At 45.9% G+C, this 142,626-nt stretch overlaps 1 protein-coding gene and 2 long non-coding RNA genes across 10 annotated transcripts; all 3 read left to right on the forward strand.

Moving 5' to 3' along the window:
* Positions 1-719: 719 nt before the first annotated feature.
* Positions 720-107,714, forward strand: SMARCD3 (SWI/SNF related, matrix associated, actin dependent regulator of chromatin, subfamily d, member 3). 8 transcript variants are annotated; one of them, XM_054191619.1, is made up of 15 exons: positions 1,538-1,818; positions 2,607-2,861; positions 4,454-4,631; positions 54,245-54,462; positions 57,609-57,651; positions 73,274-73,396; positions 84,711-84,833; positions 86,664-86,759; positions 87,248-87,349; positions 89,326-89,487; positions 91,560-91,657; positions 97,274-97,409; positions 99,612-99,734; positions 103,435-103,536; positions 103,635-107,714. In XM_054191619.1, exons 4-15 carry the CDS (start codon positions 54,254-54,256, stop codon positions 103,686-103,688), a joined length of 1,371 nt encoding a protein of 456 aa, XP_054047594.1. In that variant the 5' UTR covers positions 1,538-1,818; positions 2,607-2,861; positions 4,454-4,631; positions 54,245-54,253; the 3' UTR covers positions 103,689-107,714. The 8 variants fall into 8 exon arrangements, with proteins under 8 accessions (XP_054047598.1, XP_054047599.1, XP_054047594.1 ...); XM_054191623.1 differs by lacking the exons at positions 1,538-1,818; positions 2,607-2,861 and adding an exon at positions 720-797; XM_054191624.1 differs by lacking the exons at positions 1,538-1,818; positions 2,607-2,861 and adding an exon at positions 1,056-1,070.
* Positions 107,715-109,788: 2,074 nt separating this feature from the next.
* On the forward strand, positions 109,789-113,937 carry LOC128905944 (uncharacterized). The gene is made up of 3 exons (XR_008465027.1): positions 109,789-110,036; positions 112,588-112,646; positions 113,821-113,937. It is a non-coding gene; the product is annotated as an uncharacterized LOC128905944 (long non-coding RNA).
* Positions 113,938-127,107: 13,170 nt separating this feature from the next.
* On the forward strand, positions 127,108-128,525 carry LOC128905747 (uncharacterized). Its single transcript, XR_008464964.1, has 3 exons — positions 127,108-127,927; positions 128,330-128,385; positions 128,472-128,525. It is a non-coding gene; the product is annotated as an uncharacterized LOC128905747 (long non-coding RNA).
* The last annotated feature ends 14,101 nt before the right edge of the window (positions 128,526-142,626 follow it).

The following is a 142,626-nucleotide window of genomic DNA, read 5'->3' on the forward strand; positions in this document are numbered from 1 at the left end:
GAAAATGTGACACACATGAAAAAATGCAGACTGAAAAAGCTGAAGGCACATAAATATATAGCCCCATTCAAAAATACTGCGAGAGACATAAATCCACCTAATAATCTTTACAAGATTTTATTTAATCTTTTAGACTTACACACTTTTTGAGCGCTCAGAGTTGGCAGAATTTCTTGGCTTCTGCTCACCTAATACTCCTTTTAAACTGAGTTGTTTCCTTTCACCCCTTTCTCAGATCCTTGGAGCATCACGCAAAGTTACTCACTTTCAGCACTCAGCCCGTACGAACTCCCTTCCTCATCCCTCTTGGCTTGCTGTGCTTCTTCCACTTCACTCAAACTCTCTTCAGTACTTCTTCAAATCAATCTTTGAAAGTGTACGCCATAAATATCTTCCACTGGATATTCACAAAATATTTTTCCTTTTCTTTTCCCGTGACAATTGTCACAGTACAGCAGACTCGTGGTCCACCAAACCCAGCGTCCACGTCCCCCCAGGAGTTACTTGGCTCCTTCAGAGAGCACACAGATATGCAAATACAGGATAACAGCGCTTGGTACAGGCCAGTTTGGAGTTTGAAATATCACACACGCTGCAAAGCTCCCCCCAGGCCCTCCCCCGACACCCGCTAGTGCTGTTCATGTCACCGCACAGATCCCAGGCCCGGGCAGCGCCCGCCGCCCCGCCCGGCACCGCCCGGCGACGCTCCCGCACCCGGCCCCGGGCTCTGCCGCGGCCGGGCGGCCCCGGTGGCGGCCGCACCCTCCCACCGGCACCGGCACCGGCCCCGCCGCCAGGTGGGTCCGCGGGGCGGAGCGGGCGGCCGCCGCCACCGCTGCCAGATGGGCCGGGGCTTTGTGGCGGAGCCCGACCCGCCTGACGGCCGGGGCCGGACAGAGCGGGGCCGGGGCCGCTCCTGCCGCTGCCGGGCGGGCGGGCGGAGGCGCTGTGGCGGCGGGTTAGGGCGCTGCGATAGTAACGGGGGCTGTGGCGGCGGGTGAGGGGCGCGGTGGCGGCAGGGGGCGGTGGCGAGTGAGGGGCGCTACGGCAGCGGGAGGGCGACGCGCTGGGTGAGGGCCGCTGTGGCGGCGGGGGCTGCGGCGGGTGAGGGGCGCTCTGGAGGCGGGTTGGGGAGCTATGACGGGGGGCTCTGGCGGCGGGTGAGGGGCGCCGGGTGGCGCGGGGGGCTCTGTCGGCGAGTTGGAGCGCTGTGGCAGTGAGGGGGCTGTGGCGGGCGAGGGGAGCCGTGGCGGTGAGGGGGGCTGTGAAGGGGCTGTGGCGGAGAGGGGAACTGTGAGGGGGGACTATGGCGCCGGGGCTTGGTGGTGGCAGGGGGCTGGGGCACGCTGTGGCGGCGGACCCGCATCCCGTCCGACTCTCTCCCGAGCCCGCCCCGGACGCCGCCGGCGGGCGGGAGCGAGCTTTCCAGAGACGGCAGGGTCGGGAAAGGTGCGGACACTGCCCCCGCCCGGCCGCGGGAGGAGCTCCGCGCCGCGCCGCCCCCGCAGGGCTGGGAAGCGGGCGCAGTGGCCGTGGCTACGCCGTGCTCTCGTCGCCGAAGCGGCGTTAAAACGGGGTCGGTGGGAGCGCGGCGGAGACGGAGGAGCGATCGTTCTCGCACCGAGACGCTCTGCCCCGGCGCTGCGGGCAGCCCGTCCCGGCACCGCGCTGCCGCTCCTGCGCGGGCGGCGAGCGACGCGCTCTTTGCAGACGGTCCCTGCGCCGCTCTCTGCAGCGCCGCGCAGGCGCCCGGCACTGGGACGGCGGCCCCGGCGCGAGCGGGAGAGCGGCGCGGCGGGGAGGAGCATGGACGGGACGGTGAGCCTTGCCCCGAGTCCCGCCGCCCCGGGCTGCCGCCCGCTCGGCCCCGCGGCGGCACTTGCCGTGGCCTTGCCGCGGGCAACCTGCGGGAGCTCTGGCTGCGGGACACCTGCGCCCGGGCACTGCCCCCCGCCAGCGGCACCTCCGGGCTGGGCGCGGACCCCGGGCACTGGCGCTGCCGCCGCCCCGGACCCCGGGAAACGGGCAGAGTCCGGCCAGCGGGCCCAGGGCCGCCGCTGTGCCGCCCGGCCGTGCCCCCTCCCGTGTCCCCTTCCGCGGCGCTCCGCTGCCGCCGCTCGGCTCCCCATGGAGCCGGGGGCTGGAACCCCCCGACGGCTGGCGCGCCGCTCTCCCCCTTCTTCCCGTCGGACTCGGCCCCCGCCGGTTGTCCCAGCGTGTGCTCCCGAATCGGCCCAGCAGTGGTGGCTTTGCTGCCGTGCAGGGACTCAGCTGGCCCGCAGAGGCAGGCAGAGAGGGGAAGCCCAGTACTCATTTACCACTCCAAAAAGTGGACTGCAGGCCCTCTTGGGCTGAATTTCCTGGGGGAGACACCAGCCCTCGTCTGGAGTGGCCCAGCCTACCCTGGCATGGTCCTCTGGAGAGGAGGGTCCTCTTCTTAACGCCCTGTCCCTGGAGACACTCCACGCCCCACTACTGTCCTGCGACTAACTGACAGCAGTCTCCAGTGCTCCAGGAAAAAAATAACCTTCATGCAGGCAATAGCACCTTTTGAGAGAGAGTATTTGTCTTGCTCCCTCTAAGCTGCCCCTCATCTTTGTTTTCAGAGGGAGATGCATAGTCCCAGATACTCTGTCAGGACACACTGATCCGTATCTGTAGGAGACTAATGCTCTGCATCGCCTTCCAGAAGATCTTGACTTCGCATACAGGCAGACCATCTCAATTGGGCACCACAAGCTTGTTGCTGGAGATTGCTGCTTCCTCCCTCCTGGTACCTGAGGCCTGAACTCTTCCGTTTCCTCTATCAGCATGGCCTGTGGAGAGACCCTGTCTGCAAGTTGCTGCTGGGAAAGACTGAGGTAGAAATTGAACGGAGGACTGAGGAGAAAGCAGGATTACTCAGCAGTTAGCATGATCTGGGGGTGTATTTGTGCGGTACCCTGGTCTAGTGGTGTCAGTACTACCCTTCTTGGAGGGACTGACTTCATACTACTGCCCATCCAGGGGAGTCCTGCAGCTTCTGAAAAGAACCAGTTCCTTGGCGCTGCATCAGGCGCAATCAACAGCCTACTGTTTACCATGGGGACACCACCATGAGAAACCAGCCCTTCTTCCCTGGCAGAATCCCCTGCCCTCTCTGTGAGGAAGAAACTCCCAGCCTGGCCTTGCCCCTGAGGCAGGGTGAGGGTGAGATTCATTGTCAGCCTGCGGTTGCCTCCTTTTCCACAGTGCTGTAGTGATGTTTCTTTCTGTACCTCATGCACTCTCCTGGCCCAGCCCTTCTCACTTGCACTGCCTCCATTGCTGTGTTTTGCCTCAGCCACTGCTTTCCCGGAGTCTGTCCTTCCTTGACTTTAGCTCTATTTTAGCATAATTCACCATGATCTTCTTTCTGCCCTTTGTTCTTCCCTTGTTTTGACCCTGCTAGACTTCAAGCCTTGTTACTGTCCCCAGTGGAGTTGTCTGCTCTTGTGTGGACCAGAACTGCCTAGACTGGTGCGGTCATGCTCATATTTCCCTGTCTTGCCTGTCCATTCTTTGAGCAGTTGCTTCTAACTGCGTGACTAGGTATGAGCTTACACCTGTGAGTGCTGGTGTTCACATCTGTTCTTTACTTCATCAGCTACAGTAGAGAGCTGTTCAGAAGCAGCAGTGCTTTGTATACACAGGTGCAGCTGGCTTAGCTCTTCCCAAGGAGCAGCTCCCTTTCCCTTCTTACCCCGGCTCATCTCTGGGACCTGCCGTGCATATGCAGACACTGAAGCTGCCTGACGATACTGTAAATCTGTGGAATCATTAGTTCTCCCAGTCTGCAACACTCTCGCCATCCTACCAGGACAGCTAACAATTCCTGATGAAATGCTAGAGTATTCTGATAGCCTTTAAGGATTTGATTTTTTTAAGAATGAAAGCAAGCTCACTTGGTTAAAGTGTCTGAACTGGCCTTCTTTCCCAAGGGTTACCAGAGACATCTGATGGTAGAAGCATCTATGCAAGAACATCTGTGTAAGAAGATACTATTGCTTCTTGGTTAGGCCAGGCAAATTCCAGGGATCCCTTCCAATCTTCACCACCCTATGCTTCAATGTGTTGACAGGTTATAGGCAAGTGGTGTACTTTCTTAATTTTTTTTCTCTAGTCTCCCCACATACAAGCTGGCTCCCTTCTGTAAGTTGAATAGCCTGTAAGGATGGCCTAGTGCCTGGGCAAAAGTACTGTCTTGGCAACATGGACATACATCTGTGTGCAGTTGTCTGTAGAGAAGTCCCTAATCACTATGTCAGTTGCATCTTTTCTTTCTTGCTTTTTACCTCTTTTTTTTGTTTATTTTGGGGTTTTTTTTAAGTTGTGCTGCTTATGAAGTGTCACATGGGTTGGTGCTGTTTTAGGAAATTTTAATTTATATTGTATATTACTTCCGTTTCACTCACTACATACTTATTCTTTTCAGAGCTGGATCCAAATGCATCCTCAGCCTGCTGTCTTTGACCTGAAGCAGGAACAGCTCTATGAGAATATCTGCTACTAATTCATCATGACGTAATACCTGGTCTCCTGCCCCATCCTGTTTCTTCTTGGTCTATACACATGAGACTCTGCGTGTTCATCAGCCACCTAGTCTGGTACAGGTAGGTTTTATCCCTTCGAAAAATGACCTGTTCTAGGTGGGAAGAATGTGTCTGTGACTTGTATTGGGACTGGAAAACGTTTGCCTTTGGTCATACGGGAAATGTTATTTTGTGAAATAAGCCCTGAACTGGCTGCTTGCTATTGTGTGCCTAAGCTCATCCTTTTACTAGCCAACTACTTCTGTGATCGTTTCTGCTAGTGCTGGCAGGCAGGTGCTGATGAGGCAGAGTAGACTGGCTCAGAGCAATTAATGTTAGAGAATGCAGTTGCGAAGGGCAGGCCTAATAGAGGAAAGAATGAAGAGGAGTAGTAGTAGCAGGTATTCTTTGTGGTAATTCATTGCTCCATTAGCTACAAGTAAATGTGATTAGTTCTTGTCAGATGGTTATTGATTTGTAGGGTTACCATGCTTCTCACAGCAGGTTTAAATTAGCATGGTAAACTTCCCAGCTGGTAGACTTCTCCAGTACCTGCTGCTGTTGGATATGCATTGGTCATCTTCACGATAAGGGACTAAAATCTGCCACTCAGGTCTTTATTTTCTACCATTAGTTCTATTCTTCTTGTTGCTTCCACTGGTGAATATCCACCTGTTTCCATCTGTCTTTTTTCCCAGTCAGTACACACTATGCCTGTAAGGGACTTTGTTTTTCCCACAACTGGATCAGTGCCTTTTCACCTCTTACAGCCTGCACAGGTCACTTCACTGGTAGCGCAAATTGTCTGGTAGAAGAATACATTCCATTTTGCGTTGGAAATAAATAGCCTAGGTTATAACTTTTTTAATATTTTAAAACAAATTAGGCTTGTTACTGTCATCTGATTTTAACAACTGTATTGCCTAGCCTGGTGCAGCGCAGTTATGTACTTTGCCCAGTGCCTGCTACGAAAAGCCAGTGCTGGCATTTTGCTTGCGGCTGAGCTAGGGAAGGTCTGTTACAGAGACATACCAGTACTTGTCTACCAATCATAACTTACACGAATTTAGGAACTGTGTTGCACTGAGCCAGACCAAAGTATCCTGTCTCTGACTAGTAATGGATATGTGGAAAAGGAATAGGAAAATGAGGCAAATGCTGAGTCTTTTTTTTTTTTCCTTCCACATACCTTTTAAGTTTTTGCAGCCATGTAATTATGGAGTCAGCAGTTTGGAGTAAACAGCGTTTGAAAATCCCCCAGATTCTTAGATCTGCCGTTTCAATGTTGGAAGGAGTTGTTCCAGTTTTCTGTGATTGGCTTTTCCGTGATTATGTTTTCTGTCACTCTTCTGTCCTTTTCTGTTTGGTTAAATTTTCTCTTGGACTTTGACTACAGGGAGGACTATAGGACCATTCACTTTGGCATATTCCTAAAGGTAGTGGGTACCTGTATCCAGCTCGCAGCTGTTGCTGAGTAAGGGTCTGTCTTTTAGAAAGGCAGTTTGGTAGTTCTCCTCATTCAGGTTCCACATGACAGAAGACATAGAGGTATTTGGCAGAGGGAGAGATCAGACAAAAAGGGGGTGACTGCAGATGCTTGGCAAAAGAAATTGGAAGTAAGGACAACGAGAATAATAACCTGCTAAGCAGGATGCTTTTGTGATTTTTTTTTTTTTTTTTTTTTTTTTTTTACTTGTTTTTGCACTTGTGGATGATGTTGGGTTCAAGATGACCACGGGATGCCAGGAAGCAAATGTGGCAAAAGGCTTTTTCTAGTTGACATCTAAGAAAGTTTCTTTCTTCTTCAGTTCTGACACCCCATTCCATTTCCTTCCATTCTTGTGACTATCACATGCCATGTTCTCTATGCTAACTTGTTAAGAACCTGTTGATGTTAATGTGGAATATGTTTGCTAACGTATGTTACTAACCCTTGCTAGAATCAGAAGAGTGTATGTATTAAAACTGCTTTAACTTTTTGATGAAAGGTAAGGTGTTGACTTTAACCTTCAGTACTCTTAATCACTTGGAGCTCACTCTTCTTTCAGTGCAATATTGTCACAGTGGTTTCCAAACAGAACGCTTGGGCTAAAACCTGGAGTTTGCTGGTCTCTCCTTAAATTGAATAGCATTCCAGAATGCTTCTCTGTAAAGGTGTAGTTTGAGGAATTGAATGGTTCTAAATTTAAAACGTAAAGGATTAAGAGTTCTGGTATGATACCACAGGAGTTATGCAATTTTTTCATTTATACAGAAGTGTCCTAAGGGCATAGAAACAAGCAAATAACTACAACTTGCATGCTTTTTCTTCTGCCCCACGGAGTTATTGCTGTGTTCTCCATACTGCTTTCATAATGTAGACAATGGCTAGTAGGTCTTGTTGAGGAAATGTTACTCGGAGGTCATCAAGTGAGGTATGTCTGATTTTCATGAATTGAAAGCCTGAGATGCCCTGTCCAACGTTTCTGATAATCACTGAGTAAACATGAAAGTAACGGTGATATGGTCATTCTTGTACCTGGATATATTGATAGCACTAGCACTACAATGCTGGAAAGGGTCCCATGAATTTTATGGAAAGCTGTTTTGATCTTCTTTCCATTTTTTTAAAAATCTCTTTATTCATTGGTTCCAGTGTTGGAGAGGCAAACTCCCCATCTTTTCCTCTATGGCCTCTGATAGTCCAATAGCCTTTACTATTTTGTACTCTTGTCGTAATGATGATGTCTGTATTTGTCTATGGTAGTTTTCCAAAGCTAGGGGTAGAAACCGTTCTCTTTGAACATAACCACCACCATGGCTTAAATGAAGCCCTTAGCTAGACTGAAGAGTTTGCCTGGTCCAAGAATGTCAGTTTCAGAGTCTAATCAACATTGTGTATCTTACTTTTTACCCTGAAATTTGGCACACTTATTCTCTGCCTGTGAATGAATTTTAAAAGGATTTGTTTAAAGGCAGTTCAGCTCCTTTCAAGATCCTAAACTGCAGAGAAGAAAATACAATTTACCAATCATATTTTTTTTAATTTTATAGCCACAGCTATTGCACTGAAGTGGGAAATCGTATAAACTTAACTTTTGATAAGCGTGTGGCCTTTGATTTGCAAACGTGTTTTTGATGATGTGAAAGAAATTAGACTTCATTTGGTGAAATTGCAAGGCCTAACAAGGTCTGACATTCAAAATTTATAAATCCATGATTTTTAAAATTTTAAACCAGTCATTTTTCCCTGGCAGAATATGTCTGAATCATGGCAACTGCAGAATTTACAGTTAAAAGGTGATGTCTGTATGGAGAGCAAGAGCTGCGTTTGCAGCTGTTAGGTCAGTGAGGAATGATTTTTAAATGTAACTTGTAGATAATTTTTTAAAGCTTTCCATTTCCATGGTAGAGAAGGGACTTACTGTAAGGTTACTTAAGGTTTTTTTAATTCTTTTTTTTTTTTCTTCTTTGAGATCATAAGGATAACCACACAGTAACTGAGCTGGCTGGTATGCTGATCAGGCTCTATGTGGACAGTGGCCGGTACGAGTAGATGCAGGAAAAGGTGCAAAGCTCAGTCAGTGTGTGGTTCATAGAACGATAGAATGGTTTGAGTGGGACCTTCAAAGATTATAGGGTCTCACCACCCTCATCATAAAAAAAAAACATGTTCCTTATGTCCAATCTAAACCTACCCTCTTTCAATGTAAAACTGTTGCCCCTCGACCTATCCCTGCAGGCCTTGATAAAAAGTCTCTCTCCATCTTTCTTATAAGCCCCCTTTAAGTATTGAAAGGCTGCAATAAAATTTCCTCAGAGTGTGAAGAACCCCGACTCTCTCAGCCTTTCTTCATAGCAGAGGTGTTACAGCCCTTTGATAATTTTCATGGCCCTCCTCTGGACCTGCTTCAGCAGGTCCATGTCTGTCTTGTACGGTGGACTGCAGAGCTGGATACAGGTGGTGTCTCACCAGAGCAGAGTAGGGAAGAATCGTCTCACTTGACCTGCTTGCCATGCTTCTTCTGATGCGATTGGCTTTCTGGGCTGCTAGCACACACTGCTGGCTTATGTGTAATTTTTCATCTACCAATATCCCCAAGTTCTTCTCTGCAGAGCTGCTCTCAATCAATTAATCCCCCAGCCTGTACTGGTAATGGTGATCACCCTGACCCAGGTGCAGGACCTTGCACTTGGCCTTGTTGAACTTTATGAGGTTCACATAGGTCCCTTCTCTCTAGCCTATCAACTGCACCACTCAGCTTGGTGTCACCTGCAAACATGCTAAGGGTGCCCTCAATACCACTATCTATTTATTTATCTATCTACTCTGAGGGTGGCTAGACACTGGAACAAGTTGCTGAGAGAAGCTGTGGATGCCTCATCCCTGGAGGTGTTCAAGGCCAGGTTGGACGGGGCTTGGAGCAACCTGGGCTGGTGGGAGGTGTCCCTGCCCAGGGCAGGGGGTGGCACTGGGTGGGCTTTAAGGTCCCTTCCAACCCAAACCATTCTGTGATTCTATGATTCTGTGTCATTAATAAAGATATTGAACAGTACCGGTCTTGATATGGACCCCTGGGGGACACCATTTGATACTGATCTCCATTTGGACATGGAGGTAGCAGCTATTTAAAGACGTTTTTCTTAGAGCACAAGAACTATTAATTCCCATGTGCAAGAAATCATGTGAGGAAGGTGGGAAACCAGCACGGCTAAGCAATGACCTCCTGGTCAAACCGAAACTCAAGAGGGAAATGCATAGGCAGTGGAAGCAGGAACACGCATCCTGGGAATAATATAGGGATACTGCCCAGGAATGTGGCGATGGGATCAGGAAGGCTAAGGCACAACTGAAGTTAAATTTGGCAAGGGATGTGAAGAATAGTAATAAGGGTTTCTACAGGTACGCTAGTCAGACAAGGAAGACAAAATAAATTGTACCCTCCAATAAATGTGGTGAGGAATCTGGTGACAACAGACGTGGGGAAGGCTGAAGTACTCAACAGCTTTCCCCCCCTCAGTTTTCACTAGCAATCGCTCTTCCCAAATCTCTTGAGTCCCTGAATCTCAAGGCAGGGACTGGGGGGAATGAAGTCCCACCCATCGTAGGAGAAGATCAGGTTCTAGGCCATCTGAGGAACAGAAGTCCATGGGACCTGATTAAATGCATGCCAGGGTCCTGAGGGAACTGGCCGATGGTGAATCCTATCTCTCCCCAGTAATCTGTATTCATCAAAGAACATCCTGCGATGGTAGAAGCCAAAGTCCTGGTGTCAGCAGCAGCCATGAAGCCAGATGTTGATCTGTGTGATCATAGTTGTTTACAGATTAATGGATCTTATGGCTAAAAGAGACTTGTGGATCACCTGACACCTGTATTTTACTGAGCACTAACGGACTTCCATCTGTCCTTACTGTGGGCTGTATACCTTCCAGAAAGACAAACCGCAGTTTGGTTAGCTATTGTAAATTAAAAATGGAATACAGTGCCTGTAGAGCCTCTATCAGTGGAGGGTTAAGAACTTAGACAAATATCTGTTAAGAAGGGTTTTGGGTGGTCAATACTGACTTGGGGCAAGGAAGGATTTGAAGATCTTCTAATGGCCATGCTAGCCCCTCTACTTTGATTCTGTAAATATCTTGTTTGTGACAGCTAGACTACCCTGAGGGCAGGGGGTGGAGGTTTTAGCAGCGTGAGCTGTGCCTATGTAGGAGAGTCACTGTAACTGCCTGTTAGGAGTGGGATTCCCCCCACCCCTCCCCGCTCCATGCTCCTAACTGACATGTGCTGTGTGGTGACGATTTGTGGCGTAGTTTGTCTCATGACGGCTTTTCTCCACTGGCTCTTGTTCTGTCTTTTTTCTATTTAATTTAAAAGCTTTTATCAATTGGGATTTTGTGAATGTTTGTACTTACATTGAACGTACTTAAATGTCATCATCACGTTCATCTCTCAACTTTGTTTAGTTCATTAAACATGTTGTATTATTTAAATCTTTCACAGACAACATTTTTCAAACTTCTGAATTGTTTTTGGCGCTACTTTATTCAGTGTTCTGACATGGACTTCTCTAGTGATTGAAGTATATAGAGAAAATCATCCTACTATCCTTGCTTCCCCCTTCATAAATCCAAGGGTTCCTTTGGCTCTCTTTGCCACAGTGTGGCACAGGTAATTCAGTTTGAGTTGTTTTCCCATTGTGGTCCCTACTTCCTTTTCAGATTTTCCACTCTCCAACCAAGACATTGCTTTAGGGGGATGTTTTCCATTCTTCATTCTTAGATCGGTCCTTGCCTTTAAACACACACTTTGAATGAATCCATCTTAATAAGATGTCTTGATCCAACAGTTCAGTCCTGCACTCCAGTTCATTAGAGGTGACTTTTTATTAATTTCCATGTGCTGAATGACACTGTTGAATGTTGTCTGATGAGTTACTAACCCTCCCTGTAAAGGTACCTTCACTTTTGATTACATTTACTGTTTAATTTGTGCCAGTAAATTGGGGACATTATTGATATTTCATAGCGCTTATTTGTAATCAGAAAAATCTAATAATACCCAGTCATCTCTCTAGAATGGTCTTTCAAATCCCTCATGATTAATGCTAGGCAATAAGCTGCCCATCACAGAAGGATCCTGTTAGTTTCCAGTAGTGCCTGGCTTTTGTTCTGTGGGCTTTGTTCGTTATAAACTTTCTCATTGTTCTCTTAATATTTAACATTACAGCTCTGGATATTCTTGTATGAATGAAAGAATCTAGTCCTGGGGTCTCTGTATATAGTTTATAAGTAATTCTGGTGCCATTTTTGTGCTTGGTAGTCCAGATCTAGCTTTGGAAGGAAGCAAACCAGTGGGCACTGCCAAGAATGCTATCACTAGGTCTCCCTGGGATCCACTGGTATGCATAGACCAGCTAGGGCCCAAGGCAGTGTGGTGGAACATGTGAGACATCTGCTGTCATAACTTTTCTGTGGACTATCTGGTACTTCTTCTCTCTGCCATCCTCTGAAGCATACAGTGGTATGTGGCCATTTGACATGTAAAGATTTTGCTGTGTGGCTTACAAGGTCAAGAAAAACTTAAGGTCTTCTTTCTTAAGGATGCTCCTTACCTAGTTGACCCCTTTCTACATCTTCAGTGTCTCTCGGCAAGTCCTATGCCAGTTAGTGCCCCAGGCTGACTATTCTGCATGAAAAAGCTTTTGTTGATTTTGAGTTTGTTGCCCTCTGGTCCTCTAGCTCTTCTGTTACAAGATAACGTGCTCCTGGTTTTGTCTCAGTGCTAATCTTAATTCTGTACGTTTTCCTACCCCCCTGCAATTCTGCACATTTTCCTACCCCCCACCAAGCACTCTTTTTTTGCGGTTCCTCTTCATAAGAGAATTCTTTTGTACCTAGTCTTTCCATGTGTGTGTCTTTATTAATTCTGCTGTATACTTTTTGGAGATGTGACCAGCACTGGCTGCAATATGATAAAAGCAGGAGAGAACTGATGACTGATACCATGTTCTGTAATATCTTCTGTCAGGCTCTTCATAACTCCTTCAAATTTTATTTTCAGAGTGAATGCTTCTGGCAAGCACTGCAGCCATCCTCATCTGTTAGTATATTTAACACTGTCAATTGCACGTGAAGTTGTAATTAGTGGAGTCCTGTCTCTTGTTCAAACATTGGCATCTAAGCATGCCATTGCAGATAAGGAGTCAGCATTTCTTCTGTAGAGGCAAATGGTACCCCATGGGTCTGTTAGGTTCCTATTCTATTATCTGTTATCTGTTGTGCCCCTTTTTTATTAGGATTAAAATTCTTTGACGGGTCATGTCAGTAAGAGTGGGCCTGTCAGTGTATTGTACTTAAGTGTTTTGAAAATGCTCTCAGGAAGGTTTCTAAAGAATGTAAAAGCATAAAAACACAAAAGGGAAGCATATAGTCAATAAGGAAAATTCCTCATAAGCAGTAAGGGAAAGTAGGAAGGCACAGAATGGTTGGGGTTGGAAGGGACCTCTGGAGGTCATCTTGTCCAGCTCCCCTGCTCAGGCAGAGCTGGATGCCCAGGACCATGTTCAGGCAGCCACTGAACATCTCCAAGCTGGGAGACTCCACAACCTGTCTGGGCAACCTATTCTAGTGCTCAGTCACCCTCACTGTAAAATAGTGTTTGCTGATGTGCCAAGGGAACCTCCTGTGTTGCGGCCCACTGCCTCTGGTCCTGTCACTGGGCACCACTGAAAAGAGCCTGGCTGCATCCTCTTTGCGCTCTCCCTTCAGGTATTTATATACATTAATAAGATCCCCTCCAAGCCTTCTCCTCTCAAGGCTAAACAGTCCCAGCATTCTTGGCCCTTCCGCATAGGGGATATGCTCCAGTCCCTTCATCATCTTTGTGGCCCTTTATTGGACTCTCCTCCAGTATGTCCGTGTCTCTCTTGTGCTGGACAAGCGCAGCCCTGGGCACAGTATTCCTGCTGTGGTCTCGCTAGTGCTGAGCAGAGGGGAAGGATCACCTCCCTTGACCTGCTGGCAGTACTTTATCTCATGCAGCCCAGAATACCACGCACCTTCTTTGCAGCAAGGGCATGCTGCTGGCTGGTCTTCAACTTGGTGTCCATGAGGACCCTCATGTCCTTTTCTGACAAGCTGTTCCAGCTGAGTGGCCCCCAGCATATACTGGTGCCTGGGGTTGTTCCTTCCCAAGTGCAGGATTTTGCACTTCCCTTTCTTGAACTTCATGAGGAAATCTTAAGCGTATGCAGAAAGTGAGAGTACACCTCTTTTTCATTAAGTTTATGCCGGCAGGACGTTTTCAGTGCAAAGGGGATAATAAGTAAATGGAGGAAGTGCTAAAGAAAACCACACAGAGACACAAACCTGCTAGTCAAGGGATAATGGATACAAAAACCAAAAGTATACTTTCACTAATTGACGAGCCATTAAGAAACTACAGGCATAACTTTGGAGACGACTAACCTGAACTAGTGGAATCCCTGGTCCCTGGAGCTGCTGGAGGTGGTGGCTGCAGAAAACAAATAAATGTTCAGTTTCTGTAATGGAAGGAGTGCCTTTTTGGTTCCCCGTTGGTGATCAGTGTATGATGAATGATTTCTAAACAGGTAAATAATGAAGCAACATAATTAGCCGATAATGTGACATTATTCAGTGCAGTAGAACCTAAACCTGTCTCTTAAGATTGGGGAAGAGTGTTTCAAAACTGGATAATAACATGGCAGAATAAATTTAAGGTTGATGAATTCATAGGTAAAGTGGGTAGAGAAAATAAGCCCAGCAATACAGCAACATTGTTGTCAAAATTATCTCTTTTGGCTCAGGAAAGAAATCTTAGCATCTTTATAGATAGTTCTCTGCAAACATGAGCTTAGCAGAAGTGATTCAAATGGAAAATTCGATACTAGATATTACAGGAAAAGAATTAACAAAACTGAAGTTATTGTTATAATAATGTATAAATCCATGGTTCAGCTATGTCCTGAAAAGTGAATGCAGTTCTGTGTCCCTTAAGATAAGTAAAACTAGAAGAATTCTAGAAAAAGTGATAAGGATAGTGAGAGGTGGAGAGGTTTCCATCAGAGGAGGTATGTGAGAATTCTTTACAAAAATGATAGATGAAGGTGACCAGTCACCATGGAGGAAAGGCAGGTTGCTATTTATAGAACATACGGACATAGGATGAAATTATCAGACAACAGTCTTAAAACAAACACAAAGGTTTGGTGGTTTTTTTTCAGCTCATACCAAATTAGATTGTAGCATTTATTACTAAAAGATGTTTCAGCTGTCTATGGTGTAGAGGGGTTCAAACACAGGTATTAGAGAAGTCCATTGCTCGCTATTAAATGTGGTAGTTCAGGCTCAGGATGTTAGTAAACCACAGCTGTTAGAAACTGGAAGGCCTTACAAGGGGAATACATATGTCTTGTTTTTTGCAATAATAGTGTTGTGGGTATGGTGCTCTACCCATATCGTAAAAAAGTTTTAATGTACAGGGTATGTTTATTACAATACCTGATATAGTTGTAAAAAAGAAAATCACAAGATTTTATTTTTTTAATTTTATTTCTTATAGTCTTTTTTTGAGCATCTGGTACTAACTGTTGGCTAAGTGGAGCTGATGGTGTGAGAAATGTGAATTTTTCCACAGTTTTGTTTTGCTTTTTTTCCACAGTTTTGTTTTGTTGAGGATAATAAATGATAAAAGCTTCTTTTATTCCAGGTGTCAGTCATTGTTGTTAAACAACTTTAAAGGAAAAAAAGAAAGAGGTTAAATAGTTCAGCTGAAACTCCTTTCCCCATCTTTGACTTTGCTATTTCTTTCGTGTATTAGCCCTCTGAACTATATAGGCTTCCTGTGCCTGTATGAGTCTTTTGTACTGATTTAAAATTGAATATAAACATACTTTGTTTATATTTATAGAGTATACTTTGGATGGGAAGAAAAGTGAAGATAGAACTTTTTTTGAAAATAGATTTTCACCAAAAGGAAGTAAAACTTCAGAAGCCCAATTATGTTTTTCTTAGTAAGTCATGTAGTGGGTGTTCTGCATGGTGTGGGTAGATGGGGTCCTTGGAAGCAGGTGGTAAATTTAGGGTTTTCTTTGAGTTTCCTGCAAGGATGAAGGTGCCTTGGAAAGAAGCAGAACACAGATGTCTCAGATTATACCATCCAGTAGGCCTGGGTGGTATGGGGTGGGAGAGTTCCCGTTCTGGATTCACAGAATTAAGAGAAAAGTTCAATGGGAGAGTTATGCTGCTGTGTTGGGAGTGTTGTGCGTAGCAGAGTCCCCTCACTTTTAATTTGAAAAACAAACCTAGCAAGTACCAACCAAAACCACTACTTAAAAGAGAAAATTGAAATGAAACCCTCTGAAAATCTATCGCTCAATTCAGATGAAAAGAGTGGGAAATTCTCAAGTATTTTAGCAAGGATCTATCAGCACTTAATGCTACTCTGACGACTTACTTGCTGTTTAGATTGCACTGTCATGTGTGACTCTTCTTGTCTTTTCTTTCCTCTGCTTTCCCTCCTTGGGCTGGTCTGTGGAGGCCTGTTCCACACAGCACACTTGGACTCTCCTGTGCTCCATTTCTACTGCACAGGGTGTTGTTCCTGTGCAGCACTGCTCCTTGCTGGAGCTGAGAGCTAAATATTTCTTTGCATCAGCATAGTAAAGACATTTGAACGCATGCTGAAGCACTCAGCTTAGGGAAGAGTCAAAAGGCAGAGGAGCAGCGGTGGGCTGGGAAGCGGTGCTGTGAAAATGGTAGGAAAATTAGGAAAAGAATAAATGATAGAGGAAGGATTAGGGAGCTCTGGTGCATGACCAGAGTTCTGGAGGTGGGCTTCAGGGTTGTTTTGAGATGAAATGCAGATTAGGAAATGAAAAACAGCTAGCTGCAGAATATGCAAAAAGTATTGGGGAAAAGAGCTGTACATATGGAGAGCTTTCGTTATCCAGGACAGCTTATCCTCTTTTGCCTGTCTGCCACCCACTCTTGCTCCCATTGGGGGAGGTGGGGGGGGGGGAAGGTAGGAAAAGGAAATGGTGGGAAGTGGTTTCAGTTTGTTTGGGGAGAACATTTTGGCTTCGGGAAGGGAGCTGTATGTGGTGGCTGGGCAGGAGGAACCTGCCTTGACCCTGAGAACTTGGCTTTTGGAGATCCTCACTTTTTTTATTGTCATGGTATCAGAACTTGCAATTGTGGAGAGACATACTGTTATGCAAATTAGAACACACATTAATATTATGCATTGTCTTTTTGAAAGACATTTAATCCCTCAATAAAAGTATTACAAATTACGGTGGGTAATAATCTTACAGTTATGATTATATTATGAAGTACTTGCTTATTTTCTCTGTAAGTACTTCAGGTCACGTCTTATTTACAGACTTGCAGTCTAGTTCCTTCAAGCACCTGTAGGTTATTGCTGAATTTCCCCAGCTCTCCGGGCATGAGTAGAATGGACGGTGATTCTCCAGCAAAACTGGCAGGAGCCACTTGGTCGTGCTGACATAGCTCGGCCTTGAGCAGCACGCTTGTGAAGGCACCATGCCTCGACTGTACTGCCGTCTCTCACTTCTTTCTCCTGCTCAGCCAAGCGTCCTCAGTGGCTCCTTGTTTGAATGCTGAGCCTGTGTGGACAACACTCATGTGGACATGTCTTCCCTGAGAGGCTGTTGGCGCCCCACAGTTTCTCCCTTGCGTTCTGCCATTCAGCAGGGGAATAGCTCCTAGGAAGCTCGTACACGGCAGAGGCTGTATGAGACTCTGACCGAATATCCTCTCACCCCATCACATAGCGTTGTTACCATCTAATATAACTTGGCTCTTAACTCTCTGTCCTGCAACTGTTTTTCCTTCTCCTTAATCACTGACAGTGCTGATGTAGATTTTTTTTTTTTTTTTTTGTCTTGCCAGATCTGTGCTCCATCTTAAGTTCTTTCTTGTCCCAATAATTTCTTTGTACATTGTTTATGGGCCTCCTATGTCACTTTCTATTAAATGCTTTCTACGTATCTTTAACTCTTTCCTTGATTGCTTTTCCTTATCCTGGTCTTACTGTGCTTTTCTCCCCATCTTCATGTTTCTGATGACTCTGTTCTTTCTAAAGTTACCCTGACACCTGTGTTTTGGCTTTCTTCTTCATGGCTGTTTCAGGGTACCATCATCAAGTGCCACCTTGCTGCTGCAATAGCATGCATCAGTTGTACCAGGTTGTCCCTGGCTCATTCACCTGCTTTAGCTCCTGCTTTAGCTCCTGCTTGGTGTGGACAGTCTATGCGCGTTGTTTCTTCCATGTTTCTGAAGACCTTTTTAGGTTTCTTGCTTCCCAAGAGTGTACATCCCATGCAAAAAGTGGTCTGCCTGCTCTGCTTTCTAGCTCTCTGAACGCATATTTATTTATATATAATTTTTTGTTCCCAGATCACCAAATAACTTGGATAAAAGCATAGATGACTTGTCCCATCTCCTTGTGACTTATGCAAACTTAATTAGTATTCATTTCCATTTCATACTTTCTCCTGAGTCACTGACAAATATATTACATGATGTTAAGCAGACAGCAGCTCCTATCTGATGATGATTCTTCATTTAGTTGTTATGATTTAGGATTTTATCTCTTTTGACATATATGAAGTATGTGCTGTATTGATTTTTGTGGAGAGTTGAGTATTTTATTCAAAATGTTCCAGGGTACAGCAGATACCCCAACAACGTATACTTCAGTCAGAATCTAGGGTTTCGTTTAACCTGTTGAAATCCCAAGACTGTCCCTTGGGCTTTCTTGATCTTTTTTTTTCTACAAAACCCACTCTTCCTAAAGGTCCAGCACTGAGCCAGCATCGTGTAGCAATCTTGCTTTTATTCTTTTTCTGATTATACTGCATTAATCCAAATTAGTTTGTTTCAAATGCCTACAAACACAGGTATTTACAAGTGAATTTTATGGTGAATTTTCTTCAGCTTTCCCGCTTCCCGTTGTAAACATGCTTCCAATTTCTCTGCTTCTTTCTTATCTTTGAAAACATTTAAGTCATGGTTTGACATAAAAGGAATTTATTGATAAAGCTGATTAAGAGGTTCCGACTCTGCCTTGGCTGCTTATTCCTGTTTCTTGTGGTGGGGTTTTTTTTTTTTTTTTTTTTTTTGCTCCCCTGCATTGTTTTGCTGTAGCAACTTGTGAGACCTGTAAATGAGGCTCACGTTGGTTCTTAACCTGAACAGTATTCTTCACGGAATCACAGAAATTCAGAGCTGGAAGGGACCTCTAGAGATCATCTAGTCCAACTCCCCTGCTAAAGCAGGATTGCGCAGAGCACATCACTCAGGACTGTGTCCAGGCGGGGCTTGAAAGTCTCCAGAGAAGGGGACTCCACAACCTCCCTGGGCAGCCTGTTCCAGTGGTCTGTCACCCTCACTGTAAAGAAGTTTCTTTTCTCATATTTGATCGGAACTTCCTATGTTCCAGCTTGTGCCCATTACCCCTCGTCCTGTTACTGGGAACCACCGAAAAGAGTCTGGCTCCATCCTCCTTCAACCCACCCTTTAGATACTTGTCAACGTTAATAAGGTCTCCCCTCAGCCTTCTCTTCTCCAGGCTGAAGAGTCCCAGCTCTCTCAGCCTTTCCTCATAAGAGAGGTGCTCCAATCCCTCCATCATCTTTGTTGCCCTCCGCTGGACTCTCTCCAGTAGTTCCCTGTCTCTCTTGAACTGGGGAGCCCAGAACTGGACACAGTATTCCAGTTGTGGCCTCACCAGTGCAGAGTAGAGGGGCAGAATGACCTCCCTTGACCTGCTGCCCACACTCTTCCCTATGCAGCCCAGAATTCCGTTGGCTGCCTTGGCGACAAGGGCACATTGCTTGCTCATGGGTAATTTACTGTCTACCAAGACCCCCAGATCCTTTTCTTCAGAGCCGCTTTCCAGCAGGTCCACCCCTAACCTATACTGGTGCCTGACATTCTTCCTCCCCAGGTGCAGGACCCTGTGCTTGTCCTTGTTGAACTTCCTGAGGTTCTTCTCTGCCCAGCTTTCCAGCCTGTCCAGGTCACGCTGGATGGCAGCACGGCCCTCTGGGCTGTCAGCCACCCCACCCAGTTTGGTATCATCAGCGAACTTGCTGAGCGTACACTCTGTCCCCTCGTCCAGGTCGTTGATGAATACGTTAAACAATACTGGTCCAAGTATTGACCCCTGGGGGACACCACTGGTTACAGGCCTCCAACTCGACCCTGCTCCATTAATCACAACCCTCTGAGTCCTGTCACACAGCCAGCTCTCAACCCACCTCACTGTCCCCTCATCTAGTCCACACTTCCTCAGTGTCCTAAGGAGGATATTATGAGAGACAGTGTTGAAAGCCTTGCTGAGGTCAAGGTAGATGACATCTGCTACTCTGCCCTCATCCAGCCAACCAGTTATAACATCATAGAAGGCTATGAGATTGGTCAAGCATGATTTACCCTTGGTAAATTCACGTTGACCACTTCCAATCACTTCCTGCTCCTGAACGTGCTTGGATATGACATCCAGAACGAGTCGCTCCATTACCTTCCCAGGGATGGAGGTGAGACTAACGGGTTTGTAGTTCCCTGGGCCCTCCTTCCTGCCCTTTTTGAAGACTGGAGTGATATTGGCCTTCCTCCAGTCCTCAGGCACCTCTCCTGTTCTCCGTGACCTTTCGAAGATGATGGAGAGTGGCCAAGCAATAACATCTGCCAGCTCTCTCAGCACTCGCAGGTGCATCTTGTCAGGGCCCATGGGCTTATGGATGTCCAGTTTGGCCAAGTGGTCTCTAACCTTCCTCTACTGGGGAAAACTCTTCCTCTCTCCAGACCTTCCCCCTTGCCTCCAGGGTCTGGGATTCATGAGGGACAGCAGCTCTGTCCCAGTATTGCTCTGTCACTTCTAACTTGTCCAGAAATTCTTGAAATGTGAGTAAAACAAGGACTGTGGCCCAGCCAAATACAATGAGACAGTGTTCTTCAGCTGATGCTGCTCTGGGCATAATTGTTGTTCCTGGAGTTTGCTCCGCAGTTTTTTATCACAGCAACTAATTGAAGAGCAGCAGTTTACAAACACCGGTCACTTTGCAACTGTCCATCTCAGTACTCGTTAAATAGTTATGTTATTCAAAATGCTTTTGTGATGTTATGAAGTGATTTCTTGGTTTAAGTTCTGGCACCCTGCATTACAAGTGCATGAAGATGATGTGGTTTATTTGATTAACTGTAGGTGTCTACAGCTGAACTAGTTGTCATAGGTTCCTTTTACAGTGAGTAGAGGGTTTGACTCAGCACACTGTAACATAAAGACCTAAACAGATCATACTGTAATCTCCTGAAACATCCCTAAAAGTGCCTCTTTCTCTCCATTGACTGTCAAGGGTGGTCATCTCATAAATATTGCACGCTCCGGCACTGCGTTGAGGTGAAGTCTGCCAATGTCTGTTGTTACCATCTGGCCAGGTTAGAGCCTCGGATCTAACCTCAGTTAAACAAACATACTCACATGGTCAATGGTTTATGGAAGGTTGTATGAACAAACTGGCAAGTTTTTATAAACAGTCTTATGAAAATATTCATATGAAAATATATCAGCTTAGTTTGGCAAGCTATGTTTTTCCATACAATCATTTTGATTAGTGTTAACTATAAAACATTCTTTAGTAGTAGTAATATTTCCTGAGTACTATGGCAGCAGTACTGTTAGACTGTCAGACTTACTGGCTTATAATCAGTTATGTCATTCAGTTCAGTATTCTTAATTATCTGATAGAGCATTAACTTTCTTCCATTCTCTTTTAGTGTTTCAAGATTTCTTAAGTCAATGATAATGGTCTAAGAAATGCACAAATGTTGAATGACAGTATCCAGCTAATAATTTTAACATCTAACTTTAGCACCCTTGTGTAGGAATGGTTGTAGTAATAAGGATTTTGTTACTTTGTCAGCAACATCAACGGTGAGCATCTCCACTCACTTCTTTCTAAATACTTAACAGAATGCTTATTGTCAACCGTTTTGTAAATTATCTTGATAGTGCATCAATCATTAATTATTTCTAGGAGGACATTTTTGTTATTGAAATACTATTTAAAAATCTTTTTGTATCATCATGGATTTTGGGTCAATTACATTAAGTTCTCTAATTGAATGTTATAGCAGAGACTGCAATGTAAAAGTTGTCAGTATCACTTTTACTATTTATTTTATTGCCTCTTTTCTTATTCTGTTGTTACTCTCCCGTATAAAGGAGAATCTTTTTAATTACATTGTTGTTATTTGGGAATATTGTTTTTTTGAGTTTTCAATAAAGTGCTCTTAAATGAAGAGCTCCCCAGTATTGCTCCTTTTTTCTTAAAACATAAGTAACTGAAATTCAGAGGTTTTTTTAATACTTACTATTCAGTATTTTCTGTTTGGAGCAATTTGCTCTTTAAGAAAGTACATGTATTTTCGTGATGACTGTACATATTTTTAAGATATATGAGTGCATGAAAGGCATGTTACTTCATGTCAGTGACAGTGTACGCACAGGTACCACAGTCTATATTCATATTCATTCTATGGATAAGAAGAGTGCTCGTTCCCTTTTGGCTAGCCCCTATTTCTTCAGAAAAGCAGTGTTGCTTAGCAGAAAGCCCGTGGATCAGGCTCATTCTTGTTCCTGCCACCATGCAATGCAAGGGTTCGTCTGGCTTTTGGGTGCAGTCTTTTCATTAAGAAATCATTAAGAAACCCTGCCATCATCTTCTGATATCTGCTGCCCCAGAAAAAGTTCCTTCACTTTGAACTTCATAGGAAGGACAGATAAATAATAAGACATCTGTGCACAATGTACGTCACATCACACAGACTTAGTGTGAGTGAAGACACAAACAGGGCTTTGGGTTCATTTTGATAATTTTTGCCCCTCTACTCCGCTCTGGTGAGACCCCACCTGGAGTCCTGCGTCCAGCTCTGGAGTCCTTAGCACAAGAAGGACATGGACCTGTTGTAACCAGTCCAGCAGAGGGACATGAAGATGAATAGAGGGCTGGAGCCCCTCTGCTGTGAGGACAGGCTGAGAGCGTGGGGGGCGTTCAGCCTGGAGAAGAGAAGGCTCCAGAGAGACCTTATAGCCCCTTCCAGTCCCTAAAGGGGGCTTGCAGGAAGTATGGGGAGGGACTCTGGACCAGGGAGTGTAATGATAGGATGAGGGGTAATGGTTTCAAACTGAAGGAGGATAGATTTAGGTTGGATATTAGGAAGAAACTCTTTACTGTGAGGGTGGTGAGGCAGTGGAACAGCTTGCCCAGGGAAGCTGTCGATGCCCCATCCCTGGAGGTGTTCAAGGCCAGGCTGGATGAGGCGTTGAGCAGCCTGATCTGGTGTGAGGTGCCTCTGCCTATGGCAGGGGGCTTGGAACTAGATGATCTCAGCAAGTTCACTGATGACACAAAGCTGGCGGGGGGTGGCTGACGCACCGGAAGGCCGTGCCGCCATACAGAGAGACTTGGACAAGTTGGAGATTTGGGCAAAGAGGAACCTTATGAAATTCAATAAGGGCAAGCGTAGGGTGCTGCACATGGGGAGGAATAACCTCATGCACCAGTACAGGTTGGGGGCTGACCTGCTGGAGAGCAGCTCAGTGGAAAGAGACCTGGGAGTCCTGGGGGACAACAGGATGCCCATGAGCCAGCAATGGGCCCCTGTGGCCAAAAAGGCCAATGGCATCCTGGGGGGCATCAAGAAGAGTGTGGCCAGCAGGTGGAGGGAGGTCATCCTCCGCCTCTGCTCTGCCCTGGGGAGGCCGCACCTGGAGCACTGGGTCCAGTTCTGGGCTCCCCGGTTCAAGAGGGACAGGGAACTGCTGGAGAGGGGACAGCAAAGGGCTACCGAGATGATTAGGGGACGGGAACACCTCTCTTATGAAGAAAGGCTGAGGGATTTGGGTCTCTTCAGGCTGGAAAAAAGACGACTGAGGGGGGACCTTATCAACACTTACAAATACTGAAAGGGGGGGAGGGGCCAGGCTCTTCTCAGTGGTGCCCAGTGACAGGACAAGAGGTAACGGGCACAAACTTGACCATGGGAAGTTGCATCTCAACACGAGGAGGAACTTCTTTCCCCTGAGGGTGGCAGAGCCCTGGCACAGGCTGCCCAGAGAGGTGGGGGAGTCTCCAACTCTGGAGACATCCCAAACTCGCCTGGACGCGTTCCTGTGCCACCTGCTGTGGGTGACCCTGCTCTGGCAGGGGGTTGGACTGGATGATCTCCAGAGGGCCCTTCCAACCCTACGATTCTATGATTCTATGATCTTTAAGGTCCCTTCCAACCTGAAACATTCTATGATTCTATGATAAGCGCAGTTCCATTGGCCCGGCGCAGACATCTGTCCCCTCACCTTTGCTTTTCCTCTTTGCAGTGAAGGTAAATAATATTGTCTTCACTTTGAGAGCAGAGACATTCAGGCGCCCAGGAATGGAGTAATAGTTAATGATATTATGTTCCATGATTTTTGACTGTAGAAGCATTATTCAGACGCAATGCATGTCTAGCATTAGCTTTTGTCTTCCTAGTAATTTCTTTTTTTTTTTCAGATACAAATCAGAGGAAGTAGAGATAGTTAAGCCGAACGTTTTGTTACAGTGTTACATATAAGTTAAAGATGTACATATAGTTAAAAGATGTCCCTCCTTATTGCAGGGGGGACCTTTAAAGGTCCCTTCCAACCCAACATATTCTATGATTCCATGATAAGTACCACCTAGCGACAGCACCGTTCACAGATTTGCACTTTGTGGTAGCTTTCACTTATTTTCCTACCCACTTCTGTATTATTTATCTCTCTGTATAAAACCAGTGGGAATGGTAAGATTTCTTTGATATCATAGATTCATGTACTACTTCTTCTGGGGCTCAAAGCTCTCTCTGAGGAAAGCTGCTGTTTGTGTACAGTCACCAAAGACCTCAAGAGGTCACGTAATGCAGAGGTGGCCAGTATGTATTTCTTGACCAGTTCAGGCTCCTGAGAGAGGCTACATCACTTGGTCAGCAGTAGAGCTGTGCTGTCACTGAGGCTACAGAGTAATGTGAATCCTTGGATGCAGGAGGAAATACATGGAAGGAGATATCAGATGACAGAATCAGTGCAGTGATGAATAATGAGGAAGGTTATATATACCAGCCAATTTGGACTATTTATGTAGTTGATTTATATGTTAGGTTTCTTTTATACCCCCAGTTTTTTGGTGGAGTAATACACGAGGATCATATATTGAGAAACAAACACAGGTGAATTTGTACAGAAAGAGTAGTTGTAAATGGGCTTTGGGATTGTGGTGGTAAAGGAATAAAAACAGGGTCCTAGAACGACGCCATTCTACGGAGACTACTGCATATTACTGTAATACAGGTTCCATTTCAAGTATCTGTACTTCAAGAAGGCTGATGGAATATGAAAAAGTGTTCAGAAAAGATGTATGAAGAAATTAAAGATGTAGTTAATAGAATTTGTAGTGAGCAACCACAAGGACTCACTGTATTTCATTGACTCAGGAGAGGTTGACAGAGGGATTTTGTTCTGATCTTAAGGAATCTAAATGGGGAAGATAGTTTGCAAGGCCATTTTATAGGAAGACGTGGATTTCTAGTCTGATATGCGTAACACAGGTAAGCATTGTCTCTTGCTTTATGTGACTTTAGGAATTATTGCTGCTGCTGCCATTAGTTGAAGTATGTGGCCACACACAGCCCAGGAAGTCTTGGTAAGGTGAAAAAGTCCTGTCTGGGAGCTATATACTACACTATGTAGTACAGTAGTGAAATTCAAACAGGAAGTAAGGCATAGTTTTACAAGGACAATTAAACAGTGGAAGAAAAGATGTCAGGACACAGTAGATCCTAGATCGTTGTGATTCCTTAAATCAGGATTGCATGACTTTCCAGCATCTTTATACCTTTTAAGTTACAGTAAATTCTGTGAAGAATCTGTTGAGTGAGGGATTGTTGGTTGGTGCTCTGGGGACAGCTGTCCCGGATCACATCATGGGTATCACACAATATTTTGATAGTGGCTGAGAGTAACTTTAAGGAGGAGTATGAAAACAGGGGAGGAATATGATGGTACTCAGCCCTAGATACTCTCCTGGGGTGAGCCAGAGGTATAGCATAGAAATGGTGCCACTGTATATAAGATAATTGTTGTAAGAGGCCTTCTCCCCTGAGAGTCTGTGTGAGCATTTCCTTCAGATAATTAGTATCTCTGGGAGTTTCTGAAGTACAAAAATTTAAATGTATGCTTGGAATAATTTATTGGACTTCATGTTTCGCAGGCTGAGTGTTTGTGTGCAGGCACTTAAAGTGGGTCCCTTTTGATCTGTTTTATCCTTCCCAAGGGCGCTCTGCACCACGTACTTCCCCCCTCAGTCTCCATTCCCTCACTTACTTGCAAGCTGTTACCACCTCTCGTAACATACGGGGCTGTTATCCTTCCCCACCAGGTTGGCAAGCCTGTGGCCAAAGATGCTCCTGCACCATGTTGTCAAATGAATCCTGTCTCGTGCTAGCAGTTCTCATTCCTCAAAGAGAGAACCATGGGCACACAAGCCAAAGCTCTGTCTGTGACATAGTCACACAGCTAGTTGTTAACTTGCAGGATAAATCTGCTCCTGCTCGAGCCTTCCCCTGCACCTGTAAGGTCAGGAAGATTACCTGGGGTGCCATGTCCTTCACCTTTCCCCCAGGTCTCTGTTGTCCCTCTTGATTTGCTCCTGGACTCCCTAGGCAGTGTTGTCATTCACATGTGGATAAGCAGCAAGGGGTGATGGTTCAAGGCCTGGACAAGCCTCGTTAGTCTCCCTACAACAACCTGGATCAGGGTCCCTAGTTAAGAACAAACCTTCTGTGACAACATGTCTGGCTGGCAGATGATTGCCTCCATCCCCTGCAGAAGAGAAGCCACTTGCCATTTTCTGTGGTTGTTAATGCATGGTTTAGCCCAGGTGGCTCTAAAGCCTCCCTTAGGCTTACAGCTCTTACACCCGTACTGGAGGGCAGTAATGAACACAGCTGTGGGACGTGCACACAGGTAGAGGAACTCCTCTGCCTGGTTGCAGAGCTCTGAGAGGGGGTGAGTAGGTTGAGGAGTATCAGGGAATCTGAGAGAGCCAGACTGCTGGAATTGTACCCTACCTTAGAATCATAGCATAGTTTGGGTTGGAAGGGACCTCTAAAGTCCAACCACCCTGCTATAAGCAGGGACATCTTCAACTAGATCAGGTTGCTCAGAGCCCCATCCCTCCTGACCTTGAATGTTTCTAGTGACGGGGCATCTACCACCTCCCTGGGCAACCTGGGCCAGGGTTTCACCACCCTCTTTTAGATTAAAACCATTAGCCCTTGTTTTACTGCAACAGACCCTTCTAAAAAGTTTGTGCTCATCTTTCTTATAAGCCCCATTTAAGTACTGAAAGGCCCCAATAAAGTCTCCCCAGAGCCTTCTCTTCTCCAGGCTGAACACACCCAACTCTCTCTGCCTGTCCTCACAGCAGAGGGGCTCCAGCCCTCAGATTATTTTTGTGGCCCTCCTCTGGACGTAATCCAACAGGTCCGTGTCTCTCCTGCGCTAAGGGCTCCAGAGCTGGATGCAGTAACTGGACTGCCTTCCTTGGGACAGGCTTGCCAGGCAGACAGTTTAGTTCCACCTAAACATGAGGAGGAACTTCTTTGCCCTGAGAGTGACAGAGCCCTGGCACGGGCTGCCCAGAGAGGTGGTGGAGTCTCCGCCTCTGGAGACATCCCAAACCTGCCTGGACGCGTTCCTGTGCCACCTGCTGTGGGTGACCCTGCTCTGGCAGGGGGTGGGACTGGATGATCTCCAGAGGGCCCTTCCAACTCTATGATACGGAGGATTGCCTGTCCTCTCTCTACCTGGCTAAACTTAAGGGATCACCTGGCAGTGACTTCAGGGATAGGGGGCAACGGTGACAAGTTCCTGCCTGGCACAGCAGGCATGTCTCCTCAGTGACTACCCCACCTTCCCAGGTCCCCTTGCATGGTAGGTACAAGGCTCTGCAGGTGGAACGGAGGAATGGTGAGCATGATGGTTCATCTGGGTTGGAGGTGTCACTGAGGTTAAGTCGGTCTCTGCCCTGCATCAAAACTGCTTCTATAGAAAAAAAAAGACGGTCTGTTGTCATAGCTCCTCCACGGCAGCCTGAGGAAGGTTTCTCTAGGCCTGTGGGGCTGCTGCGGCATGGCGGCGGTGCCCACCCGGCGAGATCCCGCTCCGCGGAGCTCCCCAGCGGTGAGATCCCGCACTGCGGAGCCCCCGTCAGCGGCCCGGCGCGGCCGCCGCCGAGGGGCGGTAGGGAACCGCCGGGCGCGGCGGCGGCGGTGCCGTGAAGGCCCAGCTCGGAAGCAGGGCGGGAAGCCGCCGCCCTGTGCCTACGCCGCCGTCCCGCGCTGCCGCCCCAGGCCTCGGCTGCGCAGGGCCCTTTCGCTTCACAAACGTGTGTTCTGTTTAGAAATAGTGGGAGAAGACGGAGGAGAGATGGACGCTGGCTTTGGCAGCCAGCTTTTCTCGAAGTACAGATCAATACCACAGGAAACCCATGGAGAGGAAGGAATTTCTTTTACTGCAGCTTAGGTCAGTGAGAGTGAATGGGAAGACTTCCAGGCATACAGAGGTGTTTAGGTTGGTCATTATTGTTGATATCAAACCCAGATATTAGGAATAATCTGACATATCAAAATGCTTAAAACAGGTTCTGAAAAATAGGAATGAGGAGAATGATTGACATTCTTGGGGGGGTGGGTGATTATGCCTATGTAAAGCTCCTTATGATATTAAAGATGGTGAAATGCTTTGGGCACAATGTTCACCAGCCTCAAAAAGCAGTGACTGTCTCCTCGGCAACAGGAAAGGCATATGTCTGTTCCCATGGAGATGTACTGTGAAGGCTTCACAGGGAAGATTCTGTTCAGAGCTCAACAGCGCAGGCTCCAAGCTCTTTGTTGCTCGTACCTGAAGCGGAGGCTGTCGGCATGTTCAGGTGCTCTGATCCCACAGCTGACGAGGGGTGAGCTGCAAATAGTGTGGTGCTGTTCTGGCTCCCTGTATAAAACAGATTAACTGTGCGCTGTTGTTCCCATTTTAGGAGTTCCTTCCTCTGTCACTAATTGCCAGCATTGAAGACTTCTTTGCAGCTCTTCGTTAGGAAAGCAGTATTCTTGCTAGCCAGAGAGGCATCAGAGAGTTTTTGATACTAATTCTTTCACAGGAGTGGACAGAGAAATCTGAAAAACAGAAATCTCAGCAGTCCTTTTTGATGTCTAAAAGGAGAACTGTATAGAAGCACTGACAGGTCTACCTGCACTAGATCCACCAAATAAGAAACCGCTAATACAGTAAACAAATTATATATAATAGGCACCACTTCTTTTAAACCCATTGCGATGCTATTCTAAGAAAGCAAACGTCTATTTATCAGGGACCAGAAGTAGGATCCGAGCATGGTTTGATCTTTTTCTTTTAAAATATGAGGTGTGGGATGCAGAAGCGCTAGTGGAACAGTAATCATTTCAAAGTGATGGACTGGAAAAATTATTTTAGAACCAGCATTTTGTATGCATTCTGTGATTTCTTATGTATAGGTATTACTAAGCAGTGTGTTTGTTCTTTTGTTCTGAAGTTTTTTCATCAACAGCCTCCTTTTCATTACAGTAGCTTCTTCATAGACCTGCATTAAGGGACAGTAAAAAGAAGTGCACTATTTACCTTCATTATCATACTGGTTTGCGCCCAATACCTGTCTTCTAAGGTTAAAAAAAAAAAAAAAAGGCATTTTCAGTCACTACTCCCAAACTGGCCTCTCTGATCCTTGATTCTTCTCCCTGTCTCTGCACCCTATAATTTTGCTGTGCTTGCAAAGAAAGAGCAGCTAGGTCTGCATGTATGTTTCCAGGTAAGGGCATTCCAGGTGTTTTATCATTGCCTTTCTGCTGTCAGTCTCCATTCCATGGTTCCTCATGTGAATCTACTGCATGTTAATTGGGCCTGTATTTCAGTTACTTACAATGCTTAAATCTTTCCTGAGTAGAATCATAAAATCTTAGAATGGTTGAGGTTGAGAGGGACCTTTGGCAGTCGTGTGGTCCAGCCTCCCTCCTGGAAGTCGGGTCAGCTACAGCAACTTGCTGAGTACCAAGGTCAGTGAAGTTTTGAATATCTTTAGGGATGGAGTTAAGTTGCTCTCTGGGCAGCCTGTTCTAAGTAAAAAAACTGTTCACCTGTTCACAGTAAAAAAACTTTTCTTGTGTGTAAATGACATTTCCTGTATTTCATTTTGTGCTAATTGCCTCTAGTCATGTCAGTAGGTGCCATTGAGAATAGTCTGGCTCTGTCTTATCTACACCCTGCCATCAGGTATTTACACACATTGACAAGATACCCCCTGAGCCTTCTCATCTCCATGCTAAAAAAATCCCATCTCTCTCAGCCTTGCCTTGTTATGATAGATGCTTCCGTCCCTTAACCATCCTTGTGAGCACTCGCTCCAGTACTTCCATCCATCTTGTACTGGAGAGCCCAGAACTGGACACAGCACTCCAGATGCGGTATCACCAGTGGCAAGTAGAGGAGAAGGATCACCTCCCTTGACCTGCTGGTAATGTTCTTCCTAGTGCAGCTCAGGATGTTGCTGGCCTCCTTTGCTGCAAGGGAACGTTGCTGGATGATCTTCAATTTACTGCTCACCAGGACCCCCTGTTCTTTTTCTGCAAAGCTGACTTCCAGCCAGTCATCCCTTGGCCTGTCCTGGTGCACGAGTACAATTTCTCCTTTGCAAATTCATGCTGAATACTCTCAGTCATCTTGTGCTTCATGTGTTGGAAATGGTTTCCAGGAGGATGTGCTTCATTCCCCTCCCTAGAATTGAGGTGAGGCTGAACGACCTGTTTTTTTCCCAGTTCCTTCTTCTTCCTCTTCTTGAAGATAGAAGTGACCTTTGCTTTCTTCTGGTCCTCAGGAACTCTCCCAGTCTCCGTGAGTGTTCAAAGCTAATTGAGAGGTGTCTCACAATAACATTGGCTAACTCCTGTAGCACTTGTGGGTACATTCTGCCAGGTCCTATGGACTACTCTGTGTCCAGTTCATTTAATTTTTCCCTAACCATGTCTTCCTCCGCTGAGGGCAAGTCTTCCTTGCTCCAGACTTTCTTACTGCCCTCAGGAGCCTGGGATTCCTGATGGTTGATCTTGCCAGTAAAGGAGGAGGCAAAAAAGGCATTCAGTACTTCAAAATTATCTATGTTCTTTCTCAGCAAGTCCCCTTCCCCATTCAGCAGTAAGCCCACGTTTTCCCATGTCTTTCTTTTGCTGCTGAGGTACTTGTAAAAGCCTTTCTATCTGCCCTTCCTGTTCCTCGTCAGATTAAATACCAGGTGGGCTTTTGTTATCCTAACCACATCCCTGCATGCTTGGACAGTGTCTGCATTCCTTCTGGGTCACCTGTCCCTGCTTCCATCTCTTGTATGCTTTCTTGTAATGCTTGAGCTCAGTCAGGAGCTCCTAGTTCATACATGCAGGCCTCCTGCTGCTTTTGCTTGATATCCTGCCTGTTGGCATGAACCAGTCTTGAATTTGGAGTAGGTGAACTTTGAAAATCAACCAGCTGTCCTGGAACCCTCTTCTTTCCAAGGCCGTAACTCATAGGATTCTTCCAAACAGATCCTTGAACAGGCCAAAGTCTGCTCTTCTGAAATCTTGGGCTGTGATCCTGTTTTCTGCAGTGCTCCATCCTTTCATGTTCCTGAACTCCTCCATGTCATGGTCCAGCCAAGGCTGCCCTGACCTTCACGTTCCTGACCAATTCTTCCTCGTTTATAAGAATCAGGTCCAGCAGAGCACCTCTCCGTGTCTGCTCCTCGGTCGCCTGTGTTAGGAATGAATCTTCAATGTGCCCCAGAAGCTTCCTGGATTGCTTGTGCCCTGTTCTGTTATCCCTTCAGCAGATTGGGATCGTTAAAGTCTTCCATGAGGACCAGAGCCTGTGAACGTGAAGGTTATTCCTGCTGTCTGAGGTCTCTACATCTCCTAAGCAGGTGGTGGGGAGGAGACACCAACCATGACGCTACCCGTGTTGGTCTGCCTGCTAGTTTTGACCCATAAGCTCTCAGCGGATTCCCTGTTCATCCCAAGGTGGAGCTCCCCACACTCCAGCTGCACTCTCAGCTAAAGGGCAGCTCCCCCTCCTAAAGAGCTTGTGTCCATCCATCACAGCGCTCCAGTCGTGCAAGTTGTCAGCTACCTTAGAATTCAGTGCATGTTTAGGATGGGAAAGGAAACAGAGTGGCACTAACAGTGTGTAGATGATGGTGCAGCTTTCTGTGAGGGGAGGGCGGTGGCCTATCAGTCTAGGAGCAGGTACTGCACCGTTGCTATAGGAATCAAGAGAATACGTCACATCTTCATTAGTCTTAAGAGAGTGTCTCCTGTCCTCTAGGCAAGAGCAAAGGACTGAAAGAGCATTTGACTGATTCCTGCTCTCTTGCATGCTTTGCTGCAGGAAGGATCCTAACCATTTTTATTTTGTGAGACTGCAACAGGATCAGAAGCTGAAAGACTATTGTGTTAGTTATATGTGGTCTGTTCTTCACCAACTGCCAGACAGAATGGTCATTTTCTGAAGGTATTCTTCAGGGCTTTGTCTGGTTTGAAATGCCAGAGAGCTGTGTGCCATAAGCATGCAAGAGGGTTCACAGAACTGGTCCTTTGGTACGGAAATGGAGTTAACGTACAAAGGGGGAAATAGGGAAGAGCAATGGTAAGGTTTAAAATCAGGCCATAACAAGGAGAGGGGCATAGGCCTGCACCTGATTCTTGATTAAATTATTTGTCATGAGGAATTGTGATTGTTGACTTCTTGCAGCGCTGTGGAAGAGGCGAGGCATCCTGGAGCACAGTGGCATGACAAATGTGTGGCAAAGCTGTCATAGGGTGGGGTAAAATCAGCAAATGGGTAAGACCAGTGGGATGCAGAAGTGGCACTTTCTTACTCCTGTGTTTGGCATTGCAGACAGTTTCAGCGCAAATTTTTGCCATCAGCATTCTGGATTTAATCAGAATTAAAAAAAAGTATTTGCCAAGTTCAGAAAAGACAGAATTGCAGTGTTGAGACATGCAATGGCAGGAGTTCGGGGAAAGGAAGGATTGACTCAAATAGCAGGAGGAGGAGGAGAAACTGGAAAAAAAAAAAGGTAACTGTTAAGACAAAATCAGCTAGGTGGGAGAGTTGTTATAGATCAGATGGAGTAGGAAAATAATCAGTTACAGACAAAAGAAGCTTTTCTCAAGAGCAGAAATAGGACAAGCTTTTTTTTTTTGTGTTGGAATTTTTTTTCCCCTGAGTATTCTGCTCCCTGTATTTCTTATGGTCGGAATATTAGGGGTTGAGCTTCCATTACATAAACTTTTCACTAATGTTTTAAGTTTGTTTTATGCTTATTGAGACTAGGTGAAGATCCTACTCCAGATGAATATCCAAGATCTTAACTAAAGGAATTTAAGGAAGTAATTTCTAATTTTCTTGGTATCTCAGACTTATAACTAACAATTTAGAAAGCCTTTTTCTCTATAACCATAGCAGAGATTTTTGTCTTATTATTTGGCATCATATTTATAATTAACATTCAGTGTTGCGGTATCATATGTACATGTACTAGCTTGGTTGTAGCATCTGAGCGCTAGGGAATGTCTTTGAAGCATACTTACTTCCCAAGGGAGAACAGGGTAGTCAAAATCCTCCTCCAGTACGTTGTTTCTATGGTTTCAAGTTGCAGGCTGGGTATAAATTGATCCGAAAACAGGTGCCAGGGATGGGGTGCAGAGAGTAGGAATTTGGTGGCTATTCAAAACACGCGTAGCTAGACAGCTGGTGTGCCAGGTCCACTGCCTGTCAGGATGGCTCGCGCGCTCCATTCCACTGCGCTCTTTCCATTTCCATCTGTTAACTTCATTTGTAAACTGCAAAGGCCAGAGACTACATTGTTTTTATCTGCACCTCCGAGCACTCTCAGGCCCTAGGAACAACTGAGTACCAAGAACGGCAAGAACTGTGACTGTGACAGATAATATGGCAGAGGGTACAACACGTAACTCCTCTCTCTCACAGTTAGCAGCCACACACAAACAGACCCCCCTGCTATTTCAGTTTTACCACTGTAAATTCTGTTTATTTTGCAAGGCGCTGAATGCCATAATGATCCAGCTTATATTTCTTCTGCCTGTGTTTCTTCTACATATGTTTTGAAGCCCATTTAACAACTTGTGCCACCATTTACATGCCTTGTCGTTTAGACATGTTTTTTTTCTGGGAGCATACGCAGTGTGTTACTGTGCACACTTTACGACTTCATGACCCCATTGCCAAGTGCAGCTTGTTGCTCTAAGCTGTAGTCTGCCAGCCTGGTGTGCCTGTGCTCTGGTGAGACAGGCAAGGAGACAAGCCACTGTATTGTGCTGGAGCCAGGCATTTTCCACTTTTGCAACACTCAGTTGCTCAAAAAGAGCCTCAGTTGAAAGCCCATTGTCCAGCTGAACCCCGAGTACCGTAATCGCATCTCTGTGTCATGAGCTGGAGTGCCTGGCATTTCCTTATTTCTGTGATTTCATAAATGTATTTAGGTACTAGGTGAACGTAACGCTGAAAAGATAAGAAAACCATCTTACCTGCTGCTGCAGACACAGCACAGTTCTTTCACTACAGGATTTATCTTCTACCACCTGCTGGAGTTTTTCCAGCCTAAATCTTCTGTCTAACATTTTAGGCCTGTTTGATTGCTTTTTAATTATTTTTTTGTTTTTATCCTCTGTTCTGACTGGCTGTGAAGCTTTTCCAAAATCTTCTCATTTGAGGATTTAATCTACATGTCTTTTACTTCCATCTTTTAGATCTTTGAAGATGGTAAAACAATCTGGATATTGCAGCCATCCTTGGAGTCCTTAGTTGTCACTTCCCTTCCACTTGCTTTTATCATTTGTTTATAACCTTTCAGTAATTTTTATTTTTCCCGGCAATTCCGTACAAATTATGTTCACGTTAAGAATTTCAGGCATATGATCATGTTTTACTACATTGCATTTAAGTTACATTTGCCATTTCCCACTGACTGCCATTTTCCAAAGTCATTGATGTTTGCTGTAATGATGTACCATTTGAGATTAACTTTGACTTTTTGGGGGGGGTAATCTGTTTGTAATTGTTGTAATTATTCTGCCAAATAAAATAATTTAAAAAGACACTTGGGCTTGTCTGGCAATGCAGTTTTCTTATGATCCCCAATATTATTTGTTGCTCTCAGTTCTTCCATTGCGCTCTAAGGCTGATGTGGTTGTAGTCACCTATTAATTGTTCTGCTAGTTTAGTTGAAATGGGAGGTGGATTTATTAGGCAGTCTGTGCCAAGATTGCTTTGTTTTCCTTCTTTGGTTATGTGCTTTCTGCAGTCTCCTAGTGCTTCCTAAGGCTGTTTCTCAGTTCTTATGTAGCTTTGCATATTAATACATCCTTTAATCAGTATTTACTTATTGATTTGCTTAAACTATAAAGACTTTTCAAATGATTTTCAGTGAGAACAGGATATAATTCCTAGCATTATTAATATTGATCAAAATGGACTTTAAAAAATATTTTTTTCCTGATAAAGAGAGAGGAAATCCTGTTGGTTTTCCTATAATACAGAAGGGCAAGAATACTCTAGGCAGTTGCATTAGTCTGAACCCAAGTCCATGCAAGGCTCAAGAATGGTTTTTGAAAGAGAAAATAACTGAGCATGAGGAGGGAGTAGATGGGATAAAAAAAGCAGTGTAAGTTTACTAACCTACTCTTTCTCAGATAGCTAATTTTCTACACAAAGAAAACAGTGTACATCTTATTTATCTAGACTTTAGTGAAGCCTTTGATACGGTGCTATCTGAAAATTTAGTTGGGACTGAGGAGACAGACAATAGAAGAACTGCAGGGTAGGTAAGGAGTTCAGTAGAGAAGACACAGAAGACACTGCATTTTCTTCAGGATTTGCCTTGGGATTGATGTCATTTAGTATTTTCAGTAATGCCCATGGCGCAAAAATAGGAACAGGAGTAATTAAATTTGTTGATGATACAAAATAGACAGGTATCGTTGAAGCAGAAGATAATAAGTTATATGGAAAGAACTGGATGATTCTGAAGACTATGCCAATAGAAATCAGATGATACCTGATGACAGTACAGTACATAGTCACGCATTTAAGGACTTGTAACAGGAATCAGCGCTCGGTTCTGTTTGCCCTCGTTCTAGACTGGTTCACTGTGACTGACATGGAAAGGGCTGATAGAATGATGGGATGTAGGCACTCGGTTTTAAGAGACCAAATAACAGCTTCATATGTTTAGTCTCACAAAAGAGGAGTGAGTGTGGGTAGGACTGCTATGTATAAATGCTTCAAAGCATAAACATTAGACACAAAGAAGAACCGTTAAGGGCAATGATGGTAAGAGAATACATGGGAATAGCCAGATATACTAAAAGAACATCCTTAGCCATTCAAAGAGATCAGTTTTTTAGCAGCCGTCCCAAAGGAATACCAAGGTTTAAAGTGCTATGCAATAAATTTATGTCTGAAAGGGTTACATATGACATGGTTGCTATTGATGATACAACAGTGGACTTGCTGACCCAGTGGTTCCCCAATCTGTGTTGTCAATTAGTGATAGCAGGTGAATCCTTTATGATGCTCTCACGAAACACACCCCAAAGCCATTGTTCTAATCACCAAATATCATGAAGATACTTATGGTTTTTGGACTAGGGGGCAGTAGGGTTGGGGGTAGTTGTTGGTAGGTCGCCTTCTCTATTCCCCCAGGATTCCCCACCAAGAATTCCTCTATTTCCTTCATTTTTTAAAAAAACAGAAATCCATACTCCCAACACAATCTGGCATCTTCTTTATTCTCCTTCCAGGACCAAAGTCTTCCTACTAACTTCTCATACTTTGCAGCTCTGCTTTGGCCCGTGGCTAGAAAATGAGTGTTGTGGACTGCTGCCTGTAGCACACTGCTTCGTTGCTAAGACGATGTGAGAAGCCACACACAGGTGTCACGGCCCAAGCTGCGGGAAGGGGTTTGGTGAGGATGGAAAAGTGGAGGCAGAGGCAGAGTAGGGCTAGACAGGGACAGGGTGTGTGATTATGTCACGCAGAATTGTGCAGAGCTGGGTAAAATATAGGTATGGTTGATATGGATGACTCATTGTTTTGTATCCTATAGTATTACATGTATTTTTCTCCATCTTTTGACATCACTGCTGTTGCCTTTGATTGCTTTTAAAATAATCAGGAGGTAAGTTTGTCATTATCTCTCTACCTCTGCAGAATAACGTTTGGAACCTCTGCAGAGACAAACACTTTTCTTTGCCTTCATTTCCTCTTTTTTGCCTTTATTTCAAGTCGTCTTTCTTTCTTTCTTTATGCGTGCTACAAATTGCTTATGGTATTTCTTCATTGCAGATAGATTTTAAAAACAGCTAGTGGAAAGGCCAAATGCAAAAACGTACGTCTATGAGACAGTGATGCAAGATGGTAGTTGAAGATACGTGAGTCAAGGAGAGAGCAAAAAGCCACAGTTTAAAAGCTGTATGATACTTAGGAAGTCTTAAAGGATACCTGACAGCAATCTGCGTATGCAGAGTACTTATTCTTACACTGTTGTAGCAATCAGACCTGTATTTTTTCCAAAATAAAAAAAAATAAGGGACCCTTTTTGATCGGCTTAAACTTGTTTGCATCATATCGGTGGAATCCATCAGGGGAAACCAGTCTGGATAGAAAAAAGCCTTATCTTTGTCTTAGGAAATTCCATACAGTTTCCATAGGGAAATAAGGCAAAAGGAACCTCTGGGAATCAGCTAGTTCCTTGTCCTGACCAAGTCAGAATCTACACCACCTACGTCACTCTGACAGATGCTTCTCTAACCTGTTCTTGGAAGGCAATGGAGATTCCCACCCAGCTGGACAAACTATCCCAGAACATCTCTACTTCTACTGCTCTGCTCTTCTTTAATAGCTAATGTAAATCTTCCTGTGAGAAATTTCAGTCCATTATTTCTTACATTGTATGGGGAGCAGCTCTTCCCAGTATTTGCAGCAGCCTTTTGGATATCTGAACACTGTTATTTTTCTCTTTTTGGGCTTTACAGTTCTCGTCACGCTTACTGTTCTCCCCTGAACCATCTTGAATTCTCCCACACATATTTTCTCTGATGCACAGAGCCCCAAACTGCAAAGGACAGTCTGGTTGAGACATTAACGATTCATACCACAACAGAAGGATTACTTTGGAGGGGTTCCACAGCAATACGGGCAAAATTTAATTTTGCAGCCTCAAGGAAATGGTGAGCTGGGACTGCTTGTGCCCTGGAGAGGACAAGGGAAGGGGAAGAAGCAGAGACAAAATGCAGAGGAGAAAAAGAAGAATCTAGAGTGTTGTCGTCACTGCTTATGCTGCCACCAAAGGGATGAGAGAAGTGGGGCACCATTCAGTTACTGCTCTTCTGGGGGGGTTGTCTGCTTATTTTGTGTCAGTGTAGTACTGTTAACTCACATTCAGTTCATGATCTACTATATCCCCAAATATTTTTTCCAGAAAAAAACCCTACCTCTTCAGCCAGTTGATCTCCATCTTTTGATTATATAGTTGTTGATTTCTATCTTGATGTGGAACCTTGCACTATTTCCGATTAAATCATGTCCTGTTTTTTTCAAACCGTATCTCCAGCTTCAGGCGATTTTAATTTTAATCATGTCTCCTAGCCTACCTGTAACCCCTCCAAACCATATGTTGCTAGGAAATTTAATAAGCATGTTCTCTAGTTCATTATCCATATTGTTAATGAGAATATTGAGTAATTCTGAACTCAGGAACAAGTGGTCATTTCTTTAGATTAAGCAGAGCCTCAATCTTGGGATATTTGCTGCCTGTTTTTCAGTACCTTTTCTATGCCATATCGCATCAATTTCCAAAGCTGTTGAGAATATTTTACGTTTCGGTGAACAGAGTGCTGCTGACAAATGAAAATTGGCTGAGAGAAACCATGCCTCTTTAAGGCAACCAGTACCTTCATGTACTTCTCTAATTACCTGCAGATCAAAAAATCGAAAGCAGCTGCAAACATCTCCCCAAAACAACATCTTGATTCATATCTTTTCTAATGTGACCATCTTAGTTTAACAATCTTAAAAGCTTCAATAATAGCACAGAAGTAAAAACGAAACACATGAACTTGTGGGAGAAAAGGTGGCCTCTCAGAGCCACAAGAGGAAGAATGTCAGCCTTTCCTGGAAATAAAGTGGGCTCGGAATATTGCGTAAAGTGAGAGGGAAGGGGAGCAGTGGAGGCATGAAGCCTTCAAGACCTGGTAGAGGAACAAAAGCGTTATGGAGCAAGTCCCGCACCACCAGCGTCTCCTGGACCAGCGATGGCCGGGAGATGCCAGGACACTGGGAGCAGCTGGGGAAGGCTTGCCTTGAGCCAGGCGCTTTTGAAAAGAACACAGGTGCTTATTTTCTACACTTTCATGAAAAAACATGTAGGGAAAATAGAAAAAAAGAAACATTTTCAAATAAAATTATATGATTTTTCTCTTAATTACATTCTGGCACTGTAACCTCCGCCCGTTTGTGCTCAGGCATCACACAGTCGCTTTGTGGCGAGCGGGAGAATCGCAGGAAGCGGGTTTCATTGTCAGCCAGGTGATGCTGGGCAAGGCACTTCCATCCAATTGTGCCTTAGTTTCCATTTGCAAAACGAAGAGCTACTTCTGCTGATTTATTTTCTAAAGTTCTTGGAGAACTACAGTCATACTAAGAGCTGAGTTTTATTATTACATGATTCTTTTTTTTTACTTTCACTCATTCAGTCTGTGGCTACAGTGAGTCTGCCGTTCCTTAGTTTTCAAGTGGCTGACCTTGTAATTTGATGTTCTTTTGAGGAAATCTCTTTATATAATGCCTATTAAGAACATCCAGATAGAATACAATACATATTGTAAGGTATTAAATTGAAATTCAGTAACACTTTGTAATACATCCTCCTGCTCCAGAAGGCAATAAAGCAGCCAGCTATTGATGGAGATGGGACCAACTGTAGCTCATTACTTTACCTATAACTCATTAGAAAAATAAAGAAGCGCCTTCCCGGCTGCCCGGCACCGACGGGGTCACCGGGGGCGAGGCGTGTCCCGCCGCCCTAGGCGAGTGCGGGCCCGGCGCTGCTTGCCGCGTCCCCTGGCTGCCGCCGGCAACTGAACGTGCTGCCGCGGGACTCGCGGCACCTCTGCGCGGGGCCCGATTCTGCCTTGTCCTCCGCCTCCGACCCAGGGAGCCCAGCGGCCGCGGCCACCAGTCCCGCGGCCCGTCCGGCGGCACCGCGCTCCGTCCCCGGCAGGGGCGCGGGCAGCTGGAACGCCCACCGCCTGCCCCGTCCGCGGCCCCGGCTCGCCGCGCGGCCCCGCACCTCTCCCTGCCATCGGCCTCCCCAGGGCGGCGGCCCGGCCCCGGCGGCGGCGCGGAAGGGGTTAAGGCCGCTCCCTCACGCGCGTCCGGCCATCTCCGCCCGCGCGTCCCCGCTAGGCCACGGCTGACCTTCACGGGAGCCGCGCCGGGCATGCGCCGCCGAGCCCGGGGCCGCGGGGACCAGTGGTCCGCTGCGGTTCGGCCCGGCCCGGCCCGGCCCGGCCCGGCCCGGCCCGGGGCCCGCGGCACCGCCCGGCCGCCGCCCGCCTGCGGCGCGGCCGGGACCGCGGCTGGCGCACGCCCTGCCCGTGCCGGGCGCGCCGTTGCCATTCGGTGCTGATGGTGCTGGCGGAGGAGCGCGGGGGGACACGAGGGGGGACTGCGCGCCGCGCCGCCGCCTGCAGCCGCGCCCCGCCGCCACGGGCCTGCCCGCGCCGCCGCGCCTCGGCGGGGCAGGGCCGGCGGGAGCATCCCGGCGCCGGGGCCGAGCCGGGGCTCGGAGGCCGCAGGGCGGCTCTGCCCGGAGCCCCGAGGGCTTGTCCGGTGCGGTGCGGGCGTCCGCACGCTCCCTGCGGGCAGTGGGAGCAGCGGCGCCTGCCCAGCCCCTTGTCGGTTGCCCCGCTGCGGGCAGAGCTGGCCCGGCCCCGGCAGCCGCAGGAGACCGCGGTCAGTGCAGTCCCAAAAGAAAACGCGTGTTGTCCTGCCAGGAGCAGGGGAAAGGGCTCGCAAGATGGGAGCCAACGTTTCTGTGTGCTTCTGGCATCGAAAAAAAATAATTGCAAATGCAGGCCCAGTGCCACTTTGCCAGACATGCTGACACGTTGAGTCATGGAATCGTTTAGGTTGGAAAAGACCCTTAATGTCAAGTCCAACAGCTAGCCTAAGCCTACCAAGCCCACGTAGTAGTTTCATTCCAGATTACACGTGCTTTTAGAGCAAGTCAGCTAGAACCTCAGGAGTAGCTCAGGCACTGAATAAGGCCACACTTGTATGGCATATTCCTTCTGAGGGACTGAGAGGGAGAGGGGGGACTGATAACAATGCCCACCCTCCCAAAACTTCTGTGATTCCCGTGGCTACTGCCACACAGCAGAGCTTGGATTGAGGTCACCCTAAATACTGGTGGAGATTGTTGCCTTCATCCCCATGTGCAAAAGGCAGTATCATCTTTGTGGCTTGCTCTTTGCTGCCGGCTAATGCAGTATCTCTTCTGTGCTTGTTTTTATTACTGGTTGAGGGCAGAAATGTATTTATTTGTTTCGGATCTGATTCTCTTCTGTTTGCAGTCTTGCCAGAAAATTCATAGCCCCTAGACAAGAATTTCAAGCAGAGGAATAGAATAAGCCCCTCTCGTAACCTGGCAACATCTCGTCTATTGCTGCGTCAGGCAGACGGGGAAGCATCATCCCCTTGCAGGCAGCAGACAGGCGCGGAGCTGTGGGTGAGCAGGTCGGTGCCCCAGGCTGGCGCTGCCTGCTCTGCCATCATGGAGGAGGCAGCGTTGCTGCTCGCAGAATGGCCACCGCGCTGCCAGCACTGGGTGTTGTGCTGGCCAGTGGCCACCTAGAGCTGCTGCAGCAGCTGGCGGTGGCGGAGGAGAGGGGAGGTCTCCACTCTCTGCCCCCTTCCCGGGGTGGCAGGTGGGCCCCGAGTGCCCCGCAGTGTCCTGGGGTGACACACGTTGTCACAGGGCTTTGTGTGGCGACCAGCGAGCTGTGGATGTGCCGCGGCAGCTGTGGTGTTAATAATTTGTCTGCGCCTGTCAGTCACCAGGGGTCTCTAATGGATCCGCTGCGGTGGTACCAGAGCGTCCTGCAGGCGGTCACCCCGAGGGGCGGAGGGCGGCCTGGAGCGTGGAAGCCATCGGGTGCTGTGCTGCCGCCATGCTGCCCCCCGCCCCCTTCCTCCCACTGCTCTCACACTCTTTCTTTCCCCTTGCTCTCACGCGCCGTCCCTCCCTGTTCCCAGCTCCCTGCCTCCCGCTGTTCCTCTCCCGTGTCCAGAGGGGTTCGTTCTCCGTCTCGCACGCTGGAAATGCTGCCAGCGAATGTTTCTGTGTGCTGCCTGCCAGCTCCCTGGGGAAAAGGCCTGGAAACGCAGCGCGGGAGGAGCAGTGGGAGCGAGGGAAAACCATTGTTTCTCACTGCTTGCCTGCTGCATTTCCTAATGGGAAAACACTCTCTGTGAGTTTCATGTCGCTGCTGAAGTTGCCCCCTCCCCCTTCCCCTTGCCCCAGAATTCACCATCCCCGCTGCAGAGGAGGAGAGGCTGCAGCGCTGCCACCAAAGAGCTGAGGCGTGTTTTCAATTTGCCTCCCGCTTATCTCTGCTGTTTGGACAGAGAGGTTTAAAAAGCTGGATTTTCTGTCCCTGCAGAGTAAACACACAGAACCCGGCAGCACAAACTATTTCTGGCTTATCAGTGTAGGAATGCAGCAGCTGAGGCTGGGCGCGAGTGGGCCGTCAGCAAGGCCCTGAAGGGGCCCCCTCCCCACTCCGCGCTATTAGAAGTGTGAGAGCCCAGCAGGACTCAGAGGGGAGAGTTGGAGAAAAAGGCAGAAAAGGGAAAGAAAGAGGAAGAGAGAGAGTGAGAGAGGCTGAGCAGACCCTGATGGCTACAGACGAAGTTACAGGAGGGGCTCGCAAAGCTACGAAAAGCAAACTTTTTGAGTTTCTGGTCCATGGGGTGGTGAGTCGGGAAAGTTAGTGAGCTGGCTGGCTCTGAATAGAGGGATGAGTGGAAACTGGAGGCTCTGTGCTGGGCTGGATCGGCTCCTGCAGCGTGCTGCTGGGGCGCTGGTGACTGCCTTGCCAGGAGAGCACCGGGGTCTGCAGAGCCCCCAGAATATGCACTGATTCATTGATAATAACAGGCTTGTGTCTGGGGGGATGTGTGCTGTGATTTTTTTGCTTTGATTCTCCATGAATGGTGAATAGCGTGCTTTTGAGCCTGATCATGGTGCAGAATCTGCGCTGGATCTGACCCAAATGGGCTTGTAGGACACTTTGTTCTGTAATCAAACTTGTGTTTTGAAAAACAATTCTGATGAAAGCTTGATGAAGCCTTGTGGTACTGCCTCTGGTTCTTGTCTCCAGTCTTGGCTCTTGTGTATCCTCTGGCTACTTAACAGGTGACTTTCAGGGGCTTGAGGAGATTAGCTCTGCAGATCTGTAACAGTCTATGGGAACTCACCCACGAGAGAATTTCAGGGTGTCATGCTTAATTGAAGCGATCCTTCAGGTCTTTAAAAATTTTCCAGCTTTTGTTTGAGAATCGGGTCTTCGATCTCCATTTAAGGGGAAATGCTAACCCTGTTTTGCTGCCATTGGAAACGATGTTCTTTAAACGAATCTCTAGTGATTGAGAGCAGTCACCATTTATGACATTTGGATTTCCTGTATTGATACACATTTAACAAAAATAAGACTTAAAGAGCTCTTAAGGAATGCAGATGTTGTTTGGATACTGATAGTCCTGAGGGTTTTCTCTCTCGAGGATTCTGGCACCTCTTGTGGCACCTTTGTGAAGACATCAGGTGGGGACTCTGGTGCAAAGATCACAGAAATCCGTGGCGCTCGCAGCAGGCTCCTAAGTTGTCTCCGTTATTGAGGCTTACTGCAGATGAGTAGGATCTAGCGTGTGTCCTGCAGATCCTGGATGTGGTGGGACTTGCAGGGCGAAGGACTTTGAGGTGTCATTCTGTGCTTGTGCGACAGTGAGCAGGCGATGCGGTGGCAGCATACAGGAGTCTGTGGCGAGGATGGCGGACGTGCAGGGACGGCTGAGGAGCGGGCATGCGGGTCTGTGGCGGTGGCTCTGTTGTGGACAGTGGGCTCATTGGGGTGGTCTGGCTCAGGAGGGCTGGAGCTGGGCAGAGCCATAGGCGAGTTGGGTGGGGTGAGCATGTGGGATGCTTTTGCCTTTTCCCAGGTTTCTGTTGGCGTTTGCACAGCAGTGGTCTTCCTTTAGTATCAAGAAGAATGGCAAAAATAGTAATGTGAATTTGCTTCTTCCACACCTAGATGGACTTCATGTGAAAGGAGCACGCTAGCCGCTTAAGCATGGGAATTTTTAATTTATACCAGAATGAATATAGCAGTACTCATTTCCATTACTTATTTGGATGCTAGGAAAGTCTGCCTTTTCTGCCCTGGAAGTTCTGCCACTGGTGGCATCTCACTTGAATATTTGTGTTTGCCTGGAATATCTGCATTTCTTCCTGCTACTTGTTAGTGAGGCTGAGGCTTCTTGTCTGTTATTCTGTTGCCTGAACACATCATGTATGACCCTCTCCTTTCCCCCACGTTGATCTCCTTTAGTTCTGCTTTTGTTTGTTCTTTCCTTTAGTTTTTTCCTTATCTCAGGTTCATTTTGATCAAAACACAGGTTGGGGTAGTCAGTCTTCCATTACTTAAAAAGGATTTTAAAAGTTATAACTTCATTTTATCTCTTCAGGTCCTGTATCCTACCAAATAAGAGCATATTGACATATTGATATATTATCTTAAGTTTACGAATTGCTGGCTATTGAATTTTATTACCATCCACGATGTGTCAGCATCAGAATTAATTCATTGAAAAATCAAGTTACATAGCAAACTTTACTGGGATTTCTTGGAGTCACGTGCTGCTCTAATTTCAGGGGAAAACCTCCTCTTCAGATTACTTTTTTTTTTTATTTTATTACAGGCTCCCCGCCCCCCCCCCCCCCCCCCCCAAAATGGGGAGAGGTAAATAGGGGTAGAATGTTGTGAGAAAATTTTTTGCTATGTGAACACTTAAGTGAACGGGATAATTTTGCAGTATTTCCTAAGGGCAGTTAGCTTTTGGATTCACTTGAGCTTTCTGGAAACATATGTTCCTTTGCTAAGGTCACTTCGCCCTTTGCTCTTGTGCACTTGATCTTGCCTTTGTTCTTTTCCATATTGCCAGCTTAGAAGATGTCCCTTGTTTGTCCCAGTCAAATAGGATACCTCTGAAAGGGGAAATTTCTTAATGGTTAAAAATCTCAAGTGCAATACTTCATTCTCATCCTGCGTGAGTTCTTGATAGTTTGTTACACCTCTGGTAAGCAGTTCTTCTTTTAAAAAGGTTAGATTTCTTTCAGCTATTTATTTTTACAGTTCTTTTACTCCTGTTCCGTTTCATCAGGGTCTTGCACATTGTTTTTGTGGGAAAAGAGTTGGTTTTTTTCCCAAAGGCTTCATCCTTTACTTTGTCCTTTTCGTTCGTTCCTCTCTGCTCTATTTCTAGTGCTTTTATGGATAAATATGGCTTTAATCACCACATTTATGTTGATTTATCTCTTTATCGATGCATTTTCTACTGTCCAGTTGTACATTTCAGGCTGTTTTTATGACATCCCCCTCTGTGTGTCCAGCTGTTGCCTTAAATTCTGTTGACCCAAACCAAGTTATTAATCTTGCTGCAGTTTCTTCTATCCTCCAGACCCTATCATAGGCTTCCCTGATGGCTGGGTCATTTCAATGGATGTTACCTTTGTCTCCCTTTTTTTTTCTTTTTTTTTTTCTTTCCCTTTTTCTTACTCAAACAGGTGTCTTCCCATATAGCCTTGAGAAGGTCTATGGTGCAGATCTTGTCAAAGCTCTTGTCCAGACATCTGTCCTCTTGTGACTCGATTGCAGCAATCATCTCTTTGGTGCCTTGCACCGCCGACCTTGCCTGTGTCATCTTCACACAAGAAGCTGCTGAGAGGTTCGTTTTCTTGTCCTGTTGTTCTGACCTTTTTAATCTGCTTCTCTGTCCTTTTTCTGTTCCCACTTTATCTTCCTTCCAAAACCAATCTTGCCTTTTATACACAAGATACACCTATAAAGGTCTATGTCCCTTTCTTAACTATCAAGTCATATGTGTATTTGCAATACACTTGCTGTCAGTTCAAATCACCTTCTTTTTCCCATGGTGATCTTGTTTTTTGTCCTCTTTGCTGCGCTTAGGAAGCTCTTCCTTTTAATATAAGTCCTTATCCATATTTATTTTCTGCTAGTAGGTGTTTTTTCATGGTTCCTGCTAATCTCTACAGTTTAATATTAGTTACATATCAAGACCGCTAATTATACAAACCCGTGTATCACTTATGTGACTCCTTTGCTTATCCTCAGTCTTCTTTTTGTCTGGTTGTCTATCTCTCAAATACAGTCATGGCATCTTATAGTAAGTACAGAAACAGTGTTATATGAAACGGCATTTAGTACAGTGAAAGAAGGGTCTCAAAGCGTGCCATCATGTAAAAAAACATTTAATGCAGTGATAAATAACTCACTGACAATGTTAAAACAGACAAAAAGGCAGGTCTGGTCCCCCAAAGATGTGTATGGTGTCTAATAGATTTATCAGTGATTTGGAAAAGGGGTGAGCAATGAATTTCATAAGCCAGTTTTGCATCTCCTCATACATTGCTGGGTTTTCAATGAAGTGTAACCGTTTGGGAGGAAGGGTTGGGTGTCACTGTGAGCTGCCTAGTGTGTAGGAGCAGCCACTGCTACCGAGAAAGCAAGTAAACTGTTAGCCTGATTAAGAAATGGGGCAGAGAATAATACAGAAGCAATTGTAAATCTGTGGCATATACTTACAAGAATATTTTTTTATTTTATTTTGGTCATCTGCATGACTAACAAGCAAAAAAAAGGGTAGTTCAGAGGGCAGTAGTAGTGGGAGGCCTGTGAAGACTTCATCAGTAGGAGAATGGTTTGGTTTATTTTTTTTATTTATAGTATCTAAGGATGCAGACTGATTAGGAAAGTTGTAAAATCTCTGTCACTGGAGGATCTTAGCCACTGGTTAAATCAGTAAACATCTATCAAAGATGATTTAGATATGGGTGATAGTTCTTTGAGACAAGGAAGGACTGGATGACCTCAGGGTCTTAATATTTCAGTATATTATAAAAATAGTATTTGTTTTATTAGAATGGGAAGAACTAAGGATATTCTCCCCAAATTGAATGGTGATCTGTTCTAAGTGGATAAAAGTGATTGTTTCTTCCATTCAGTCATGAGTTTGTAGACATCATTACTAGAATTAGTGAGGTGAAGAGAATATTAGGTTTGAAAAAAGTAATATCCCACTAATTTATATGTTATCATGGATATAAATACTGTCTTGTCAGACCATAAGTCAACTAACTCTAGAAAGGCTAGAAAAGAGCCTCACGATCTGTCATTTTTGGGCAGTTTGTTCCACTAAGACAGGGCTGGCTGCGCAGTTCTCTGCCAGGACGTGGTCAGAGAACAGGTCCTGGGATGGAGTCACTGATTTGCTGCGTATGTATTCCCTGTCTTCTTAAACAAGGAGGTGTTTGGGATATGTGGAGGGCAGCCCGGGGAAATCAAGGGATCTCACTGCAGTGAAGAAATTTGATTGGGAAGGTACTTGGAGAAAACTGGTAGAGTGAAAACATTGAACAGCATTCAACCTTGCAAGCAAGCTGCCAGTAGAAGATCATGGTTTGTCCTTTCCTAGCCCTGGACTAATTGCTGGCTAATGAATACAGAAAAGTTTACACATAATTGAGAAAAGAAAATCGTATTAATTCTAGCTTGGGCTTTAATAGAGATCAACGTGATTTTATGCAGTATAGGCTTGTTAAAAAAAAATTTAGTTGCTCATTGAGAAAACTTTGATTTATGAAGAAAGGCTGAGGGATTTGGGGCTCTTCAGTCTGGAAAGAAGACGGCTGAGGGGGATCTTGTCAACACTTATAAATACTGAAAGGGGGGGTGTCAGGAGGATGGGGCCAGGCTCTTTTCAATGGTGCCCGGCAACAGGACAAGGGGTAACGGGCACAAACTTGACCATGGGAAGTTCCACCTAAACATGAGGAGGAAATTCTTTCCTGTGAGGGTGGCAGAGCCCTGGCACAGGCTGCCCAGAGAGGTGGTGGAGTCTCCATCTCTGGAGACATCCCAACCCCGCCTGGACGCGTTCCTGTGCCACCTGCTGTGGGTGACCCTGCTCTGGCCGGGGGTGGGACGGGATGGGCTGCAGAGGGCCCTCCAACCCTACCATTCTGCAATTCTGTGATTTGCTGATGAATATAGGTGCACAGATGTAATTGGTCTGTGAGATGTTTGAATTGCTCTTCTGTTTTTTAAAAAAGAAAGACTGTAGGAATATGGAAACAGTCGCACTGGATCATTTAGCCCAGTGTCCCTGGTGGCAGGGAGCAGCAGAAGACTGCGGGGAAATACGGGAACAAGGCAAAAACCTGGTGATGCTTCATCCAAACACTCAGTGCTTCGTAGCTCTGGAGTTTTCTGACCCAAATCTGCCCACTATGCATAGTACCTCTATATGGATTTTATTTATGTAGGTTAGTCTGCTGATGTCTTCCTGAACCCATATAAACGCTTAGCATTCACAGTGTTTTGTGTCAGGAATTTTTGCAGCTTATCTTACATAAAGAAGTACGTGATCCTGCTGACTGCTCGCTGTTGACTAATTCTTGTAAGGGAAGAGACAGTGAGCTCCTGATCAGCCTCCTCCCGTGCTAGTCATGGTGTTGCAGAGCTCTCTTACCTCTCCCCTCCCAAAACTATCCTTTTTACAGAGTCAAGAGCTTCATTCTGGTAGTTCTTCACACAAAATCCATTCCATACATTATATCACAGCAGTGGATGTGATCACATCTATTAAAACGAGCAAGCTAATGGAACTCAAAGATGGTATATTGGGTTTGTTTGTTTCAATGCCAAAGACGTTTGGGGTTTCGGTTTTGGTGTTTTGGTTTTTTTTTTGCCATGGTTGCATCCAAGCGCTTCGTTTCAGGTTTGGTGTCTGGTTATTCTGAGCTGTGAATAGACATGCATGAAATAGAAAAATGGTCCCTGAACTTTGTCTCAAGTTACAATTCACAGTCATGTGAATGTGATGTTTTCTGAGTTAAAGATTTTTGGATTGTTGTGAACGTTATTTAAAAATGGGTGGAACCTGCAACACTTGATTCTAGGATGTGAGAGTTTTTGGGAAACAGAGGAAGCAAAAATTGCAATACTGATGTTTCTGCTTACTAAATATCTAAAAGGTTCATAGCCATTAAAAAAAAGAATCTCATGTGAGGTAACATCTATAGTTATACGAGAGGAGAGAAGCTGTCTGCAACTTTTTTTCTTGTGCTTCTAAGAGTCCATTTTGAAGTGCAGATTCAGTTGGGAAACATGTGCAGTCCGAAGCCTGTTGCCATCAGACAATATCAATCTAGTATAAATTTCTTAGCTGTTCCAGATACTCGTAGTGACCCATTCTCACCTCCAGACAGCATCTGGCATCTCCTCCTGCTAATGTTTGTGCCTCATAGAAGTCAGTAGCTGCTGTAATGCCTTGACACAATATGTTGTCTAGCCAAGGTAGCTTCTATTTTTAGTTAAAAAAATACACTGTTTGTATACTTGGTAATTGTTGTTCTCAAAATCTGTGGGTTTTTCAGTTAACAAGAAGCCCGTGGCTGTCACTGCATGCTGTCGGAGTCCTGTAGGTGCCTTGGTGGATGGAGCCTGTGTCTTTCAGAGCAGGGAATTGCCATGGGTGCAGCTCAGTGCTATACTGTGTTGCAGTGACTCCCTGCTCTCTCTTCAGTCCTTTTCTAAGGCTCTTGCAGGTGTTTTTGCTTTTGATTTCTTGACACTTTCTTTTCCTTTTACCTATTGGTTCTCCAGGTTATTTTCTTCTATCCAGTATGTCCAGACAGGAACCCTCCCTTTCTCTGCTTCAGCATTTTGGCTGCTATGATGTTGATGTCCCTTGAGAAAAGACTCTGCAGTAGAAATGTCTAGAAAAGGACCGCTCCAGTGTTGTCTCAGGCAGGAGAATCATAGAATCATAGAAGCATAGAATCGCTGAGGTTGGAAGGGACCTTTAAGATCATCGAGTCCAACCTTTAACCTACCCTGACAAAAGCCACTTCTAAACCATGTCCCTAAGTGCCCCATCTACCCTTTTTTTAAACACCTCCAGGGATGGTGAATCCACCACCTCCCTGGGCAGCCTATTCCAATGTTTAATAACCCTTTCAGTGAAAAAATGTTTCCTAACATCCAATCTAAACCTCCCCTGACATAACTTGAACCCGTTTCCTCTCATCCTATCACTTGTCACCAGGGAGAAGAGGTCAGCCCCCATCTCTCTGCAACCTCCTTTCAGGTAGTTGTAGAGGGTGATAAGGTCTCCCCTCAGCCTCCTCTTCAAGCTAAACAACCCCAGCTCCCTCAATCGTTCTTCATAAGGTTTGTCCTCCAGACCCCTCACCAGCTTTGTAGCCCTTCTCTGGACATGCTCCAACACCTCAATGTCCTGCTTGTAGCGAGGGGCCCAAAACTGAACGCAGTACTCGCGGTGGGGCCTCACCAGTGCCGAGTACAGGGGGATGATCACTTCCCTAGTCCGGCTCACCACACTATTGCTGATACAGGCTAGGATGCTGTTGGCCTTCTTGGCCACCTGAGAAGTTCACTTTGAGAAGTTCACTTTAAGAAGTTCAAGACAGAGGGGAAGAGGCAGGCATCAGATGTGACAGGAGGGAAGAAAGTAGAAAAGCCAACTGCGTAGCTTGGGAAAGCGGGCAGCGGAAGGCAGCGACAGGGGACGGCAACAGTCGCTGGGGGCTGGTCTGCTTACTGCACTGATGGTGTGCTCAGCTTTGGAAGGGTGTAGCCAGGGCAGGGATGGACCACAGGAACGCAGGCCATCAGCAGAGTTCTTGGGGACCAGTACGCATGTGTGAAATATTGGCGGTGTGCCTTTCTCCGCGTGCCGCACTGTGTGGCCATGCCCAGCTGCTCTGCTCTGCTCCGCTCCATCTCCTCAGAGCTGTGAGAGTGGTCCCTTCCGCTGGGGACGTGCTGTGGTCTTCCTTATTCCCTACAGCCCACGGTGGTTTCGCCCTCTGTCCAGTGAAGTGTTTGAAGCAGTGCAGAGTAATACATGTAGGTGGATCAATGGAGGAAGAAAGGGGGTGGGTCTGTGGGTAAGAGCAGGGTTGGGTCGGGTAGAGGGGTGTAGGGTAGGTGATTTCCCAGGAAGGAGGATGTGTCGGTGCTGTTTGCCCTGCAGCCTTCACCGTGGATGGTGTTGTTCAGGACAGGTTCCATCCCTCTGAGGACGAAGGGAGAGACAGATCCTAACCCACACGAAGGTGCACCTCCAAGATCTATTTCAAAAGACATAACAGCATTGTACCACATCAAAAGAAGTTATATGTCTTTAGTATCAAGACTTTTTTTTTAATGTCAGTATTGTGAAAAATTCAACATATTGAACATATTTCACTGTCTTGTCTTACACGTGTTTGAGAGCAAAATAAGCTTTTAGATAAGGTGAGGTCCTGCTTGTGTGTTCTCCTTTTATAAAAGTTTAGATAGAGCATTTCTGTATCTTGGGAGTCTTGTGGGCTCGCAGCAGGGACACGGCAGTTGCGTAGTGAATAATATTTTATCTACGGGTGATACTGGAGATAGGAACATGAGAAGGGAGGGGAAGGAATGAGGCAGGGCAAGGGGTGAGACTGAATATGCCTTTGCTAGAGCTGCCCCCTTTTTGTCAGTTTTGTCCTTTCTCTAGTTTTCTCTATTTTGATGCTTAACAAAGGGAACTGAAGGAAGTTCAAAGATGTCAGATTGAGATCGAGAGTAGATTTGGCTCGCTGACCTTTTTCTCCAGGCCTTAAGTTGTCCACTGTAGAAGCAGAGAAGTGGGCCTGCATCCTGACCCCCGCGGCCAGGCAGCCTCCGGGAGGGACGAGTGCGGGATGGCCATGCCGGGACCTCGTCTCCTCCGAGTCACTGTCAAATGTCCCCGGCTGACTGACAGGCGACAGCAGGCCCAACGGTCTGCTCTTTGCTGGAGGAGGGCCACGGTGTGGACTGACAGACAACAGAGAGATCTGAAATACAAGCTCGGGAGAGAAGCATTTCCTGGGCCGTTTTTCTCTGCTGGCTCCGGCTGGGCTGGAGGGTGGGGGTGAGTACGTGGGAAGGGAGGGAGCCGCTCCGTTACGGCAGTTTCCGTAGCGTGCTGTTTATGGGAGAAGATGTTTCCAGCTCTGCACAGAGCCTCAGTTTTGCCTCTTTGCTGCCTCCTGCTGCTTCTCTGCTCGGTGGCCATCCCCACCATCGGTTTCCGACACGAACACTTGCTGGATTCACCTCCTTGGCTCCCTGTGCTGGTCTCTTTCCTACCTCAGCCTTCCTTCCCTGTCTGTACCAATTAGAGACACTGGTTCTTTGCTGATCGTTCATTCACCTTCTTCCTTTCTCCAGTTTCCTTCATGCATACAAGTGCAAGGAATATCTAAGACTTGTGGTGATCAGGGAGAGCACTGAGCTGCGACTTTGGGGACTACAGTGGATTTGGAGATACAGGTCCAAATTACATTTAGAATTATATATTATTATGATACATATTATAATTATATATTTAGAAATTATAAAAGCATGAAATAAGGATTAAATAAACGATTTTTAAAATTTTTCTTTTATTTATTAATGGTACAAAAAAGTTTTCTTCCCACCCCACAATGGGCTGTCCTGCATACCCTCTTGGTGCACGCCTCTCCCTTTGGAGACCACTGGTGTGCTTCTCCCTAGTACTTTCTCAGTCTTTAGCTGTTGGTAACTCAGAGAAGTTTCTGAACCAAATATGTTTTCCATGTCGTTTGGAAAGGGGTGACTACCCACTGTGTGGCAAACTACCCTCTTTTGGTTGCGTTTGAGCCTGACTCCTCCTGGCCTCCTCTGAGGGCCGTAGTTTATTATTCTGGAGGGGGCAGTGAACAGTCAATCCCCAACTGCCCTCTCTAGGCCACTCGTGATTTTGCAGAGCTGTAGCAAATGCCTGCTTAGATTACCTTGGATCACCTCTTTCCAGATGGAAGACCATAGTATATTTACTTTTACTTGGGTGAGTGCAGTTCTGTATCTTAATCATACCTTAATCTTAATCCCTGGAAGTGTTCAAGGCCAGGCTGGACGGGGCTTTGAGCAGCCTGGTCTAGTGGATGATCTTTATGGTCCCTTCTAACCCTAACCATTCTATGATTCCATTATTCTGTTTCCGTGCCATTCTTTTTCCAGATCAGGAACCAGAACTGCACACAGCATTCGACATGTGGGCAAACCACGGACAGTGGCACAGTGATGTTCGCTGTTCTCTTCCTTGTCATTTCTTTTGTTTAATGGCTTTCTTTTGACTTCTAGCAAACAGTGAATTGATTTTTTTATTTTATTTTGGAAGTGTCTGTTTAAACTCCAAGATCTTGCTTCTGTTGGGCAACAGTCAGCTCAGAGCCCATTGTTTTGTATGTGATGATTGTATCGGTTTTCCCCATGTAATTCACTTAAATATGGACTGAAATCCATTTTCATCTTCCTTTTAAGTGTTCATTCTGTCTCATAAAGTCCTTCTGCAGTTCTTTGAAGCTGGCCTTCATCTTTGCCAGCTTGAATAACTTGGCATTACCAACAAACTTGGTCACTTCCTTGCTCTTTCTCTGTTTTTTTCGTTCTTTTTTCAGGTTGCTTATGAATATGCTGAAAAGCATGAGTCTCAGAAAAAATCTGCCTGTGCCTTCGTTTTATTTTCAGAACCAGTTACTTTGACCTCATTTCTATCCTTTAAACAATTATTTATCTATAATGGATACCACTAGCTCTTGATTTCCTTGAAAGACACTGTAGAGGGACTTGACCTTTAAAAAAATTTTGTGTATGATTATTCTTATTCACATACTGGTTCAAATGCCTATAGAGCGTGTGTGTATTTGTCTGTATTTTCACATATACGTAGACATATAATAAACATCTTGATAATTCTTAGAATGAAGCTAAGCTCTTCTCTGTTTTAAATTGCATTTTACAGTGGTAATTATTTTACTGGTGGTTTTCCTTGATGACTATAAACTTTTAGGATTCAGCACTGAGTTTACTGTGTGTCTTCTACAGCATTAAGTTTGTGATTTGGCCCAAAGTGTCTCTCCAGAGCACACTGAAATCAACATAAATGTCAGGACTTTAGCCTACACAGGCTGCTGACAAACTACCACATTCCTTTTATTTTCTGTTTAATTTTAGAGGCTTGATCAGAGACGTGACCTTTTCTTTAAGGGTTATTGTCACTTTCTGAACTTACACTGCTCTCCAGTGTAGGTGAAGGAGAGGGCTCTTAATGGAGGATGTTTTATCACAGTGTTTTCATGGTTCACCTTTGCTCGTTACAGTCTCCCTACTGGTGAAAGCCGCCTGCTAGTCAGTGGTAATCTGAAGCACTGTAGATGTGAGCTTGCTTGCAGCTTTGATTAGCGTGTGAACTGCACCAATTTGGACTGCGTGTAGCTGCCATGGAGTTTTCCCTTGGGTCTGAAGGTAGAGCTTTTGGCTGTAAGCTGGCCTGGATATGTTTTGACCACTGAGCGTTTCCCAAGCTTAGTATTTTTCATCCCTGTTTCCTGACTACTTTATCACTGGATTCCTCTTTACGATGTCTGGGAAATACCAGCCCAGAGCTCATGTGCTCTGTGTTTCTGCTTAGTGCTTATTGGGGTGGTCAAAATGGGGAGCTTGCTGGAGCCAGTGTCTGATTATGTACAAATATATTTGCAGCTGAAGAAACAGGGGCCAAACTGGCTCTTCTTTCTGTTTCGCTTCTTCTCTAGCGACCTGGGATGCCATCAGGAGCTCGAATGCCCCATCAGGGGGCTCCCATGGGTCCCCCAGGCCCCCCGTACGTTGGAAGCCCCTCGGTGCGACCTGGGATGCCCCAGACTGTGATGGAAACAACAAGGAAACGCACTGCACCACAGCAGGTCCAGCAGCAGCAGGTCCAGCAGCAAGTGCAGCAGCAGCAGCAAGCCACGCAGAACCGAACTAGGAGGTGAGTGTTCCAGAAAGAAAACGTGGGAGGATAATTTGAAGAAGAAAAAAATGCATCTTTTTAGCAATAGGTAAGACCTTTAAGATCGAATGAGACAGACTAGAAGATTTATGTATTATCAGTTTCTTAAAGGAGGAAAAACATTGGTAAATTTTACTCTTTACTTTGTGCATGGTCTTGAACAAACTGACCTTTACTAATGTCTGGTTTTGCAGTTATAATGCTTTTTCCTCGCAGGTTTATCAGGCTATAAATCTGGCTGTTATATTTAGCCTTTAAAGTTAATGAACAGTTCTCCTTCTAATATAGTACAATTATTGTATTATTTGTTGTCTGTTCTGCATAGTTTCTCTGATTTCCGACTGGCTAACAAAATGGTTTGTAAATGAGACAAGTGGAAAAAATTTTTGGTTGGTCCTGTGAATGCTTGTACTATGGTCACTCATGAGAGTGGTCATGAAACTTGCAATTGTCACAGGCATTCCTATGTATAAAATAGAGAGATATGCATAGGAAATAATTTCATAGAATTAGAGGGATTATTTTAAACGAGCTTTCCTTTTTAAATATGCCTGCTTTGTACAGTGCTGAATGCATTCTCTCTTAAATAACAGTTTGCTAATTTCTTTTTGCAACTTGTTAGATCTCAGCAGCCTTGAGGTCCAAGTGTGAGCCAGTTCCTGATAAATCCATAGGGTGCAGGCATCTGTGTGGTCTGCCTTTTGCAAAATCATTATAGGTGTATATATAGATTCGGACAGAGTTCTGGCGGTGTCATCATATCTAGTTGTAGGTAAAAGGTGACTCTCTGAGATCAGTGCTTCAGGAGCCCTGCTCTGTCCAGGTTATATGCCTTGGATCAGCAAGCCAGACTTGTGAATGCTTATATCTGGGATGCATCTGGAAAGGACACCAATCCTGAGAGTATTAATGCATTACGATTGAATACAGAAGGAATGCGTGTGAGTGCAGCATGTGAGCGCAAGAGATGCATGTGCGTCATGGAGGCCTTGCCCAGCACTAGCCAAAATGCGTATTTCACAGCACCTCCCAGGAGGAACTCCACGAAACTGCACAAAATAATGCCCAGTCTTCAAATACACAGGGTAGATACAGCCTGAAAAAAATTGCCACTACTGGATAATTACGGTAAACTTTAGTCACTACCTAGTTTCCAGGTCATTAAAAAAGAATATTTTCTAAAAGTTGATGGCCTAATTCACAGAAGGAGGCAGTTCCCTCTCCCTAGTTCTTAATTTCAATGCTTCTAGTTTGGAACCCAGCAGGAGTCGCTACTGCAGGGAGTCCAGCTCACACCGGTGCCTCCTAGGTACTCGGGAAAGTTCCTCTGTTTCTTCTGCCATGCCTTCCCTCCAGATAATGTGTTGAATGTTTTCCCCTTGTTCATTTCCACCTCCCTGTCGTTTCCCGCTGAAATTTTTCTGTGTTTTCAGGCAAACTTTCTGGCATCTTGGGTCCACTTCTGGGAGTAATTCAGTCCTATGTTTTATGGCACAAACAGGCCAAGAAGGTGTAGTTATCCTTTCTTGGCAGGTTTGGTGGAGACAGAAATCTCATTTCTATAACAGACTCTTGGAGAACTGGTTGAGGCAGAAGCTGTTGGGGGTTTTTGGGTTGTTTGTTAATTGCTTTTTAATTGCAAGCCTTTGGGGTTGTTGCAGGTGCATGCATATCCCGTTTCCCTTTGGGAGGATGGAGCTTGCTCAGGCATTACTTCCAGATTTGGTGAAGTGTTTCCATGCAGATTTGATTTTGTGAGCTGTGGAGGGTGTTGGAGGTTCACACCGCGTAACATTCCAGTCCCATTATTCCTATGCTTTTAAAAAGGGATGTTGTTCACCCACAGAATTGGTTGTAACTGTGTGGGTGAACTTTCTGCCCCCAAGGAAGGATGTAGTTTGCACCTCCGTGCACAAAGAGTTCCTCAGGCTTGGCTTATACGGAGATGGGGAAGAATCTAAGACTGTGGTATTTCAGGCCAGGCTTATTATTAGCATATGTAGGAAGGGAGTGTGCCACATTGTTGTGTGTGGAAACAGCTTTTACATGGACGTGGCTGATGACAGACTTCCTGTATGAAAACAGTAAGGAGGGGCATCCTTGACATGGCAGACGGTAGCAGGCGGTTCAGTTTCTCCCATTTGTCTGTCGCAGATGGAGTGATTCATCTCCTGCTTAAGATAAAGGCCTCACAAATCGTAGAGGTGAAGAATGAGGCCTGAATTCCCTCTTGGCCCTGTTAGAGAAAGCTAGGTGACAGGTTTGGTGGGCACAAACAGTTCTTAGAATCTGAAGAACTCGAAAGACAACGTGTTTGGCAATCTTCCTGACAGTAGCATTTCTTAGGCACACATACATTTGTGTGTATGTACACAAACACAAGTATTTTTTCAAAAGCATACCTATACAATTGGGCTTATGTATGGGTACGGACAAATTATGTATATGTACTGCAGGGACACATACGTCTTCCCACATGTGCGTTCATAAAGATGATCAAACATGGACATGTAAGCCCGCTGACCTTTGTATATCACTGAGGCAAAGGTATTGTTACAATAAAACAAGCGTATATATGTAGGGAAGGGCGTGTGTATATGTGTGTTTTCATACATCATATGAAATGCACGTACATATGTGTGTTTTCATCAGCACTCAGTTTTGGGCATGAATGAATGAATGAATGCATGTCATCTGTTCGAACAAGTTCACATTCTGTTTACAGGCGCTCAGCCACTTCCATGTGCATATGCATAGCTGCATCTATGCCCGCTGCCACACCTGCACGCTGTCCTCCGACATGCTTTTTCTGTATCTGTAGAGAGCATGTGCACATGCACTTGCATACATTGCCGCCCTGCACCATAGAAGATGCTGTGATCAAAGAACTTGCACACTTCTTTCCAAGATGCATAACAGACAGCCCTGATTTGTTCTTAGCTAACTGCCTCCCCAGGCTGCTGAGAGAAGGGGTCCTAGGTCCTGGGCATGGGTGAGACCCTTTTGCTGATGCATGCACAGCTGTGCACCAGCATGTGGAGATGTCAGGATAATTTAGCAGGTGGCCTCGTTACTCCTAGATCTGTCACCATGGTAACGTGTTTTTTTCTTTAAAAAATGTACAGTGCCAAGAGGAGGAAGATGGCTGACAAAATTCTCCCTCAGAGGGTGAGTCGCTTTCATTTCCTATTCCCTTCACAATCAGTTCAGCATCTTATTGTAATTAGAGGGATTTTAGAAAATACTTTCACTTTTTGTTTAAAAATCTAATTAAAAAGTAAGTAGGCAGTGGGTGAAAGTCTAGAGAGCCAGGCTGGGGCTGGGGCTGGGGGCTGGGAGTGTGGAGCAGCCTGGCCCGTGTCCTCCTCCAGCGCTGGGTTCGCCGAGCCAGCACTGCCACTTGCTGGATGGACAGTGGTGCTGGGCTGCGAAGTACTCCACTTGACGCTGGGGCCCTCTGGGTCTTAAGGATGTTTTTGATCAATTTTTGAGGCTGGCCAAAAGCTGGTTCAGGGCACAGCTGTGCCTGTAGGAGACGGGCTCGTTCTCAGATCTCTCTGGCCCAGTAGAGCTGCCAGGTTCTAATTTTCCTGGTTGTGTCCTCGTAGGGCTGAAGCGAACCCATGTAAACAACAGAGTTCAAGGGGCCTGCATTGTCCAGAGAGTTATTTGTTCTCTTGTGCCTGGGGATATGTCTAGCTTTTAGTGTCTGCCTATGCCTAATCCTCAATGCTTAAATCTTCTACTTCCTTTTTAAACACTGGAATTTCTCTCTGCTCCCCTTCTCCATTATTCCCAAACTTTTCCTTTCCTGTGCCCTCTTCAGTACAGTTCCCCCAAAACCTACTTGGTCCCAAAAGGCAAGCTTCCTTAGTCTTCAGATCACACACCCTCGTCACATCCTAGTCCCAGTTTCTTTGGCTTCTGGTGCTTTTTCTAGGCTTAGAATTCCTTTGACAGGTGTGTAGATCTCCACGTCCTTTTCAAGTCTACCTCTCCACTGCTAGTGTGAACTCAAACTTGTTGGCAGCCCCCGGATTCTCTTCTGTGACATTCCACAAGTACCTAGTGCCAGTCACCTGAGGAGGTGAGCCCAATTTGGTACTCCTGATGCCATATTATCACTTCTTTTCTTGTAATTCCTGCCACCCTCTGAAAGCACAACTTCTCATAGGTTAGCCACTCGTTCTCTCGTGCTGCTGGCTTGAAAGGACTAAGCTACCATTAAATCCAGACCTTTGAACTACTTGCAGCCTCCTCGTGTTTGTGTTAAAACTTCATTCCTGCTCTGCTTGGAGCCTGTGCTTTCCTAGAATGAAAGCTACGTTTCTTGTGCTGTCAGTTATGTCTGTCCCACACAAATTGTTTTCACAGACAATTATACATCCTGTATGGTGAGGCTATCGCTTTAAATATATGTCCGTTTCAAGGCTTGTTGTTGTTGTTTGTTTGTTTTTTTCCTGGTGCCTTTATAAGATAAAAAGGTCTCAGAACAGAGCTAACCAAACTTTTTTGGCAACAGAAGGCTTGTGCCTCTGTTTATCAAATCCATGATAATCCTTTAATAGGTAGAGCCTTATTCAAGTATGTCAAAAAGCTATACAGATGTAGCACCTTTGAGAACCATGCCTGGTTCCGAAAAGTCACCAAGTCTTCTTGCCTTTCAGTATCTTTGTTGCTGTCAGCAATAATTTTAATTGATTGAGTGATAAGGCATCACAAATTGCTAGAGTTCTATGTGCAATGGAGTTTTTATCAGTGCAGCTGGAGTGCTGGTATCGATGATTGGACATTGTGTCTGGATTAAGATATTCCATTAGGCTGCAGTCAGTGTATCGGAACCTCCTTACGCTCCCCATTCATGGGATGGGAAAATGCTGTGTGCATCGGTGTCCTGTCAACTGGAAGATTTGCACAGGTGGCTGTGGAACGCACACAAAACTCAGGGTAAAACTTCCAACTTCCTGGAGCTGCTTCTGGAGTATTTTCCAGCCAATCAGCTTGTGCTTCCCACAGACTTTTTGCAGACTCTTGCTTGTCTTTTCTCTTTTCTGGGAACTGTGAAGGGGAGAGGGAAAGATATTAAATACATTCTACTCTTGAAAACCATCTTATGTAATAGTGGAAAAGCAAGTGGGTTCTTAGTGTTACCTGCTGTGATAGTAAGTCAGACAGTTGACACAGATAACCTGCTGTTGGACTTCCAGGCTCTCTGACCAAGCCTGTGCTGTAGTTCTGGAGCATATTGCTAGTTGGGTAGGGTCGCTCAACTGCTACATTTCAGCTATTTGAGAAGGATTTCATTTTGCATGAATATAACCATATGAGAAAGTTCAACATAGCAAACTATTACATGTAGGAAGATAGGATTATGCAAGGCATTTGACAGTGTCCCACACGACATCCTTGGCTCTAAATTGGAGAGACATGGATTTGACGGAGGGACCCCTGGGTGAATAAGGAATTTGCTGGATGGCCCCACTTAAAGAGTTGCGGCCAATGGCTCGAATGTCCAAGTGGCAAGCAGTGACGAGTGGTGTTCCCCAAGTGTCAGTACTGGGACTGGTGCTGTTTAACATCTTTGTTGGCGACATGGACAGCAGGATTGAGTGCACCCTCAGCAAGTTTGCGGACGACACCAAGCTGTGTGGAGCGGTCGACATGCTGGAGGGAAGGGATGCCATCCAGAGGGACCTGGACCAGCTTGAGAGGTGGGCCTGTGCGAACCTCATGAACTACAGCAAGGCCAAATGCAAGGACCTGCACGTGCATTGGGGTAATCTGAAGCACAAATACAGGCTGGGCAGAGAACGGATGGAGAGCAGCCCTGAGGAGAAGGACTTGGGGATGTTGGTGAATGGGAAGCTCAACATGAGCCAGCAATGTGCCCTGGCAGCCCAGAAGGCCAACCACATCCTGGGCTGCATCAAAACAACCATGGCCAGCAGGCGAGCGAGGTGGTTCTGACCCTCTGCTCTGCTCTGGTGAGACCCCACCTGGAGTACTGTGTCCAGCTGTGGGACCACCAACATAAGAAGGATGTGGACCTATTGGAGCAAGTCCAGAGTAGGGCCATGAAGATGATCCAAGGGCTGGAGCACCTAAGCTATGAGGACAGTCTGAGAGAGTTGGAGTTGTTCATCCTGGAGAAGAGAAGGCTCCAGGGAGACCTTGGAGGCCCTTCCAGTCCCTCAAGGGGCTCCAGGAAAGCTGGGGAGGGACTCTGGATCAGGGAGGGGAGCCATTGGACGAGGGGGAAGGGTTTTCCACTGACAGAGGGGAGATTTAGATGAGATATTGTGAAGAAATTCTTTCCTGTGAGGGGGGTGAGCCCCTGGCCCAGGTTGCCCAGAGAAGCTGTGGCTGCCCCATCCCTGGAGGGGTTCAAGGCCAGGTTGGACGGGGCTTGGAGCAACCTGGGCTGGTGGGAGGTGTCCCTGTCCAGGGCAGGGGGTTGGAACTAGATGATCTTTAAGGTCCCTTCCAACTTTAACCAGTCTATGAGTCTATGATTATGGAACTGCACGGGACCTCTTGGCACATCCAGTCTGCTTCCCTCTGTCACGGAAGCCATGACAATGGGTGCCTCAAGACTAGTTAGGTTCCTTACTTCTGAGATACTTTAGATTCGGCAGCTTTTTTTTTTTTTTCTTCTTCTCGCTAGCTTCAGCAAATCAAGTGCTTTTAGTTTGACAAGTAAAAGGGGTTCCCCACAATTCTAATCCTCACAATCTTTCATTATACTTATTCAGGTTAAATTTACCTCTTTTGAACCTCTTTAAACCTACCTCTCAGGAGACCGGAACTATAGAGAGTATTACAGATTACCAGTATCACCAGCGCTTGGATGTCACTAATGCATTTTTATCTCTACTGGAAACAGGTAGTGATACAGATTGGGATCACATTTTATTTTTTGTGGCCTTACCACATTGGTACAGCATATGCTCATTCTGTGATTGACTAATATAAGTATTTCAACTTTCTGTTGTTTGCAACTGATGAATTCCCATATTAGAACAGGAATTATGGGTATAGACTCTGAGGAACATGATTCTGTGCTTTGTAATGCTATATTTCATCCCATTTCTGTTATACAGTTCTCATCTTCCTTCCGTTCTCTGTACTATCCTCTGCCTTGTATTGAAGATGCCACCCAAATTTGTCATTATCAGGTTTTGTTAGCGTACTTCTCCTTTTTGTGCTGGAGCTGTTAATGAAAATAAATAAAATCAGTTTCAAAAATCTTCCATTGGGTACTTCCTGCTTAATACTTTTTTTTCTATGCCAGTTATTTACCACATTTTGGTTTTGTTCTAATCCCCATTTTTCAGTCTTCAGCAGTGGTTCCCTTTATGACTGTATGTCAAATGCTTTATTTAAATGCAAGTTGATTTGATCTACTCATATGTTTTGTCTAAAATGCAATTTTAAGGAAAATAAAAACTTGATTAAGCCCAGGCTGAGATACTGTAACATAGCAAGGCTTGGCATTTTTTATAGTGTATTCAACATTAACTCCAGTTCTGTGCAGCAGGCCATACTCCACCCCATTTTCCTTACGCCTGGATCCTTCCCTTGTTCTGAAACCCTCATCCAATTGTGGAGAAGTTCATAGGCATCTTCATTCATAGCTGGGGACCTAGATCTCTGGAGCTGCTGTGGCCTTTGTGAACCAAGTCTAGCAGTCGTGCCACAAACTGTGGAGGAACATGACTGCACATTAGACTGCGCTTCTTCTTTCTCCAGGACTTGTCTCCTCATTACTTCTGGTCAGTGTCTTATTTTCTCTTAGTTCTGAGTCATTACATTTTTTCCCAGACACCGTGAGTGTGATTCACCATTCTGTTTCTTCAGATTGCTTGCCTATCCATGCTAATGCAGGAATCTCAGCTGAAAATTGTTCTGACTCCATAGCTCTATGTGTCTCTGCTTTTCCCCATTTAACTTGCAGAGTGGAGTGCAACTTTGAAACAGCAAACTGCTTCTCCTTCAATGGCATGCTTGTCTCTTAGTATTGTCTACTGTTCTCACGGGGCCCCAGATTCCTGTGAGAACTTGTCTAGCTGTGCTGATAGGTTTTTGTCCAGCTGTCATCTCCTTTTTGTCCTCTCTACTTCATTCTCCTTTACACAAATATTCAGTCAACTCCTGCTGCTGTTCACTGGCCACCAAATGGGATTCTCTGCACAGATCCCATACCATAATAGCTGTCCTGTTGTTTGGTCACTGCATGGCTGTTGTCCACCTCTTTCTCCATCTGAGCCGACCAGAGGTGAGGAACACCTGGATCTGCTATTCACTCGTAAGAAAGAAATTATTAGGGATGTGATAATGCAAAGTTCTTTCTTGGGAATGTGGGGGACAGTGAGCTCTTGCTGGGGAGCAGCACTGTTGGAAACGCCCTGGAGGCCCTGGTGGACAGTGAGCTGAGCGGGAGCGAGAAGTGTGCCCTAGCAGCAAAGATAACTGTATGAACAGCCAAGAGCTTGAGGGACTAGATTAGCCCTCTGCTCAGTACTCCTTAGCTCACAGCTAGAGCACTGTGTCCAGTTTTGGGACCTCCCAATTCAAGAAAGACATTAGCACACTGGAATGATTTCAGCAGAGGGTCGTCAGATTGGTCAGAGGGCTGGATCAGCACATGAGGAAAGACTGAGAGAACTGGACTTGTTCAGCCTGGAGAAAGGATGGCTCTGAGGGGACCTAATAGCAGCTTTCCAGTTCCTAAGAGAGGATGGTTAAGAAGATGGAGCCAGGCTTTCCAGTGGAGCATGGCAGGAGAATGAGAGCCAGTGAGCATAAGTTGAAACAGGAGAGGAGCTGGCTATATGTAAGGAGAAACTTTTTCTCAACAGGACAGTCAAGTGTTGGAACCCAGAGGGGTTGTGGGATCTCCACCCTTGGGAGTTTTCAAACCCCAGCGTAGAATCATAGAATGGTTTGGGTTGGAAGGGACCTTAAAGATAATCTACTTCTAACCCCCCTGCCGTGGGCAGGGACACCTCCCACTAGACTAGGTTACTCAAAGCCCCATCTGACCTGGCCTTGAACACCTCCAGCATCCACAGCTTTTCTGGGCACCGTGCAGTGCCTCACCACCCTCACAGTAAAGAGTTTCTTCCTAATATCTCATCTAAATCTACCTTGTTGTTGACCCTGCTTTGAGCAGGAAGGTGGATGAGGCCAGTGGTATGAGGTTCAACAAGGCCAAGTGCTGGGTCCTGCTCTTGGGTCACAACACCACCATGCAGCGCTACAGGCTTGAGGGAGAGGGAAAAGGACCTGGGTGTGTTGATCAACAGCCAGCTGAATGTGAGCCAGCAGTGTGACCAACAGCATCCTGGCTCTTATCAGGAATTGTGTGGCCAGCAGGACTGGGGCAGTGATCCTCCCCCTGTATTTGGCACTGATGAGACCCCACCTTGAATACTGTGTTCAGTTTTGGGCCCCTCATGACAAGAAAGACATTGAGGTGCTGGAGTGTATCCAGAGAAGGGTAATTGAGCTGGTGAGGGGTCTGGAGCACAAGTCCTGTGAGGAGCAGCTGAGGGAGCTGGGGGCGTTCAGCCTGGAGAAAAGGAGGCTGAGGGGAGACCTCGCTCTCTACAACTCCCTGAAAGGAGGGTGTAGCAAGGGGTTGTCGGTCTCTTCTCCCAAGTAACAGGCGATAGGACAAGAGGGAACGGCCTCAAGTTGTGCCAGGGGAGGTTTAGGATGGATATTAGGAAAAATTTCTTCACTGAAAGGTTTATCAAGCGTTGGAACAGGCTGCCCAGGGAAATGGTGGAATCAACCATTCCTGGAGGCATTTAAAAGACAGGTAGACATGGTGCTGAGGGACATGGTTTAGTGGTGGTCTTGGCAGTGTTAGGTTAATGGTTGGACTCAAATATCTGACAGGTCCCTTCCAACCTAGAGGATTCTATGATTCCTCTTGGAGGTGCACAACAACAGGATGAGAGGCAACAGAAACTCACTGCAACACAGGCAATTGACTCAATATAAGGAACTTTTTCTTTAAAAAAACCCACCCAAACCATGACGCTACCAAAACTTTAGAACAGGCTGCCAGAAGATGCTATGGGATGTCCATCCTTGTTTGGAGGTATTCAGAACCTGACTGCACAAGGACCTGAGCAACTTGATGTAATTTGAACCTGGTTTGTGCAACAGTTGGTCTGCGTGACTTCAGAAGGTCCTTCTGATCCACATGATTCTGTGATTACTGAGGCTTAAACACTTGTCTATACAAATCATGGTTTACCCAGATATTCAGTGAATCCTTTGCGTGTTTGATGACTGTTCATCAGCATAACCCCAGAAGTTCAAACATCGCTTCAGTGATGTGGGTGACTTTGGTGGTTGTCTTCTGTTGGAAGCAACTGCAGTAGGTGCTTCTAATACGCCTTGACTAGCAAAGAAGTGCTGACTGCCTCAACACTGAAAGCTTGTGGAGATCAAGGAAGGCTGAATATAGGCTTTTTTGTAGCCAGCACTAGCCTATCAGGGCTCCACTTGAAGAAACGCAAATTCTTTCAGAATTCAACATCCTGCAATGTTAAGTTTATGGCAGAATGGGTTATACTGTGTCAGCAGGAGAGATTTTATACATACAGTCACTCCGGAGGTCGATGAGGCTGACAGAGATATATGTCTTAGGTTTTCTGGTCTCCACGCTTTGCCTAAGGATGCTAATGAAGACCCAAACAACCCCCTTTAGAAAACCGTCTATGCCAAAAATGCACTTCCCAGATACTGTTTTCTGATGGCAGAAGTAGCAGAAATGAAGTTTTTTTCAAAAGAGAGGAATCAAGAGCTAACCTGTTTGCAATAGGAGGATATTGGAGACCTATGTTTTGTAGTCTATTTGTGTAGAGCTAAGCACGTGTGAGATGGCTTTGTTCTTTGCAGAAATGGGAAATTCTTCTGATGTCTCTGATCTTGAATGTGTCAGTGCCAGAGTGCAACTCAAGAAAACCTGTGTCTCCAGCTTAAGCTCAGGTTTTCCATGACTGACACTGACTTTTTGCTGTCATTTCCTCTCAGTATTCTGTCTGCATGCCTGTATATCGACTCCTAATAGTTGTATTGAGAGGTCTGTTTAATTTTATTAGAGAGTGGCAAGCCTTCTTATGGAAGACTTTGAAAAGAAGGAGCACATATTTGATCTTCTGGGAGAAGAAAAAAAAGTACTAATTTAATTTTAGTGTCATACAACTAGACAATCTGAAGTCTGACCCTATCATGAGAAGTTAGTGGTACTTTGTTTTGGTTTTGTTTAACTTCTTTAAGACAGAGCTGAGGATTTACTTGTAAGTGAGAGCATAGGTATTTAAAATATGATGAAATATTCCCTGCAGTCATTGTCGAATTTTTTCAGTGTTTGGCTACACTCACTCCTAAGAATTTTCACTTTATTTCTAATCTGAACTTAAACAATTTCAAGTTAATTGTATTGTCACTTCGATAAGCAGAGGAACTTCTGTTTGTGTAGATTGATACATACTCATAAGCGAACCTAAATTAATTGGCTTCATGGAACCTTGTATTATAGAGGATGTTTTCCTGTCTGCTAATGATCTCAATAGCTTTTTGCAGAATTTCTTGAGTTTGTCGGTAGATTTCTTCATTTGTGACTCTGGTGTTCTTTTAGTGATTATGCTGTTGCCAAGCATGGCAGTAATTGTAAAATCCTTAATCTTGCTCCATGTCTTCCCGCTTATGTATTTAAGAACTGCAGTGGCCTGTTCAGCAACAGTGGTGTTCTGGGATATTGTTTCCTCCCCTACCATTTCCTAAATCCTTTTAAGATTTTCCTGGGAAGCATTGAGAGGCCTCATGTTGTAGCTGTGTCCTACATTCTTTGCTTCTAGGTGTTTTGGTTGTACGAATACCTTTAATAATTTGTATTATTTTCTTTCTCCCAGTTCACCATGGTATGGATCCCTATCTCTGTCCTCTTCTTTATTTCTGCTTTCTCCATCCTGTGTCACTTGTAGATTCTGTTCTTAATGTTCAGGTTAAATTCTAAAAGCTCCAGAACCGTTCCTCTTCTTTATACCTTGCATCTTTTCTGTTTGTTGCTGCTCATGCAGATGACTTCATTAACTGATCCACAGTGAGTTTCGGTCGCTTTTGTCAGTAGCCAGGGTCTCAGTAGTACCCACCAGTACAGGTAAATTTCTTGCTTTATTGTGTGTTCCATTGTGTTTGTTCAGTATCTGCCGCCGTGCAGCTCAGTCAGCAAACTCCGAAAAAGCCTTTTCTGAAGTGTCTTACAGTCTTTTCAGGTCATGATTAACTAAAAATGTTACAGCTTTGAATGCATCTATGGCTCTTTTGTCCTCTGCTGGATCATTTTAATAAAAAAGCCAAGTCAAAGTTGTTGAAAGATGTAAGGTTTCCTATATCGCTCGGCCATGATGAAAACTGAATCTTTGTCTTGCTGCTTTTTTTCAGCTTTCTTGGGCAACATGTGGCCAGTATTTGCTTCTTATCTAAGTGTCACTGTGAATTCCTCAAAAAGTTCTTGTGAAGTATTGTATCCCTAAGGACCACTTGAAAGTCTAAAATATCCGTTTTCCTTTATTTTTTCCATTATTTGTGACATCCTAATGAGTGGATGGGACATAATTTTCTTGCAGAAGTGATACAGCTAGGTCTCTTGATACTTAGAAGAATAAATTTGGAATTCACAGGATGCTTCCTAGTACTCTTCCAGCACAGCAGTAATTAGCTTGGAATGGACACATTAGATCAGTTTTGACATAATGTGTATCTTTCTCTGTAGCCTTAGAAACCGAAGCAGAGTTGTTTCTTTGGTGTTGTTCTCTGGAGACATCCCAAACCCGCCTGGACGCGTTCCTGTGCCACCTGCTCTGGGTGACCCTGCTCTGGCGGGGGGTTGGACTGGATGATCTCCAGAGGTCCCTTCCAACCCTACCATTCTGCGATTCTGTGATTCTGTGTACTTGAGAGAGTTTAGTCTGGATTTAAATGTCCGTGACTCTGTATTTCATAACTGAGAAATATTTATGACATTCTGCTTAAAACATTGTAGGGAAATCAGAGTAAATCTCTCTAAATCTTGCTTGTGTCTTTTAGCTGCACGTAACAGGCTTATCTGTCCCAGTTCCACATTTCTTCTCTGCTTTAAATCAAAATATGACGTAACTCTTTGTTTTCTTCCCGTAACTCTGTGACTATAAACAGATAAATATTTTCTCTCATGAAAATCTTTTTCCTCTGCTAGTATTTATTTGATAATGAGATAGCCAGAATAAAGATAGCATTCCAACTAAGTTTACAAATGCACCATTCCCCAGCACAATGGCATTGCTAGGATGATGATGGTTATGATGGAGTTGGGGTAAGTGAGGGACAGGACTCGGAGTTAGTGCAATGTCAAAGTAAAAATAGAGGGAAAAGTATTTGAATTAGAACACGATTTTTTGAGGGTTAGGAAGTGAAGACTAGGATTCCGCCTCTGTGCTAAGGATTGCTGGATTAGATTGCTCTCTGCTGCAGGTGCAGAGAAGGAGGGGAGAATGCACTTCTGCTGTTTAAACAGTATTTTTCTTATGTTCTCTCTTCTTGACAGCTGCCAAGTCCAGTCAGGGTTCACTCAGAGCCCTTCCTTTTCTTGGTGACAGGCAGACAGCAAGACACAAATTCAGAGTTGGGGAATCTCTCTTCCCCTCTGGATGGTTTTCCTGCTCTCTAGATGAGGAACGATCTTTTTGGTCTGTGCTTCTCTTGATTTCTCTGTTAAGTTTTACATTATTTGAGGAGATCTTTGTGCCTCTGCCTGAAGGAAGACATCTGAGCACTTTGGTGCTTCATAGAGCTACGTGCAGCTTTTTGGGGAAACTAAATGTTGTTCAACAGGTCTATCTTTTTCTGAGGAGATCCCAGGATTCTTTGATAACAGAAATTGTGTCGATGCTATTGGATTTCTTCAAGCCATTTGACGTGTTATCAATAACATCTCAATGAGAAGTCTTACAGTATAAGTAAGCTTCTTGGTTACCTTAAATTAAAAAGTCCCTCACTGTCAATTTGAAGACATATCAGTGAGTGGGTCGTTTCTAGTGGGACCAAAAAGGTCAGTTCTTGGCCCAGTGCAATGTAGCTTTTTTTTTTCCCCCAGTGTCATGCATAATATGTGAAATTTGATGTTAAAATTTATGGGTAAGATTAACGGAACAGTAAATAAACACAGGGAGAAGGACAGTTATTGCTACAAAGTATTATCTGAATTGCTCAATAAAGTGGTCATAATACAGCAAAATTAGTTTTTCTGCAAATAAGTGCAGTACGTCTCTAACCCAGGAACCTGGCAGTACAAGAGTCTGTCTTGGAAAGCTGTGATTCAGACATGCTTGCAGCAGATGAAGTTGACAGACCACAAGCAGCAGTTTGTTCTTAGTTCTGCCTCTCTCATACTCTTATATACAAGTTGTTAAGACCAGGAGGAGCTGGTTCATGTCCTGTATAGTGCGTGCCAGACAGCCTCAACCTATTACTTTGGTACGTAATTCAGCAGAGGCACAGGCATTATGGAACTCCTGTTTCCATCTCCTATTAGCAGTGTGCCTCAAGGTTTCCGTTTCACCAGAACAACAAACAGTCACCTCTTTCCTTACTAATATTACTTCTGCTTCATAGGTAGTGACCATAGTTTCCTGTATGTGTGTTCTGAAGATTGACACTTGTGTTTCACACCAGTGTTTAATGATAAGTTAATTGTTGCTTTCAGCTGCAAATACAGAACCAAAAATGTAATGGGCATATATCAGAGCTAGCATTATCTCCCTGTGACAATTCAAATATATTATTAAGTTTTACTAGTTTCACTTTGTACCACCAGACCTTACAAGTGGCTTACAGTCAGCATACTTTCTACACCAGGTACTCTAGCCATTTTGACAGAAACCTGCAGCTGATCTTGGTAAATGTTTTGAGTGGAATCTGCTACTCTCAGGTCTGAAATGGTAGCCTGAAATGTGAAGGAAGGACGTCTGTTGGAAAGTTGTTCTTCTCCAGCCGTGCTATTGTCCAAGCAAAAGATTTCCCTGTCTCTCAACCTTATGTCTCCTGTAGCCTTAGATATCTGTTAGAATACTACTGTTAACTACTGTTAACCATTGTCCCATAGGATCCTTCTGGGCAGATCCCCAAACAAGCCCAAACCTGCTCTCCTGAAGTCAAGGTCTTGCTCGCTTCTCTCAGGATCGCAAACTCTGCCATCGCGTGGTTGCTGCAGCCAGGGCTGCCTTTAACCTTCACATCCCCAACCACTTCTTCCTTCTTTGTGGGTCACAGGTCCAGCAGAGCACCTCCCCTTGTTGGCTGGTTGATCACCTGTGTCAAGAAATTGTCATCAGTCCAATCCAGGAATTTTCTGTAGTGCTTGTGCCCATTGCTCCTGCCGTCAAAGTGGATGTCAGGGTTGTTAAAGTTCCCCTGTGAGTATGAGGGGTTCCTCCAGATGTCTACGAAAGGCTTTGTCTCCTTCTTGATCAGGTGGTTTGTCGGTGATGCCCCTCACGGTATCATATTCCAGAGATTGTAGTGTCTCAGGTGTTCACTGGTGTCTGATTCTGCCTCTTTCGCAAGCTTTGCACATTTGTTTACAGGGACGTGTCTTGGGGCCCCCACATTGTGCTGCTTTTACAAGAACGTTGTGAGAGCCTCCCCCATCATGCTGTTCCCTGCCACTGTCCTCACTGCCCCCACTCTTATAATTTTTTCCTTCTTTTGTCACCATCAATAAGACATACATGGAAAACAAGGATAAAAGTGCATAATTTAATAATACTCTGTTATTGTTACTTTTTTAAAATTTTGAAACAGTTGAGTTTTCACAATAAAAAAAAAAGAATACTTGCTTCTAGAAAGATACTGTCTTACTAATGTTAATAATAATCTATTCCATTTATCCATATAATTCTAAGTTAAGATTTATCACGCATGCTTCAAAACCTCGGATGATGAGATGCTGCTGCTAGGTGCTTTTTGTAGTTTCTTGAAATAGATAAAGGCCAGAATGGAGAACTCAGGTCTTGAAATACTCTTTGCACATTCATAGTTAGAACTTTTGTAGCAGAAGAGAGGACACTTGCATGGTCCAGTTAGGGCAAACCATGCAAGAAGGAATTAGGCAGGCTGCACAGATCCTTATCGCATAACCACCAAGTTAACCAGGGTTCAGTTACCTGTGAAGAAAATGGAAAAATTAATTACATACTACTGGAGTGTAAGAGTACCTTTATCTTTTTGAGCCAGAAACAAAGAAAATTCTGCATTGTTATGTGATGCTGCTGAGGCTCCCTCTTAATTTTCCTCTCACTCTTGAGGGCAAATTGAGAAAGAGTACGAAATTCGAACATTATCGTGCCACCAAAAGATTATTCCAATTGTAGGGCAAGAAAGCAAAAGACTGCAAGAGCAGACAAAAATGTCCTGAGTGGACCTTTGATGTATCCCAGTATCCCATCTTCGCTGTGACCATAACATGTGCCTAGAGAAGAGTACAAACACAGTCAAGTACAATTCTTCTCCCAAATAGTCTCCAAACCTGCAGCCATTTGCATTTAGAGGAATTATATGCCGTATTATCTTCGTGGCTGATTTTAAAGTGTTTACGCTTTCTTAACATCTTCTAATGTTTAACAGTTTGGTTATAGGAGTGGAATAGGAAATACCTTTTCACTTTCATGGGGTAAGAGATGTAAAAGTGTGGAATAGAAATATTTATTGAAGATTAATGCTGTTTCTACAATGTTCTTAGAAATTCCATTAGATCCTGGGTCTGGTACCCTGCGAACCAGTTAGAAGGGTTGTGTCGCAGCTGTAGTAAATGCTTTATCTTGAGGGCTGTGTGGGCCAGCTCCCTGCTTCATCCTGTGCCTGGGAGTTGAACTGACTGTGCTGGAACTTGGAGTTAAAAGATTGAAACTATGTTCTGGGTCCAGAATTTTTAATTGACTGCAGTACAGCATCATTAGTTTCCTCTGTGTGGAAGGGACCGAGGAATCTTTTCTTCTGTGTGGGACAGGATAGAAGCATTGGGGTATTTTATTGGGTCCAAAGATTTGTATTCGCTGTGGGGAGGAAGTATTGCCTGTGTTCTGCGAGCTGTCTGGCAACTCCTTGATGTTTCCAGGGCAATGTTCGCTCCTTGTGCTTCACTCTTAAAAATGTTCATGTTCTTTTATTATTCTGCTGATACTAAGACTTTGTGAAAGAATATAAGCAGTTAAAAAGATAGTGGTTCAGCTAAAGCTGAAGAGAGTTTTTGGCTCCATGGTTTCTGCTTCTCCAGAGCATCGGTCCTGCTGTAAACACAGGAGGTGTTCTGTCATCTCAAAACAAACAAACAAATAAATAAGGTTCAAAGAGACATCTACTTGACAGTCTTGATCAGTCTAAATACAGAAGGGAGGAATTGTTCCTCTTCAGGCTGGAAAAGAAAGATATTAAGAAAGGGATGACAAAAACTGTAAAACATCTGAGCAGTGTGGAAAGGTGCGTAGGGAATGCCTGCCCACCCCTGCTCCAGCTGGTCAAGGAGATGGCGCCAAACGAAGCTAAGAGATGGCAGGTTCAAAATGAGCAGGAGGAGGTACTTCACTCACTGCCTGCTGAGGTTCTGGAACGCCATGCCTCAGGCGGTTGTCGGTACTAAAGGGCAACAACTTTCAAATGCTGTCAGAGACGCAACCCTAGGACGGGCAGACTGTCGGGATGACCTGGTGCAACGGTTCTTACATCCTTGCAGAACATAGTGAACGGCTGTGCGCCTGGTGTCTCTCACATAGGTGTTTGTGTCTCACACCAAATAAAAGCTGTAAACTTCTGATTCTAAAGCAAAACAGGAATACCAACTAGCTTTCCATTCCTATAGAACAGAAGTATTCTAACACTTAAATATTTCAGTTACATAGGTTAAAGCTAGAGTGAATACTGTAGAAATAGAGAAGGTAGTCTAGTAGATTTATTATAATTACTTACAGTTCCTTTCTTTTATGGCTTGCCTGCATGAATTATTCTCAGTTAAGAACCAACTTTTTCATGTAAGAAGAGTATACTTGCCCATCTCTAGGCTCAGATCATTAGGTCTTCCTCATAACCTACTTCAACAACCCCCCCCGCTAAATTCTCTGGAAAAGGGAAAATTAAAAGGAGTTTGTTAATAGAACTGATATAGTTTAGCTAAGGTACTAAAACACCAATAAAAGTTGGCAAGATCATAAGTTGACATCTCGTAACTGGTCATGTTGAAACTTTGATGTGAAGGTCAATTTCACCTTGGCCAAGAAGATGTGCTGACAAAGGTTGACTTCCTAAATGGCAGTTTTTACTTATGATGGGAAACACTTGTTTTTAAAAAATCAACATGAACATGCACCCTTTATTTTTAGTCTAGAGAGACCCAGCACTTTTTTAGTTTGAACAGGACAAATTTACTGTGCTTTGCATTGCCAAGAGCAGTGACTCCCAGGCTGCTTGTAGCTAAGCCCCACTTGAAAAAAAGCAGCTGTGATTCAGGCCTTGTGGATCCAGCTGGCATCTTCCAGAGTTCATCAGCTTTAGTTCTGTGCTCCAGCTTTTCAGTCGTATGCTCGTACCCTGCCACTGAAACCTGCCCCACTAATTAGGAACTACTGTCTTGGGGAGAACTCCTTCTGAGCACATCTAAGAGCTGGGAAGGTGTCGGTATTACTGCTCTGGAACATACAGATTCTTTCTTCCAGTGCTTGGATGTTCCTTGCTTCCTTCTCAGATCCGGGAGCTGGTTCCTGAGTCCCAGGCCTACATGGATCTGTTGGCCTTTGAACGCAAACTAGACCAGACCATTATGCGGAAGCGTGTGGATATTCAGGAAGCACTGAAGAGGCCGATGAAGGTACGTAATGAAAAATTTGTAGGTTGAGTTGGGGGAGGGGGGAAATGGTGGAATGATCTTTCCATTAAAAGTCCCGTTAACAGAGATATTTTGAAACAGGTCAAACAAAGCTCCTAACAATAAGCAGCTGGGGACTAGCAGGCATGGAAAAGTGGTGGAGAAAATTCTGTGGAAATTACCAGCTCTGACTTCTGAAAGCCTTTAATAAGGGGAATAATAGCTTCTGCATAAATAAACACTGGTTTTGGAACTTTGTATTAGAATGATTAAAAAGAAGAAAATAAGAGATTAGAGGGGTGTGCTGAAGACATATATTAAATTTCCTATTAGAATTCGGTCAAAAGCTAAACTTGTGGAATAACAGAGCATATAATGTGAAGAATTACTTACAGAAAAAGTGTTAAAGATGCAGCAAAAATGTACACATTTACATAGCTTCTAAGAGGGTGATTCGTGTAAGAAAAGAATGGATGACATTTTCTGCAATTTCTATTAGATCAAGTCCAGCACTTCACTGTTCATAATATCCTACTGAAATGGTCTTTTCCTAAGTTTTCTGAGTCTATTCAACTGAGTCATTGAAAAGTTTAGGTAGGAAGTCATCTAGTTCAACCTCCTGCTCAAAACAGGGTTGTCAAGGCCTTGTTGAGTTTTGGAAATTTCTAAGGATGGAGGTTTCACAGCCTCTTCAGGCAATCTGTTCCAGTGTTTGGCTGCTCTCATTGTGCAGAATTTCTTTTCATGTCTTATTTAAGTTCTTGTGACTGTATTGAATGCTCTTACACATTCATATAGTGAATCCTGTAGTATGAAGAGTTCTGTATCAGTATGTCTACTGTGAAGTAAACCTGTCGTTCTTGTCTGTACCACAGTTATGGGTATCAGCCCAACTAAGATCAAGATTCCATTTTGTTTGTCACTGTACAGGTGTCTGATAAGATGTGGAAGGCTTTTACCTCTGAAGTTTTTCCAATTCATATATATGCAGCAGAAAAAAAAATGGAAAAAATAAAGTTCCATGAACATATTATCTATTTTATACACAGGAAACGGAAGTAGGGATGATTTAAATCACGAGTTTGTAGTAAAAAAGTGTTGTATATAGTAGATTGGACTTTCAGAAGGAATAATTTGATTTACCTTCTTAATGTGGGTAGAACACCATCATTTTAAACCAGGTAAGAACTTGGACATGTTTAAAAGTAATTGAAGACTTGGACTGACATTCATAAATCTGCAGGAAGATGTTTATTCAGTGGCAAGCTCTAGGCAATTGACCAGTACGTTAGTTTCCAGCTCTAAGCTGTACAGTGGGCCTGTAGTGGGGAAGAGTATAGGAGGCACAACACTACAGAAACTGTAGTCAGAAAATTTCTGGTTTTGGACTCAGCAGACACATTTTAAATATCAGCTACTCAGCTAGTTAACATCTAAAGAATGATCAAACAGATGTTTTTCAAATTCATGTCTAGACTTAGCATGCAGCAGCTGTGAAACTCAAGACCTGTCAAAATAGAGCTAAGCCTAGATAAATTTGGGTTGTTCTGATGTTAAGTATTTTCATTTTGTTGAGCATTGGTAGCATTGGTAACAGCAATAAAAATTATCTCTGCAGTTAAATCTCTTATCAAAGCTCTTGTAATTTTGAAATATTTGCCTTAAGGCAGTGGTTCCCAAACTGGGATTGTAATCCTGGGAAAAATTTAAATTTGTCCGAGGTATGTGATAGTATGTAGGGAATATGTGGGACTGCTCAGCATTACCAGTTGTAATGGCAGTTATCGTACTGGTCACAGTGACTGAGTTGTAGCTGGAAGCAGCCTTTGGGAGCCACAGGTTTATGGTCTAGTGTTGCTCAGGCTGGTCTTTTCCCTTTTGGGGGGAAATGTTTCAAACACCTTGGATTGAGGACAGTGCATAACGTATGCTGGACCTATTGATCTTACTTGGATCTTCTGTGAAGAGCTGCACTGTTGAGACAGATGACAGTTGTGGGATTGCTCAGAAAGCGAGGTGACCTTGGGATTGAAGGGGGGGGGAAATGGCCTTCACCACCCACCAGCTCACTGTGCCACTGTCACCAACCCCTCTCCGTTGATGGCTTTTCCAGTCTAGATCCTGCCTTGTTTTTTTTCTGCCCGTTGGGTACTTGTGTGTCCTCTCCTCTTCTTCTGTTGGTCCAGCGTTCTTAGGCTACATCAGTCACAAGAGTCTCAGAATTCCTCATCTGCAGAGCAGCGTTCGCTGCATGCTGCTCGTCACAAGAGCCCTTGCACTGACTTTATGGAGAACCCGCCCGCTGACATGCTCAGAATTCCAGAAAGGACTTTTTTAGGAGGGAGTCAGGCAGACAGGGCTGTTTGACTGCAGTGTGGCCAGAGGTACAGATATAGCAGACTCCATGGCCTGAAGGAACTGGAAACTGTGTGGCTCAACTCCAGACAAGTAGATGTCATTAAAGAAGAATGCATTACTGAAAATCTGGACAGCTAGGGCCATGGTGGACTTTGGGACCGGGATTTATTTGGCTAAGTATAGACGTGTACGTTGAGTTTATTTATACATAAGCTCTTTGCCTCGGGGTCCCTTTATAGTCAAGAGATTTAGTCAGTGTAGGCAATGGAGTTCAGGGCACAGTTCTTCTCATACAGAAGTAGACATTGGAAAGAATATAGATAAATCATGCCCTAAAAAGTGCCTATTTCTCTCCATTGTCTAAGCCTGAGATAACTAGTCAGTTGTGGACGTAAACGTAATTTTAAGACTGAGACGATTTTCATCCCAAGACCTGAATCGGGGTCACCTGGCTGAAAGAAGGGCATCTAGTGACCCGTCCCCCAAGCCAGGCTAGCCAGGCTCCTACCCCAAGCCCTGGCACCACAGACAATAGTTGGTCTCACCCAAACCAGAGGCTGCTATCCAGGGACTGTCACTCTTTCATGGTGAACTGGTGTGGGACACTGAGTTTACCAGACCACTGTGTAGTTGCAGTTCTGTAAACTAAACAATCTACTCCCAGGTTATCAATTTTTAGGTTAAAATAGAGTAGTAGTATCTGAATACAGTCATAACATCTCTCTCCCTGGTTTTGTAAACTGAGATTCTTCCCCCGTTTTCAGGTTTTAAGATGACTGAGGAACTGCTATTGGATTGTTGCCAGAAGGAAATTTGTATTTTTTCTGAAACACTTAAGGTTTCTGCTTGGTCCTCTGCCCTCTCAGGCCAGACTGGGTTTTTTTCTCAGTATGCCTTGCGTCCACAGCACCTGGGCTCTGCAGTTCTGTCATTCTGAAAGACTCTCATCTTTTCTGTGTACTGAGTTCTAAACCTCGAGCATCCAAGGGATAGTCTTAGGGGCATAATAGCAAATAATTTGTGGAGATTTTTGTGTCAGACTCTGAACCCTACTGTCATTGAGCTCCTGGTATCAAACCTGCAGTCATTTCAATCAACAAATGCAGTAGGTGTCATTTACCCCGACGTAAGCAAAGCATTTTATTCATTCTTCATGGGATGTTATGGAGAAAGAGGTGGGGATTACTAAAGAAGGTAGCCGGGAGCAGTGGCAGCTCTATGCCTTTTTAGCTGTTGTAGGTTCCCCCACTGCATTTTGAGGTCTGCAGCACATGGGCCGTGTACTTCCTTTTCTGGGTTGTCAGGTTGGTCTTGGTGCTGGCTGTGATTAATTGGAGGAATTTCTTCTATAAAATAGTTGCCAATTGCTTTGAAACATCATTAACATCATGGGGAAAAGGTGACTGAATATATGTTAAGCTTGAAATTAGAAAGACGTTTTAATTGTAAGAAAAACAAAATTCCTCCAAATCAAGGAGGGGAAACAAACATTTCATTTTTGAAATTGTACCTTCATGGGTTCTTGGGTTCTGAAAAGCATTATGTGATAGAGACCCATTACCTGGAATAACTGTTGCTTCCAGCTCAGTGACCCTAGGGCCCATTGGTGTACTTCATCAAGCACTACAGTGGTTTTGATAAGATATTTTAAAGCTCTTTGGGGTAAATGTCTGCACAAGCTATTTAAAGTAGAAATATGTTGAAGGCAAAACAGAATTTATGTCAGTTTCAATTTAAACAAAACAATTTATTGAGGGAATTTTATTAGGAATTTTCTCATCTTTAATCATCAACCATAAAATTTACAAAATAAAAAAAAGCCAAATAGCTTACAGTTTCCCTAGTGTGCGGAGATCAGTACGGCAACAGATACATCCTCTGATTAGGATGCGGTTCACATTGGGAGAGTTGGGTCATGATTTGTGGTTGTCTTACCATCCTTAGCATCAACATGTATATTGATCTGCAGTCACCCAATCCTTGAGGGTTACCTCAGTGTGCTTTTGGTGAGTCCACCTCCTTTTGGACATCCCTGAGCTTGGCCCTAGGAGTTCCCAGGTTGCCTTCTGTATGCAGCTCTGGGGGTTCTTAAACTGGTTATTATTGAGAGGACTGAGTTGCCAATGGGACCCCATCAACATGGGTTTCTGCATTGCTGGTTGGCTTGTTGCCAGGATAGTTACTCACTGTCAGAGACTGTGTCCCCAGCCGTACCGTACTACACTGCTTTTAACTAGTTAGCATTGAATCAAGCCACTGGGCAAAAGGTTCCTCAGCCTCAACACAAACAGGCAAAGTATGTGTGCATTTGTAACCTATCACAAACTAGCCAAAGTATTTTATGATAACATAATTAAATCTTGCATAATCGCTCTCCCTCTCCCACTTGTAGTGGCAACAGGAATTAGAGGCTGGTGTGGATCAGTGCCCTTACTAATAGTGACCAGTAACAGGACCACAGATTGGTTGAGGTTGGAAGGGACCTCTGGAGGTAATCTTGTCCAAACCACCTGCTCAAGCAGGACCACCCAGAGCTGGTTGCCCAGGATGACATCCAGATGGCTTTTGAACACCTCCAAGGTGGGAGACTCCACAACCTCTCTGGATAATGTGTTCCATTGCTAAATACTTAATGGGAAGTGTCAGAAACCCTTCCAACTGTAGGTAACAATTCCTCCTGAATTCCAGTAATCCGAGATCAATTTATATTAAGACCCAAAAAGGTCTGACATCTTTTAAAATTCTCATATATTGATATGACTGGATATTCCTGAGATCTGTACATAATATAGCCGCTCCAGCTCCTTCCCTGTTGTTTTTTGTTGTTGGGTTGTGTTTTTTTTTTTTGTAAAGAGCTTTTGGCTTTGGTCCAACTGCTGGTAGTTCAAAAATAGATCACTTGAAACTGATTAATGGGCATATTTCTGACCACTAGAGCAAGATATCAGAGGTGTAATAGATTTTTCACTATGTCAAGTCTTTAAGTCAACACTGGATGTCCTTTAAAAAGAGCTGCCCTGTTTGCTGAATGATCAGAGACAGTGTTGTGCAGGAAATTTAACTAGACAATGAAGTCTCTTCTGGCATAAAAACCTGCAAGTTTTACATCTGTGTTCTGTGAGAATGAGTTCTATGGGTTAACGATGGTTCATTATGCTTTGTGTAGCATATGTGACATACTTCCATTGATCAGGTTTTGAATTTATGGTCTTGTGGCATAATTTTACGCGTTCTGCTTTTTGCATTGTGAGATAAGGAAAACACAGACACCTAATCTCCTTCTTTAGATCAGCCCATATTTTAAATAGCTCTTTCAGGTTCTTTATTATTCTTTTTGGTAAAAAATTCAGTCCTCCCAATCACTGTAGAGAGAGAATTTTTCAGTGCACCTAGCCATTCTTATCACCTGTCAGTATACGCCTTCTGATTGTCTTCCTGAGAGAGTATAGTATACAACTGCCAAATAAGCTGCAATAACTGATTCTATAGACTATTGTGTATACTATTATCCATTCTATTCCTCTATAACGTTTGTTTGACTTTTTTTGGAGGGTGGTTTGTGGTTTTTTTTTTTTTGTTGGAAGTTTTTAGAAAACTGCCTACAGGTCTTTTTCACGTGTTGGTGCAATTTTAAACTCAGTAAATATTGGGCAGTTCATTTTAGTATTCATGATACTTGCATATTCTACCAAGTCACTGATTTTCATGCTTTGGGTTGGCCATTTTTAAGTTCTCATCCATCTTTTGTTGTTATGACTTACCTAACTAATGTTGTTCTAAAAATTTTGACGTACTGGTTTGCTGCTACTCTGGGTGAGCATTACTTCTATATTCCAGTTCTGATATGGACACTCCCTGTTTAATTTGATTATTTTATAATGGTAACACATGAACACTTGTTATTAGTGGTCATTGTTCTTTTTGTCTCATGATTTCTAGTCTCCGTGCTACTTTATCTTCCGCTGTTTTTTTTGCAGCCTAACAAGTTTTTGTTAGAGCATGAAACAGTTACTCTATATGCAAAGACAGAAACACAGGTTTTAATCTTTCCTGTGCTTTATGCGTGAGGTTTTTATGCTGTGTTGAGGTACATAGAAATACATCCTTAAAATGTGCGTAGAGAGCTCTTAACAGTATTATTCATAGGATCAGCAGCCAGATTTCCTTGATACAATCAGCAATACGTTATCTGCTGATAACTTAGTTAATTTGTTTGAAATCCCAAGCACAACTTCCCTGGAAGTGTCCCGGAGGTATTGTGTCCTGCCTGGGAGTTCACTGAAGGAAACTTTAACTTCAGCAGTCGATGCACATTTGTCTTGGGGATATCACACAGATCAGGGTATCTTCAGATGCTTAGTTTCTGATTTGACTTTTTAGGGATTTAATGCTAATGGAAGCTGAAAAAAAATGTGGCACGATAAACCAGAGGTAGTTTTCTGAAGGATTTGATGGATTTACAGCATTTCACCCATTTACTTCATCTGAAAGCTGTATTGATTTGTGTGAAGATGACATTGATGAACTTAGAGAAAAAGCTGTAGTTCTGCTGCTCCAGCATTCCTGTCAGCCTCCTCTTTAGATCTGTTTCATTCCACATGAGCTCTCCTGCCATTTGTGCTCCGTTGTAGCTGAGACCTTTGTGGTAGTTCATCGCTGACATGACCAGTCTTCTGTCACATATGCTTCCTTTTTCTTTTTCTCAAGGAGAAATTGTAAGTGAAATGTAGCGCTTTTTGGCTCTTCTTTTTAATATGACTGCTGTTTCAAGTTCATTTTGCTGAAGACAAGTCAAAGACGCATGTTAAAGATGTGTATCTTACACTTAGAGAATAAACAGATTAAGCATTTATTGATTCTTGGACAAGAGGTTATTTTATTCACAACGTTGACCGAGTCTCCATGAAGTTCCCCCCTGCTGAGCTTTGTCTTTGTGGATAGTAAAGTTTCAGTGTGTCCGAAGAGATGAAATGTGATGCTTTCTTCTTGCCCTAGAGCTGTAAGTTTTCTCTTTAGTTTTTGCTCCAAGCTACCAAGAATCCTACCAGTAAAAAACAAGGCCACAGGTTTTGGTTGGTTGCTTTTCTGTTCTCTGAGAAGTCACCATACAGAGAGAATAGGTTTTAGATCTGTGCTATAATGTGCATTGCTAAGAAATCTGCAGAATTTGTTGAAGGGCAGTGGCTTCTTGCCCAAGTTTATTGCACTGCTGTATTTAATCTGCAAAGTAACCGAGTTGCACATAACTGATGTTGTATCATTTCCTGCCTGGATGAGATGGAGTTGCTCGACTGGAGATGGAAGAACACCTCACTCTCAGAGCCCTCTGGGTATAAACTTGACATTATTGTGGAACCCAGGAGTTCTGATAAGTGAACTGAGTGCGGTGATTGTGCATGTGTGTCTTCAGCCGAGGAGACTTTGTGGTCTATATAGCCGCTATAAAACCCCAGCCAGCGCCATTTTGGTGTTCTTCTTGCTTGAGCTCAGTTTTGACTATCTATCTATATCATCTCTGAGCTGACATCTTCCAAGGCTGGACATCCTTATGGTAGCAGTATAGCTGTGAGTGCTGAAGCTGCTAATCGCTGGGTAGAGCCCTCAGAAGGGATTTGGACTATACTCTGGATCTCTGCCAGGATCTTGCTTCATCAGGTGGGGTGGTAATGTCTCACAGCTGACAGGAGAAAAGTCATGGCAGAGGAGGAGCCTGCTGGTCCAAAGAAAATGCTCATCTGTAGAACTCTGGTTCTGATGTTTTTGTTTTACTAGAGATTTCTAAATGTATTTTCTTCAAATGCCACTGCTGAAAGTATGTGTGACCACTGTTGATGATAAGTGTGTGTAGGGTAAGTTCAAGTGCCATTGCCTGGTTCCTGGAACCGCAAGAGAAGGTAGTCAGCCTCCCAGAATGTCTTGTGCAGAGCTGCTCCCAGGAAGCTTTGATGAGGAGCCAGCGGTGCTGGCAGCACTAGACGTGTAAGGAAGAGGTGCTGGTGGGAAGTCTGGGAAGGGCAGAAAGAAGGCAAAAATGGAGCAGCACCTCATAAGGGAACAAACAGGAGGTGGACGTGTTGGCAGCAGCTTCAGGAAGGTAGTTGTGGAGGCTTGAATGTGTCTGGGTCAGTACAGTGCTGTACAGAGGAGGACATGTTTGGCTGTTCAAGCAGTGTTCATGGCCAAATTAAGACTTTTTTTTTTTTATTCCATTTTACCTGGCAAATGTGAATTTTCCTTCTTTATGTTGCCTTATTCTGCTTTGTGTTCTAATAAAGATTTTTATTAGATTTAAAGCCTATTTGGTGTTGGGGTCTTCTTGCAGCAGTGCCGTTGCCCTATTTGACTGATATTTGTTATCAGTCAGAAGCAAGGATCTTTCTGTGGTTGCATTTGGGAGATAATCACTGTCTTAATAGTGCTGCAAGTTTGCAGTACCTTTTGGGCCAAAATCTGAAGACAGCTCCCAGGGTGCAAGTTACACATTTTGCGTGTTGGACAGAATGTCTTTGCTTAGCAGAGGCTAGAGGCTCGGTATTCGACAGTACTTAGAGGTTGTCAGTAGCGTCTGTAACATGTTGGAGTAAAAGGCTAAATGGTTTCCGATCTAAAATCAAGATACCTGCTCTAGGTGAACCTGCTTTGGCAGGGGGTTGGACTAGATGATGTCCAGAGGTCCCTTCCAACCCCCACCATTCTGTGATTCTGTGATACATAGAAAGGAAGACAAAAGATAACTATAGAGATAGCCATTCCTTAGGATTTTTATTCAGAATTATTCTAAGTTGCTTTCTGATGACAATGTGGAAGAAGTGGGCTGACTTACAGGGATTACAGCGAGGAAAGAATTACATTTGAGAAAGAGAATTCGTTGTGTAGAAGAAAACACTGTAAATTGAAGAGAGAGATGCGGGAGAAATAAACAAATGCTATGCAGTCTCTGACTTTGGCAGAGCCGGGGAAGTGTAGGGAACCCAGCAGGAGACCAGTTCTGTGATGTAAGCTGCATCTGGCTTGTGCATGACTTGAAAGAAAAATTGTAAGCTGTTAGCAAAGGGAAACAGTGGAAAGTATCAAGGAGAGGTATTTTGTATTTCACAGTGCAGTTAGACGACGTTACTAACTTGGTTTTAGATGGACTGTAGAAGGAAGCTAGAGCCTGAAAGCTAGGAGGAAGGAAGACATCTAAAATATTCAGATTTGAATAAGGATGTTATTGCAGAGGATGACATTAGTGGTGAAATGACAGACTTCGTAGGGAACAGACACAGTTCCTATCTGTATGTGGGGAGATGTGTGAAGAGAAGGAGTTTCCAGGGTAAAGGGGAGAATGGAGATAATGTATTTGGAAATAAAAAGAAGAGGAAATGAAATCAGTGATCTAAACCTGAAATAGCAGTAGAGAATCCAGGAAGAACTATCAAGAAAAAAGCTGCTTACTTATATAGTTAGTTTTGCAAATAATCCAGGTGGGGATAAAATTTAGGAACAGTGCATAAAATGTGCAGGTTAATTTGAAGAGTTATGTGAAGTCCTTCACAGGTCCTCCATACCAAATAAAGATTCTGGGGCATTAAAAAACCCCTCACATTTTGTATAATGAAAGGGCACCTTAGCAGCAGAAATCCTGTAGGAAAGGATGGAGAAAGAAATGGATTTCCAGGAAAATTTTTCTGCCTATCTATCTGCCTGTTTCTAGCTGTGCCAACCTGTCATTTTCTGGACTCTTGGCACTGTTGAAAATCCTTTTCCCTCTCAGTGCATACTATTGACACTCCATTTCCATCAAACCTTTCTGTCACTGTTTTCTCCAGATTTGGCAAAATGTAGTCATTTTCTTGTTCCTCTTCAGCCCTACATCTCTGCTTCCCACGTTCCTCTATGCCATATTAGATTTTTAGTTTCCTGACCTGATTTCTGTAACTTCTTTCTCTCCTATATGTGTGTGTGTGTGAGCGCGAGAGCTGCACAAGGCTGCTCCTTTCTTATGTTGTACAAAGGTTGTTCTGGCTGCATTAACTTGACAACTGTAGCCTTTTTGTCATTATATTATAATCAGATATTTGAGATTAGAGTCCCAAAGAAATTTTTGGCAATATCTTTTCTGGAATCCATGCATAGAGTTAATGACCAGGTTTTCCACATGGTGCATGGGAGAGAAGGGCACTGAGAAATAACACAGCCGTAAGCCAGTACAGTGATTAGGAAACCTTAGATAGCCTGTGAAAATGCCAGCAGGTAGGGGTGGTCGTATCTCTCACAGACTTGAGCACCTGCGTTAGGGATGAAGCACAGTGCCTTTCTCCACTCGGGTCTCACAGCAAGTTGGAGCTGCAACACGATTGATTAGGGTGAAAGGCAATTAAAGAGGAAGGTTAGGCAACAGGGTTGGGGGCATATGTGTGTGTTTGGGTGTGTGCCTGTAGGAAGACTATTACCGGGCTCTGCATGATGGCAGAATGAAGATGGGAAGAGATGTGCCCGTGTAATTTGCAGCATTAGCTGTATTTGTGACTGCCATTTACAAATCTGAACTGATGCCAACTATGAAAGACATTCATGTAGCAAGAGGTTTCCAGCTGAGTCGTAGCAATCTAGCTAGGATCTAGACAGGAAGGGCATCATATCATGCTTTTCTTACAATGATTTCTCAAATATCTTTCCCAGAAGTACAGGATGTATAGCCTCATGGGCTTGGCCCTGCAACCTCCCATCTTTCTCCACTTACAGTGGATCTTAGCATGTTTGTACAGCCAATAGTTTTTGAAAGGAAGTCTCAGATTCAGCTCTTCAGTGTATTTTCTTAAGCATAACCAAATCTTAAATTCTGGTCAAATCTGGTGCAACTGTACTAAACATGCAGGTTCTCTACTAAATGTGTAACTATCCCCTTTCCTGTGACTTCCTCAGGTCTTGGACTTAGACTGGATGTGTACTTTTCTTTTCTCTGTTTGTGTAACAGCAAAAGCGGAAACTGAGACTTTACATCTCCAACACATTTAATCCTGCAAAATCTGATGCTGATGACTCTGATGGCAGCATTGCTTCGTGGGAGCTGCGAGTGGAGGGGAAGCTCCTGGATGACGTATGATTTACCTGTGCTTCACTGGGGCTGGTGGGGCTCCAGAGAGTGTCCTGTGGGGTGGTTGACTTTACTGGGGACATCAACTCAGCCAAGGCATCTCTGAATCGTAGTGTTGGCTTGTGGCTGCCAGGAAGGTGCCATGTCCAGCCTCAGAGAGGGATAAGGCCATAATGGGGATGCTGGGGAGGGGCAGGGAGGACAGTGGGAAATGGAGCAGACTTAAGGGCAGGACAGGTGGGAGGAGGTGGAGAGAACAGGGTTGAGATGATTCCCTTAAAAGATACGTCAGGGTTCAGGTCACAAGAGGTGGGATGTCAGGCCTACAGCAGGCATTGCATCCTGTGAAGAGTACGATAACAAGGAAAAGCAAGTAGTTCATATTCTGAGGGAGGACAGGAAGATGTATGGATGGTCAGAGAAAGGACGGAAGAAAAATTTTATCATTCTGAAGTCCTCAGAAACCTCAGTGATGGATTTAGCTTTCCTTGGGGAAAGCTGGACTTCCCTAATAAAGGTGTGACCTATTTGAATAGACTTCACAAGCTAAGTATTTAGTAGGATAAACAGGTGGAGAACATGCGTGTGTGGTGTATGGAGAAGGCAAGGCTTTTGAGGCATGTCATTGTGTCGGGAGATAACTGTACATGAATCAGAATCATCATCTTGCTGGAGGATGAAGGGGTAACGAAGTGCAACATCTAGAAATTGAAGTTAGACAAATTCAGTTTAGAAATTAGAGCGTATATTCTAATAAAGAAAGATTCTTTACTGGAACGAAATAGCTTCTCAATTACTGGCAAATTTTAAATCAAAGGAGGATGTATTTCTAAAAGATTTTCTGCATTAAATAAGAAGAAAATAATGGAAATTCTGTGGACTGTATTCTATGGAAATTCAGATTATGTGATTATAGACCTCCCAGTTTTTAATTTAGACAGTATGAGCTGCGTAGTAAACAGTTAATACTGATAATTAAATGAAAAGGCAAAATGTAAAAGGAAATAATTGCACTTACTGTGTGATTATTCTGTAAAATTCACTGTCATCTGATAAATCAGATGAAGAAATTAGCATTCATCAAAAAACCCAAACTGTTAAAAGGTATACAGTGGCCTTAGAATCACAGACTGGTTTGGGTGGGAAGGGACCTTAAAGCCCACCCAGTGCCACCCCCTGCCCTGGGCAGGGACACCTCCCACCAGCCCAGGTTGCTCCAAGCCCCGTCCAACCTGGCCTTGAACCCCTCCAGGGATGGGGCAGCCACAGCTTCTCTGGGCAACCTGGGCCAGGGGCTCACCACCCCCAGAGTAAAAAAATATCTTATGTCCAATCTAAACCTACCCGCTTCCAGTTTAAAAGCATTGCCCCTTAACCTGTCACTACAGGCCTTGGTAAAAAGTCTGTCCCCATCTTTCTAATAAGCCCCCTTTAAGTACTAAAAGGCCACTATAAAGTCTCCCTGGAGTCTTCTCTTCTCCAGGCTGAACCCCCCAAACTCTCTCAGCCTGTCCTCACAGCAGAGGGGCTCCAGCCCTCAGAGCATCCTTGTGGCCCGCTCTCATATGTGCCATGTTCATGTTACAAGCCAGTCCTTTTCAATAACATTAAGAGAGTCAAGGAGTTCTTCCCTTAAGTGTGCGCTGTTCCACCACTGTTGAGATTTTTGCATTTTACCTTGCATTTGTCAGAGGGAAAACTCAATTAGATTGATCACACTTGTGGTCTATATGGAAATTAATGTTCAAGAGAAAGAGAAAGCCTGAGAAGGAAGCATAGAACACAAGCTAATATACGCAGCCTTGAACATTTCTGTTTCTTCTGATTGTACAGCTCAGCAAACAGAAACGGAAGTTTTCGTCTTTTTTTAAGAGTTTGGTTATTGAACTGGACAAAGATCTTTATGGACCTGACAACCATCTTGTGGAGGTAAGAAGGTTGTGTACCCTTTGCATACAAACCCAATGCATACAAACCCAATCCAAACACAGATAAACAGCTATGTGCTTGTTGTCCACCTTGTTTAAGTTAGCTTGCCTTCATTATCTCATTTAAGGTATTTTTCAAAGTCTTCAAAATTCCATTCTTTTTAAGGATGTTTACTAACAGAATCGATATAGTCTAAAAACATAGATGTAGTAGTGATGTAGTGCACATCTTAGAACAGAATGTATGAAATGATGAAAAAATTGTGTGCATTTTTCATGTTAGCATGTAAAGCATGCTAACAGCAGAGCAGTTTGTGATGATTTGGGGGGTTTTGTCGTGGTGTGTTTTGTTTTGTTTTTTTTTAATTGCAAGATCTTCAGAAGGCTTGTACTTGTCTTATTCTTCCATGGTGTACTGTGCAAGATACACCTCATTGGACATCACTGAAAAAATGACTGACTGTCATACTTGGTTTTTTCCTTTGGCAGTGGCACAGAACTCCCACAACCCAGGAAACGGATGGTTTCCAGGTGAAGAGACCTGGTGATGTCAGCGTGCGGTGCACGTTACTCCTCATGCTGGACTACCAGGTCAGTGCACTGCTTTTGGCTTGGAAAATACCGCCATTGGGACATTGTGCAACAGAGCAAATTCATCCTGTCGCGTATATCAAAAAACAGTATACTTGGACTCAGAACTGACCAAACTGACAGATTATTTAAAATGTAACGGGGACACATCAAGTTTCTATTACATTCTATTATATTCTAGCAAAATATTTTTCTTGGCACTATGATAATTAGTATTTTTATTGCCCACCTGCAGAAAGAATAAGCATTGGCTTATTCTCGGGCTTCTTGGACAACAGTCAGATAATTAGCATACGAGTTATGTGTGTGGTCCTGTGCAGAAAGTCAAAGGAGTGGCTTTTGCTAGTGGTACCTGAATAGCTGTCGCAACCTTTTTTTTGAGAGCAGGCTACACAGCTTTCCTGTTTTGTTAAGTTTTGGTTACATTCTCACCCAAATCTGTCATAAGACAACGTTGCCCTGCAAGGGTGAGACTTGCCATTACTCTTAGGCCTTGTTAGGCATTCCTGTTTCCCCCTTTTGTCAGTATTAGTTCTATTGTATTAGTGGTATTTGTGGGCTGAACACAAACAAGTCAGGGAACTGATCCATTTGAAAGCTAACAAAACTTACTTCCAAATCAGTTCCCTGATCCCAGTCATAGGAAACAAACGAACAAAAAACCCAACAGGCAAAATTAGGTTATTCTACTTTGGGATAGAATATATAAAGGAGGTTCCTGGGCACAGTTTCAAACTGTTTTAAGCTGTTGTAAGGCTGAGCTGCTCCAAAAAACCACTTTCATTTCAGTTGTGAGTGTGCACTGCGACAGTCTCCGTTCTCTTGGCACAAACAATGGAGATTTGCAGCTGTGGAGCTCACTAATATGACTGAAACCATCCCTGAAAGAAATGTTGCTCTCTTAAGGAAATGGATAGAAATGCACTGCTGAGAGGAGGTGGGATCTCCCTTTTCAATGGCAGTTATCTCAGACATATTTTGGTTGTATAACTTTAAGAACTCATTCTGTGCCTTTCTCTTTCCCCTCCATGCAAATAGCATCTCTCCAGGATAAGTACGCTCCATTTTATGTTAACAGAGAGAAAAATTTACTAATTTTAGGGAGCGTATGAGCTAACTGAAATGCTGATATAGCCAGTGAGAATCTTTATTGTTAAGACAATAGAATGATGTTTGTTATGCTCAACGTTATTATAAATTTATGCTTCAAAATAGATGCTCTCTTATCGTTAAGTTTCAATTTGTTATAAAGCTAGTTTTGGGTGACCTAGCACCCAACAGAGTAATCCTTGCATAATAACGTGGCAAATATTAACCTTCTGTACGTGTAGACACTTGATGACGCACCGAATTCCAAGGTATCCAAGGAACATATATTGCTAGAGATGCAGAACGGGGTAGTTGAAGAGTTCTATCACAGAGGTCGGGAGAAGAAATACATTCCATTGACTAGTTCGGTAGATTTTCTGGTATGCAGCAGAATGGTGCGAACATGCATGAAAAACAGGAGTTCCAGCACACTTTGTTCATGTGAGACAGCCGAGCAGTTATTAGCAACAGTAGAAGCATCATCCTGACTTCATTCTCTCTATCTGTGGTTAACCTTCCAGTTCAGCGGAAGGACCATTCTTTTTCTTCTCCCACTCCCTAAGGTCAAATTATGCATCAATGTTGAAAAGGAAAATTCTTTCCTGAGTCTGCATGTGAGTTATTATCTAAAGCATGTGATACAGGTAGACCATGTGCATAGCACATAGAGTGTCCCTCTTTCTTTTCAAACCCTAGACATAGTTCTTCCAGGACACTGACATTGGTACATATCTGAGCAACTCGTATTTTTGCAATCTCTGCTATTGAATGGGGTGCTTCTCCTGAGGAACAGAGTCCCCCGAGAATTAAAGCTGAAACTTCATGCTTGTGTATCTATCTGCTTTTCTTTCTATTGCCATCTCCATCTCCTTCTCTTTCTGTCACAGCCTCCGCAGTTTAAGCTGGACCCGCGATTAGCCCGTTTGCTGGGGATACACACACAGACCCGATCCGCCATCATCCAGGCTCTCTGGCAGTACATCAAAACAAATAAGCTGCAAGACTCCCATGATAAGGAATACATTAACTGTGATAAGTACTTCCAGCAGGTAACTCCTTTTTGGACACAGTAGCTCTTTAGAGGCAAGCTATAATATCCATCTGCAAATTTTGGATGGATGAAAATTACTGATTTTCGTCTTCTCTTAATGATTTACGGTATCTTTAGTATCTTTAGTACGTAGGCTTTCAACAGTCACTACAACTAATATAATAAGCACCCTCCTTATGTGCTAGGGTTGTCAAAAAAACACATATGGTGTTTGACACATTCAGCGCTCCCAGATAAGTTGTTTACAGAAGAAGGACTTTCTCTAATTGTTTCACTGTATTGATTTACTGTTTTTTCCCCCTGATGCATCATTTTGTACTAAGAAACGTGAAACAATCTGCTGATTCTGATTGCCAATTCATATGTAGACCTGTTTTCTTCCCTCCTCTTTCCCTGTTTATATGAAGGGCAAAAGACATGGAAGATATACTTAGAAAAGCTATTTTGTCCTAACTCTACTTCAGATTATAAAATTCCCTCAATGATCTGCACGATGTTTTGAAAGTAGCACATTAAGACTTTTTGTCTTTCACGGTGAACTCTAGAATTAACCAAGAAGCCACTTCAAGGCATCTTCACCTTTTCTGTCAATAAGATTATATTTATTTTGTAAAGGTAATGTTCTCTGAGCAATCACTATCTTAATTGGATTTGTTTTTCTGTAGCTTCAGGCTTACCTAATTTATGTCGAAAGTACCTGAGGGTAAGGTTTGTGACATACTCCTGTTTAGGGAAAGTACTGGCAGTTTTAATAAATGAGTAATGTTTTAGTGGGCATCCACGTTAGGAGTTTGACATGAGTGTTGAGCCAGTGGTGACAGTACATTGGATGGAGCTTTGTATGCAAAGATTTTGAGTAGGAATTCCACAGTCATCTCTATCAAGTGTCAGAATTCAGAACTGAAATAAACAGCGAGTTGCAGACTCAGTAGATTTGGTTACTTCCTTGCTCTTTAGAAACTAGCTGGCTGAGTTCCTGGGTGCAGGTAAGTCCAGCAAATTAGACAGATTTTAGAGTTGATGCAGAAGGATCCTTTTCTGTTTCGAAATACTGTTTACGTCAACTGGGAGATTTGAAATCCACTGTGTTACAAGCAAAAGCAAGAAAAAAGGTCCAAAGGTATTTTAAAAGCCAGAGCTGGCTTCTGGGTATTTTTTCTACCAGATTCCCTCACTCCAGAAAATTATGGATTTTAGAAGATACTCTGTCAGTTTAAATGGAATGTCTTTAGAGAACAGCCTATTCACCTGTTCAGAGTATTAAAAGTCCCAGTGCGAAAAAGAACGGCTGTAGTAATTGCATTTCTGAAAACTCCAGGTGTAAGGAGTGGTTCTAGAATCATGGCAACATATTGCAATTACTCACAGAAAATTCCCAAAAACTACAGATTTTGGTCCTTTTCAAATTGTTTTTTTTTTCTGAATTCAATACATATTTAACTCCTGGAGCATAGTAAAGAAAAGGTAACCATGAGATGTTGATTGGAAAGGAGTGTATCCCTTCCAAGAGGATGTTTAGGTTTTGGTTAAAAATAAATAAAACCATATTGATTTTTTTTCCCCTTAATCTTAAAAAAAAAAAATTACAAATGGTTTTAAAATACAAAAATGTTTTCTCGTATGTTTCTTTAGCATAAAATATTGCAGGAAGCATGCCTTGGGAAAAAAAAGCAAACTGTTTTTATATTTCCTCTGGTAAAAAAATAAATAAATAGTGCTTTCTTTACAATATGCTGCTGCAAACCCTTAGTGAGAGAGGAAGCGTTCGCTTCTCTCTCATCATCGATACAGTTGATCTTGATGTCACATTAAAGTGGCCTCTGCCCTTCAGCAACTAAGCCAAAAGTGGGACCCCTAAAATTGTTGTCATCAGATGCCTCTGCCAGCCAGCCCAGACTATAAGTACAGCAGCGATTCACAGGGACAGAAGTGACCAAAAATTCATTCTGTGCAAGGAGCCAGAATTATAGCTTTCAAAATCACCGTACTTTTGAACTATTTATTTCTTACTTTCTCATTTAATTGCAAGTTAGGTTTTGGACAAGGATAACTTTCTTTATTTTATTCCAGATCTTTGACTGTCCACGGCTAAAGTTTTCTGAAATTCCTCAGAGACTCACTAACCTGCTGCTGCCACCAGACCCTATAGTGATAAACCATATCATCAGGTAAGCTGGTCAGTCAGTTCAGCACTGTCGTGTGCAAAACTCTCACTATATGAAATACAGAAACAGCTACAGTAGCAGGGACCAGATTCCAGTCACTCACTTCCAGGTGAGTACCTTGGACTTTGCCGTTGTGTTCATTCTCCGTGTCATTCTGGTCTATAATAATTCTGAATTATTTTCAATAGATTGGCACCAATTCTCTAGGAGTATGCAGAACTCCTTATCATTTTTATCCCTACTAGAATACCATTGAGAGAGTTGGTCAGGTTTCTTTCCTAAGGGGAGAGGAATGAGAGTTTGAGTCCACTTTATAGCGGAAAAAAGGAATTGAAGTAAGATATCATACATCATGGGCAATGATTGTAATCACTGAGTTATTATGTAAAATGTACAACAGTATTACAGTTTCCACAGATGCATGCTTTGTTGGGATTGGGTCAGCTGTTTGGGTGTTAGCCTTATTCCAAGAACGACAGCTGGTCAGAGATGTCAAGAGATTTACAGTAAAGAATGCCTCGATTCAGAGAAGGCCATTGTGACCAAGACTGAGCTTCTGGCATCCTTGTCAAAACAGATGTATTTCTGGCATAGTAGACAAAACACAACTTCTGACTACCTAGAGCACTTCCAGCACATTCCATGTTTAAGTGACAGCTTGGGCGGGGTGGGGGGGGCGGATAAAGAGACTTCGGGGATTGCGACCTTGCTGTTAAGATATTTCAGTCTTTCCCAAGTTCCTGTGTGGTCTTGGTCAAAACTCTGATTCTGGGTGTTTAAAGATTATTTTTAATTGAGCATAGTGATTTGATTTTCTACAGAATATTGACAACAAATATTTCTGAATATGCTTAAAATTGGGTTCTTTATTTTAATTTTGTAATGTATGTAATAAGAAATTTAAATATTACATAGGCTATCAAAATAAAATTTGCTTTTCAATTCATTTGAATATATAAAATGGAGTGATCAAAAAGCAGGTTGACTACCTGCTTGATAGATTGATAGCTGTGTATATACTGTCATTGAAGACAACTCAGTGACCTGTTTGATGGACCAAAAAAAGCTGAGGTCCTCAGATATACATAATCATTGTCTTGGAGAAAAATGACAAGGAACTGATGGTTATGTTTCCAGGGGCAGAGAGATGGCAAAGAGGTTCTGGAGGCAGTATGTTTTCTGTGAGATAAAAGCTAAAGAGCAGGACCTTGTGTATAGTAGCATTCTCTGATACGCTGTGGGCATCACACAGCACCTGACAGCATTACACTGCACTGACATAATGCTGTGGAAAGGGGAAGTATTAATTTCCTGACAATAGGGAATACTTTTGCAATAGAATCTTTACAGTCTCAAGCTAAGCTAAAATAAATCTGGAAGTTTGGCACTAAATTTAAAGGAAGTCATTTTTAGACTCATAAAATCGCAGAATAATGTACGGTAGGAGGGATTGCTGCTGGGCATCTCGAGCTCCCCCCTCCCAACTCAGAGCAGGTTCAAATTATATCAGGATGCCTTGGGGACTAGTCCAGTTGAACTTTGAGCGGACTCTGACAGACCTTCTGCTCTGGCCCCCTGCATTCAGTTTTTAACAGTGAATGTAGTCAGTCGCTGAAACAATTTGCCAATTGCTTGTGGTGGTTTAACCCCAGCGGGCAGCTAAACACAGCACCCAGCTGCTTGCCCGCTCCCCCCTGCGGCATGGGGAAGAGAATCAGAGCGGTAAAAGTGAGAAAACTCACGGGCTGAGATAAAAACAGTTTAATGGTTGAAATAAAATATAATAATAAAAAAACCCCACAAAGATAAAAATAAGAAAAAAACAAAGAGAAAGAAATAAAACCCAAGAAAGAAAAGTAATGCAAATCAAAACAATTGCTCAGTACCAACCAACTGATGCCCAGCAAGTCCCTGAGCAGTGTCCCCCCTGCCCCAGCACTAGTTTATTGCTGAGCGTGATGTCATATGGTATGGAATATCCCTGGGGTCAGCTGTCCTGGCCGTGTCCCCTCCCAATGGCTTGTGCCCCCCAGCCCGTTGCTGGCGGGGCGGCGTGAGGAGCAGAAAAGGCCTTGGCTCTGTGTTAGCGCTAGTGCCAAGTACAGGGAGGCGATCACTGCCCCGGTCCTGCTGGCCCCACTATTGCTGATACAGGCCCGGATGCTACTGGCCTTCTTGGTCACCTGGGCATAAAGATATTAGAAAGAACTGGCCCCAATACTGAGCCCTGGGGAACAACCACTCATGATCGGCCCCAAGTGGATTTAACTCCATTCACTACCACTCTTTGGGCCTGACCAGCCAGATGGTTTTTCACCCAGCGAAACGTATGCCCATCCGAGCCGTGAGCGTTCTCCAGGAGAATGCTGTGGGAAACAGTGTCAAAGACTTTACTAAAGTCCAGGTAAATAACATCTACACTCTTTCTCATCCGCTAAGCAAGTCACCTTGCCATTGAAGATCAGGTTAGTCAAGCAGGACCTGACTTTAATGAGCCCATGCTGACTGGGCCTGATGCCCTGTTTGTCCTGTACATGTTGTCTGGTGGCACTCCATAACCTTCCCCGGCACCAAGGTTGGACTGACAGGCCTGAAGTTCCACGATCCTCCTTCCAGCCCTTCTTGTAGATGGGCATCATGTTTGCTAACCTCTAGTCAACTGTGATCTCCCCGGTTAGCCAGGACTGCTGATAAATGATGGAAAATGGTTTGGTGAGCACTTCCGCCAGTTCCCTCAGCACCCTTGGGTGGATCCCAATCGGCCCCATAGTCCTGTGTGTGTCTAAGTGGTGTAGCAGTTCACTGAGCATTTCTCCCTGGATTATGGGGGCTTCATTCTGCTCCCCATCCCTGTCTTCCCGTTCAGGGGGTTGGGTACCTGGAGAACAACTGTCTTACTATTAAAGACTGAGGCAAAGAAGGCATCAAGTACCTCAGCCTTTTCCTCATCCTTTCTTTGTCACTATGTTTCCCCCCCCATCCAATAAAGGATGGAGATTCTCCTTAGCCCTCCTTTTGTTGCTAATGTATTTATAGAAACATTTTTTTATTATCTTTTACAGAGTAGCCAGACTAAGTTCTAGTTGGGCTTTGGCCCTTCTAGTTTTCTCCCTACGTAGCCTTACCACCTCCTTGTAGTCCTCCTGAGTTGCCTGCCCCTTTTTCCAAAGGTCATAGACGCTCTTTTTTCCCTTGAGTTCCAGACAAAGCTCTCAGTTCAGCCAGGCTGGTCGTCTTCCCTGCTGGCTCATTTTTTTGGCACATGGGGACAGCCTGCTCCTTAACCTTTAAGATTTCCTTCTGAAGAATGTCCAGCCTTCCTGGCCTCCTTTGCCCTTCAGGACTGCCTCCCAAGGGGCTCTGACAGCCAGGCTCCTAAACAGGCCAAAGTCCGCCTTGCATAAGTCCAAGGTGACAGTTCTGCTGACCCCCTCCTTACTTCTCCAAGAATCGAAAACTCTGTCGCTTCATGATTGCTGTGCCTGAGACAGCCTCCAGCCGTCACATCCCCCACAAGTCCTTCTCTGTTCACAAGCAACAGGTCCAGCGGGGCACCTTCCCTAGTCGGCTCCCTCACCAGCTGTGTCAGCAAGTTATCCCCAACACACTCCAGGAACCTCCTAGACTGTTTCCTATCTGCTGTATTGTATTTCAGCAGGTATCTGGTAAGTTGAAGTCCCCCGCAAGAACAAGGGCTATTGACTGTGAGACTTCTCCCACCTGCTTATAGAATATTTTGTCTGCCTCTTCATCCTGGTTGGGTGGTCTATAACAGAATCCCACCATGATAGGTGCCCAGTATTTACCGACTACTGGGTTGAAAAACTGTTTTCTTGATAAAAAACTTTAAAGATAAAGAGAAAGCAGATGTTAAGTATAAACCTCAACAAATTAAATACAAATTTAGGATGGGACAAGCCAAAGAAAAATACCGGTATTTAGCTTGTTAAAGATGAAAAAGAAAATAATAAGATTGGTTGAAATATATTGGAAGTAGGAAGCCTGCTATTGAAACTGAGAAATTAATAAGATTTAAAAAAATGGTCTTGGAAGACAATAAGCTGCCTAAAGTCAGATCAGAAAATCAAAATTCATTCTTTTATTCAGTGTTAGCTTTAGAGATTAGGGAAGGTCCCATACCTGTGTAGTATGGGTTTTGGAGGGCAGGTGGAAGAAAAAGTGTATTTGAAAAACTTTATCACACCAAGATATCAAATAGAAATAAATTTAACGCACGCTAAATGAGGAGTGGTATATGTTTTTTTCATGCAGGAGTCTCATGAAATTGCTTAACTACCAACTACTGTCCCTTTGTACTCAGCACTGGTGAGGCTGCACCTCAAATACTGTCGTCAGTTTTGGGTCCCTTACGACAAGAAAGACATTGAGGGGCTGCAGCGGGTCCAGAGGAGGGCAACAAAGCTGGTGAGGGGTCTGGAGCACAAGCGGCTGAGGGAGCTGGGAGTGTTCAGCCTGGAGAAAAGGAGACTGAAGGGAGACCTTCTCACTCTCTATAACTGTCTGAAAGGAGGGTGTAGCGAGGCAGGTGTTGGTCCTTTTTACCAAGTAACAAATGACAGGATGAGAGGAAACAGCAGTCAGTTTGCACCAGGGCAGGATTAGATTGGATATTAGGAAAAATGCCTTTACCAAAAGGTTTATCAAGCACTGGAATAGGCTGCACAGGGAAGTGGCTGAGTCACCACCATCCCTGGAGGTATTTAAAAGGCAGGTAGGTGTGGCACTTAGGGACATGGTTTAGTGGTGGACTTGGCAGTGTTAGGTTTATGTTTGACTCGGTGATCTTAAAGGTCTTTTCCAACCTAGATGATTCTATGATTCTATACAATGTGCTACCTATTACCGAAATATCCTTCAGTACCAGAGGGGTAGTAACTAGCTAATGTGATGCCAAAACCATGAATCCTGGATATTGGTAGCCAGTTGGTACTAAGTGCAGTAGAGAATGTAGTTAATAGACATGTGATATATTGGGGAAGAGTCAATATAGCTTCTGTAACACGAAGGCATGACTGGCTGTATTCTTTGAGGAATTAAGGAGGCAACTTTACAAACTGGTGGTCCCCAAATTCACTGCTATCTCTTAAGAAGTAGCTGGGAATCATTACAATGCTGCATAGCTGCCAAAACAATTACAGTGCTAGGAATTATTAGAGAAGGAACTGAGAACCAAATAAAATGTCATTGTGTGCTCACATCCAGAATGGTAGTGTACAGTTCTACTTACCCTATCTCAAAAAAGATGCAGTCGAGCAGAGACCTTACCAGTGTGGTATTTACCACTGGGAACTGTTTTGTAGGCCAAGAGTTACAACAGATCTCAGGAAGATGCTAGACAATTTAATGAAGACTAGGTCCATTAGTACCTATTAAAGTTGATGATCTGGACAAAACGTCCAGGTTAAAAGTCTCTGAATTCAGACTGATGAAAGATGAGAGGATATACTAGGATATCCAAATACATAAAGATACCCTGTTCTTAAACTCTTCCCACAGCATCTGCAACAGGCTTTATCAAAGAGCGTATTCTGGGATGGAGGGGTATTTATTCTGATTCATTATGGCAGTTCTCATGATCTTCTGTTACACTCTCCATAGTGTTGACCCCAACGATCAGAAGAAGACGGCTTGTTATGACATAGACGTAGAAGTTGAAGACCCATTAAAGGGACAGATGAGTAGTTTTCTTCTCTCAACAGCTAACCAACAGGAGATTACAGCATTGGACAACAAGGTACTATCCCAGGAGTAAAGTATCACTTGGCATATATACTCATTGTGTTCCTTCATGTGGGTTTGGTGGCACACGTCAAAGACAGTAACATTGTGAGACAAGGACTTCTCTGTTGGATGTGCTTTCAAGGGATGAATCAGCCACATGCAATGGGAGTACAGAGGGGAGAGTGGCATTCCCGCTTAGGATGTGATCCAGGGCCTGACACTGTTGTCGAGGTGATAGAAGCAGAGTTTCACAGGTAGTATAATGAGTCCCCTGGCATTCAAGAATCATCTGAACTGTTTGACTGTAACGTATTATTGAGAGGTCATGGTATCTTGCTAAATTGCTACAAGGCAAAGCTAAGAGAATCTCATACTCCAGATGTGTTTTGTGCATGCACAGTTGCAGAACAGCTCTCTGCAGTAGGTGAAAATATGGAAAATGCACGGCAGAAAAATCACTTGGAGCAGTTTGGCAGACTTGTTTTTGGTGTTACTGAAAGAGAATCGTGCACTTCAAATAATAGTATCTGTCTTACGGCAGTGCTGAGCTCTGCAGGCTGTATTAGGGGTTCATGTCATGGGGACTGTTAGCCAGTGTTTGGCACATGTGTAAATGGCCGGTTTGACTTGGTAAGGGATAAGCAAAAGCAGCTTCTCAGAGCAAGGGAAGAAGAAGAGGTGTGACATCGTGCTCCAGAGATGATTTATGTGACATACAGTTAGGCCCAGTTTCTGTTTGTTTACCTCTGATACAAAAAAATATGTTAAACTCTGGTCTTCATGCGATTTTAAAGGGGGTTTGGACACTGGAAATGCTATGGATTCTGGTAACTGTTGCAGCATCTTTTGTTTTATGACTCTTGAGAAAGGTCCTTTTCGGCAGGGCAGCTGCCCGGCCAGTTGGTTCCCAGCCTACATAGGCTTGCATGCAGCATCCATAGGATTATTCTGTTTCCAGTCCAGCTCACTTTTCCCCGTGTCTGTATCGCCTCTTTTTTGAGCATTTGCTACAGCAGGGGGTAAGCTGTGATTAGTGAGGTTACTGAAGGCACTTCTGGGTAGACAGGCATTGACTGCTGCATTGTTACCATGTGTACCGTCTATTGCTGTGCGGCCAGAGAGTCCTCTAGTGGAAACTCGGTGCATGCCAACAGATTTCTCACCAGCGTGGATACATAATTTTCCCAAATAAGGAATGATTTTTAAGTTGACAGCAGCTCTCTTCTGCTAATATACCATATAGCCGTGCCTACACTAGTGGCCTTGATGGCATAGCCAGATCAGGGGAAGATTATTTTTTCCCATGTGCCTGGCCACATTAGCTGTTTGGCAAAATAGATGTATAAACAAAATTAAACACGGTAAGTTTACAGTCTCAAACTGGAATTTTAGAGGAACAGGGTAGCAGAAGTTTGCTTTTCTGTGTGTGTATGTGCAAATGATTCAGGAACTGTCCTCCCATTGATCATACTTGATTCTGTTATCCAGGATGATTATAGGACCTTGACTTCTCTTTGGAGTCTTCATTCTTCCCTGCTGGTTAATGTTAATTTCTTTCATAATATTTCTGAAGATATGACTCATTTTCTATAAACCTTTCATACTCCTGATTTCTCATTATTCACACTCCTTTTTGCAGCCATTGTGACTTTAATAGGGTTTCTCATAAGGAAAAGTCTACAAGTCATGGCTGTTATGTGAGTTTGTTTAACATGGACTTGATCAGGCAGTTACTAGAAATTTTAAGGATCACAGCAGGGTATCGAAGATATGATGATGATTAACCAGGGGAATAACTGCTTTCTTGCATTGGGCACTGTTTAAAGACATATTTATACAGCACCTTTCCTGAAAAATCCCAGACTTGGCAGAAAGACTGATTATACACCAGAAATTACTACATTATGCAGTGACATGACTTAGCTTTTCAGTATTGTATGTAGCATACCATCCAGTAGTTCAACACAGGAAGCGAAGAAGAATCTTGTACATACTTGTATTACAGAAGTACAGGTGAAACCAAAATGTAATTGCAGGATTGTGGTTAACTCCCTCTTTGAAGGGAAAAACCCATGGGAACCTGCACCAGTCTGCGGTGTAGAATTGTCACCTTTGTACATTACAAGAAGGACGAAGATGCTAATGGGGCTGAACTTAGGGTCACTGGAGCATGGGAGGAATTAAGTAACATCTGCTTTGTTTTTTTTTCTGTCAGATTCATGAGACAATCGAATCCATAAATCAGTTAAAAATACAACGTGATTTCATGCTGAGTTTCTCCAAAGATCCCAAAGGGTACATCCAAGACCTTCTTCGGTCCCAAAGTAGGGATCTTAAGGTGAGCTGAGGTTTGAAGAAGAATGAATAGTGGAAGCAGAATGTAAGAATTTTATCTAAATGTATACAGAGTATAAAGCTAAAACATTCAGGATGGAAAATTTGTGGAAGACAGACAATGAGTGGAGTACTGCAATCCCAGAGCAGAAAGTATGCAGGAAAGACAGTTTATGCTGTATTCCACTTCCAGTGGAACAGTGGTGCTTAATGGGGGTGGTAGGTGAACTTGTGATCAGACAGTAAGATCGAAGCGCAGGGCTGTGTTGGTGTACTTAATGAAATCAAAGCTATATAAAATTCATCAGGAGCATCCTGTAGTACAGTAACACAATTTGGGTGTTTTCTTAGTTCATAATTTAATCTTATGTAAGAAACAGGCAGATTAAGTATCATCTGCCTTTGAGTTTAGCTTTGAGATACCCAAGAATTGGAATGTAAAGAAGTTCAGTTTTTTGACTGCAAAAATGAATGATTTGTTCCTCATAAAGTTTCACACTTTGTGTTTTTAACTCGGGTGCCTCAAACCAATTGTATTAATGAATCCATTAAATTGTTTTAATAAAATTGTTGTGTCTTTCAAACATATATGTCTAGTTTGTAGTCAATAGTCTTCCAAAAATCTACTGCTAAGATTATGATTATGATGATTTATATTGTATTCAAAATGGGGACAGGCATCTGAAAGAATGTTTAAATAAAACAGCCTTTAGCTTGAAGAGCTTGCAAACTAAGGTGTTGTGGAGCTTCTCTAGCTGCATACATAGAACAGTTGTTCAGTGTTCTCTGTGACTGACAACCAGTTCCAGAAGGGTCTTTTCTATAATGTTCTGCCCTGCTGGCATCAGAATTGTGACTGCATAATATTACTCTGCAAAAGATACCAATAATTTTATATTTACAATTGATTTCTGTGATGCTGGAGACTTACTCATCAGAATGTTGGGGGTTTTTTTATAGAATCAATAGAATGGTTTGGGTTAGAAGGGACCTTCAAAGATCATCTAGTCCAACTCCCCTGCCATGGGCAGGGACATCTTCCACTACATTGGGTTCCTCAAAGCCCCATCCAACCTGACCTTGAACACTTCCAGGGATGAGGCATCCACAACTATTCTGGACAGCTTGTTCCAGTGTCTTACCACTGTCTTACCACCCTCATTGTAAAAACAGTTTTCCTTGTATCTAGAATCATAGAATCATAGGGTTGGAAGGGACCTCTGGAGATCATCTAGTCCAACCCCCCTGCCAGAGCAGGGTCACCTAGAGCAGGTTGCACAGGAATGCATCCAGGCGGGTTTGGGATGTCTCCAGAGATGGAGATTCCACCACCTCTCTGGGCAGCCTGTACCAGGGCTCTGCCACCCTCAGGGGAAAGAAGTTCCTCCTCATGTTTAGGTGGAACTTCCTGTGCTCAAGTTTGCGCCCGTTACCTCTTGTCCTGTCCCTGGGCACCACCGAAAAGAGCCTGGCCCCATCCACCTGACATCTAACCTTTAAGTATGTATAAGTGTTGATAAGATCCCCCCTCAGCCGTCTTTTTTCCAGACTGAAGAGACCCAATTCCCTCAGTCTTTCTTCGTAAGAGAGGTGTTCCAGTCACCTAATCATCTTGGTAGCTCTCTGCTGCACCCTCTCATCTAAATCTAAACCTACCTCTTTCAGTTTAAAACTATTGCCCCTTGACCTGTCACCACATGCCTTGGTAAAAAGTCTCTCTCCATCTTTCTTATAAGCCCCCTTTAAGTTCTGAAAGGCCGCAATAAGGTCTCCCCGCAGCCGTCTCTTCACCAGGCTGAACATCCCCAACTCTCTCATCTTTTCTTCATAGGAGAGGTGTTCCAGCCCTCTGACCATTTTCATGGCTTCCTCTGAACCCTCTCCAACAGGTCCATGTCTTTCTTGTACTGTGGACCCCAGAGCTGGAGGCAGCACTGCAGGTTAGGTAGCAGAGTAGAGGGGCACAATCCCCTCCCTCAACCTGCTGGCCACATTTCTTTTGAGGAAGCCCAGGGTATGATTGGCTTTCTGGGCTGCGTGGGCACATTGTTGGCTCATGTCCAGCTTTTCCCCCAGGCATGGACCTGTTGGAACAGATCCAGAGGAGGGCCACAAGAAAGATCAGAAGGATGGAGCACCTCTCCTGTGAGGACAGACTGAGATTTGGGGTTGTTCAGCCTGGTGAAGAGAAGGCTCCGGGGACACCTTATTACGGCCTTTCAGTACTTAAAGGGGGCCTACAGGAAGAAGGGGGCGGACTTTTTAGCAGGGCCCGTTGCGATAGGACAAGGGGTAATGATTTTAAACTAAAAGAGGGAAGATTTAGGCTAGATATAAGGAAGAAATTTTTTACAGTAAGGGTGGTGAAACACTGGCCTAGGTTGCCCAGAGGGGTGGTAGATGCCCCATCCCTGGAAACATTCCAGGCCAGGTTGGACGGGGCTTTGAGCAAGCTGGTCTCGTTGAAGATGTCCCTGCTCATTGCAGGGCATTGGACTAGATGACCTTTAAAGGTCCCTTCCAACCCAAACTGTTCTACGATTCTATGTGGAAAGAGAGATTACCGTTGAAAACTGAGGCAAAAAAAAATTATTGATTAACTTAGCCTTTTCCATATTGGTTGTCATCAGTTCTCCTGTCTTATTTACCAGGGAAGGGGGCGGGGGAAGGGTGTGTGTGTGCATTTTCTTTAATATTCCTTTTCTGGCCCAACGTACCTGTAAAAGCCCATATTATTCTTTGCATCCCTTGCCAAATTCATCTCCAGCTGTGTCTTAGCTCTACTGAGCCCATCCCTACACATCTGGGCAGCATCTCTATATTCTTCACAAGATACGTGTCCCTACTTTCACTTCCTGTGCATTTTCTTCTTACACTTTAGTTTAACCAGGACGTCCTTACTGAGCCATGCTGGTCTCCTGCTTTCCTTGCTCAGTTTCTTAAGCATGGGAATTTAGAGCACTCTGACAAAAATGTCCTTAAAAAGCTGCCAGCTCTGTTTGACTCCTTTGTCCCTAAGGGCAGTTTTTCAGGTAGTCCAATCCACTAATTCCCTAAACAACTTGTTGGTTTTTCAAATCTTGCTCTCCTGGCAGTTGCGTAGACTGAAAAATCAGCTCAGGCCTTTGGCCATTTTGGAACTACTAGGGTTTTCTGTTCCTCGCATTTCAATAGAGTTATTTTTCCTCAGTGCTTTCCCCATCAGAACTTTCCTTGAAATCAAGGTAAGATATGCTTTCAGATAAGGTCAACACTGGTATAGAGTTGTGCTTCAGTCTGATGTGAATACCTTAACATTTTCAAGTTGTTACTCTGTGTATGGGTAACTACTGAGGTTCTTTGGATACATAGGCTAGTAGAATAAACAGTGCTGGGGAACTTCTCCTGGGCACTGGAACTAAACTGTCCATGAAGTTCAATTGTTAGAGATTGTGGCACTTAACCTGGGCAACTGCCGGTGTCCAGAATTATTCCTTGGCACAGCTGAGGACCAGAGGTTAGGAGCTGTTCACGGTTTGTATGCGACCATCTTGTTTTGGTGGTAAACACACATGCCATTTGTTGTTCATTTGCCTTGGGCTTAGAGAACAGTCCTGAACATTTCTAATGTAGTAATCTAGACAAATTTTGATTCTAGGTAAATCTGAATGTTTCTCTACATGGTAGAAGAGCTATAGTGAAAAAAGTTTTTGTTTTTGTCACAGGTGATGACTGATGTAGTTGGAAACCCAGAGGAAGAACGCAGAGCGGAATTTTATCACGAGCCATGGTCTCAAGAGGCTGTGAGCAGATATTTCTACTGCAAGGTATGAAGGAATGATCCTCACTGGTGGCTTATAAATGAATCTTCCTGCCACTGAACAATTGAATCTGCTGAACTGTACAGTTTCTCTTTTTCTTTCAGATCCAGCAGCGCCGGCAGGAACTGGAACAATCTCTGGGAGTGCGCAACACATAAGTACTGTTCACAAGATCCCATTGGCATCACGACCACCAAACCAGTGGACTTCTCAGTGTTACTTAGCTCACTGTTACACATGGACCTGCTTCCTGACTGGATGAGAATGTACCACCAACACACCAGTCAGAACACCAGCTTTACAGTGACCCTTGAAAATCTTGCCCATGGGGGGTGTCTCAAACCATTCCAGGCCAGAGAAAGCACCGCACAAGTGTCAGCGTTACAGAAGATTAAAGGTTCATTCATCAACGCACATCATTAAATTTTAGTGGAAAGTTCAGACACTACACAGCAAATCCTAATGGGCTATGCATAGAATCATGGGTGATATTGATGGGGGAGTTTGAGATGAGTGTTATAGGAGACTACAGATTTAGAGAAATAAATGCAGTTCTCATCCTATGTTAACTAAGAGTCTCAAATAGTAAATTTTCTGGAATTAGACAAGATAGTAGTTTTTATAGCTGTGGAATGCTTTATATTCCTGAATAGAGTTTTTATTCCAGCTGGACCAGTGCAAGAAGCCATCTCACCATGTGAAAGAACAAGCTAGGAGGATTTTCATTCCTGGAATGAACAGCCACTCTGGAAGAAAGAAGCATAGTCGGGACATTTCCCCTGCAAACCCTAATACTTCCTCTTTCCTTGCCCCTGCAGAGAAAGGTAGACTCAATTACATATCACTAGGTGGGTATGAATCAATGTGCTGTACTGAGAAGGGAATTATCCCCAGGATAAGAGCTTCTTAGGCATCCTTAATATCAGTGGTGTTAGCAAAGATGAAGTTGAAGCAAGAAATGAGGCATTCTGAGAAAATGAAAATGACTTAATGGTGCTTTGCTGATACCTGCCTTGAAAACAGCAGATACTAACAATAAGCGCGTATGTAAAATACAAGATTTCTTAAATGTTCTCTGTGTGCCAGTAGGGATCAGCACTGAGAATGTCCCTAATTGTTAAGCTGGTGCGGAATCCAAGAAGCTTAACTTCATATAAAGTGGCAGTTTTCTCTTTACTTAAAGATGTTAACTGAGTCCCTGGATTGGTCTCACATTTTGATCATAGGTGAACTGCCTCTTACTCTGAATTACTTCGTTCACCCGTACATGATACGTACTAGTTATATAGGATGCTATTGAGTTATAAAGCACTATCAGCCTTAAATAGCACAGAGAACATATCCCTTGGAAACCATCTTCTTTGTAAGTGTATGACAAATTCAGACTATGGGAATTTACACCATATTTACTTGGAAGCAGGGATATCTTCATTAAATTCCCCCCCCTCGTTTTTTGTAGTGCATAGACTAGTTTGTAATTCATGGCCCAACATGATTTCTAGTCCAAAAAGCAGCTGCCAAAGTATAACTCTTGATCCAGATGATGTGGCACTCAAAATCCTCTTCTAGGTTACTCCTTTTCATCGCCTTTCTTTCACTTTCACGGAAAGAGAGTCAAATTCACATATGGTATGGAAGGGAGGCAGCTCTTCTGAATAACACATTTTGCTGTGGTATTGTCCTTTTCTGTTATCTTTGCCAATTTCTTAGTCGAACTTTTCTGTCCAGTCACAGAAGAGGTAGTCTTCTCTTACACTCCTTTATTTAATACCACTGGTTTCACTAATATTACCATAGCTTTTACTCTGTCCATTGTGTTCAGAGATGTCTTGAAAAATTTACATTTGATTGCAGTCATGTGATGGCAGTAATGTCATGCAAAACCATTGGTGTAAGAAAAATCATAGCTGTATCTTTTGCTTGAGACCTTTTACCAGGAATGGCTTGGTTTAGAACTTTTTTTGTGTTAAAACCTTTTTTTTTACAGTAAAACGTGAAATCTTGCAGTCTTAAGCTGAGTATAGTGAGGGGCTGTGAGGCTGCCAGACAGTGAATTACTTGAAATCTTATTTACTTTAGGACTCCACTAATTGGACTACAAGCAAGCATTAGAAGGGAAAACAGTGGGGGTCATCTGCTACTGTGCTTCCATATTTATTATGCTGCTGTGTCTGTTGTGTGCATGCTGTCCGGTGTGTAAAACTCTTTTCTATATGTGGTAAACAGAGCAGCTACATTCAGGGGATGCATTCAGTCTCCAGGAATAAGAAATGCAGAGAATGAGATGCAAGGATGTGAGAAGGGCATGGGACTGGGGTAGATGCCTGCAGGAGTTCTGCCAGGGAACTCAGTTTTTTGAGAACTTCCCCATTGAAGAGGCAGATATTTGTACTGAGACATTTCAGTCATGTGCCACAGCTGGCAACATAACGGAGTCCAGTCTGCTTTTAGAATGTCTCTGTAGAATTAATTAACAAAACTAATGTGGTGTTGCTGCCCAGTGTTCACAACCATCACTGGAAAGCACTATGTTAAGCACCCACACTAGGCTGAAGTGTGTGTGTGTGCGTAGATGGCACTGAGGATGGTAATCCAAAAATCTAAATTCTTATTGGGTTATAAGAATTCATATATTGTTAATGTTCATATTCCTACTGTACATATAAAGACTGGTCACTGACAGCGAGTCTTAGGCATAGCTGTCAGGTGTCTTTCCTTTGGTTAAACTGTGATTTGAGATTTTAACTTTTTTTCCCTGCGTTCAGAAGCAGTTCAGGCCTTTTACTGAAGAGACACAGAGAGAAGTCTTGTCCTCTGTTCTGGGAGTGCAGCCAGAAGCTTGTGTGTTTGCAAAAGAGAGAAATTGTATTTGAAGAGAAATAATGGAGCAATACCGGGAGGAACTGGACCAAATGCTGCTTGGGCGTCCGAAAATGAAAGGCAGTGGTACTGAACAGGCATGTAATTGTGGCAGATGGTGAATGATAAATCCATTTTAAGTTCAGGATGGTTGTCTTTTTGTGTGCATAAAAGATGACAAGAAGATGTTTTGGGGTCTTCAGTTGCTGCCACAGTACAATACAAATCTGTGCATACTGCAGAAAAAACATTCTGTGCATAGAAAAGTAGTTAATGTATAGATGATAATATAGATTGTTAGAAAATATAGCATCAAACTTGGAAAGGGTTAAAACAGAATTCTGGAGTACCATTAGAAGGGAAATATATCTTGGAGCTGAAGTGTTGACAGGTTTGAAACACACTTTTAGTCGTTTGTGCTTCAGACCGAGTGTTTCTTAGAAATTAAAGGGAAAACAAATGTTTGATTATGGAATAGAGAGAAGAATACAGCAGTGGAAAACAAAACAAAAAGATGGAGCAGAGTGCCACAGAAGTGCCAGTAAGACATAGCACAGGATAATGTGCAGAGTACTGTTGGAAATAGCACAGTCCACGTGAGTCCATGTATTTTGTGTACATGTGTGTATGTATACGTGTAGAGAGATGTGGGAGAGAGACGGTCTCGACTTGTATGTTGCCTGGGAAATGGGCGTGCAGGACAGAACCAAGTGTTCTGCAAATAACTTTGAGACACACTGTCAAAACATTTTCCACTGTTATCAACAGGGATTCGGCTGTTCGACTTAGCAGGGTTGGTAGTTGTAGTGCAGACACTGTTGTAGCTGGCAGTTCTCTTACACCACATTGTTTAGAATTTATCCTGTGGAAGCTGAGTGAAAACATTAGTGCATATATCAATATTGCTGCATATCTTAGGGCTCCTAATTTTGCCAAAATGCTAGTCAGGTATTGGGGTTTTTTTGGCCTGTTTTTGTGTTGAGAACCCTTTTATGGCAGTGCAAATAGATGACGGGGGAAAAGAAAGCTCTTTTTTCCTGAAGAGAGGTCTCCTTTCTGTAACTGCTCTGTTGTTCAATAGGATGTGTCTGTTCTGCCAGATCCTGTATGATAAACACCTTTTCCAATCTCATTGAAGAAAGGAACTCCATTAAAAAAAATGCAACTGTGGGTTTGTGAGAGTGAGCAAATACATGTATAAAGGGCAGGAGGGGGGAGAGAGAGAGACACAGACTCCCTCTGCTCTGTAGCCACCATATCTTCATTGTATGATGCCAAGTGATTCGTAGAAAAGCTTTTAACAATAAATACTTTGTTTCTTTGTATCTCTTGCACTAACCTTACGTGCCTTAACAGACAGGTACAGCTGGTTTCTTTCTGCTCCTGATAATGTTCTCGAGTTTTTGGATTTCTGTTTACTTGTATGTGCCTGCACACGCACACAGGGGCATTAATATACAGGTTTTAATGGGACCTGACAAAGGTCAGAACTTTAGATCTTTCTTACATGATTTTTTTTTTCTTCACTGGATTCCATCTTCAGCCATTTCCATACTAAGTGAGAAATCCTTACCACTGGAGAGGTCTGGCTCCTCTCCAGATTAGGTGTTTGGTCATTTGCAGTACATTTATCATTATCACTGTTATCAGTTATAGTCAACAAAAAAGTTGCTGCTGGGGCTGGAGCTTGAATACCGAGAGGTGCTGTAGGAATTATACTGCTGTCCAGACAACGGTAGGAATTATGTGGATGCCACCTCAACGGGTCTCGTCCTTGGGTTCTGCCTTAATACAAGAATCAAGTTCCTTCTTCTACTATGTTTAATATGCCAGAGTAGGTACAGCGCGAGCTGGGTGCCTCTGAAGAGGGACCCTGCCTGTCGATTGTTACTGGATTTTATAGTCTCTATAGGTCACTTGATTTCCTGATGGCACTTATGCTCCTGCAATCCTGTTCACAGAGTCTGCGGTCTTGTCATCTTCTGATTTGCTCCGGCAGCCTCCAGGCAACCCTTTTGTCTGTGTCTTGAGACATTTCCTTATGTTTTGTTACAGCATATCCTGTAGTTAAAGTTTTACTTATACTCCCTTATCTACCAGTTACATTTCCATAGATAAAAATGAAGGTTGAAGTACAATTCACATACCCTAAGGCTTCATTTAGTTTAGTCACTGCTGCTAAGCTCTGGCACAAATTGATCTCTCACTACAGAGGAGACTGGATTAAGCTGTGCTAACTGCTAGCAGCCTTCCAAGAGGTGTTAATACCAGAAACACCTTTGTTGGGACGAGCAAGTTGCAATTCACCAGCTCAGTGAAGGGGGTTTTCTTTCTGGGTTAAGGTTTCTTAGCCCAACAGACTGTCAAGAGAGAATGGTGTAAAGAAGTGGGGTGTGATGAGTAGAAAGAGAGAAGGGTGAAAGAGGAAAGGAAGACCTAGAATTACTTCAGCAACTCAATGAAAGGGAAAGCAGAAATAGCAACCTTTAATCTGAGAAGAAAGCAAACAGACTTGAAAAATAATTCCTAAATGTCTATACAGACATTCCATCTAGCATGGAGAAAGTTCTATTTGGAAGGTTGACTAGGAAATCTCAGCAGCTGAGATTAACAAGAGTTAATTTTGCCTTTGAAAAAGAAGAGTCTCTGCACACTTCCTAATGAAGAAGGAAAAGCAAGTAGCAATAACAGCAGTCACCTTGTTGTAACAACAGTCCCATACATTTTATCCCTTTCCTTTTGGAGCAGCAATAGGCAGGCTTTTTTTTCCAGGATTCTGAGAGGAGGAATGTAGATTATTTTTTTTTAGGTTCCTGTTGCTTCTTGTTTCTGTCTTGTTATGTCTGTTCCCCATCTCTAGCCTGTTCCCCATCACTATTTTGCTCTCTTGTTTTTTTCTTTTTAAAAAGTTCATTGTGCCTTTTGTTTCACTCCTTCATTCCTGTCCTGCTGTTTTTTCTTTATAGCACTCTGTCCTGCTCCCCATCGCTCTTTCTCCATCCGCCTCTGCTGCTCCCTGCCCCTGTGTTTCTCCCCATCATTCTCTCTGTCCGTGTCCCTCTGTCCTTCTTGCATTTCTACCACTCTGCGCTGCTCACTTCGCCCCTTTTTTTGTCAGTTTGTCCTAGTGTCCTGCCCTCTGACCCTCTTTCCCTCTGTTGCTCTGTCCTTCCCCCCCCGCTCCAGTTTCTCTCCTGCTCCCTCTTCCTTTATTCTGTTGCTCTGTCCTGCTGCCTGCCCCCGTGCTTTTTAAATCTGTCACGCAGCCCATATGAGCTATTTTTCATCTCCATCCTGCTCCCACTCCCTCTTTCTGCCTCTCTTCCTCTGTCCCTGCTGCTTCTTTCTCTATCTCCCTCCTGCTTTTTTTTTTCCCCTCTCCCTGTGCCTGTCATTTTTTCCTATTCCCATCTTTCTTTTGCTCGCTATCCCGTTCCCTTCCTCCCCTTCTCTGCTACACCCCGGCTGTCACTTCTCTTCTAGAGTCCTGTCCTCATTTCTGGGGGCCTCCCCCTCTGCCCATCAGCCCATCTCTCCAGGCGGCCACCGACCCACCAGACCGACGAATACGGCTCCGGGAACGACTGCTGAGGTGCCCCGGGGCAGCGCCGGGGGCCCCGAGCCGACTCGCTCCTGGGACTTGCCAAGTGCGTGACTGAGTAAACACTCACGACCTCCTCCGCCCTCCCGGCCGTGTTTGCCCGGCCTCTGCAGCGGGGAGGGGGGGACGGTGGGGGCGGGCGGTGCCTCCGTTCCCGTTGGGCTCCAGCTGCGGGCCGGGGCTGGGGAGCCCCAGCTGCGGCCAGTGAGGCCGATGGTGACGGCCCCACCCTGTGGAGGGGTGGCTGCCGGTGGAGGGACCGGTGCTGCCCTGCCCCAGTGGCCATGGAAGGGCCGGCGTGAGCCGGAGCGGAGCGGTGGCCGACAGAGGGAGGCGGTGGGGGCTGTCCGAAGGAGTGGCGGGCAGCGCCGGCGGGGGGTGAACGAGGCCCCGCAGGGTCCAAAAGGACCGAGAGCCGCAGCGCTGGGGCACAAGGCTTTCAGCCGGCCATGCAGGCTCCCGCGGCATGCCGGGAGCTGTAGTTTTCGCGGACACTGCCGGACAGACGCATTGCTCTCCAGTGCGCGCGGCGCGGCACGAGGTGTAGATCTGTTGCCAGTTTCGCATGGTTTCTGGGGGACTTCCCGCCCGTCCCTTGCCCGGAGACCGGAGCGGCCGTGCCTCACGAGCACAGGACCCGTCCCGAGCCAGTGCCGCTCGGTGGCCCAAGGGCGGCACTTCGGGCTCGGGGCCGCGCATGCGTGCTGGTGCGCGGCGCCGCGCTGGCTGCTGCCGCCTTGCGGACAAGGGCGGAACTGCAGCTCGGATCGGGCGCATGCGCAGCTGAGCCTCAGCCCGTGCCCTCTGCTGCCCCCGGGCAGAACAAAAGTGGGCATTGTGACCCGAGTGTCGCGCATGCGCAGTGACGCCGCACACGTGGATGAAGTGCGCCGCCCAGCGAATGAAGTGTGGTACTGCCGCTGCAAGTGTGCTTGCCGCTGCCGTGCGCCGGTACTGGCGATGAAGTACCCCGGGGCGGTGTCGCCGCGCTCGTTGGTGCCTCCCAGTCAGGAACCGCCGCCGCCCACGTGCGCGGGGCAGCGAACTGCAGCACCGGCCCCGCACAGCCGGGCTCGGCCGTGGCTAGAGAGTTATCGAACCTGTGGATTTTTGGCTGTGTATCAGGGATTTGCGCGGGTGGACTTTACCGCTGCGTTTTGAATCTCAAGCGTGTTCTATAGGACGCCTCTGAGTCCTTCACAGGCCTGTGTTATTGAAACACAGGTGGTCCACTCTTCAAGTGCACAAGACTAAACAAAAATTAGTGTGATATAGGTGTTTCTCAACACCTTAGCTGCACCTTTCGACACCTTAAGCATGTTCACAATCCACCCCATGATCGTCCCTTATTTCCCCCCATCTCTCTACCCCCATGTCGCGCTCACCCTCCACCCCCTCTCTATTTTCTTGCTCCATCTCTCCGTGGGGCTCCTGGTCCCTGTTTTTCCTGATTTCTCTACCTCTCTGACCTTTTCTTTCAACCTTTCTTTCTCTCTCTGTTTCTCATTCTTCTCCCTCGCCTTATTTTTCTCGTTCTACCCCTCTGTCCTGCTCCCCACCGTGGTGTTAATTACAGCGGGGCGGGGCAGGGCCGGGCCGCCCGCGGTGCCCAGCAGAGCTGCGGCGGGGCCAGTGGCAGAGTCTCATTCTGCTGTGGCCGCGGGAGCTGTGCCAGGGCACGTCATGGTATCCCCCCGCTGGAGCCTCCATGGGCGGGTCTGGGCTCTGCCCTGCCGGGGCTGGCGGGGGGGCGGCAGTGGCCCTGGGTTGAGCGCTGTCCCGGGGCTGCTGGGTGTGGTTTCAGGGCCCAGCCCATGCCCAGCCAGGGGGAGCAGGGGCGGCCCTGCCTGGCTCAGCTGCTCCTTGCTGGGGCCGGGCAGCTTCTGCTGCTCCCAGCGTGGGTCAGGCAGAGGCGGCCCCGGGGGGCTCTGGTGGCAGCGGGCGGGTCCCAGTGCCCGCAGGGGCGGGGAAGGGCCCCAGCTGCTGCCGCCAGAGCCGGGGGCTCTTGGGGTGGGGGGGACACCGTGAGGCTTGGGGGGGTGGCTGGGCCCGGCTCCCCACCGGGTCCCTTTGGCCTGCGGGGTTTGGGGTGCGGTGCCGGCGATGCTGGAGAAATAAAGCCCGTAACGGTGGTAAGAAAGCGGTGCCCGGGCCATGCTGGTGCCGTCCCACAGGGACGCGGTTCCCCAGTGCATCCACAGTTCCCCAGCGCTCCCTGAAAGTGCCCGTGCGGTCCTGGGAGTGCCGGGCTGTGGGGCGGCTGCGCTCCCTCAGCGTCGCCCAGGGGGGCTGCAGAGGGGGCGCACAGGCAGAGAGCGGGAGCCGGTTTGGGGCCTGACACGGAGAGCGAGTCTCCTGCTTCCGGGGCTGGCAGCTAGGCTCATGTGGCTGGTTTTGGGGCTGAGAAAGAGAGGGAGTTGTGTGGCTTTGGGATCAGGAATGGGCTGGAGATGAAATCCACGCCAGGCCCCATCTCTCTGTGCGGAGGGTCTGTCCCGGCCCCGCTCCCGAGAGCAGCAGTGGGTTGCAAGTCCCCCGGCTCGTCCCTGTTGGCTGTGTGTGACAAACAGGCTCATTTCTCTGCCCTATTTTCCCAGGGTCACCTTCTGTGCCACGGGAAGAAAATCCTGCATGGCTGATTCCACTTGCTGCTCAGGTAATGGCACGTGTGGGGCTGGGGGAGTGGGGAGACACATTTGTGAGTTCAGGGATGCTACAGATAGTCCACATCAAAGCCGCAGAAAAGGCAAATTTGCTGCCAGTGCAGAAAAGCTGACGAGGAGTTGCAGTGAGCAGAGCATGCCTCCTGCCTGAGCAGGTCCCTTGGTAGTTAGGAATGGTTTCCTTTGGGGTCAAAGCCTGAACTTTCATCTAGGATAAATTAAGAACTGCCTGTTACCTTCATTAGGGTCAAGCGTTTCTCTTCTGTTTGTTCCTACTGGTTCCAGGGGCAAGTGGGAAATAGCCTTTTATTTTCCAATGCGTAACTCAATTTTGAATAGCCTGTGGTGTCGGTCTAGTTAACATTTGAGCCCCTAGATGCCAGTAGAAATTTAATGAATGACACATGATAGAAACTGATGTGTCGCTTGATTTTTATTCTTTATTATTATTATTGTTTGACTCTGGATGGTATGTTTTTCTGTGGTTCAATCCACATTGTTCCATGGAGCCTTCAGTCTAGGACTTTGAAGCAAAAAAAGTTTGTTGTTCCAGAAAAGGACTGGTCCTTCCTAGGACTGAGGTGTAGACTCGGAGTGTCTCTTAAGTACACAATCAGAATTAAAGCCAAATTTCACTGGATGTTGCTGCTGTTGGTCTTCACTTCCGTTAGTGTCCCTGCAGCTCCCTCATGGGTGGGAGCTCTGAATCATAATTTTTTTTTTCAGTCTCTAACACACTTTTTTCCCCCCAGGCAGAGACTATGTTTAAAAGTTAATTAGTTTCCTCCCAAATGTGCCAGTGAATAAAATTGAGTTATGATTATTAAAACCAGAAAAATTACACCACTCTTAGAGATCCGGGTGGTTTCTGAACACATATTCATCATGTGCAAATGTCCTCAAGATACAGATCGTGTCTTTGTGCTCTGATGAGACGATAGGCTGAGACAGGGATGAGCTCCGGCAGACAAAAAAAGATGCAAGGTCCTGGGGTTTTTGTCTGTTTGTTTGTTTTCTTTTGTGGAGGTGGGGGTGTGTGTGCGCTTTCAAAAACAGAGTGCACTGTTGACTGCAGGTGGCAGCCTGCAGAGCTCTTTTGCTGCCTGACCTCTCCTTTTCTTTGTCACTCCTCTTTCGTGGCTACAACTTTCATTTGTATCATTTTAGAAGAGCAATTAAGTGACTGGCCCGTGTAAAAGTGCTGGCTATATCGAGAAGGCAAATGCTTGAACCGGTAGTGACTGACTTGGCTACAAGTAGAATTTCTGAAGGAAGAACAACAGCAGCCGGAAGCAAAAGGCAAGTTCCCCAAAAACTGTGTGTGTCTGACACATCCAAGTTTAATTGCCGAATGTTGTTTGGCAGTGTAATAAACAGCCAGATCCCTTAAACAGAAATGGCACTTATTTTATTATAGGGACAAAGTCAATAAAGCAAAAGCACAGCGCTGGGTGCATGACTCAAGTCAGAGGCACACCAGCTAATACTTCACCCATGTCTTATATACATTCAATATTGCATACGTATTCAATATTTTAGGCAGAGTAATTGTTTATGATTGATTATCATTAGTCCCTTTTATCATCTATTTGTGCGTTTCCTTCTGACAATTGTTTCTGAGGATCAATGATCTTCAGTTCCCTTTTCCCATGCATCTCTTTCCTTCTGGTAGGATCGATTATCATCAACTCCCTTCTCCTATGCATCTGTTTCCTTCTGTTAATAATTTGTGGGGTCTTTTGGAGAAGGTCTCTCTTGTTTCTCTCGGATGTTTTTCTTCATAGCTGCTGTTAGTTGTTATCTTTGAGGTTTCTCATGTTTCCTGATTTACTAAAGGTTAGTTATCCTTATAAGTCAGATATTTATAGCCTTGTTATTATGGCGAGAGCCAACAATACCTTCACTATTTTTCACAGCAGTATGTTCCACATGGCTGGTTTTGGTAAACACAAGCTTTCAGGAAATTCAGTATTGTGTGTGGCAAAAGAAGTGCCTCTGTCTGTGTCTCCTGCTCCGTAAATGTCCAGCGGCAGGGCTGTTGTTCCCTGCTCTCAGTATGGCCACGGTAGTGCTGCGATATTTAGGCCTAACAGATGGGTTTAGGAAGGGAAGGAGAATGCCCGTTTTGTGTAAGGGCTAACAACGCTGACTCTTTTCTCTGTCTGCCGCTTTCCTGTGTGCCAGATGAAGCTGTTTTATTTTTCTCCCTTGTGCCCAGTCTCTGAAGCTGCTGCCAATGCAGGTTTGCAATTTGTGTCACTAGGTTTTTGTGGAGATCTTGTTGCGGACCACTTCTGCTGTGGCCAAGTGTCAAGATGCGGTTTTGTGACAGGACTCGGAGGGTTGTGATTAATGGAGCAGGGTCGCGTTGGAGGCCTGTAACCAGTGGTGTCCCCCAGGGGTCAATACTTGGACCAGTATTGTTTAACGTATTCATCAACGACCTGGACGAGGGGACAGAGTGTACGCTCAGCAAGTTCGCTGATGATACCAAACTGGGTGGGGTGGCCGACACCCCAGAGGGCCGTGCTGCCATCCAGCATGACCTGGACAGGCTGGAAAGCTGGGCAGAGAAGAACCTCAGGAAGTTCAACAAGGACAAGCACAGGGTCCTGCACCTGGGGAGGAAGAATGTCAGGCACCAGTATAGGTTAGGGGTGGACCTGCTGGAAAGCGGCTCTGAAGAAAAGGATCTGCGGGTCTTGGTAGACAGTAAATTACCCATGAGCGAGCAAGCAACATGCCCTTGTCGCCAAGGCAGCCAACGGAATTCTGGGCTGCATAGGGAAGAGTGTGGGCAGCAGGTCAAGGGAGGTCATTCTGCCCCTCTACTCTGCACTGGTGAGGCCACAACTGGAATACTGTGTCCAGTTCTGGGCTCCCCAGTTCAAGAGAGACAGGGAACTACTGGAGAGAGTCCAGCGGAGGGCAACAAAGATGATGGAGGGATTGGAGCACCTCCCTTATGAGGAAAGGCTGAGAGAGCTGGGACTCTTCAGCCTGGAGAAGAGAAGGCTGAGGGGAGACCTTATTAACGTTGACAAGTATCTAAAGGGTGGGTTGAAGGAGGATGGAGCCAGACTCTTTTCGGTGGTTCCCAGTAACAGGATGAGGGGTAATGGGCACAAGCTGGAACATAGGAAGTTCCGATCAAATATGAGAAAAGAAACTTCTTTACAGTGAGGGTGACAGAGCACTGGAACAGGCTGCCCAGGGAGGTTGTGGAGTCCCCTTCTCTGGAGACTTTCAAGCCCCGCCTGGACACAGTCCTAAGTGATGTGCTCTGGGCAGTCCTGCTTTAGCAGGGGAGTTGGACTAGATGATCTCTAGAGGTCTCTTCCAACTCTGAAAAATTCCATGATTCAGTTCACAGCTTCAGAAACCACATGCCCTGAAATGGGTGCGGGTGAAGCTGACCTTGGGCGTGCAGCCTGTGCTCGTGGGGACGCTCGGGGGCTCCTCATCAAAGCAGCCGGGCAACCACGGGGTTGCACTCTGGTCTGAGACCGTGCCGTACTTTTGCTGTTGGAAGGTGGAAGAGAGCATGTGCCTGGTAAATGCAAGGGCAGTTAAAAGCCGGGAGGGCCCCTGAGCAGGTTTGGTGGCATTTTGACAAGATTCTGGGCCGTTGGGAGAAACATCCTGGAAAAGCCACTGCTTTGTTGCAAGGAGGCAGTTTAGAAGGACAGGTGGGTTGCCGTACCCTTTAACAAAAATATTCAACTAGGGATGCGTAGGGTGAGGAAACCCTGGCTCTACGGAGGCTCTAGAAAACGAACGTAGGCATCTGTGTTTGTCGCAGCACGTATCTTTGTGTATCTGTGAAAGTGGCTCTAGTGCAACTGAAGCTGCCAGCGAGTCAAAAAAAGGCAGGTTTGTCTAAAAAATGCAAAGGCTGTAGAGGCCCACATCAACAGCTGTGCCAGAGATGATGACAAATGTTTTTTCCTCCACTTGTCTGTAGTTTTTGCAAACCTCCACGAAAGAAGGAGGCCTTAGATTCCTACCCAGCTTTGTGCTAAAGGTTTTTTTCCTCTCTCGGCAGAATGTCAACTGCCAGCATTTCACCGTGGTCGTCCTTCTGTTGTGCGCTGACAGTGCAGGAGAGCTGGAAAGGATCCGGAGTGCTCTGCGAGTACGAGGTACATCTGCGATGCGCGTCTGTGTTTTTCCTAAGGTCCTTGTAGTGTGGACTTTGAAGTTAACATGAAGGCTTTGTCAGCTCTCCTCCTATAGTTTTTGTATGAAATATTTTAACAAAACACTAAAAATAATATAAGGTCTGTTCTGGAGCATGTTACACAGCCAAAAGCATTCACTGATCTGCCAGTCCTTTTTGGTAGCCTCATGGATTGCAGCACCGGGGATTTGATTTCCCCCCTGACCCTCAAAAGTAAAACCATTTGGGGGATCTCTTATCTGGCTGATTTTTCTATGCAAAATTAAACTTAAAAAAAGAAAAGTTAGCATTGTATAATTTACTCACTGACTTGCATGGTTTAAAGTGCAACAGCCAAATAGCTGTAGCATACAATTTATGAGGCGTATTTAAGCAGTTAGGTGTTTGTTCTAAATGTTTAAAAAGAGAGGCGACTGAATGGTACCGGGTTTTCCCCACTATTATGACAGAGTGCTCTGACGTACTTTATTTCTGTCTGGCTTTCAGTGGCGCGTTTCCTTGGCAGCCCAGTAGCATCTCTCTCGGGCAGCCCCGCTGGCCAGATGTCCTTCCTCCTTGTGTAGCACACACAGAACCCCGTAGTCAAATTATAACTGTGTGTTTTGGAGAGAGGTAGTGTCATGGTATCGTTTCACAGCTGTGCAAGCTAAGTTAGTGCTGGAGGTAAGTCAAATACTTTTATAGCGTTAGTATTTTTATTGAATGCAAATAAATGTAGGCACACCTTTTCAGCATAAAGTGAATGGCCGAGCTTTGTTCTTTATTGTTGCTTTTGCTCTTTACCCTTCCCTCTCAGCTGCATCGACCCAGTGAGCGAGGTGGGCAGTGGCAGCAGCAGCAGCGCGAGGGCTGTAGCTGTGGCGGTGGATCTGTCAGCATCGATTCTGGTGTTACGGCCCAGCCCGGTCCTGCCGCCCTGCACGCAGGGTGATGGATCTCCATGTCTGTGCTGGGAGGAAGGGGCCAGGCATTTCCCAGCACCAGAGGGTTTGCTGTTAGCCTTAATCCTGACTTTAAGAGTTGAGCTGGCACTGGCTTTTGAAGGCTGTGCTGTGTTTGGAGCTGAGCTATTTCCCTAGAATCCTCCTGTAGCTCAGCCACTCTCCTGTCCCTCGGTCTGACGGAATTCCTCTACTCTCTTCTCTTCTGCGCTACTTTTTTAGCACGCTGAACTCTGGGGATTTTTGTTTTCTGGGTGCCTTGTTGTAGGCATCTCGTGCTGCTTGAGAGATGCCCCAGTCCAGGTTTGCAGCCGGTGGTGGAGCCCCTGTGAGGGGAAGGGGCCAGCCCTGGGTCTGGGCATTTTGGGCCTTTTTTGGGGGGGAATGGAAGGGTGTGGGTGTGGGTGTGTGTGTGTGTCTCGGGGGGTTTGGGACACCGCAATGTCACCGCAGCAGCGATGGTGCGGCAGAGGAGCAGGTGAGTGGGGGATGTGGGGGTTACGTGGAGTTCCCCCAAAAAGAGGCGGGTCACAGCCCCAAAATGTCTGAAAGTTTGGTGGGGGGGTGGGGTGGGGTTAAAACCTGTAACTCCGGGGACGAGGCACTGAAATAGAGAACAAGCTCTCCTTTTTATAGCTATTGAAAAATAATCATTTCTGTATCTAAAAGGAGCTCAAAACAACAAAAAAAAACTCTCTAAGGATGCTATGCCCGCCCCGTTGTGCGGCACGGCCATACTGCACATGCGCGCCCCGTGTGCCATACGAGTGTAGTGCGCGTGCGCGCTGCCTTTCTGCTGTACGGCCGTGCTGCGTATGCGCGCCCCCCCTTTGCGGTAGGGTTGTACTACGCATGCGCGCCCCCTTCCGGTGCCGTACGGGAGCACTGCGCATGCGTTGCCTCTCTGCCTGCAGTACCGCATTGTGTCCGCAAAGTGCCAGCAGTGAGTGCTGTGCCGTATTGCTGTACTGGGGATGCCCGCTCCGTTTATGCTGTGCGGCTGTACTGCGCATGCGCCCCACTTCTGCCATATGGCTATACTGCGCATGCGCGACCTTCTCCGCCGTACGACTGTACTGTGCATGTGCGCCCCTCTGTGCTGTACTGCGCATGCGGGCACTGTCATGCCTCACGACTGTACTGCGCATGCGCGGCGTCCTGCCTGCCGTACGGCTGTATTGAGGCATTGCAACCGCTGCCGGGCGGATGGACGGGGCGGGAGGGCCAATCAGAGCTCCTATAGGTTGGATCGCACCTCCGAGCTCCCATTGGTCGTGTCCCTCGCAGGGGGTGTGGCGCGGTGGGAATTGACGTCCCCGACGGGCCAATGGAGCGGCGCTGTTCCAAATAAGGTGGGGGGCGGGCGGTGGGGCGGGGCGGGTGCCAATGGGCGCGCGTTGTGGGTGGGGCGGTCTGGTAGCTGAGGGGGCCGGAGGAAAATGGCGGCTGGCTCGAAATCGGAGGTGCGTGGTCCGGACGGGCAGCGGGGCCCGGCGGGCGGGCGTTCGGTCGGGTCGGGCCCGCGTCGTGAGGCAGCTGGACCGCGTGAAGGTGAGGGGGGGGTGGCGGGGAACGGCGGGGGCCCCGAGGGGTGATTGGGGGGGCTGGGGGGATCCCGAAGGGGATTGGGGAGGCTGAGGATGAGACTTGAGGGAGGCTGGGGGGAGCGGGGGGGCTGTGGTGGCCCCGAGGGGTGATGGAGGGAGCTGAAGCGGGGGGATACAGGGGTTCTGAGGAGGAACGGGGAGGCTGAGTTGTCCCTGGGGAGTGGCTGAGGGGGAGGATGGGGGTCCTGAGGGTAATGGTGAGGCCTTGAGAGGGGCTGGGGGGTGCTGAGGGGTCCCCGAGGGGGACTGAGGGATGATGGGGGGAGCTGAAGGGACTCTCGGGGGAGAAACTTTAGGGGGGGAACAAGGGGGCTGAGGGGGATCTGGGGGGCCGAGGGGCCCCCAAGGGGTGAGGGGGGGCCTTGAGGGGGGCTGGGGGAACGGGGTGGGGCTGAGAGGGCCCGGACGGTGGGGAGGGGGGTCCTGAGAGTGTGATGGGGGTAAACGGGGGGATCTGAGAGGGTGGAACTGAAGGAGGTTGGGTAGAGGATGTGGGGGGCTGAAGGGAGCCCTGTGGGGGCTGTGGTGGTGGGGGGGGGGCATGAGGGGAGCCCTGAGGTGGGGGGTGGGTGCTGCAGGAGCCCTGAGTTTGGGGAGGGAGACTGTGGCCTAAAGTGGGTCCTGAGTTGGAGTCGGGCTGTGAAGGGGAGATGGGGACGGGCTGAGGGGTGATGGGGGGATGCAGGAGGCTGGGGGTGGGAGGGGAGAGTCAAGGCATCCCCTGGCGTTTGGGGGGTCCCTGTGACCCTCTCCCCACCGTGCCCCCTCCCGCAGGACGAGGAGCCCTACAGCGAGCTGTACCCAAGGGTCTGTGAGAGGCTCAGCGACTCCTCCAGGGTCACTGTCTTTGGCTTCAAGGGAATATCCTCTGTCACTGCCATGTTTCCCCCCAGCGCAGGCTGCCTCCTCCACACCAGTTTTTTCTTGGGGGCCTGTGCCATCGCTGTCCACATCACAGGTATGGGGATACTGGGACCCCCCCCGAGCTCTCTGAGACAGTCTGGGACCCCCACATTACCCTGGGACCCCCCAGAGCCCTCTGATACCCCCTGGGATCCTCCAAACCCCCCAGGACCGCCCTGAGACTCCCTAGAATCTCCTGGGACCCCCTGCCCCCCCGAGAGCTCTGCAGGATGTACTGCGACCCTTCATGTTCTCCCAGGACTCCTCTGGCACTATCTGGGACCCTCTAGGTCCTCTCATGTTCCCCCCAGGGCTCCCTGGAGCCTTCTGTGACCCCCCACATTCCCCCCAGGACCCCTCTAGGACCCTCCCACACCCCTTCCGGGACCCCACAGATCTCCCCTGGAGCCCTCTGGGACACCCTGGAGCTCCTCCCCAGTACCCCCAACATCCCCCGGGACTGTCCTGGAACCGTCGTCTTACCCCCTGAAAGCCTTCCAGAGGCCTCCAGAACCCCTGGGATCCTCCCCCACACCCTTCAGGACCTCCCTGAGCCCCCCTGGACCCCCCAGAGCCTTCTGGAAGCTCCCGCCAGTAACCCCCACATCTCTCTGGGACCTTTGTGGGAACCCCCCACACCCCTGAGAGCCCCCTAGTATCTCCTGGGCTGCCTCGTGTTCCCCCCAGGGCTTCCTGGAGACTTCTGGGATCCATCCCTCCAAGCCCTCCAGGATCCCCTGGAGCTCTCTGGGTTGCTCTGACACCTGCCCTAGGATCCCCTAGAGCCCCCCAGAGCCCTCTGGGACCCACTGGAGCCTGCCCCTGGTATCCCCCACATTCCTCTGGGACCCTTCTGTGACCTCCCCCCAGTCCCATGAGAGCTTCTCAGAGTCCTCCAGGACCCCCTGGGACCCTTTGCCTTCCCCCAGGACTCTCTGAGACCCTCATGGGACCCCCCACATTCCCCCAGGACTCCTTGTAGCCGCCTGGGACCCGCTCCCACCCTCTCCAGCACCCCACAGATCCCCCCCAAAGCCCGCCAGAGACCTCTGGGACCCCCTGGAGCGTGCCCCACTACCCCCCACATCCTGTTGGGACCCCTCACACCTCCTGAGAGTGCCCCTGGGGCCTTCTAGGATCCCCTGGAGCCCCCTGGGACCCTCCTACACGCCCCCCCCCTTGAGCCCTCCAGGACCCCATGGACCCCTCATATTCCCCCAGAACTCTCTGGGCCCTTCTGGGACCCCCCACATTCACCCCTGGGACTCCCTGGAGCACCCTGAGACCCTCCCACCTTTCCCCTGGGACCCATCCGCACACCCCCAGGACACCCCAGAGCCCCCTAGGACCCTCCTGGGACCCCCCCGCTCCCCACTGGGACCCCCTGGACGCCTCCATGGTATGCCCCACATCCCCCTGGGAGCCCCCACACCCCCCGGAGAGCCCCTTAGAGCTGTCTAGGATGCCCTGGGACCCTTCCACACCCCCCCCAGGACACCCCAGAGCCCTCTGGCACCCCCTGGAGCCCCTGCTGGTACCTGCCACATCTCCCTGGGACATCCCCCCCACCCCCTGAGAGCCCACCCAGGGCCCTCCAGGATCCCCCCGGGACCTGTCATGTTCCCCCAGGACTCCTTGGAGCCTTCTGGGACCCCCCACATTCCCCCGGGACCCTCCCCCACGCACCCCCCAGGACACCCCAGAGTCCCCTGGGTCCCCCCAGGACACCCCAGAGCCCTCTGGGACCCCCTGGAGTTCCCCATGGTACCCCCCACATCCCACTGGCACCTCCATTACACCTGCTTCCTCCTCCCAGGGGACACCAGCTCCTGCCAAATGCTCTGGGAGCGCCAGAGCCCAACAGAGCATCTCGGCAAAGGAGAGATGAGTGAGTGAGAGTGGAACTGAGCGGGGAGCCCTGGATGCAGAGAGGAGGATAAAAGGGGCTGCAGAGCAGAGAACGATGGGGGCTCTAATAGGATGAGGGAAAGGGAGATGAAGCGCCACAAGGTGCCTTGGAGATGGAGGAAGGTATTTGCTCTAAACCTTTAAAAAGAGGCAACTGAATGTGACTTCCCCCCCACCCCCCGATATGTAGACAGCATGCTCTGAAGTACTTTATTTCTGTCTGGCTTTCAGTGGCGTGTTTCCCCAGCAGCCCAGTGGCATCTCTCTCGGGCAGTGCCACTGGCCAGATGTCCCTCCTCCTTGTGTAGCACACAGAAAACCTTGTAGTCCAATTATAACTATGTATTTTGGAGAGAGAGAGTGTTATGGTGTCAATTCACAGCTGTGCAAGCTAAATTAGTGCCAGAGGAAAGTCAAATATTTTTATAGTGTAAGTATTTTTATTTGGTGTATACAAACATAACACACGCCTTCTCACCGAAAGGGAAGGGACAAGGCATTTCCCAACACCAGTGAGGTTTACTGTTATGCTAAGAACATGTTCAAAATTGTAGCAATTAGACTTAATCCTGACTTTAAGAGTTGAGCTGGCGCTGGCTTTTGAAGGCTGTGCTGTATTTGGAGCTGAGCTGTTGCCCTAGAATCCTCTTGTAGCTCAGCTCCTGTCCTGTCCCTCTGACGGAATTCCTCTACTCTCTTTCGGGCTATTTTTTAAGATGCTGAGCTATAATTGGGGATTTTTGTTTTCCAGGTGCCTCGTTGTAGGCATCTCATGCTGCTCGAGAGATGTCCCAGCCCAGGTTTGCAGCCAGTGGTGGAGCCCCTGTGAGGGAAAGGGGCCAGCCCTGGGTCTGGGCGTTTTGGGCCTTTTTTTGCGGTGAATAGAAGGATGTCTGTGTGGCTCAGGGTTGTGATGATGTCATTTGGGGTACCTCGATGTAATTGGGGCAGCGATGATGCAGCGTAGGAGCAGGTGAGTGGGGGACATGGGGTTACATGAGAGTCTCCCAAAAGAGGTGGTTCACAGCCCCAAAACATCTGAAAATTCTTGGGATGCATTAAAAAATGTGACAGCCTGTAACTGTGGGCGTGAGGCATTGAAATAGAGATCAATCTCTCATTTATATATGATAAATATATATATTGAGAAATAATATTATGTATGTAAAATAAGTTCAAAATAAAAACCTCTATGTCTAAGGATTCTATGATTCTGTGCTTCTGTGTTATACAAAAGATCCTAGAATATAAAAATATTTTAAAAAATGTATTTATAAAAAGATATTAGTGTCAAAATAGATGTGTAAGCAGACAGTCTAAATAGATATTCTGTATCATAAATGTTAATGTATAAGTCTCAGCATATTTTCTATATAGGGGCAAACAGGTAATATAAATTCCCTAAATAGATAATGTGTAAATAACTAAGGGGGTGCTGCCGCCCGGCGGCTGAAGGCTGGTCCTGCAGGTGTGCGCTCCTCCGTGCGCTGTGGCCCCGCCTCCGGCCCGCCTTGGATCCGCTCCCGGCGGCGCTGTGCGTTGGTTCCGCAGCTCGTGCGCATGCGCGGCTTCGCGGAGGCCGGTCTCGAGAGTGCGGCGGCCGGAGGGCGAACCAGGACCGCCGAGATTCCGTCGAGCTCCCCGCCGCCTCGAGCGCGATCGGTGCAGCCCGCCCGGCCTCGAGAGCGGCCGTCGGCGCTCCAGTATCGGCTCCTACGCATTACCGCGCCCCCGCCAGTGCCCGGCAGTTTTCCGGGTGTCCGTTTCCAGGGCCCCTCAGTCCGCCGACGCGCGTCTCAATGGCACTTTAGTCCTCCAGGAGGCCGCTCAGTCCGCCGACGCGCGTCTCAATGGCACTTTAGTCCTCCAGGACGCCGCTCAGTCAGCCGACGCGCCTCTCTATGGCACTTTAGTCCTCCAGGAGGCCGCTCAGTCAGCCGACGCGCCTCTCTATGGCACTTTAGTCCTCCAGGAGGCCGCTCAGTCAGCCGACGCGCCTCTCTATGGCACTTTAGTCCTCCAGGAGGCCGCTCAGTCAGCCGACGCGCCTCTCTATGGCACTTTAGTCCTCCAGGAGGCCGCTCAGTCCGCCGACGCGCCTCTCTATGGCACTTTAGTCCTCCAGGAGGCCGCTCAGTCCGCCGACGCGCCTCTCTATGGCACTTTAGTCCTCCAGGAGGCCGCTCAGTCCGCCGACGCGCCTCTCTATGGCACTTTAGTCCTCCAGGAGGCCGCTCAGTCCGCCGACGCGCCTCTCTATGGCACTTTAGTCCTCCAGGAAGCCGCTCAGTCAGCCGACGCGCCCCTCTATGGCACTTTAGTCCTCCAGGACGCCGCTCAGTCAGCCGACGCGCCCCTCTATGGCACTTTAGTCCTCCAGGACGCCGCTCAGTCAGCCGACGCGCCCCTCTATGGCACTTTAGTCCTCCAGGACGCCGCTCAGTCAGCCGACGCGCCCCTCTATGGCACTTTAGTCCTCCAGGACGCCGCTCAGTCAGCCGACGCGCCCCTCTATGGCACTTTAGTCCTCCAGGACGCCGCTCAGTCAGCCGACGCGCCCCTCTATGGCACTTTAGTCCTCCAGGACGCCGCTCAGTCAGCCGACGCGCCCCTCTATGGCACTTTAGTCCTCCAGGACGCCGCTCAGTCAGCCGACGCGCCCCTCTATGGCACTTTAGTCCTCCAGGAGGCCGCTCAGTCAGCCGACGCGCCTCTCTATGGCACTTTAGTCCTCCAGGACGCCGCTCAGTCACCCGACGCGCCTCTCTATGGCACTTTAGTCCTCCAGGAGGCCGCTCAGTCAGCCGACGCGCCTCTCCATGGCGATTTAGTCCTCCAGGATCCAGGAAGTGCTCATCAGTCTTCTGGAAATCACCTGCTTCCAGCACTCTTCTAAAACCATAAAACACAATTAACAATTAACCACAAAAATATCTGAAGATCACAAAAATAAAGTGACGCCTGCAGAACTTTCTTTTCTACAGCAACAAGTAGACAGAACTCAAACAACAGCAGTAAGAGAATCACCAGAGGCAAGTACCTAATAGAAATAAAAATGACTGTTGCTTTGCCTGCTGGGAACTTAAGGCATAAGAAAAGGAGCTGCTGCTCCTGTGACCACCTTTTTTTCTTCTGGGGCGTTGTCCCCGCCCCTTTCTCCAGGGGATTGTGGGAAGGGCAGTGGGCGGGGCCCGATGGCAGTGGGCGGGGCCCGGGGTATATGAGCCACAGGCTCGGCTCAGGAGCTTGTTCGGCTGCTGGGCTCTTCTGGGGTCAGTGCTCTGCTGGTCCTTCACTTGGCTGCAGCTTTGGGGCAGGCACGTTTTGGTATTTAGGGAGGCAGAGGTAAGAAGGCTTAGCTAAGACTTTCAGGACCAGTACACATTCTGCCACCTGTACAGTAGAAAGTTGACTGGTATGCAGCTTTTTTGTTTCCTTTTTTTCAGGTCAGTGACTTTGTGATGAGTGTTTAGGGGATGCCCAGATGGTTTAATAGTGTGCTCTTCTTTATTCTAGGAGTGCTCCATTTTCCTAGAATTCCTGACTTTATTGAAGATGGGCCTGTGGTTTTTTCCACCGGTTTTGCAGTATGCTGTATGAGTTGCTGATCTTGTTTCTCTTAATTGGGTTGATGATGAGATTATGTTGTAGGGGTTAGGGTGAGCATTTTGTACGCATCTGCATATTGTACTTTAGCACTTCTCAAGAAAGCAGCAGGGATGTAAGGCATAGTGTCATTCAGGGTATGGCATGGCTCATGACCTTTCCCCATTGCCCAAAGAGTGCCATGGTGTCCCTAGAGTTTTTGCAGCAGGCCCCTCATAGATTGTGTCAGGGCATTACTTATTTTGTGGGTCTATAGCAGAGCCCAGAGTCTGTGGGAAGACAGAAGATAGGAGGTACCTGCTGAACACAGGGCATGGCTCAGAAGAGCAGCTCCTGAGGAGTGGCTGACACAGGGGTTTCAGGGTTGCAAATATAGAATGGGAGCTGTCAAGAAGAAGTGGGGGTCCTTCCCTGACAGCTGAGGAGAAAAGTTTTCTAAAAGTTTTGGTGCTGGGGGTTGGCTAGGAAATGGAGGCAGGTTCATCAGTCTTTGTCATGTCGGTTTTGCATTTGGATTTGGGTGTCAAGAGGGTCTGGTCTGTTCTAGTCCCTTGCATTTGAGGTGAGCTGGATAGTATTGAGGAGGAGCATGGGACTGGTGATTTCACAGAAATGCAATGGTAATTTTGTGTTTGTTGGTATCTTAGGTGTCATAAATAATTGTTGCTGCAGCCTCTGACTCTGGAATCGGCGTGAAACAGATGAGCGGATTGCCATGGCACCTCTGAGGAGGAGGGTGCTGTAGAAGAGGTTGGCGTCTACTATCAGGGCGGTCACTGCTGGAGCCATGGTTTCTTTTTGTTTTACAGATGAAGAGGAACCTGGTGACTGCAGGAACACATCAGTTAGCTGTTTGTTGTGGGTTTTTTGTCAAGGATGAATTCAGACCCCTGGCTGTCTGAAAGCTAAGTAGAGGCACAGGCGCTGGAGGGGGGCCAAGGTTGACAGTTTCAGGGAGGAGTTTTCAAGTCAGGGTAGAGCAGAGGGCTATCCAGGAGGAGTCTCCTCTGAGTAGGTAAAGGGAGTGGGTTACTCTTCAGCACAAAGCTAGCGTGTGCTGGGCAGGGCAGTTCTGGCCTGTATCTGTTGTTGTGTAGTTTGTGTGCTCTGTCTTCTGTGTCTTGGATTTTCCTTAGGTTTTGATATCCTCGTTTCTCTTTGCACTCAAGGGGCACAGCATGTGCCTTGGGCAGCCCCTGTAGAGTCTCGAATGCCTGTGCTAATTGGCAGAGCGCCCAATGGGCACTTCTTGCATAACAATTTTAAAGTGCAGATCGGACTTGCCTCTTGAAAGTTTCTGGATGGTCCTCTTCTGCAGCATCGTTCGTGGCTGCATGAGCAGCTCTGTTCTCTGAGCTATAGCAGCTCTAGCCATCTGCTTTTATGAACTGGGATTTCTTCCCTGCATCCTTACATTCTCAGGTCTTGAAGCCAGGCTTCCTGCACATATGTCATCTCCATTTTGACAGGAACTTCTTGGAATGGGCTGTTACATTTGACTCTTTTATGATTTTTATGACTTTGCCACAGAGCCTCCTCACGTCCGTGCTGTGGCCATCGGTGTTCTTGCCCAACAGCATCTCTTGTCTGAAAGTCATTCTTCTTGTGGAGAGTTTTCTCTCATCTTGGAGTCACGTTGTTGTCTATAGTGCTGTGTGGTGTTGGGCTGCACGTGGGTGTGTTTGGCGTGGAGCTGCCCTGCCTGGGGGTGTAGAGTCAGGGGTAGGTGGAACAGCAATAAGAGTCTATGGGTAATATGTTGATCTGCCAAGACTGTTTAGCCAAAGGTTTACAGTCATCTGGGATCAAACAGCCATTGGCAGGGACAGTCATTTCCATAGTGTTTTATGGGGATGATTGGAGCCTCCTGGGAGGGCCTGTTTGGCAGTAGTGAAGCAGATTGAAGGTGTTAAGGCCTGTATGTGTGGGGATTAACGTTGGGTCCAATTTTTTTTAATGGCAGGCTGTAGTTGGAGCCTAGATGATATTCCTAAATGGAAACAAGACCCCTGGAATTGTTCAGCTACTGATCAACATCTGGGTGACTTGTTTACTAATTTTTTCAGATGCAGAGGGACAAGATGCGCACCAAAGAGTCATGGAGAAGGCAAGTGGGACCCTGTAAGAAGGTGGGTCAGTTCACGGTGCTGGAGGGAAGATGTGACTGGTGGCTATGTCATTATATTATGGGTTGGTGGTGGGGTGTAGGTTTTTTTTTTTCATTTTGAAGGTATGAAGTGATGAGTAAAGCGGGATATTGGCACCGGATGTGACTCTCAGGCAAGGCGGTCAATGAATAGTGGGCTGAAGCAGCAATTCTTCTCAGATGTTATATTGTGGGTGAAGTTTTTAGTGTCCTTTGTGTCTGTTTTACAGGTAGTCTGTAAGCCTCAAAGCAGCAGCCCAAAACCATGGAGGGCAGGTGGGCGAGAGGCCAGGGTAAAGGAGTAGGAGACAGGAATGGCTGTAGGCAGGCTGAGGTGTCGGGCAGTATGTCAGCATATGTCTTTTGGTTGGCTTTTTTTTTTCAGGTGCAGGACGCAGGCTCAGAGGGACTAAGCCGCATGCTGATGAGCGTGCTGAGAAAGTGAGGCGGTTGTGGGCCACACTGGTGTCTTAATAGTGAAGTGTTATATGGCAACCTGGTTAATTATTTATCTTCTGGTTTTGCAGGTGCCCTGTGAGCCATCTTTGGAAGTGGATGAGCATTAGAGGTGAGCCGAGGCAGCAGTGAGGAGGAGCTTGTGACTGGTGATTTCTCACATGTGCAACAGTAATTTTGTTTCTTGGTATCTCAAGCAATGGTGGCCACAGCATTTGACTCTGGAAGGAGCAGGTGAGTGGAATCCCATTGTGCTTTTGAGGAAGGGAAAATTGTGGAAGAGGTTGGCGGTGGCCTCTGAAACTTCTTGCTGTCACTGTTTGGTTTTCTTTAATTGTAGGTGATGATGATGAACCTGGTGACTACAGGAATGTCCTAGATAGTTGATGTGCTGTGTTTTTTTTTTTTTTTTTTTTCTGTCGACATCGGATTTAAGACCTCCAGCCCTCTGAAAGCTAAGTTGAGTGGCCAGGGCTGGGGAGGGGCTGTAAGGGGAGAAGTTTGTGATTTGCAGGGAGGCATCTTAAAGTTAGAGAAGGGCAGAGGGCTGTCCTGGAGCCATCCCCTTTGGGCAGGTAAAGGGAGCGGGTTAGTCTTCAGCACAATGGTAGCATGAGCCGGGCAGGGCGGTTCCAGCCTGCATCTCTTGTGTTGTTTGTGTGGTCTGTCTTCTGTGTCCTAAACCTTCCTTGGGTCTCGATGCTCTCTTTACACTTGAGGAGCACAGCCTGTACTTCAGACACCATCCCAAGGGTCTTGAATGCCAGTACTCATTGGCACTGCCCTAGTCAGGCCCCCCTTTTCTTGCATTATAAGCTTAAACAGTGGATCGGCCTTGCATCTTGGAAGTTTCTGGGTGGTCCTCAACTGCAGCATTGTTCCTGGCTGTGTGAGCAGCTCTGTTCTCTAGCCATCCATTTTCAGTGACTGGGACTTTTTCCCTGCATCCTTAAGTTCTTAGGTCTTGAAGCCAGGCTTCCTGCACGTACATCTCAGTTTGAGTCACTTGTTGTCCTGGACCATTACATTGTACTCATTTCTTGGGGTTTCCCTAGAGCCTTCTCGTGTCACCATTGTGGTCTTGCAGGTCTTCTTGCCCGACAGTCGCTTATGTTGGTGTCATCCTTCTTGCTGAGAGTTTTCCCTCATTTGTGAGGTGCATTGTTTGTAGTGTTCTGTGTAATGTCGGTCTGTGCTTGTGTGTGTTTGGCTCGGAGCTGCTCTGCCCGGTCGTGTAAACTCTGGGGTAGGTGGAACATCAATAGGAGTCTATGGTTAGTTTGTTGATCTGCCTAGACTGTTGAGGCAAAGGTGGTACAGTCAACTCCCATCAAGTAGCCATCAGCAGGTTGTGTGGGCAGCTCTTTAATTAATGGGGTTGTTTTGGGATGAGCAGAGCTATGTGGGAGGGGATGTTCAGCTGTAGTGAAGCAGACTGCATCAGGAAGATGTTAAGGCTACTTTGTGTGGGGTGTAATGTTTGTATGTTGTGTGTTTTTTTTTTTTTTTAATGTCAGGCTGTAATTGTACTCCAGATGGTATTTCTAAGGCAAAATGAGACCTTTTTGAGGGTGTGCGCGTGTCACATGGGGTTCCCTCTAAAAGAGGCAGTTCACAGCCCAAAAATGCCTGAAAATCCATGTGGGGAATGTGTGTTTAGAAAGAATAATAAAACCTGTATATATGGGTATCAGGCATTGAAATAAAGAACAATTTCTCATTTTTATACTTATTGAAAAATATGAGTGTATGTATATAAAAAGGAGTTAAAAATAAAACCCTGTATCTACTATATTATATAAAGGATGTTATCATATTAAAAGATCTGTCCCATAGGCAATTTTTGCCTTCATGGTTTTCTCTCTGTCTCGCTCCCTGTTGCTTCCTCCTGTCTGATCTGTAGCCCATAGCTGTTTTCTTTCCTCTGTGGCTCCCTTTCCCTGTTTTTTCGCGCCCCCCCCCCCCCTTCTCTGCCCTGTAGTAGATTGCTGTTGCATTGAGTTTAAGTGACAAGGTTTTGTTGGCTGAGTTGTGGGTGCAGGGGCTGCAGGGGTGGGTCCTGTGAGAAGACACCAGAAGCTCCCCCCATGTTGGGCACAGCCAGATCAGAGAGGGACCTGCCGCAGGTCAATGCCGAGCCCATCAGCAACACTGGCCAGGAGTGGAGCAGAGAGTCCCTGCAACACGTGGCGGCCCTGCTGTTGGAGCAGAGAAAGAGTGCGAGGAGGAAGGAGCAGCAGGGACAATGCAAGATGAACTGACCACAACCCCGACTCCCTGTCACCCTGCATTGTCTGGGGGTACGATGTAGAGAAGTTGTGAGTGAAGATGATCCCAGAAAAAGAGAGGGGTGGTGGGAAGGTGTTTTTTAAATTAGTTCTTATTTCTTGTTATTTGATTGACAATAAATTAAATGAATTTCCCCAAGTAGAGTCTGTTGTTCTTGTGACTATGAGCGATCTCTTGGTCCTTGTCTCAACCTACAAGCTTTTTCATTTTAACTTCTCCCCTTGTCTCGTTGAGGAAGGGCAGCGATAGAGAGGCTGGGTGGGTACCCAGGGGCCAGCCAAGGTCAATCCACCACAGATTACTTCTATTAAGCTTTGTGTCCTTGTCTTTTAATGCTTGACTATGTTTCTTTTACCCAATCTCTTTTGAAACTTTATTTCTCCCTTTCCATCCCTTTCTTTTAAATTCTTGCTTAGGTTTGTTGAACCCAATTCGTTTTAAAATTTTCTTGCTACTTTTCCCTCTTTCTGTCTCCCCAAATTAATTTTAATTTCTTTCCCACGTTCTTGTACCCTGTCGCTTTTCATACTTGTCTTCCTCAATCTCTTTCTATGCAGTTCTGTGTACCTATCTTTTAAGTCTTGGGTATGATTCTCATATCCTGTGCCTCTCAAAATTTTGTGTCTATATCTCCTCCTAGCCATCTCCCTGCCTATAATTCCCAATTCTTCCCTCTCTTTTCTGCACACTGTCACTCTTTTCATTTTTTTTTCTACATCTGCCTGTTATTTTTTGCTTATGTTTCTTTACCCTGTTGCATTTCAAAATTTTCTTTCAATGTGTACTTCTGCCTGGGTCCCTGTTTCTATTTTTTATTTCTTGATCATGTTTCTTTTCCCCCACTCCTGTGTGTTGTCTCATCTTAGCCTGCTCGTTACTTCCACCTGTCTCTCCTGGTCCCATCTGTCTCACTTATTCCTCTGTCTCTTGGGTTTTTTGCACAGTCTTGCCTTTTTTCTCATGGCTATCCTGCTTCACCTCCCCTTCCCCACCTCTTGTTTGCAGCATCCTGTTTTCTGGCTTCCTGTCCCACACCTCTTCTCTATGTCCCTCTGTCCTTTCTCCTGCTTTTTTCTTCCCTTTTGTCCCCCTGTCCTGCCGCCTTTGGGCACTGAGCCTTGTAGCCAACTCGCTGCTGGGATTTCTTAAGCATGTTAAGGAATAAACACTTCCTGCTTCCTCTGTGCCCCTGGATCCACTTGCTGCCCCTGGGGTGCAGAGCTCCTTGCTGGGGACAGGCTCAGGGGTGATGTGCTGTGGGACTTTGGCAATGGCTCCTGTTCCCAATGGGCTCCATCTGGGGCTGAGGCAGCCCAGGTGAGACCCATGAGGTGAGGATGGGCTGGGCCAGGTTCAGTCAGTGAGGCTGAGGATGGAGCTGGCTCTGCTGTGCTGAGGGGCCTGCCTGGGCACGGCTGCCTGCTGGAGCTGGCTGAAGAGTGACACAAAGGGGGTTCCACAGGCGTGTGCCTCCAGCAAGGAACAGACAGTCCCCACGGCGAGGAAGGATCCCTCTCAGCCATCCCCGACAGAGCACACCACCAGCACAGAGTGCCAGGAGCTTGCTGCCTCCGTCATCTGCATGTGTGAGCCACCGTGCCTCTGGGAAGCATAGTGGGGGAGGAGTTGAATAGGAGGCTTTGTTTTTTATTCCAGGTATGCTGCATTTTGAGGCATTCACAACTTTACTGAAGAAGGAACTTTGGTTTTTTTCAACAGGTTTGCTGTATACTGTGTAAGTTGCTGATAGCGTTTTTCTTTATATGGGTGATGATGGTGAGATTATTTAGCAGGGGGTAGGGTGAGCATCTTGAGTCCCCCCTTTCCCCCTTACTTTCCCACCATCCCGCATTTCCCCATTCCGAACCTCCTTGCTTGCTGTCACCTCTTTCTCCATTTCCCCTTTTCTTCTCCCCTGCCCCACCTTTCCTCCCCGTCCTCTGTGCGCCTTTCCACTCTTTCCCCATTCTCCCCCTTGTTTCACGTCACCCCTTTCCTCTCTCTTTGCTCCTCCACGTCCCACCTTTCCACTTCCTTTACCTTTTATTCCCCCCATTCCAAGTCTCCCCTTTCCCCTTTTCCTCTTTCAGCCTTCTTTGTCCCCTTTCCCCCCCTATTCCTCTTTGTCCCCTGTCCCCCCTTTCCCTGTTTCACCTACTGCCCTACTTTCCCATTCTCCGTCTCCCTTTCCCTTCTTTTCCTCTTCTCCCCTCAAGTTCCCTGTCAGCCCTTTCCCCTGTCTTTGTTCCTCCTACTCCCGTGTCCCCCTATTCTACTTCCTTTGCCCTTTCTTTCCTCTGTTCTATGTCTCACTTTCCCCCCATTTTCTCTTGCAGTCTCCCCTGTCCCCCTTTCCCGTTTCTTTTTCCATCACCCCATCCCCTCATTTCCCCTTTCTTCCCCCCGAGCTCCCCCATTCCCCATTTTCCTTTTCTTCCGCCTGTCCCCTTTCCCTTTCTCCCCCCCGCCCCTGTCCTTCGTCCCCTCTCTCCTTCTTTCCCCATTCTTCCCCCATTCCCCTTTTCCACTTTTATTTCCACTCCTCCCCCCACATCGTCCTCTGTTCCCCCCTTCCCCCTTTATCCTCTCTCCTCCCTTTTCTTCTTTCTGCTTTCTTCCCCCCCTTCCCCACCCCCATACTTGTTCCCACTTCCCTTTTCTTTCTCCCCTGTCCCTCTTTCCACTTTCTTTCCCTCTGGCCTGTCCCCTGTCCCCCTTTTCTCCCTTTCCCTTTCTTCCCCCCTCCCACGTCCCCGCTTTTCCCTTTGTTCTCCCCTTGTCCCACCTTTCCCCTTTCTCCCCCAGGTCCCCATTCCATCTTTTCTGCCTCTTTCCCACCCCACATTCTCTCTTGCCCCCTCCCTTGTCCCCGCTTTCCCCTTTGTCCCCCACGTCCCCTATCCATCCTTTCTGTTTCTTTCCCCACATGTCCCTTCCCCCCTTTCTCATTTTCTTCCCCCCATACCCTTTTCCCCCATTCTTCCTGTCCCAGCTTTCTGTCTATTTTTCCCTGTTCCCTCTCCCCATTTCTTACCCCTGCCCCCTCTTTCTTGCTGCCCGTCTTTCTCCTCTTTTGTCCCCGTTTTTGTCCTCCCTGGCTTTTCCCTTCAGACTCCTCCCATGTCTACCCTTTCCCCCTTATTTCCCCCGGTTTCCCCTTTCTCGCACCCGTCCCCTATCCACCTTTTTCTTTTTCCACCCTGTTCCCTGTCCCACGTTTCTTCCTTTCTTTCCTCCCCATTCCAAATTTTCCCCCTTTCTTCCCCTCTACCCTCTTTTCCCCCCCATCCCGCCTTTCCACTTTCTTTCCCCTCTGTCCCTTTTTCCCATTCTATCCCCCCCATTCTCTGTCCTTCCTTCCCCCCTTTCTTCACCAGTGTCCCCCCTTCCCCCTTCCTTCACCCCCTGTCCCCCCTTCTTTCTTTGGCCCCTTGCTTTCCCCCTTTCTTTTCCTCCCGTGCCCCTTATTCCTTTCCCCTGTCTGCCCTTTCCCCTTTCTTCTCTGCCAGTCCTCTCTTCCTCCTGTCCCTCTTCCCCCATTCTTCCCCTGTTGAGCCCCGTTCCTCCTTTCCTTCTTTCCCCATTCTTTCCCCCTTCTTTCCCCCTCATGCACTGCTCCTCCTTTCCTTCTTTCCCTGTTATTTACCCCTCGTCCCCTGTTCCTTTTTTTTATTTCTTTCCCCATTCTTTTCCCCATCACCTGTTCCCCCTTTCCTTCTTTTCCCATCCTTTCCCCCTGTACCCCATTCCCCCTTTCTTCCTTTACCTATTCTTTCCACCCCATCCTCTGTTCCTCCTTTCCTTCTTTCTGCTTTCTTTCCCCACGTCCCCTTCTTCCTCCCTTCCCATTTCCTGCTATTCCATTCCTTCTTTCCCCATTCTTTGCCCCTTCTCCCTTGTTTCTTTTTCCCCTTCTGTCCCCATACTTCCCATCCGCTTCTCTGTTGCATCTTTATATCAATCACCATTCTTTTTTCCTCCTTGTGCCTGTTCTTTCTTTCCTTCTTTCCCCATTCTTTTTCCTGTCCCCATTCCTCTTTTTTCTCTCTCCTTCTCTCTTTTTTCATTCTCTTCTCTGTCCCTTCTTCCTTTCCCTTCTTTCACCATTCTTCCCCCCATTCCCTGTTCTTCCTTTCCTTCTTTCCCTGTCACCTCTTCTTTCTTCTTTCGATCCCCATTCTTCTAGCCCTCTCCTTTTCCTGTTTTCTTTCCTCCCATTGTCCCTTCTTTCCCCATACTTCCCCCACCGTTTCCTGTTCCTCCTTTATTCTTCCCCCATCCACTGTTCTTCCCTTCCTTCTTTCCTCATCCTTCCCCTCTCCCATTTTTTCTACCCCAGTCTTGTGTTTCTTCTTTTCCTTCTTTCCCCTGTTCTCTGTTCCTTCTTTCCCCATTCTTTCCCACCCATCCCTCATTCTTCCTTTCCTTCTTTCCCCATTCTTCTCCCCTCAGGCCCTGTTTCTCCTGTCCTTCTTTACACATTTCTCCCACTCCATCCCACACTTCCTGCACTTTCCCTCTTTCTCGTCTTTCATCATTCTTCCCCCATCCCTTGTTCTTTCTTTCCTTCTTAACCCATTTTTCTCTTCAGTCTCCTTTTCCCCATTTCCTTCTTTCTTCACCCTCTGTTGTCTATTTCCCCTTTCCTCCTTTCCAGATTCTTCCCCCTGTCCCCCATTCCTCCTTTCCTACTTTCCCCTCTCTTCCCCTCCTGGTTCTCTCTTCCGCCATTTCTCCCTTCCCCATTCTCCCCCCGCCCAACATGTTCCCTTTCTTCCCCCACCGTCCCCCTCTTCCTCCTTTCCTTCTTTCCCCTCGGTCCCCGGTCCTTCTTTTCTTTCTTACCCCATTTATGTCTCCTTTTCCTTTCATACTCTAGCTTTTTTCCCCAGTTATTTTCCTCTTTTGCCCTCTTCCTCCTTTCCTTCTTTCTTCATTCTTCGCCCAGCCCCTGCTCCTCCTTTCTTCTTATTCAATTTTTCCCCTTGCCCCGTTTCTCCTTTTCTTCTTTCCCCATTCTTTCTCCCCTGATGTTCCCTCTTCTCCTTCTTTCCCTGTTCTTCACCCACCCCCTCTTCTTCAGTTCATTCTTTCCCCGTTCCCTGTTTCTTTTTCCCCTTCTTTTGTCATATCTTCCCTTGTCCCCTCTTAACCCATTTATACCACCCGTCCCCTGGTCCTCCTTTCCTTCTTTCTGCATTCTTTTCCTCATGTCCCATGTTCCTCCTTTCCTTCTTTCTCCATTCTTTCCACCTGTTGCCTGTTCCTTCTTTGCACATTTATTCCCCCATCCCCTCTTCCTACTTTCTTTTTCCCTCCATTCCCTCTTCTTCCTTTCCTTATTTCCCCATTCTTAAACCCTGTCCTCTGTTTTTTCGTTCACCTCTTTACCCATTCTTTCCCCTTGTCGCCTCTTCCTCCTCTACTTCTTTCTGCAGTCTTTCCTCCGTCCCTTGTTCATCCCTTCTTTTTCCTCCCATTCTTCCCCCCCATCCCACACTTCCCATTTCTTCCTCTAGCCATCTCTCTCGAGAGAACTCCCCGGTTCTTCCCTCTCTCTCTCCTGCCCCCCTCACTTTTAACACTTTCTTTTGACATAGCCTTGTCCCTATTTGTTAGTTCTCACCTACGTTTCTTGTACCTTGTGGCTTTTTGAAATTCTTTTCCACGTCTCCCTCTGTCCTGCTTCCTGATTCTATTTTCAATTTCTCGCCTTCGCTGTTTTTTCCCCGGTCACTGTGGAATTTTTCCCTGCTCCTTGTCTTGTCTCTGTTGTCTTGTCCCACTGGTCCCTTCCGCCTCTCTCTCCTGCTCCCTGTCTCTCTTATTTATCCTTCCATCTCTCTGTCCCTGGGTTTTTTTGCACAGTCTCTCCTCTCTCTGCTCTTGTTGGCAGCATACCCTTTCCTGGCTCCCTGTCCCACACCCCTTCCCTGTGTCCCTTTTTTTCCTTCCCTTTTCTCCCGCTGTCCCGCCACCTTTGGGCACTGAGCCTCATAGCCAACTCTCTGCCAGGATTTCTTAGGCACATGAAGGAAGAAAAACTTCCTGCCTCCTCTGTGCCCCTGGATGCATTTGCTGCCCCTGGGATGCAGAGCTGGTAGTTGGGGAGAGGCTCAGGGGAGGGGGTAATGTGCTGTGGGGCTTTGGCAATGGCCCCTCTTCCCAATGGGCTCCAGCTGGGGCTGAGGCAGCCCAGGTGAGACCCATGAGGTGAGCATGGGCTGGGCCAAGGGCTTAAAAAGAAAGGCTGCACTGGGGATGCATCTGCTTTGCCAAGGGCTTCTAGCTTCCGAGGGGGCTGCCTGAGCACAGCTGCCTGCCAGTGCTGGCTGAGGAGTCAAACGAAGGAGGTTCTGACAGGCAGGTGCCTCCAGCCAGGAACAGACAGTCCCCGCAGCGAGGAAGGATCCCTCCCAGCCATCCCTGACTGAGGGCACCACCAGCACAGAGCACCGGGAGCTCGCTGCCCTCGTGAGCCTCATGGGACAAGAGCATCGAGGCACCCCCTGCCCGCTCCTAGGTGGGCAAGGGTCAGGCCGCCAGCACCACAGAGGACGAAGGGGCAGAGAGAGAAGCCTGTGAGCAGCGAAGGCCTCCCACACGTGCCAGGAGCTGCGGTGAGTCATGTGCCCTCTTGTGCATGTCCAGGCCTTTCCCTGCCATGCCTCTTCTGATCTCTGCCTGCTGCCTTGCTTGTCCTGGCTTCTGGCTCCCCAAAGCTTTTTGCTCTTCTGCTTAATGCCAGCATGTTCTTTCTCCCCTTCTCCATTTCCTTTCTGTGCCTCTGCATTTCCAGCTCCCCATGCACTATTATTTCATTCTTCCCACACTGCCACCTTCGCTGTTGCTTGTGCAAATTGCATTTGTAGGTCTCCCTCTACCCAGCAACCTGTCTCTATTTCCAGTGACTCCCTCTGCTCCACCCCACATCCCTCTTCCAGTGTCCTTTCTCTGTGGCTGTCAGTCCAACTCTACCTCCTGCTATTTAAATTGCTACCTACCTGTATGGCCAGCACCCCATTGCTTTCCAGATCTTCTTTCTGTGTTTCCATTTACCCAGATCCCTAACTGTCTTTTTTAATTCTTCTTGCTTGTCCTCTGTTACTTTTCCAATTTTCTTCCATTGTCTTTATTTATTCAGTTTGTTGACTCTATTTTTTTGCTCCCTGTTTTCTTAATCTGTTTGTTTTTTAAATTTTCTATCAACTTTTATCCAGTTTGCCATTTTCATTTTTCCTGTCTTTCTCTTACCCCCTCGCTTTAGAAATTCTGTGTCTACTTTTATGAAGCTGCCAGTACCAATTTTTGCTTGTTCTGTATTGGTCTTGTACTCCTTTGCATTTACACTTTTTTATTTATTTCGCTGCTCTTGCTATGTTTTTAATTTTTTTCCTTTCTTTCTGTCATCAGTCTTGCTTTTAGAAGGTTCTTTTTGTCCATTTTTATCTGGTGCACTGGGTATATTTTAAAATTTTTTCTTATTTCTTTGATGCAGAGGCTTTTTAAAATTTTCTTTCTACATCTCCGTTGCAGTTTGCTGTCTGTATTTCCTAATTATTTTGTTTTGTTTCCCCAGTCCCCATCACTTCTTAAATTTTGTTTTTTTTGTCTTGTTTGTTGTCTTTATGGCTTATCTTTTCATTGAATCATTGCTTGTCTTTCCTTTCTGCTGTTGCATTTAAAGTTGTCTTTCTACATCTGTCTTTGTTCACCGTCCCTATTTTGTAATATTTCTCTTTATTTACTCTACCGGCTACCGCTTTTTCAGTGTTCTTGCTATGTATACTTTTGTTATCTTTGCTGTCATTTTAAAATTATTTATTGTCTTTCCTTAACGCTGTTGCTCTTTAATTTTTTTTCCTACGTCTCTGATTTAGTTTGCCATTGTTATTTTGTAATTTGTTTCCTTGCTCCTTTAATCACGGACGCTTTTAAGATTTTCTGTTTACACTTATCTCCTTTGCTGTCTTTATTTTTAATTGTTTCTTGTCTTTCCTTAGTGCCCTCTGTCTTTTTTATTTTCTTTCTAAGTGTTTCGAGTTCACCACTTCTATTCTCTAGTTTTTTTCTTATTTTCTTAATTCCTGTGACTTATAAAATTTTATGTCTGAGCTCTTTCTCTCAGAAACCCGTCCTCAGCTGTGTTTGTGCCTCAGAGCCATGTTATCACCCTCTGCGCCATCTAGGATGCTTCTGTTTGGTCCCCAGCCTCCCGAGAACATCTGCACTCCATTCCACTGCCCTCCCTCCACTTTCCTCCTCGTGTCCCTGTACCTTCTTCTGTCCCTATGGCCCATTCAGGACCCTTCTCATCATGTCACAACAGCTACCGATGCCTCCGAGGTTACCATAAGCACATATTCAGCTTTGTCATGGACTTCGCACACCCCTCTCCTTCCCTCGGAAGACCTCCCAAGTCCGTATATGTGACACAGTGTCACACACCGAAGTTTTGTTTAGACCTGCGGAGCCTTGGGCTGCAATATGTAACCCAGCAGCACAGCAAACTTTGGCTGAACTCCTCCTTAGTCCAAGAAGCGTGGATAGTGGTTGTGTTTGAATTTGACATATTGGAACTTAACTAACACAATGAAATTGTGTAAGTTATATTAATGAAGAGCGTATGCTTAATATTACAAATTTGAGTGACCGTTATGATCAAAGGAAAGGGAACTCTAATTCTTGGAAACTAAGAAAGGGACCTTTCTATCCTGAGTTAGCAGAAGGATGAGATACAGGTGCGAGATGGGACAAAGAGATCAGAAAATCAAGTAAGAGGGTAAAAGCACTTACATCAAAACTCCAGTCATCGAAGAGGACATGTAAGGGCTGAACAATTCAATCGGAGAAGAGACACGCACTTGTCACATGAACACGGGCACGAATAGCTTATGTCATAGATTGTGAGGCTTCACAAAGCACAGGAAAAGTATCGAGGCAGTCCCTCGGCTCGAGCCATATTAAACCAAGTCTGTGACAGAACTTGTTGCAGAACCGTTCTTTACAGTCAGAGGCTGAGACTGGATCCAGCCGCACCTAGACTCCTCCCTGAGAAGGAGTTTAGGATGCAAGGGGTTCCAGTCTGAATGTCATTGGTAGGCAGGAGGGTCTTCTGGGCTGTTCTTCAACACCCAACCCTGTTCTTCTGTCCTCTCCTCCTTATAGCCGTGCAGCTATTAGTTCCCTGGCCTCCAAGGCAACATTTACTCAGTCTAGATCCCCTCCAGATTTAATCATCACATTCCCTGTCATTTTTCGGTCTCTCCAGCTCCGTTGGGACTTTTCTTCTCCCAGTCACGATGCCCCTTGGGAGTTTCCCAGCAACCAGCATGCATCTCATAGCATTTTAGGAGGGTCCATCTTTGAGATGTAGCTCTCGTTTGTTTCTCTATGCTACCTAGGATTCCCGTATTTTGTCTCCAGGCACCCGGGAACATCCGTACTCCCCTCAGATGATCATCCGAATTCCTCCTAGTCCTCCCCCCAGCCTTCTTTTGTCTATCAGCACCCCTCGACGCCCCTTTTTTTCCACCCTCACCAAGCCTCCCGAGTCCCTTCTCAAACTCTACAGCTCCTCATAGCTTTTTATCTCCCTTTCTATCTCTTTTGTTCCATCAGAGCCTCCCGTGTTTCTTTGCTCCGTGGCACCCCTTCATCCTTCTCTCTACCATCGAGGGCGTCTCCATTGAGTTCCGCTCTCAGTCATTCCTCTGTAGTTTGTCTATACCCACTCCTGAGGCTCCTAAACCCTCGCTGCGTGTCTGAGCCTTTTTTCCTACCCTACCCCCTCAGAACGCCTCCGCTTTTTAAAGCCTTATCTTCCAAGTCCTTTCTTATACTCCACAGCACTTCAGCTCCCTTTTGATTTTGTTCTTTTTGTGCCCTTCAGAGCGCCCTTAACTACTTCTTTGATGTTTAGGATGCCTTTATTCTCTCCCCTGACATCATCTGTACTTTGTCAAAATTCCCTTCAGAGTTCTGTCTTGTTATCTGTGAGACTTATTCGGTCTCTCAGGCGTGGACTCGTCCGCTACCATCGCCGAGCTCTCGCGAGACATCCCTGTCCTGGCTTGAGGTAAAACAGAACCAGTTTTCCAATTTATAATTTTACTTTTTAGCTGGGCCTCTTCTAACTGACTAAAGTCTGAAAATAACAGCATATTGGTCAGACGCTGGTCACTCTCAGAGTGATAAGACCTGATTATACCAAGGAATGGTGCGCACAGAGGCTCTTGCTTATACTTATTGCTAAACAACCACGGTCAGCTAACTTCGCTGCTTGGCCCGTTAAAGGGTTGGAAGCGGAGAAGCATAGAGGGGTCACACCTGCAGGGAGGAGCAGAGGGGACAAGTGACCCAAAACTGACCAACAGGGTATTCCATCCCATCTGCATCACACTCAGTATAAAAGCTGAGGGATCAAAGGGGCAATGCTGCTCTGGCCCACTTTTTCTTCAGTGGCCGACGTCTGAGGAGGACCCTGTTTGTTCATCTGCCTTTGATCCCGATCCAAGCACTCCTGACTCTAGTTCTGGAATTCAGCTCCTGTCTGTCACTGTGTCGAAGTCTGGGACTTTCCCTGTGTCTGCTGGTGATGCGATCGTCATCCTGGGAGCTGGATACGGTTTTATACATATTGAATACTTTTTTCTTTAATTTTTATTATTCTATTATTATTTACTATTCTCTTATTTATTATTATTTTCATTGAAGTAGTTTAGTTCTTTTTCTAAACTTGTAAATCTCCTTATCTCTTCCTCTCTCTGAGGAAGAGGGGGGAAGGACCATCTGTTGTTCTGATTGGCCAATCCAGCCAAAACCATGACAATCCCTTACGCACCAGAATCTCATTTTAGCTCTGGAGCACACTTTGCACCCCTTTTTTCCCTTCAGAACCTTTCCCGAGTTCGCAACTGTTAACCCCATCAGTCTTTCTGTTCTTTCTTCCTTTTGGTGCGCCTAAAGTCAGTCCCTTGAGGACGATCATACTTTGCTCAATTCCCTGTTGATCTCATCGCATACCAAGATAGACTTAGTTTCTCTGGCTCCTTCAGGACCTCTCTAATCTATGTGATAACGCCTCTTTTTCTGCAAGAACCTTTTCTAAAGTCATCTATGTGCTCCTGAGCCTTGTGTTTGGTTTCTGTGTTATAGTGTTTTTCTACTTTGTATTGAGTTTCCTAAAGATGTCTACCGTAGTCTCAGATCTCCTCTTAGTCTTCATCTACATCTATCAATATGTCCGCTATGATGATTTTTGCTGCCTTTTACAGTTTGTTTTTGTTCTAGCTACTTAGATGTTAATTAGGGTGCTTTATGCAGGTTCAGGAAATATGACATGACTTGTATCTCCATGCTTTTTTGTTGCTTTCTGTATTTTGGGACTCAAGTAGCACTGTTGAGTAAAAAGTCAAAATGAGATTATCACTATGACTTTAAATTGCCAGCAATTTACAGTAAATAACTTACTTCGCAGAGGAAAATGTTTTTGAGAAGGTTTTCTTATAGAATCTGATTCTGTTTTGTTATTTGCTCCCATCCAAAAAGGGGTTCTGGCAGAAGTTCAGTAGTACACATGATCTCGCTAGAAATAAGGAACGACCCCATAGTAATATGTTGTGTTTGGGTTTGTATTTTTTTTTTGAAGGACACTCAAGTACATAAGTTTTAATAATAATGTTATCATTGCATTGAATAAGCTACTTTGCTATATAGATAAGTCTGATTTTTTTTTCTATCTACATTCCATAAAAAAATAATTTAATTGCTTACCTGGACGCATTGTTGATGCAATAGATGTAGCTGCAAAGGAGGAGCAGATAATGCTTTTTCTAGTAAGGGTCACTCTTCACTACTTTGTAGATGATAAACTTAAAGCAAATAACAACACCTACTGCACCTTCAGCTGCTTTTATGCCTCCGGGGTTTGGCCCC

This window comes from Rissa tridactyla, chromosome 2 (genome assembly GCF_028500815.1).
Source record: "Rissa tridactyla isolate bRisTri1 chromosome 2, bRisTri1.patW.cur.20221130, whole genome shotgun sequence".
Classification (NCBI taxonomy): Eukaryota; Metazoa; Chordata; class Aves; order Charadriiformes; family Laridae; genus Rissa; species Rissa tridactyla.

Bases quoted from the DNA above. Each gene is read 5' to 3' on its own strand.
- SMARCD3 (XM_054191618.1), top strand. From the start codon at position 42,193: ATGGCTACAGACGAAGTTACAGGAGGGGCTCGCAAAGCTACGAAAAGC. The intron at 99,735-103,434 runs GTGAGCTGAGGT...TTTTTGTCACAG, and splicing joins CCCAAAGTAGGGATCTTAAG to GTGATGACTGATGTAGTTGG. The intron at 103,537-103,634 runs GTATGAAGGAAT...TTTTTCTTTCAG, and splicing joins GCAGATATTTCTACTGCAAG to ATCCAGCAGCGCCGGCAGGA.